This window comes from Gastrolobium bilobum, unplaced genomic scaffold (assembly GCF_033153095.1).
Source record: "Gastrolobium bilobum isolate Gb01-03AN ecotype WA unplaced genomic scaffold, APGP_CSIRO_Gbil_v1 utg3870, whole genome shotgun sequence".
Taxonomy (NCBI): Eukaryota; Viridiplantae; Streptophyta; class Magnoliopsida; order Fabales; family Fabaceae; genus Gastrolobium; species Gastrolobium bilobum.
The window spans coordinates 184,302-327,503 of record NW_026895180.1 but is presented as its reverse complement, the minus strand read 5'-3'; the positions used below and the strand labels follow the sequence as shown (position 1 = coordinate 327,503).

Here is a 143,202-nt window from a genome sequence, read left to right as displayed (position 1 = left end):
CAAAGCGAGTATATATAGTTCACTTAAAATTAAACACACAGTATTAACGAAAATAGCGACGCTTATCATTTTAATCTCAAACTTTATATTCTGAACCTACTCATTTTTCTAAGATTTATCATATTTTTATTTTATTTTTGGAGCACCTTTCCGGTACGCGCTTTTCCATAGCCAGTACCAGTTCAGACACTAATTCTCATTATTTTGACTTGAAACTCATTTTACAAGTCCTATATATCATTCTAGTAATTATCATGCACTTATAATAATTTTCTGGGATACTTTTTCGGTACGCATTTATACCGACTAGCAGAACTGGTATCTGCACTTTTCTTCCGAAAAGCGACTTTCAGCATTCTTAATCACCTACTATAATTATTAGAGCCTCATAATAATTATTAGGGTCAATTATGGAATCATTTCCTAGTTTCACATAATTAATTAATTAACTTCCTTAATTAACGGTGCGGGTTCTTACATTACCCAAAGGTGTGGAATATTTTTCTAAGGATATTTCTAATTTTACTTTTGTATTTTTGGTACTTTTGCTTACGCCCATTTTTACCCCATAATTTTCACTGAGTGCACTTTTTACCTCAAAAGTGACCCTAATTAATTTAATTAGGCACTACACTTAATTTTACTCAATAATACATGCTTAATTACTTAATTACATGTAATTACTAATTAATTAGGCTGGGGCTAATATCAAGCGTTTTTATTCATCCGTATTAAGCTATTTTTTTTTTTTATAAATATATATTATGCTTAGTACCAGTTCTTAAATTTTCAAATAACCAAAAAAAGCTAAGGAATATAATATTCAAGCTAAATAGTTATATATAATAGTTTATATTTAACGCACCCTTTGTTAAATTTTACACTGTTATTCAATAATATATTATTACATCATTAAAAGGGTTAATATTCTTGGGAAAAGTGTGTATTATTTTAAAGGATGTAAAGTTTTGTCATTTTAAGTGAGAGAAAGAGATAAATAAAGGAAGAGAGAGTGGATAAAAAAATATAAAGATGTAGGTCTCATCTCTTTGTGAGAGTGAAATGACATAAGTTATGTCATTTAAAAAGACAAACATTTTTCCCAATTTTTTTATGTAATAACCGTTTCCATTATTACCAAACTACTTATATAGGGACCAAATCCAACTCCTTCACTGTCTCGTGCGGCACAAGCCGATAAGGCTTAACCAGTATTTTATCTGACTAAAGAATCCAATGTGTCTTTGCTTTTTCAGCTCTTTCTTATTTCAGCCCAAGAAGTAGAACGAACGAAGCCCATTACTTATTGGGCTTGAAACACAATCATACATAGAAACTAGATTCTTCAAGACTTACATAAGCAGAGTTCCACAGACAATTTGTATTTTAGATGTTACTTATTTGCTTTCGAGAAAAATTGATAAACTCAATCAACAAATGGTTAGATTTTCATATAAGTTGATTTGTGATCTGGATCTATATTAAACCGATCAAGGTCCAACCCATTTTACAGCCCAAGAGGACTAATAAAAAAGATTTAAAGAGCAAAGAAACTTATCCCACAGGTAGAGGTGTAAATAGGCTAGACTTCGACTTAAATAGGCCAAGTCTGTGTTAAAAAAATTTGGGTTGGCCTGGCCTGATAGCCTGTGTAGGCCCCACAAGTCTGACCTGACCTATATTTAAAAATAAATATCTTGGCCGAAGCCTGTTTAAGGCTATTAAACATTCAACAATTAAAAGAATAACTAAAATAATATTACTTTATTATTCAAATTTATTAAAATAATAATTTTATTTATTTTATTTAAAATAAGTGATATGATATAGGCAAGTCTGTAGGCTTATAGTGTAACGCCTGGCAACTTGCAAGGATCAACGACTGTCCCCACACACTAACACGAGACTTTTCAGCGTGCTTTGTCCTCACTCACACACTTCCCGGGAAAACTTCCCAGGAGGTCACCCATCCCAGAATTGCCCCAAGTCAAGCACGCTTAACTATGGAGTTCTTCCGTTCTGGGCTACCGAAAAGTAGATACATCTTGTTAGTATAGGTAGTAACAATTAATTCTTATAAGCCATTCACAACTGTACCGTCACATAGCAGCACAGTCTCTGGAATCCCTCTCTTTCGTGTGTTGATTCGATTCATTCATGTACCTCCGTCGCTGGAAGCCTGCCAGGAGCCGCTCCTTGTCCATGCCCTTTCACACCGACGATCACTCCCCGCCCTCGTCAGCGCCCGAGATGTTACATATAGGCTCGAGATGTACAAAAAAGCCTTGGCCTATTTTCTAAATAGGTTTTTTTAAAGCTTAGGTTTGTTCTATTTTACTATTTGTAACAGGCTAAGCCTGACCTAATATAGGCTAGGCCATAGGCCCCTGTAGGCCGACCTAATCTATTTATACCCCTACCCACAGGCATACAAACCACGAAAGCCTCCTTAGCTAGACCTAAGAAGCATAGGTCACGAACATAATTTTTTAATGTGCTCCAGGACCACTGCATGACAACCATTCTTCCCTAGTACTGTTTCTGAAAAGAAACAATTCTTTTCTATTTCTGTTCCTTGGAACAGTTTAAGAGAAAAAAAATGTGTTTGATAGCATATTCTATTTTTATTCCGAGAATGAGAATTGTGTTTCATAACACAACAAATAATATAATAAAAAATAATTCCTATTAAATATAAATTTTTTTTGGATCATCACTTTCCTTTCCATTTGGTGTGGTGGTGGTGGTGGTGGCGGAGGGGGTGGCATAGTGGTGGTGGCGACGCGGTACGACGGGGGTGGTGGCAGTGACGTGGTGATGATAGTGGTGGTGGTTGTGACGGCAGTGGCTGCGGCGATGATGATGATAATGGTGGCGACGGTAGTGGTGGGGATGGTGGTGGTATAGGTGACGGCAGTGGCTGCGACAATGGTGGTGGGGATGGTGGTTGGTGGCATTGGCGACAGCGACAATGGTAGCGGTGGCATGGTGATGGTGGTTGTGATGGCATCACGGAGATGGTGGTGGTGGTGGCAGTGGCAGTGGCTGCGGCGGTGGAGTGGTAGGTGACAGTAGTGGTGGTGGTGGTGGTGGTGGTAGTGGCGGAGTTGGTGTAATGGTGGTGATGGTGGTGGTGGTGTAATGGTGACGATGGTGTGGTGACAGTAGTGGTTATGACGATGGTGGTGGTGGTGGCTGCAACAATAATAATGGTGGTTGGTGACAGTGGTGGTGATGGTAGCGGTGGTATTGTGGTGGTGGTAGTGGTGGTGGAGGTAACAGCAATGGCTGCGACAATGGTGATGGGGATGGTGGTTGGTGACATTGGTGGCAGTGACAATGGTAATGGTGGTAGTGGCGAAGGTGGTGGTAGTGGCTGTGACGATGGTGGTGGTGGTTGGTGGCGGCGGCAGTGTCGATGGTGGCGGCGACGACAGTGGTTGCGACGATGGTGGTGGTGGTTGATGGCGGTAGTGGTGATGGTGGTTGTGACGGTGACGGTTATAGTGGTGGTAGTTGCAGCGGTGGTAGTTGTGGTGGTGGTGATGGTGGCATGGTGGTAGTGATGGGTGGAGGTGGTGGTGATGGTGGTGGTGGCATTGTGGTTGTGGGAGTGGTCACGACAACACTAGTGGTACGGCGGTGACGACGACGATGGTGGTGGTGGTGGTCGTGTTGGGATAATGGTGGTGGTGGTGATGATGGTAGAGATGGAAAGTGATTAAGAGAAATAAGTGTTTCTCATTTTGTGCCTGAGAACTAAAAAGCAGAAATTTTATGATTCTTTTTTTTGTTTCCCAGCACAAAAATTAATCCGGTTCATCCCGGGAACAAAAAAATAAACCGATTTTATCAAACGAGTTTTCTATCCATTTATGGTCCCGGGAACAGAAATTTAAAAAAATTGATTCCGGGAAGGATGTCATGCGTACCCTTTTGCTCAAAAATTGTCATCTGTATTAATTTTTTTTCTTCTCTCTCCTATCTCCTCAATTTTCTCTCTCTTTCTCTCACTTCAGTCCTACCAAATTTTTTTTTTGGTCCGGGACCACTGTAACTTTGCTTGCCACGAACAGGCATCCTGCAAATAACATAGGCTACAGAAACCACTTGGAATAAGCAGATTATGCCATCAAGCCATTCGGCATAAGCCGGTCAGCACAAGCCATTTGAGTGTTGAAGTGTCTAGCTATCACATTTGTCCCAATCCAGCATAGGAGCGCATCTTCAGTATAACTATAGGGAAAAACTACTTATGTTACATGTGATAACTTTCTCTCCTACACACCTTTCGATAACTGTGCCACCTTTTTCTTTTATTTTTAATTTTCAGATGGTGGAACCCACAAATTTGTCTCTATGACATGAGATAACTTATCTTCTTTAACGTGAGATTAATAAAACCCATAACTATAACACGAATATTGGGTGCGACTTTATACTTTACACTATGTACTACCGATAGTACACTGTATAAAGTATAAAAATTACTCTCTCTTTTTTTCTCTCCATGACAATTGCAGCTGACATGATGACGCGTTCCTATTCATCGGATGTACCTATTTTCTATGTATATTAAATTTTTTCCAAGCATAAATATCAAGTACCTGACTATCTAGCGGTATCCTACATCAAAAGTCTTCTTGTTGCATATTTACCCCAAACTCCAACTAGATGTTCAACCATATGTAATGAGTCCCAACATATGGTTGAAAGTTGCCATACCATGTAGCCATACTGATGCTTCCCGGCAAGTATACCGATCGCACAAGTAATATAATAGTAAGTAAAGTTCGTCTCCACAGGGATTGTGATCGTATATCAATTAATATTCCTTTCAAGAATGGAAAAGTTCAAAAGGGTTTGTTTGTGACAAATAATGTCGATTTGAGAAAAATTAAAAGTAAAGATTTGTTTTTGTATTTTTATATTGAAGAATAAAAATAAGAATAAGAATGAATTGATTTGTAAAAATGAGAAAAGCATTGTAGCTAGGATACACTCACCATATGATCCCCACTTCTTACCTTGGATTGATTTAAAAATACTTATTTATATAAATACTCAGATAATTATCATCTAGAATTAAGTAGTTAAATTCCAATCCCTTGACAATTTAACTCTTTAATCTCAATTGGAATCCTAATCCCTTAGTAACTCCTCATGAGAATTAATCAATGAACACGATAATTCAAGCAACTGCAATTAAATATACATCTATTCCTAGCATGCATACTAATTGTTATCTTACCCCCTTTCAAGATAAAAATCCCAATATTCCTATCTAGGGTTCTAACCCTCAAAGTATCTTCAACTACTAGATTGATCAATTCCAATAAAGAAGATATAATTACGCACAAGGTAAAGATAAAGACAATTTATATAAATGAGCAATTATAAATCAATCTGTCATAACAAGGGTTCACATAAGGTTTGTGACCCTAACTACAATAAAAAGTAAACTTAGCCAACCATTGACATGGCTGAAAATTCAATATTCAATGTTACTTGGAATGGAAGAACGGAAGAATAAAGATGAAGATGAATTTCTCTCTGGAGCTCTCCTTCTGAAGCACGACAGTCGCCTTAGGTCCAGAATACCTAATTCTGTGCTGAGTGTCCTTTTTATAGTCCCCCTTTTTATCTTCCAAAACTGTCCTTTTAAAACACGGTGTTGTGATTTCGCAATCTGACGCTCTTAGCGTCAATTTCACGCTAAGAGCGTGGCTGCCTCTAAATGCTGACGCCACTAGCGTGGGTTCCACGCTATCAGCGTGGGAGCAAGAATGGTTTCACGTCATCAGCGTGAGTTCCACGCTATGAGCGTGGAGGTCTCTGATTCTTCACGCCATCAGCGTGACATCTACGCTATGAGCATGAATCTACATTTTGGCAGATCTCCATTTGGCTCCAGTTTTGTCTGCTTTTCCTACAAAATTAGAAGGAAATCAGTTGCACAATCTTTGATTGAGATTTATCAAATTAATAGTAATTCTAGCCCTTTTTCTCCAAGATTAATCAAGATTTCTTTCTCATTTTGGCTAAAAATCATATATATGCTAGAGGCATATCAAATCATTCCCAGATTTAAACGTTGTTGTCCCCAGCAATGTACAAGACTCAATCCAGGACATATTCAATTAATCCAACATAACAATCCATAGACACTCTCAAACACAATATGCCATGCATGCCTGACCCAACATCATAAACTCCCAACAATGTCATCAGCTTCTTTAAAGATACAAGTCTACATTAATTACCCCTTACACAGATAAATAATGTCCACTCAACACTCAGTGTTTAAGGGTATCATGAGCACTCAATCAATCACAGCTATAACACTACCATAGGCTTGATCATATTCTCAAAAATTCTTAAAAATGAAGAATCAAACACATGCATCAATTGATCAAAAGGACTTCACAGGTTGTAACTTGACCGGGTTAAAGGGTAGGAATATATGGACGATAGCTCAAACAACAATGAGAATGAAAAACTGATATTATTTCACTTTAACACATTCAACTCAATGGTTTTGCTCCACTAACATTCTCACAGAATTTCGGGAATTAATTCCTTCCAAACACCTTTTATGCACATTCACCCTTTTTTTTTTCTTTTTCTTGCTTTTTTTCCTCTTTTTTTTTAAGATAACAGATGAAATTTACATCCCCTAATTACATGACCTTTGTGGAGCTTACCTCAATTTCTTTGTTTTATTTTCAACACATCAGTAATTCAATCCCAATCAAGGTAAGTCACATGGATATAGGCTAAGCCATCAATCAGGCACATGTCATTTATCAACAAAATTAAGTTCAGGCTTAAGGGGCTAGCAATGGAAAAATTTCATACAGGTGGATTATTTTGGCCAATAGCTAACAAGAACAAAATGCCTTTATCACTTCAACCAATGCATGCATAACAGAGAAACAGATCAAGTTCTAGAGTGTTACAACAGTGAGGTCTCTCAAAAGAAAATTAAGTGTTTAAGCTCAAACCTCACAGCTATAGTATCAATATAGACTCAAGAAAATTGACCTCAGACATTATCAGAATTTCACAAAATCAGTTCAGACAAACGAGCAATCATGTAATCCAATTATACCTATGCAATGTTATGCCAGAAAGTCATACAACATGCTTCCAAAATTTCAGTCAAGCACATTAACTAGATAAGCACATTTAAACTTGAGAATTGCTTGAAAAACAGATCATTTTTTTTCACAAAATACTACAAAAATAACTAAGAAAATTAAAAGAGTTAGAATATCTCCCCTGATAGAAAAATTGCAGTTCTAAGATGCAAGCCTACCATTCCCAGATTTAGAGAATTGTTGTCCTCAGCAATAATTAAACCACAAGAAGGAAGAAAAACCTGCACAATGGAACAAACAGTGGCATATAGGATAAACTATAATGCGCACATTAAAACATCAGAGAGAGATATACTAACACAAAGTAACTAAAAATACGAAACAGAAAAATAAACTAATATACAAGATCTCCGTCAGCAAGGAGATATAATCAACCCTCCATGTCATCCCCCTCAGCAGCGTGGGATGACTCAGCAAATGGAAGGTCCGGTGGTACTGGATGCCTTGGTGTATGAGACCACCATTCCCATATTTGATCCAAACCATGAAGCCATGTTAAGAACTCTTTGAAGTATTGATTTTTCCGAGAGATAGAGTCTCAGTGTCTCTTGTCAAACTTCAGCTCCTGGTGTCTCTTCCAACTCGTATCAAAGAGTTTCACCACTTCCTTTCTCATTGCATTCTTCTTTGTAGGATTACGCCTCCTTTGAAGCGTCCTCACCTCTTTGACATCATCTTTTAGAGTTTGAGGAAGATCCTTCAATTCCACTTTTGAGGTTCCATCTTCTTTATAATCATCTGCTTTTTCAGGAACTTCAAACACTACATTCTTTTTTTCCTTAGCAGGAACAATCTTATGCGCATCAAGTTCTTCATCAAGCTCTTGACTAGAAGATTTTTCTTCCTTCCCCACTTGCTCGAGTCTAAAACAATCACCTTTGCCAGAAGATTGTTTCATAGAGTCAAAGACATTGATGGTAATGGACTCATCATTCATCCTTAACTCTAGCTTCCCATTCTCAACATCAATCACGGCACGAGATGTAGCTAAGAAAGGTCTACCCAGCAAAAGAGGCATCTCAGCTCCCCCTTCCATGTCCAGCACCACAAAATCAGCAGGGAAGATGAACTTGTCCACCTTCACAAGAACATCTTCTATTATTCCACTAGGCTTCCTTACAGACTTATCAGCAAGTTGAAGAGATGCCAAAGTAGGCTTCAACTCGGTGATCCCCAAGGAATTACAAACAGAAAGGGGCATCAAATTAATGCTAGCCCCTAGATCACATAATGCCCTGCCAATTTTAGTGTTCCCAATTTCAATAGGAATATTGAAGCTCCCTGGATCATGACGCTTAGGAGGAAACTTCTTCGTAATGATAGCGCTACACTCCTCAGTGAGTGTCACCGTTTGGCATTCCTGCAGCTTGTGTTTTCTTGACAACAGGTCCTTCATAAACTTGGCATAATTGGGCATATTAGCCAAGGCTTCAGCAAATGGAAGATTGATATGAAGCTTTTTGAATATATCAAGGAATCTGGCATATTGTTACTTCTGGGCATCCTGCTTGAATTTGTCAGGATAGGGTGCCATGGCTCTTACATAATCAGGATTCAATTAAAATTTCTTTTTTTCAGCAATAATCGGTTGCTCTTCTTTTTCACCTTTCTACAGAGGCTTCACAACTTTAGCGGGTTTTTCAATTTCTTTTCCAGGTTTACCTGCAGTATCTAGCTTATCTTCAATCTCAGGAGATGGAAGTACTTTACCACTTCTAATTGTGATGGCCATGCAATCTTCCTTTGGATTGGTGACTGTGTTACTAGGGAAAGTACCTGGAGTTCTATCAGCAATTTGCTTGGCCAGCTGGCCAATTTGATTCTCCAGATTTCTGATAGAAGCACTCATGTTTTTGGTATTAGCCCTAGTCTCTTCCATGAAGGCATTGGAGTGTTGAGCCATCTGTTCCACTAGCTTCTCCAAATCAGAGGGTTCCTTAGCTGGAATTGGTAGAGGCTGCAGATAATTGTTAGAACTATAATCAAGACCACCTCCTTGACCTCTCCTCTGAAAATTGCTATTTCCAGAAGGAAAATTCTGATTTCTTGGAGTATTTTGTGGCTGAGGTCTTTGATAATACCAAAATCCATTCACCTGTACTTGTTGAGGTGAATCAGAAGGCATCAAAGGACATTCATTAGACTCAAGATTGTCCTAGCAATTTTCACACACAACGACAGCAGCTTTAGTCTGAACACTAGCAAGCTGCATCTTGTCAAGCCTTGATGTTAAGTTTGCTACCTGCTGAGATAACAAACTGTTTTAAGCCAGCACAACATTATTACCTTCCAGTTGAAGGATACCTCTCTTAGGCTTTGCTGACAACCCTTGGTTTTCGTTGGCAGCCATCCTCTCAATCAGCTCAAGAGTCTCGTTTGCTCTCAGAGTTTTAATAGTGCCTCCTGCTGCACCATTCAACACCATCTGAACCTCAGGTTTGCAACCATTGAAGAAAATTCTAACCTGATTACCAGCAGTCAGGTTATACTGAGGACACCTTCTCATCAAATCCTTGAACCAGTTCCATGCTTCACACATTGATTCACCCTCAGATTGAGTGAAATTGGTGATATCATTCACCATCTGGTTGTACTTCTCCATTGAGAAGAACTGAGAAAAGAACTTCTGTGATAAATCATCCCAGGTTGCAATGCTTGCTGTAGGCTGCCTCTCCAACCAACTAAGAGCCTTTCCCTTAAGAGCAAAAAGGAACAGCCTCAACCGGATCGCATCGTTCGACACCTGAGGGTGTTTGGTTGAGTCACAGATCCTTAAGAATTTGTCAATAAACCTATGAGGATCTTCACTATTCTCTCATCCAAACTGAGCTCTCTCTACCAATTGAATATGGGAAGACTTGAGCTCCCAATTGTTGACAACATTCGGCTGAACAATGCCCGCATTGGGCCTGTTAAACGATGGAGTCAGAATGGTATCCATGAGCGGATTGTCCGCTTCATCGTTTGCTGCCATCTTGTGTGCTTCTTCAGACAGAATTCCTGACTCGTTGAATGCAAGCTTCTTCCGAGCAAGTTTTCTGTTTCTCTTTTCTGTTTTTGTAATCTCCAAATCAAGTGGAAATTCTGGCTCTTTACCTCGCATACAACTCAGAAAAGAGATTAGTAGCACTGTTCAAATATCAAAAACAAAAATAAATTCCAATCTTAAAAATCAAAATTAATTGACATAGGAAACGCCAATCCCCGGCAACGGCGCCAAAAACTTGATGCTTCCCGGCAAGTATACCGATCGCACAAGTAATATAATAGTAAATAAAGTTCGTCTCCACAGGGATTGTGATCGTATATCAATTAATATTCCTTTCAAAAATGGAAAAGTTCAAAAGGGTTTGTTTGTGACAAATAATGTCGATTTGAGAAAAATTAAAAGTAAAGATTTGTTTTTGTATTTTTATATTGAAGAATAAAAATAAGAATAAGAATGAATTGATTTGTAAAAATGAGAAAAGCATTGTAGCTAGGATACACTCACCATATGATCCCCGCTTCTTACCTTGGATTGATTTAAAAATACTTATTTATATAAATACTCAGATAATTATCATCTAGAATTAATTAGTTAAATTCCAATCCCTTGGCAATTTAACTCTTTAATCTCAATTGGAATCCTAATCCCTTAGTAACCCCTCATGAGAATTAAGCAATGAACACGACAATTCAAGCAACTGCAATTAAATATACATCTATTCCTAGCATGCATACTAATTGTTATCTTACCCCCTTTCAAGATGAAAACCCCAATATTCCTATCTAGGATTCTAACCCTCAAACTATCTTCAACTACTAGATTGATCAATTCCAATAAAGAAGATATAATTACGCACAAGGTAAAGATAAAGACAATTTATACAAATGAGCAATTATAAATCAATCTGTCGTAACAAGGGTTCACATAAGGTTTGTGACCCTAACTACAATAAAAAGTAAACTTAGCCAACCATTGACATGGCTGAAAATTCAATATTCAGTGTTACTTGGAATGGAAGAACGGAAGAATAAAGATGAAGATGAATTTCTCTCTGGAGCTCTCCTTCTGAAGCACGACAGTCGCCTTAGGTCCAGAATACCTAATTCTGTGCTGAGTGTCCTTTTTATAGTCCCCCTTTTTATCTTCCAAAACTGTCCTTTTAAAAACACGGTGCTGTGATTTCGCAATCTGGCGCTCTTAGCGTCAATTTCACGCTAAGAGCGTGGCTGCCTCTGAATGCTGACGCCACTAGCGTGGGTTCCACGCTATCAGTGTGGGAGCAAGAATGGTTTCACGCCATCAGCGTGAGTTCCACGCTATGAGCGTGGAGGTCTCTGATTCTTCACGCCATCAGCGTGACATCCACGCTATGAGCGTGAATCTTCATTTTGACAAATCTCTATTTGGCTCCAGTTTTGTCTGCTTTTCCTACAAAATTAGAAGGAAATCAGTTGCACAATCTTTGATTGAGATTTATCAAATTAATAGTAATTTTAGCCCTTTTTCTTTAAGATTAATCAAGATTTCTTTCTCATTTTGGCTAAAAATCATATATATGCTAGAGGCATATCACATACCATATTACCATGTAATTGGAAACTAACTTTGGTGGTGGTTTTGGTGATGATCACTGTGATGGGGAGCTTTTTTGTAATCCGCAATTTGAACGGTGGAGTTGATCGTGACAGAACACAACATATTTCAGAGATTCAAGCACAGCAGAATAAAAAAGTTAAAAGTAACTTCACATGGGTAAATATGGACCACACTGTTCATTCACTTCATTGATCTTCACAGATCCCCAATCCCAAGTTTGTTGGCCAAAGATACAAGGTTGCTTTCTGTTCTTTCTGGGATTTTACAGGCAGGTGCTATGTTTGACTTTTCTCCGATCAGTATTACTTCCAAAACAAGTTTATACATTCTTTTAAGAGAAAAGAGGTGACACATCTTATATTCTTTCATTCTCACAAAGAGAGGTGTGACCCACACATTTAAAAAATTTCTCACTCATTCTTTTTATCACGATTGGTAAATCGTTGATCAGTAATTCAAGTTACTTAGAGTTACGTAAATGCATTCTTTTTATTTTTTATTTTTTTAGGGACAAATGCCACTCATTTTATAGGGGCACGAGAAATAATGAGAAAGACACCATCAAAACATTGACATGGGACTCTATAACATTATAATAATTACCAATAATAAAGCAGCTTAATGGGTGAGTAGTCTGCACGTCCATGGCTTTAAGCCAGTTGGGACACGCATGATCTCAAACGTTAATTGCTATTCTTTTAAGCATTTGGCGTAAGAAAAGATGTTACTCAACAAACAACAATGAAATAGTAGGTAAAATTTGCAAGTTGCTTGGCAAGTATTAATTTGTTCATTCTCACAAACAAAAAGAATAGGAAAAGTTAACTAATGTCATGTGTTTACTTCAAAATCACTTATGTTGTTGTGATTTTTTTTTTATCACATATGCTCCCGTGATTTACAAACTGGTATGTTTTTTATCACATATATCCCTGTGATTTTTTATTTTTTTACAAAGCACAGGGGCATATGTGATAAAAAAACCACATGAGCATAGATGATTTTGAAGCAAACCACAAGGACATTGGTGAACTTTTTTGAAAAAAATAATATTAATTTGTCATGACAAAGAGAGTTTATTTTGTTGCATTTTGCGATATTCCTTTTTATTTTTCTTCTAAAATAATTAAAAAGAAAGCATACAATTAAAGAGATTCGTCCAATATGTAGAGGAAATTATTGCTTACTAAATTAAATTATGATAATAGTACTAATACTTACAAAATTCAAAGGACAAAGAGAAGGTTTAAGAAGTTCAACATCGATTTCAAATAATGAAAATTTAAAAGCAACAAAAAGAAAAGAAAAGGAAAATCGTGGCACGATTAAAGAAGTTCCGTACGGACTTTGCCTTATTTTCGGCGATGATTCAGTATTTTTTTTTTTTTTCGTCACTTTTGATGAGGATGATCCAGCTTCATTTGTTGACCCGTTATTATTATTTATTTTTTATAATAGTTGAATTAAAGTATCTAATAAAATATAACAGTTTGCAAATACCCATAAGAATTCTTAATGGACTTTATTAAATTTAAAAATGACTTTAGGATCTAATTGGATGACTTTCCGTTTCAATAAATATCAAAACCAATTTGCATAAAGTTTAGGAGACGCATTAGAATTAAAAAAACAATCAGATATGCCCTCACCAAAAAAAAAATAAAAAAAAATCAGATATAAGGTTTTATTTTATATTTGATGTATTTTAAAATAAAATAAAATAAAATAAGCCATGAAATTAAAAAGTTGTACATCTTATTTTCATTAAAATAAATAAAATTAAGGAAAATAGAACAAATCATTTTTTTATTCATTTCCATTTTTCCTATTCTGTTATCTTTAAAAATTTTCCACTATTCCTATTTAAAAAAATTGTATTATTCATAATTTTAAATGAACAGATATGACAATATATACAAGTTGCTTAAGAAAGATAATGTACTGTATTAAATACTGATTGATTCTGTTCAGATCCTAATCTGTGATCTCACTCTCAATAATGTCAGTTGTATTTTACTACACAAGAATTGATAAAACGACGCGTTTAAATAGATGAAAGTTACCACCAATGAAGCAATTAAAATATTTTACTCGATTGTCATGTCACGTATGCAAATGAAACACCATTAACTTAAATTAATAATTGAGCAACAAACAAACGAAGGAACAGTTTTTTTTTTAATTGAAAAATTCAGAAATTTAATTGTTAAAAAATAAAAAAATAAAAAAATAATTAATATAAAGAAACTAAAAGTGCAATTAAGTGTTATCAAAAAAAAAAAAAAAAAAAAAAAGTGCAATTAAGTCTTTAAAAAATAAAAAAAAAACAAAATAAATACAAATAACATATTTTCTGTAACTGAATAAATTTTGTAAAGACCAAAAAGCACTATGGGAATTGAATAAAACTTGATGTAGCAATAAATAATATATTAAAAAGAGTGTACCTAGGAAATTAATGTGTCACGACAAATGGAACACTACTCTTACTGACGAAGCCAATAGTTTTTTTACAGAATGATCAAGACGACAAGAAGAATAGGGTAGGGGAATAGTGACTTGTCACTACGCAGGCCATGTAGCTAATCGTTGGGCCGCTTCCTATTGGTTCCCTTATTCTATTTCCTTATCTTCTTTTACTTTCTTCTTTTTTTGGTTTAACTCTTTTTTTTTTTTTTAAAAAAAAAAAACCTACCTCCGTGTTTGGTAGGGGTGTTCATCAACCGATTCAAATCGATTCAAACCGTGGTGATCGAACCAAAAAATCGATAATCGAATAAACCAAAAATCGAAAAAAAACCCGCAAATTTTGATTGGATTGAATCGATTTTCGAATTGATTGATAAAAACCGATCCGATCCAAACCGATCCAATATATTAATTCCCCTCTACCTACTTGGGCCTTTTCCCTAATCATAACCCAAAAAATTTTAAACCCAAGATCCATTAACCCATCAACTAAATCCAAGAAAAACCTAGTCACATCTCATCAACAAAATTTCATGTGTAGAACTTCGTATTGCCAACAAAAAAAACTATATTATTTTTTACCGATGTTATTTACAAAAGATGTTATTTGCACAATAATCATGAAACAAATTTTAAAATTTACAAAGTCAATACTTGAAAGAAAAGGGTATTTGAAATATTATTGAATTGTGTAAATAATCTGTACAAAGAGATCTCTATTTATAGAGAATAAAAACCCTAATACTTGACCTAATGGGCTTGGCCCAATACAACAAATACTAATAATAATAAAATAACAAATATTTACAACACTCCCCTTCAAGCTGAGGAATAGATATTTATCATTCACAGCTTGCTAGTAAGTTCTTGAAATCTGTCTGAAGGAAGTCCCTTTGTCAATAGATCAACTAATTGACGCCCAATGGGAATGTATGGAGTGGTAATCAACCCGCTATCAAGTTTCTCTTTGATGAAATGGCGGTTGACCTCAATATGTTTAGTCCGATCATGTTGAACCGGATTATGAGCTATACAAATAGCGAATTTATTGTCACATAGTAGCTTCATAGGTCCCTCACATTTTATTTTGAGATCATCAAGTATAATTTTCAGCCACAGTAACTCACAAATGCCTTGAGCCATAGCTCGAAATTCAGCTTCTGCACTTGATCTGGCGACCACATTTTGTTTCTTACTTCTCCATGTCACCAAGTTACCGCAAAGAAACATGCAGTAACCAGTGGTAGAACGACGGTCAGTCACGGATCCAGCATAATCAGCATCAGTGTAAACTTCTAAAGAGAGATTGCCATCACGTCGGAATAACAATCCTTTACCAGGAGTAGCTTTAAGATACTGCAGAATTCTCTCTACTGCCTGCATGTGTTTCTCCTTTGGATCGTGCATAAACTGACTGACAACACTAACAGCATAAGCCAGGTCTGGTCTAGTATGAGCCAGATATATCAATTTTCCAACTAGCCATTGATATTGTCCTTTATCAACTGCAGGACTCTCTTCTTCATAGCCTATCTTGTGATTCTGCTCAATAGGAGTATTAGAGGGTTTACACCCGAGCTTTCCTGCTTCTTTGAGAAGATCAAGAACATATTTCCTCTGGTTAATAAAAATTCCTTTCCTTGAATGAGCTACTTCTATCCCTAGGAAATATCTTAGTTTCCCAAGGTCTTTGACTTCAAACTCAGAGGCAAGCCGTGTTTGTAGAATCTGTTTCTCCACAAAATCATCACCTGTGATAATAATATCATCAACATATACAAGGAGCACAGTAAGCTTCCCATTATGGGAGTGCTTGAAGAAAAGAGTGTGATCTCCTTGACTCTGTCTGTATCCTAAGGTCATCATAACCTTAGTAAACCTTCCAAACCAGGCACGAGGTGACTGCTTCAATCCATACAAGGCCTTTTTTAATCTACAAACTTTATTTTCTCCCTTCACAGAATCAAAACCAGGCAGGATTTCCATGTAGACTTCTTCTTCTAACTCACCATTGAGGAAAACATTTTTCACATCAAATTGATTTATATCCCAATTGTAATGGGCAACAAGGGATAACAAAACTCTCACCGTATTCATCTTTGCAAGGGAACAAATGTTTCTTCATAATCAATGCCATAGGTTTGAGAGTAACCTTTGGCAACTAATCGAGCTTTGTATATCTCAAGAGTTCCATCAGAATTATATTTCAGGACATAAACCCATCTGCACCCTACTGCTTTCTTTCCAGTAGGTCTATCAATAACCTCCCATGTTTTATTTTTCTCCAATGCATTCATCTCCTCTTGCATGGCTTGAGCCCAATTCCTATCTTTCAAGGCTTCATGTACTGATTTTGGGATTGCAATAAAGTCTAGTGCTGAAACAAAGCTTTTGTGCTGCACAGAAAGATTAGCAGAGGAAACAAAATGGGAGATAGGGTATTGAGTACAAGAGGGACAAGATTTCTTGGGACAAGCTCTTTTTCCTTTTCTAAGAGCAATGGGTAAATCATCAGAATCAGTAGTAATGGGTAAGTCATCAGAAGTATTAACACCATGATCAGAAATACGAGATTCAGGACTTACCAGTGGTTCAGACGATTGAGGTTGCTGCTGAGACAATGTGGGTTGTTTCCTTCTTTCAATTGTCATAATCTTACGTATCTCTGGTGTACTTGATGTATCAATCACAGGAGAATCAGTCACAAGAGGATTACTCACAGGAGGATCAGACACAGGAGGAACAAGACCAAGAGGAGGATACACTGACACAGGTAAATGAGTAGACACTGAAGATTCAAACTCAAAGAAGGGAGGTGATGAGATTTCTGGTGAAGGGTTACTCACAGGAGGATCAGACACAGGAGGAACAGACACAGGAGGAACAGGACCAAGAGGAGGATACACTGACACAGGTAAAGGAGTAGACACTGAAGATTCAAACTCAAAGAAGGGAGGTGATGAGATTTCTGGTGAAGGATTCTCCCCCTGAAGATGAGGACCTTGGAAAAAGGACTCAGATTCCTGAAATGTAACATCCATAGAAACAAAAAATTTCTTATCAGGAACATAACCAAGAAAAACACATTTAATAGCCCTAGGGTCCAACTTACTGCGATGATGTTTATGAACATGAACAAAAGCAACACACCCAAACACTCGTGGAGGAAGACTCATAGTTGGAATAGAAGGGAAAAAAGAAGTCATAGAGTGAATAGGACTTACATGGTCAAGTACCCGAGTGGGTAAACGGTTGATCAAGAATGCTGCAGTAAGAATAGCATCTCCCCAATAGTATTTGGGTACATGTGTCTGAAACATTAATGCACGAGCCACTTCAAGAAGGTGACGATTTTTTCTTTCAGCAACCTCATTCTGTTGGGGGGTGTCAACACAAGTAAGTTCATGAATCATACCGTTATTTCTTATAAATTGGGAAAGACTGTGATTGACATATTCAGTACCATTATCTGTTCTTAGTCTCTTGAGTTTTTTTACCAAACTGGGTCTCAACCATTTTATAAAATTGAAAGAACAGTTGTGGTACCTCAGACTTTTCACGCATTAAGTACACCCAAGTTACACGAGTGCAATCATCAATAAAAGAAACAAACCATCTATTTCCATAAGCATGAGGGACTTTAGAGGGACCTCAAACATCATAATGAATAAGATCAAAAGGTTCAACACTCTTAGTAATGCTAGAAGGAAAAAACACACGATGATGCTTAGCAAATTCACAAACATCACAATGAAAAGACTCAACAGACTTAGACAAAAACAATGACGGAAATAAAGATTTGAGTAAACTAAATGGAGGATGACATAAGCGCTTATGATGAAGCCAAATCAAAGAATCAGCAGTTGATTGACCATGAGACATCAAGATGTGATATGTTACTTTATTTGCAGGAGATTGTGACACCAGATAGTACAACCCACCTTGCTCTTTAGCACTACCAATCGTCTTCCCCGTGGCGAGATCCTGAAAAACACAATGGGTAGGATAGAAGGTTACAGTACAATTCAAATCTTTTGAAATCTTATGAATAGAAAGAAGATTCGTGGAGAGTTTAGGAACATGAAGAACATCCTTAAGATGTAAGGACTGCTGTAAGTTTATGTCACCAGAACCCGCAACTGATGTATGAGAGCCATCAGCTACGGCTATTGTATGAGTTCCAATGGTAGGATGATAAGAAGTAAATGAGTCAACACAACAAGCCATATGATCAGTAGCACCAGAATCAACAACCCAAGAATGTTTAAAATCATTACATGAAGAAAGGAAAGAATAAGTTTTGGAGCTCATACCAGTCATAGTCAAAGCACTAGTATCAGATGGCTTACTCATAGAATCAAGAATGGTTCGGAGCCGTTCCAACTCATCTGGACGAAATACAGGTTGGGTCTTATTAGGTGCAGGAGTTATTTCAGAGGAAGTAAAATGCGCTTGACCACGCAACCTTGCCATCTTTTCTAAGACATTTTTCTTTCCATGGAGGCGAAAGCATAGATCTTTGATATGACCTGTTCTTTTACAATAAGAACACCATCGATCATCTCTTCTAGAAGATGCACCATCAGAAAACTTGGTAAAGGAACTCCTTTGAGAAGAGGCCATACTGCACAAAACTTGTCAAAGAATAGCACCAAGTATCCAAAAAATACGGAAAAAAATACCAAACGACGTCTGATCTGAGAAAAAATCACAGATCCAGAAAGAGGATGAAGAGACGATCAGAACGCTGTTGACCGGAGCTGGAAAGAAGCAGTCATACGCCTCCACGCGCCGATGGAGGTGTCTGCGAGTTGGCTTCACTCGCCGGGAGTGTGGCAGCGCATGGGAGCGCGTGCAGCGGCTGCCGGAGCTGGGATTTTCACCGTGAGGTCGTCCGGAGGTGGCGGTCCCTTCTGTGGCTGAGCGGAGTCCAAACGGTCACCAGAAAGTACTGTTCCAGTGATGAACAGTAGTGGGTTTGAGTCGTTCTTAAGAGATCTGGCCTTTAATTGATTGTAAAAGGTCCACAGACTGATAGATCAGAGAAAAAAGGTCCTCTCGGTCCAAAAAAGGTCCCCGGAAAAAATTTTTGGTGGCGGCTGATTGGCGGCGAAAGGAGGAAAGGAGAAGCGGTAATTGCGGAAGCAGAGTCCTCAGAATCGAGAGCTCTGATACCAACTTGAAAGAAAAGGGTATTTGAAATATTATTGAATTGTGTAAATAATCTGTACAAAGAGGTCTCTATTTATAGAGAATGAAAACCCTAATACTTGACCTAATGGGCTTGGCCCAATACAACAAATACTAATAATAATAAAATAACAAATATTTACAACATCAAAATATACAAAAGATGTTATTTGCACAATAATCATGAAACAAATTTTAAAATTTTCAAAGAATTGAAAACCGATCAAATCCAAACATAAAAAAATTGGATCGGATCGGATAGGATTTGAAAAAAATTCAAACCGAATGGATGATTACATGATAAAACCGAAGAGATTGAATTGGATGATTTTTGCTTCCAAAACGATCCAATCCAGACCGCGAACACCCTTCGTTTCGTTTTCTTTCTGTTTTCTCCACGGCCACATGTCAGTTATTCTATCTCTTTCTTTCTTTCTAGCTATCTCTGACTTTGACAGGCGATTATTATGCCAAATTATATTTAATCAGAATTAATTTCATCAATTATTATGATTAATTGATTATGATATGATTTATGAAACTAGGGTCAGAAGAAGTAATTGCAGAGATTATGATATGATTTATGAAACTAGGGTCAGAAGAAGTAAATGCAGAGAGAGAGAGAGCAGTGTTGGATTGGAGTATGAAACTAGGGTCAGAAGAAGTATCTCTCCTTTGGAATTAAATGCTTAGAATGATAAATGATGATAATTGATGCAATAAAATTTATGGTGATGTGGGAATTTTAACTTAGGCAATTTTTGTGTTGAGTTTTCAAGACTTTATGAAATTGGTATGTGATGTAATTGAACAATTGAATTATGGAGCATTAGTATAGGTTAATAATAGGATTATATGATGAGTATAAATGTAAAATTGGATTGAAAACCTTGGAGTACCATTCTTTGAAGAATTCGAACCATAGGTGTTTAGAATGGAAAATGAGGTGAACCATATTGTATAATTAATGGTTGATGTTTTGAGGCATAGAATTATGAATTGGTGATTTAGTTTGATTGACAAAGAGAGTCAAGGTAGTTGAAATTAATGATGGGGGCCATTTGGCAAAAGTGGCTAAAATTGGTTATAAGTTTTGTGAAATTGATGAATTGTTTGCATTGATTGATGGTCAATGTTGTTGATCAATATAGGTTGCCTCTCACGGACGCAATAATGGAAGATTGAACTTGGAGCGTACGTTTTGGAGCATTGTGCTTGGGGTCGAGGTAAACCTTTGGAACTTGGATTTTAATCCTTTGTGTGCTCCACCATACCTAGTGGAAGGTTGTGGTTGGAATTTGTGTTTTTGACATTATGTGAATATGTATGTTCATGCATTATTTCTAGATTGTGTGACATGCTTGGAGCATGTTGTGTGTGAAATTATATGATCTCTGGCTAGTAGATATGTGTTGGTTTGGACTTCCGCTGGAGATATCCTTTGAGGATTCCGGTCGGGTTTTGCCGTTGGGCCGACTCTGGGAGCGGTACCAGGATGATCCAAACGTGGGACTTTTGCTGGATAAGGCTCATGAGGAGTTCCAGTTGGGTTTTGCCATGGGGTCGTCTCATCCATGGGAGAGGCACCAGGAAGATTCCGGGGAGTTATATGATGGGGTCCTTGAACGAAATCCTTATAGGGATGTTCTTGGATTTGTGCCCAGTTGTTTGTGATTTTGTATGTTATGCATGTTACATAATGTCATTTGTTGCACATTGAGTGAGCCATGGGGTGGAGTGATCCTCTAGTACCCTTGGTTTACTGAGATATATTTGTATATCTCACCCCGCGTTTGGGGAGATCATTGCAGGTTATAGTGAGCATGGAGGACCATCGGGCAAGAGGCCCGCGTAGTGGAGGAGTTGGATCATGATGTGCATATGGATAGCATGGCATTTTGGAGGAGTTTATTTGATGCACATAGTATGTCATTTAGCATTTTGAACTTAGATTATGAACATAATGCATGTTGAGATTTCCATGCTTTTGTGGTGTTCATGATTAGACTCTAATTCTTTTGTATTTGATTCATATTTCATGCCTTTGGTTTATATTGGTATTTTGGTGAGCGTGAGACTTGTCCATGGCCACACACTATGTTTAAAGGCATTTAGTGACTTGTGATGTAAAATGAGTCATATGATGTGTAATTGGCAAAACAAATGGGAAATATTGTAATTGATGTATTACATAATGAATATGCATGATGGAAGGGCCTAGAGCCTACATTAGTAATGGTACATGGGTTATATTAAGTATTAAAGTGACAGGAATGAAATCATGGATCCCTTGTGAAGTGAAAGAGCTGTCAAAACTGATTTTTCACAGTAGGGAATCGATTCCCTGCTGTTAAGAATCGATTCCCTGAAACAGAGCACGTGAATTTCAGCCACTGTGAAGGCTGGGAATCGATTCCTTGAGATTGGGAATCGATTCCTTAAAACAGGGGAGCAAAAATTAAGCTTCTCTGTGTTACTGTAGCTGCTGGGAATCGATTCCTTGAGGTTGGGAATTGATTCCCACTGTGCAAAATTTTGAAAAAGTGTCATTTTACAACTTAAAGTGATGGTACTGCTTAGAGGGGTTATGATAAATAAGTTTTATGCTTCCGCGTGTCTTGCATTTACAATTACGGAGTTGTTTTTAATTGATTACGGAAATGTTTAACGTTTTAAAGTAATGATGTAATAAAAGAAAAAAAAAGTTTACCCGTAATTTAATTAACTCAATTACTGTGATTGTAACTGTGCTTAATACCATATGCAATGATAACAATACCGGTACGTAACGGGCTGTTACATATACAAACCCCCTAAGCCTCCTTTGTTAGACCTAAAAAGTATAGGCCACGAACACGCATCCTGCAAATGATATAGGCTATAGAAGCCACTTGGCATAAGCAGAATATGCCATCAAGCCATTCGACATCCTGCAAATGATCCGGGACCACAATACTATTACATGGTCCTTTACTAAAAAAAGAAGTTTTTTTCCATTTATGCCCTCTTTTTTTTTTCTAAATTCCATCTTAATCCATTTTTTTCCTACTTTTAGAATGGGAGCATGAGCTCTCGGAGCGCGTTAAACGGGCTCCCTCAGCACAACCCATTTGAATGTCGAAGTGCCCACCTGTCACATTTGTCCCAATCAAGCATAAGAGTGCATCTTCAATATAACTGTAGCAAGAAAATGTATACTTTACACTATGTACTACCGATAGTAGATAGTGTAAAGTATAAAATTTACTCTTTTTTTCTCTCTCCAGGACAATTGCAGCTGACATGACGCGTTCCTATTCGTCGGATGTACCTACTTTCGTACTATATTAGATTTTTTCCGAGCATAGATATCTAACTACATGACTATCTAGTGGTATCCTACATCAAAAGTCTTCCTACTGCAAATTTACCCCAAACTACAACTAGATGTTCAACCATATGTAATGAGGCCCAAAATATGGTTGAAAGTTGCCATACCATATTACCATGTAATTGGAAACTAACTTTGGTGGTGGTTTGGTGCTGATCACCGTGATGTAAATTAAATGAAAAATTATGTGAACAATTTTTTGTGGCAGACAACTCATTCAATGTCTCACTGCATACTGCATTGGAATTTCCAAATTAATAATAACTCAACCCTTCTAAATTTTGAATTTATGTTTAAATTTGAATTTTGGATTTGAATTTTTAACTTTGTAATGATGGGAAAACTTTTAGAAAAATTTTGTGGCAGACAACTCATTTAATGTCCCACTACTTTTCTTTTGTTGTATATTATGAGTAAAAAGACCTCTACTTTTCGTTTGTTGATAATTGTTAGCCCTATTAATGCTGCATAAAAAAAATAAAAACATTAAAAAAATTATAAAATAACAAAATTATTTATATTGTAAATAAATTCGAAATTTAGAAATAAATTAAATGAAAAATTATTTGAACTTTATATATGATAAAAGAGTTCAGCATTTAATATTTATGTAGTGAAAAAAGATATATATAATAAATTTTAATTTAATATAAAATTATATATTAAACAATAAAATATTTAAAATTATAAAAATACATTTATAGTCGATAAAAATCATTTAAAATTTCAAATTTAAATGAAAAAAATAAGAAATTGCATAATTTATACTTTACAAAAAATAAATTAAAATTTTAACATAAAATTTTTAAATATACATGTATAACAAATTAAAATAATATACATGTTGTTTACCAAAAAAATTAAAAAAAAAATAATATACATGTATTTTTTAAAAAATTATTTAACATCAAATTTTTAAATATACATGTATAACCAATTAAAAAAATATATAAAAATCGTAAATTAAAATAGAAAAAAATTATATAAAAAATATGTATAATTAATATAAAAAGTTTAAATTTTAAATTTAAATAAAAAATGACGTTTGTCATTCTGTAAAAAAAATTATTAAAATTTAAGAACTATAAAATGAAAATTTTAATTTATTACATAAGAAAAAAATTAAACTTTCATTTTTTTATTGCAAGAGTGTAATTAAGACAAATACTTGCAAAAAATAATTATTTATATAAAATGCTGACAGTTAGAGGTGAAAAACTGGGCTCGGCCCGGAGGGCCGACCCGCCAATATATTTTTATAATTCAATTGAAATTTTATCTTTCTTCTTTTATAATTAAATTACTAAATCTGATTTAAATTTTTGTAAATACAAATTTGTGAAATTCCAAAGACTAACGACAGTAATCCTTGCAAAAAAAATTTATTTATATAAAATGCTGACAGTTAGAGGTGGAAAACTGGGCTCGGCCAGGAGGGCCGGCCCGCTAATATATTTTTATAATTCAACTGAAATTTTATCCTTCTTCTTTTATATTTAGATTACTAAATCTGATTTCAAATTTTGTAAATATAAATTTATGAAATTCCAAAGACTAACGACACAAATCCTTGCAAAAAAATAATTATTTATTATTTTATAAATCTGATTGTAGTAAATGAAACTTCATCTCTGAGATAAAATATAAAAACCTAGACGCAACTATAAAAATCTTTTTTTGTGGATAAATATAAAAACCTTTTACATGCTGATAGTTAGAGGTGACAAACTGGACTCGGCCCGGAGGGCCGATCCACAAACACATTTTTATAATCAAATTAAGAGTAAAGACCCAAGTTGGTCCCTGATAAAAAATGCGGTGGCCAAATTAATCCCTCACAAAAATAAACTCGTTAGATAGTCCCCAACAATGTGAAACAGGACCCACGTTAGTCCTTCTGTCAATCCAAAACTCACGGTGTGAATGACAGTGATGATGTGTCACGTTAAGTGACATGCTGAAAGCCACGTAGGTTGAGGAACGACGTCGTTTTGATATACCCATCCACGTTGGACATACCAGTTCTCTTTCATCCAAGGAACGTCGTCGTTTGTTTGTTAGGGTTCAATCCTAAACCAGAAAGCATGGCATTGAATCGAAGATTGAACGCATGAATTTGGGGAAAATTGATTGACGGTTTAGTGAAGGTGGGTGTTTACTGTACGATTTAGGGTTGTTCTTAGTTTTTATGCCATGAATATGTCTTCTGGAAGGGGGAGCTCAAGTAGTTCATTTGGGTCCAGAAGTGGAAGAAGGAGAGCTGCTCCATTGTGTAAATGTGGGAGGCACAGTGTTGTTTACACCTCCAAGACACTTAGAAACCCTAATAGATCATTTTTTGGGTTCCCTAACTTCAAGGTGAGGTTGATTTTTTCATGCGTTATTTTTGGTATGTCAATCTTATTAACTGTATAGTTGAATTTGGTTTAGGAAAAGAAGTCACACTTTAACTTTTTTACATGGGTGGATGATGCTACATCTGATACCATAGAGCTGGAAGATTGGACAATTAACAAGCTGGAGTTGAATGTAGCTGAAATGGAGTTCAAGTTGAACTTTTTGGACATGAAGCTCAATGATGAACTGCAGCTGGAGGTGAATGACCACAAAAAGAAGATTAATGAGCACTGTATAAAGATTGAAGACATATCAATCAAGATGCAGGAAAACTTTGAAAGGGTTGAGAAGGAAATGATGCATGTGTATAGGTGTGCATGGGTGTTTGCTGGATCCATTATCGTTGTCTTTGTAATATGTCTATATCTTTGTAGTAGGGTGGAGTGAAATGTTCATTTTTAATCTGTAATATGTATGCTTATCTGTAATGGAAAGACCAGTGTTGGGATGTAATGAGATGTTGTTCATGCAATGTATATAATTTGGTTAATGTCCTTGAACTTAATTGTTCTAAAAGCACAAAATGTAGTATTAAGTTATCTGGAAATGTCAATTAAAAATTCAAAAGACTGTATGAACACTAACAACAAGGATGGGGGAATGAGCAGTGGGTTTGGTAACAGCTTTCTGTGGCATTAGTCTCACTATCATGTTTAACAGGGACTAAAAAGGACCCCGATGAATTTGTTAGGGACCAATGTGGCCAAGTGTGGAAAATAACAGGGACTAAAAAGGTCCTCGCTAAATATTGTTGAGGACTTGTAAGGTATATAAGAGGGACCAATGTGCTAAGTTCAGGTATGTTTACACATAACCCCAAAATGACACAGCATACAAAATAAAAGCAGTACAAGCAATCTGCCAAAGAGATTGCAATGACAGAAACAAAAAATAGTATTGTTTCACAGTATTGACAGAAACAAGAATTGTAAGAAGAGATTGACATAAACAAACAAGCATTATGTAGGAACACTTTGTAATGAATACAGTCATGACAGTGAAGACAAATAGTAACCAAACTGACATAACCTTCCATTCATTTCACAACAATGACAGCAATGAAAAATAGTAATGACATAAGAGATATAGTAATTCAAACAACATATTCCATTCATACCATCATGTTTAACAGAGACTAAAAAGGACCCGGTTAAATGAAGTATAATTTTGTTATACTATATTATTCTTTGTTTTTCAATAAATAAAACCGATCCATCATATAACGAACAATTTTTTTTGAGGAACACACTAGGCCATCTGGGTGATGCTTGCCAGCTTTGCTTTGAGGTCTTTTCTTAATATTTTTCCGGATGGAGACTTGGGAATGGCATGAACAAAGTACACTCTGTGTAGTCTTTTGTAATACACTTCCTGTTCACAACAAATACCACAAGCCATTAATTCTCTCAATTACTTGAACTTATTTCCATGAAATTTATTGGCTTAGATATGGTGTACTTAACGTGTGCCATATTAACATGGGAATTTCCTCTCTCTTTTTCTATTTTTTTTTTTTAATATGCAGCATCATATTATAATTTTTTATTATAGCTTGATATCTGACATAATGCAGTTGAGCAGTCTGAAAATGCAAAACGAATATATCATAAAACTTGAAATTGTAAATCGCATTGATTGTATGTGGCTTTTTTTCTGTTTTCTAACATATATGATTGTCATTGTAAAAAAATTGATTATTATTTAATCATATTTTACTATATTATTAAATTTTTTTCAACTTTTTAAGTAATTATTTCCAGAACAATTTTTTTAATGATAATGATAATACAAAAAACTTTGACAGTGAATCAAATTTAAAATCAGATATATACTTAAAGTACTTGTAAAAATAAATAAATAAAATAAAAGTACTCGTGCTTAATTTCACTACTCTTAAATTAATGTATTTCAAATGTATTTAAGGAAAAATATTTGTTTTTTAAAGAATATAACTTTATATTATTTTGGATGAAACGAAGCCGTTTTGGTGCATTATTGTTAATTTTGACATTTTCATGGAGGAGAGAGAATATCAAAAACTACCAATTATGCACCAAAATAATGTCATTTTATCTAAAACAACACAAAGTTATATTCTTCATGGAGGAGAGAATGTTAAAAATTACCAATTATACACCAAAACAACGTCGTTTCATCTAAAATGACACAAATTTATAATATTTAAAAGGATAAATATTTTCCCATTCATTTATATACCGCTTAATTCCTCAATAGAAGTCAATCCATATTTGCATGTATTTGTTCTCAATAAGAGTGGAGTTAAATCTTTTAATATTTTGATTTTAACAAAATTATATGGAAACTTAAAAATGAATACCTTTAGCGAAATTAAATATGATGGTAGTGCATGTATATATATACCTGTTTAGCTATAAACTCCTTTATAGCTTCTTCAGTAAGATCAAAGCTAACCACGAAAGCAACTGGAACTTCACCAGCAGCATCATCCATTTGTCTGTTAACATTTGGTTCCATATTTGATAACACTATTTATTAGTCAATAATTATAAGTATATGATAAAATTAAAACATATATATGGTGCTATCTATATAGTTTTTTCGATGATACTTACGGGATAACAGCTGCATCCACAATAGAAGGGTGGCTCACAAGAAGGCCTTCAAGTTCTGCCGGCGGCACTTGATGATAGAATAATATAAAACAATGGTATGTTATTATTGGAAAATATTTTTCTCATGTCACGTGATAAAGTTTATCTTAGGTTACACATTCATCGAAATCCGAGTCAGCATTTTTTTCTTTTTTCTTTTTTTTAGTTGTGAACCCATCTGATTATATCTCTACATAAGACAATGTTATCTCATGTAACATGAAAAAAACATTGCTTAAGAATTCATATATACCTGGAAGCCTTTAAATTTGATGAGTTCCTTGAGCCTGTCAACAATGAAAATCTCATCATCATCATCATCATCTACGTAACCAATATCTCCCGTATGAAGCCAACCCTCTCCATCAATAGTTGCTGCAGTTAGGGCTATGAAGCACCGACACTTCAAAAATCCTGACGTATCGTGTCCGACACTTTCCGACACTCACCGACACTCCGACACTTCCCGACACTCCAATAGTCGTTGCTAAGACTCAAAAAAATTTCAAAGGTTACGCTGCATTGCATTTTGAGTTCTAATTATTAGATTCATTAGATTACGATTACGATGTTATTGAGTTTAATATAAATATTTGGGATATCTTATGTTACTTTGCAAAATTGATGAATATTATAAGTTTAGTATCATTTTTTTGTTAAAATATTGAATATATTTAATATACACTACATAAATTAAAAATATTATTTATTTTTGTTAAAATATTGAATATTAAATATAATATACACTGCATAAATTAAAAATATTATTTAATATCAAAACTTGTCCTAACGTGTCAAAATCTGACATTTTTTAAAATTAACCTGTCGGAGTGTCGTGTCGTATCATATCACGTGTCCCGTGTCAGTATCGACCCTACATAGATTTCTGATATGGAGATGAATTTTATAATATTGGCTACAATTACTGTATAATGTAATCTAGTCATGAACTTGAAAACTAATGTGTTACACCTATTATCTATGTCATCTGACAATTGCCTTTCTTTCTCTTGCATATGATTTTACAGTCTTATCATTTTAATTCGTATGGTTGTCCTGGTATTGTTCCTGGTATGGAGGGTCAAGCACAAGAACACTGATGCAATCTGGCTATGGGGCATGTCTGTGGTTTGTGAGATATGGTTTGCTTTTTCTTGGCTTCTGGATCAATTGCCCAAGCTATGCCCAATAAACCGTTCCACAGATCTTAATGTTCTGAAGGAAAAATTTGAGACACCAACTCCTAACAATCCTACTGGAAAGTCTGATCTTCCAGGGGTTGATGTCTTTGTCTCCACTGCTGATCCTGAGAAAGAACCCCCTCTTGTCACTGCAAACATGATATAGAGCCTAGGAATCCTGATTCATGTTTCAACTTAAAGAGATATCCTTTTAAAAACAAAGTGAAACCTGATTTTGTCAAGGATCGTAGAAGGTTGAAGCGTGAGTATGATGAGTTCAAGGTGAGGATCAATAGTCTTCCTGACTCTATCTGTCGTCGTTCAGATGTCTTTCATGCAAGAGAGGAAATCAAGGCCATGAAACTTGAGAGACAAAACAGGGAAGATGATGAACATGTAAAAGAACCTGTAAAGATTCAAAAAGCAACTTGGATGGCTGATGGAACTCATTGGCCAGGGACTTGGTTAAACCCTTCACATGGGCACTCTAAGGGTGTCCATGCCCGTATAATTCAGGTACTAATTGTTTATTGTAGATAACTTTGAATTGTAGAGTAGGTCCTAGTGGAGTTAATATCCAATTGTCAAATTTATATTCTTGAAGAGATGAGAATGAATAATTCATACTTGTTGAATGAATGACGCAGGTGATGTTGAAACCTCCAAATGATAAACCTCTTCTTGGAAGTGCTTATGATGATACAAAGCTCATTGACATGACTGATGTTGATATCCGTCTTCCCCTTCTTGTTTATGTTTCTAGAGAGAAACGTCCAGGCTATGATCACAACAAAAAAGCAGGTGCCATGAATGCCTTGGTTCGAGCCTCTGCTATCATGTCCAATGGTCCTTTTATACTCAACCTTGACTGTGATCACTATATCTACAACTCCAAGGCAATGAGGGAAGGTATGTGCTTTATGATGGATCGTGGTGGTGACCGCATTTGCTTTGTCCAGTTCCCACAGAGGTTTGAGGGTATTGATCCCTCAGATATATATGCTAATCATAACACTGTCTTCTTTGATGTCAACATGAGAGCCCTTGATGGACTTCAAGGGCCAGTTTATGTAGGAACTGGTTGTCTTTTCAGAAGGGTAGCCCTTTATGGTTTTGACCCTCCCCGCTCTAAAGAACACCACAATGGTTGCTGTAGTTGCTTCTTTGGGCGTGGCATGAAGAATACTATCAGCCATGAAGAGAACCGGGCATTGAGGATGGGTGACTCTGATGATGATGAAGAAGAAATGGACCTATCAATGTTCCCTAAAAAGTTTGGAAACTCAACTTTCCTCATTGACTCAATCCCAGTGGCAGAGTTCCAAGGAAGGCCACTTGCTGATCACACTTCTGTGAAAAATGGACGTCCACCTAGTGCTCTCACCATACCTAGAGAGATTCTTAATGCATCAACTGTGGCTGAGGCCATCAGTGTGATCTCATGTTGGTATGAGGATAAGACTGAGTGGGGAGGACGTGTTGGATGGATCTATGGTTCAGTTACTGAGGATGTGGTCACTGGTTATAGGATGCACAATAGGGGATGGAGATCAGTGTATTGTGTGACCAAGCGGGATGCATTCCGTGGAACTGCACCAATCAATCTCACTGATAGGCTTCATCAGGTGCTTAGATGGGCTACTGGCTCAGTTGAAATATTCTTCTCAAGAAACAATGTAATTCTAGCTAGCACAAGGATGAAATTTCTTCAAAGAGTGGCATACCTTAATGTTGGAATATATCCATTCACTTCAATATTCCTTATTGTGTACTGTTTCATTCCTGCACTTTCACTCTTCTCTGGCCAGTTCATTGTTCAAACTCTCAATGTCACATTCCTTGCTTATCTCTTGACCATCACTGTGACATTGTGCATGCTTGCTGTTCTTGAAATTAAGTGGTCTGGTATTGAGCTTGAAGAATGGTGGAGAAATGAACAGTTTTGGTTGATTGGAGGGACAAGTGCCCATCTAGCTGCTGTGCTTCAAGGATTGCTCAAAGAGATAGCAGGGATTGAAATATCATTCACCTTGACTTCAAAATATGGTGGTGATGATGTTGATGATGAGTTTACTGATCTCTCTATTGTGAAATGGACATCACTTATGATACCACCAATCACAATTATGATGGTTAACTTGATAGCAATAACAGTTGGGGTTAGCAGGACTATATACAGTGTAATACCACAGTGGAGCCGTTTACTAGGTGGTGTTTTCTTCAATTTTTGGGTCTTGACACATCTATATCCTTTTGCAAAAGGTTTGATGGGAAGAAGAGGGACTACCATTGTTTTTATATGGTCAGGCCTCATAGCAATCACAATGTCACTCCTTTGGGTGGCAATCAATCCCCCTGCTGATACCAACATCGAATATATTAATTCCTGTCTACTTACTTGGATTTTTCCTCAATCATCGTCCAAAAATTTCTAAGCCCAAAACTCATTAACCCATCAACTAAACTTAAGAAAAAACTTAGTCACATCTCATCAACAAAATTTTATTTGTGTAGAGCTTCATATCTCATTGCCCAAAAAAAAATTATAGTATCGTTTACTAATACTTTTGTATTTAAAAAATAAAATAAAAAAGTCAATATATACAAAAGATGTTATTTGCACAATAATCATGAAACAAAATTTAAGATTTTTTTCACCAAATTTTTTTTTTAGGATTTTTAAAAAACCGAAACCGATCCAATCGACAGAAAAAAAATTGGATCGGTTCAGATCGTATTTTAAAAAAAATTCAAATTCAAATCGATTGGATAATTACATGATTAAACCGAAGGGATTGGATCGGATGATTTTTGCTTCTAAAATCGATCCAATCCAAACCGCGAATATCCTTAGGTAGTCCATCTTATTTTCATTAAAAAAGATAAAATTAAGGAAAATAGAACAATTTTTTTTTATTCATTTCTATTTTTCCTATTCGCGTACCAAATGTTATCTTTAAAATTTTTCCACTATTCTTATTTTAAATTTTTTTTTATTCATAATTTTAAATGAACAGATATGACAATATATACATGTTGCTTAAGAAAGGTAACGTAATGTATTAAATATTGATTGATTCTGTTCTGAACCTAATTTGTGATCTCACTCTCAGTAATGTGAGTTGTATTTTATTATACAAGAATTGATAAAACGACGCGTTTAAATAGATGAAAGTTACCACCAATAAAGCAATTAAAAAAAAAATATATATATATATATATATATATATATTTTTTTTTTTTTTTTGGTAAGCAAAATATTTTACTCGATTGTCATGGCACGTATGCGAATGAAACACCATTAACTTAAGTTAATAATTGCGCAACAAACAAACGAAGGAAATAGGAACATAGTTTTTTTTTTTAATTGAAAATTCAGAAATTTAATTGTTAAAAAATAAATAAAAACAAATTAATTAATATAAAGAAACTAAAAGTGTTATTAAGTCTTTAAAAAAAAAACAAAATAAATACAAATAACATATTTTCTGTAACTGAATAAATTTCGTAAAGACCAAAAAGCTTGAATAAAACTTGATGTAGCAATAAATAATGGGGTTGTTTTTTTCTAAAGTTACTTTAGATAACTTTATCTAATGTTCATCGAAACGACGTCGTTTTGAGATGGAAATCATGATGTTTTTGTAATTTTAATTTATTTCAGGGTTATAATAGTCTTTATCATTCTAATTTTTCAATTTTTCAACCTCAAAACGACGTCGTTTCGATGAATATTAGACAAAATTATCTAAAGTAATATCAGAAACTTTTTCCCCATAAATAATATATTAAGAAGAGTGTTTTCGTTTTTTTTTACAGTTACTGCAGATAAATTATCTACCGTAAGTCCAATACGATGTTATTTTAGGCGGAAAGCATAGCATTTTTATAATTTTAATTTATTTCAGGATTATAATAATCTTTATATTTATAACTTTTTAAGATTTTAATACTCAAATGATGTCATTTTTAAAATAAATACAGATAAGTTTATCTGCATTAAATATTTTTCCCCTAGAAAATTAATGACTATCACGACAAATGCAACACTCCTTCGTCAATAATTTTGTTACATAATGGTCAAGACGACAAGAAGAATAGGGTAGGGGAATAGTGACTTGTCACTACGCAGGCCATATAGCTGACCTAATCATTGGGACGCTTTTCCCTTATTCTTTTTCCTTTTTTTTTTTTTTTTTTAGTTTAACTCTTTTTGAAAAGAAAAAAAAAAAAAAAAACTATCTACATGCTTGGCTTCATTTCGTTTTCTTTCTGTTTTCTCCACCGCCACGTGTCAGTTATTCTATCTCTTTCTTTCTAGCTGTCTCTGACTTAGACCGGCGATTATTATGCCAAATTATATTTAATCAGAATTAATTTCATCAATTATTAGATTAATTGATTATGATATGATTTAATCAGAATTAATAGCAGACAGAGAGAGAGAGAGAGAGCAGTGTTGGATTGTAGTATAAATATCGATGGACATTCTTCTCGTGATTCGCGAACATTCTCTTCTTAAATCAGCTCCGACGGCTACACAAACGAGTCTCTTCTCTTCTCTTCTCTTCTCCGCTGAATTCTTAGGGTTTTTCTGAGTGGTGAATGTGGCTTCGCTGCGACATTAATCATCGTTGCATGTTATAGCACAATGTCCGGTCCACTTGATCGTTTTGCAAGACCCTGTCAGTTTCTTTTCTCTTTCTTTTTATGTGTTTTGTTCGTTTTTGTGCATTTTATTGTTTCGTTCATCTCAGCCTAAGATGAATGGTTTTGTTTGTTCAAGAATTTTTATACCTTTTATGCTGCAAAATTGTTTCTTCATCTTGTTTTAACTAGTTTTTTAGAAGTTGGATCAAATTGTTAGGGAAACCAGGCAGGTTCAAGGACCTTGAAACATTTCTCTATTTTTTGTTTTGGTGGTTTATTTTTTGTAAAAATGTTTTGATTTTGCCAGGTTTTGAGGGGTTCTCCGGTAGTGATGAGAAAAAAGAAAGGAGATCTGATTTTGAGAACTCTGAGGATGAAAGGATGTCAAGAATCGGATCTCTCAAGAAGAAAGCACTCAATGCTTCTTCCAAATTCAAGCATTCTCTAAAGAAAAATCGAGGCAGGAGAAAAAGTGATGGGCGTTTTAGCTCAGTTTCCATTGAGGATTTTCGGGAGCTTGAGGAGCTGCAAGCTGTTGATGCTTTTAGGCAATCGTTGATTATGGATGAATTGCTTCCAGAAAAACTTGATTATTTCCATGTGATGTTAAGGTGATCTATTTGGTGTTAATTTACTTTGATGATCTTGGCTCAACAGATGGTCTGATACCTGTATTTTCATAATTTGTACGTTTTACAGATTTCTCAAAGCAAGAAAGTTTGATATTGAAAAAGCAAAGCATATGTGGGCCCATATGCTACAATGGAGGAAGGAATATGATGTTGACACTATTATGGAGGTAAAGGCCGATAGAATTTGGAAAAGATTTAAATTTATGTGACAAGATTAACGTATTTACTGATTGATTTCCTTACCATTGTATCCTTTGCGCTTCAGGATTTTGAGTTCAAAGAGTTAGATGAAGTCGTGAGGTACTATCCTCATGGTCATCATGGTGTCGATAAGGAGGGAAGACCTGTGTACATTGAAAGACTTGGAAAAGTGGATCCAAACAAACTTATGCAAGTTACAACTATGGATAGATATGTAAAGTACCATGTACAGGAGTTTGAGAAAGCTTTCGCAATTAAGTTTCCTGCTTGCACAATTGCTGCCAAAAGGCACATAGATTCAAGCACCACAATCTTAGATGTTCAAGGCGTGGTATGTTGCTATTAATTATTCCTCGTTGCATTGCCAGTGAATTTCTACAACGTACAATAAAATTAATGTTGTAGTGTCAACTTTTAGGGCCTTAAGAACTTTACCAAGTCTGCCCGGGAACTTGTCATGCGGTTACAAAAGGTTGATGGTGACAATTACCCTGAGGTGTGCAATCTCAGTTCCTCTGTGATTTTGTTATGTTCCTTATTTTGATTTCATCAGTTATCGATAATTTTATAGATGAACATGTACTACGGTCTGAGTGATTAATGATTTATTTGTTCATTTATCAATGATACAGACTCTTTGTCAAATGTTTATCATAAATGCTGGCCCTGGGTTTAGGTTACTGTGGAACACTGTCAAATCTTTCCTTGATCCAAAAACAACTTCAAAGATTCATGTACGTAAATATGCTATATTTTAGCTGTCTAAGGTTCTTTTCATGATGGTTTAAGGCTGCTGACAGTGCTTGATGCTTCTTTGGAAACATTACTTAGGTTCTTGGAAATAAGTATCAAAGCAAATTGCTTGAAGTAATCGATGCCAGGTACTTAATGGACCTATTTTTTACATTTTTTTTCTGTATCTTTGAATTTTTGTAATTTTGTTTTTTTTTTCAACTGACCAATGTATTTTAATATATTAGCATCGCAACTACTTTGTAATTTGTATCATCCTTCAAAATGCCTAATATTTTTGTGAACTTAATGAAGTGAGTTGCCAGAATTTCTGGGAGGTAACTGCACCTGTGCAGATCAGGGAGGGTGTCTCAGATCCGATAAAGGGCCCTGGAAAAATCCTGAAATATTGAAGGTTGTATGCTCGCCTGACTTGCCCTTTGATAGGTTCAACAAGTGTTCTACTATATTTATCTTGTTATATGCTTACTGTTGATTGCATGTGGACATTTTGCAGATGATTCTCAGCGGTAAAACCCGGGGGACAAGGCAGGTAGTAAAAGTTCTAAACAGTGAAGGGAAGGTTATTGCCTACGTCAAACCACGATATCCAATGGTAATTTGTTTTATAAATTATTATTGCTTGAACTGAAAGGAGGCCGATTTTGTTCCTTTATACCTCTTCAGTGTCCTTTTCATTATATAACTTTATTGATTATGTCACTTCTTTCTTGCAGGTAAAAGGCAGTGATACGTCCACAGCTGAATCGGGGTCTGAAGCTGAAGATATAGCTTCTCCAAAAGCGGTGAAAAGTTACTCACACCTTATGTTGACCCCTGTTCATGAGGAAGTAAGTGTTGATCTTGTGATCTGTTAACTCTAATTGTTTTCATTGAACAGCAGTTCTTTTGTGCACCTCTCCTCCCCTTTCTAAATTTAATGGCAGCAAAATCTTCTTTCGTCATTCTTACACCTATTATTCAGTGAGTTTAGTGTGTATTTATTTAAATGTACAGTAAGTATTCACAATGTCTGAAGATATCATGAGGATTATCAAAATGTAATGCTTGTCAAGGAGCCTGTCGCTAACTCAAGTTATTATCATTGTGTTCTTTGTCAGTCTAAGGTAGTTGGAAAGTCAATCTATGCTGGTAGGGGTAACTTATCTGGTTATGACGAATATGTTCCAATGGTGGACAAAGCTGTTGATGCTACCTGGAAGAATCAAGCACCACTCCAGAGGTCTCATTCTTCAAAAGGTTAACAACTGTAGCTTAACATTTATAGTCGATATAAATTTTATATGAATCTTCTCATGGTGATTATTGACCAAAAGTCAATAAGACTCTTCAAAAAGTAATCCTGTACATCAAAATTGTGAGTGCTTTGTGTTCTAAATCTCCATAAAAACCCATTTCATTTTCAGCATAGTCACACTAATTGTCCCCTAACCTTTGTAAGAAATTTGATGGCTGGGAATGTATTGATGTCACGAGCTTCAGTCTATAATGTGTCATAAATAAAAGATAATGTTCAATTAAATCATGAATTATGAACTAATCAATGTTGGATTGAAATGAACTGATATTTTGGTAGGCTTTATTGAAGAGATGAACTTGTTTTCTTTTAGTGCTCATCCTCTTGTTGTCAGTATGCTGTGCACCATTCACCTATTGCCTTAAATTGCACAATCCACTCCTTTGCTTTTAAAACCTAATATTTTCAGTTTTTCAAATTTGAAAATTTTCTCCAATTTTAAAAACAAGTTAGAGTATTTCAACCTGTGAAAATGGTGTAACTACATCTGTTGCACTGAATAATTTCTTGTTTCGAGACGCAGAATATCAGGTCCTGCACTTAAAGAATTTTAGAGTCTTTTTGGCACAACTTTTTTTTAAGGTAAAAGCTACTTTTATGCTAAAATTAAAAAAAACTTAAAAAATAAAGCTGAAAGCTGTTTGATAATTGCATAAAGTTATTTTTAAGGTTTTGAAGAGAGAGAGATGAAATAATTTGTTATTAGGGTAAATGATAAAATTTATAAATACAGGTTTAGAATAAGGGTAAAATTGAAAAATAAATATGAGAATTCCAAAAAACTGACATACGTCTTAAAAAAAGCTCCTCTTGTGAGCTTTTAGCTTTTTATCTTTTTCTTCTTTAATAAATTTTTTTTTTTTTTTATGATAAGAGCTTTTGTAATATTATGTTTTGGCTAAATTTTTGTTTATACAGATAAGAAAAGCTAAAAATAAGAGTTTCCAAACAGGCACTAAGCTCTTGGAAGAGTTGATCCTTGGGCACTTGACATGGTATTTGTTCTTTGTCAGTGCTTTATGAGCAAAAGGCTTTTGTTTGAGGGGTTTGTTTGGGATGTAAGTAAATCCAGAAGTCCCGAGCTTGCACCTAAAAGCTTAAGCATTTGGGAGAGCTGGTGGTTTGCTGGGTTTCTTAATTTGAATTATGTGATGTAATTTGTTATGGGAATATTAAATTTAATTTTCCATTACAGGAACACCCCTTCCTGACCCTCCAAAAACTTCTGAAGGGATTCGAGCTCGGATTTGGGTATTCCTTACTGTCTTCTGTTTGACCCTATTTACTCTCTTCCGATCAGTCACATGCCGTGTGACCAAGAAACTTCCTGCAGTATCATCTGATGATTATCAGAGTACTTTAGAGCCAACTGTTAATGCAACAAACAAGGAAGATGATCTTCCTCCTTCACTGACTCAAGCTAATACAGAGGCAATTCTCCTTTCCTCCATGACGAAAAGGTTAGGTGAGCTTGAAGAGAAGGTTGACACGCTCCAATCTAAGCCATCTGAGATGCCTTATGAGAAAGCGGAATTGCTAAATGCTGCTGTCTGCCGGGTGGATGCTTTGGAAGCAGAGTTAATTGCAACTAAAAAGGTAGGATGCTATAATTTTGTTTTCCTTTACTTTTTAAGAAACTGCAGTCGTGATGATGCACTTTATATGTGCATATCTATTACACTGAGGTATATTTATTTCTTCTTTTTCTTATTTGTTTATCATCTTTATTTAAAACTAAAAATATGCCTTGTTTTCATTAGCTGACGGCTATGTGAATGTACAAACACGCACATGCGATGTTTTTCTTCATTTCTGATTATCTTACATTTAGTGTTAAAAAAATCTTTCAATCTGCATGGAACTGAGGCACAATATTTGTTAAATGTTTTTCTACTAATGCTAATTATGTTACAGAAGTTTTAATTGTTTTAGATTATCATTTCTTTATAGTTTCACTTCATGGTGAATTATCCAAATTGCGCATTGCAGTTGTGCTTTTGTGCTTTTGTTCTCTTTATGCATGCATATCTTTTACCCCATATTTATTTTTGGGTGTATTTCCTAAATGTCATTTTATGGCTGTGGAGATCTGATGAATGCATAGTTTTTCATTTTTTCATGGTGAATTATCCAAATTGCGCATTGCAGTTGTGCTTTTGTGCTTTTGTTCTCTTTATGCATGCATATCTTTTCCCCCATATTTATTTTTGTGCTTTTGTTCTGGATTGTGCAATAGGCTCTCTATGAAGCTTTGATGAGGCAAGAAGAGTTGCTTGCTTACATTGACAGACAAGAAGAAGCTAAGTTACGGGTAAGTTATCACATGTATCTTTTGAACACAAAACCTGACATTTTTCAGATTTCTGATATTTCTATTTCTTTCATTTTGCTGCTTGTTACTCAGAAGAAGAAGTTTTGCTGGTGAGTTTTGTTGCTGTTAGAAAGAGAGACGCTAGATGTGGGTGTTTTTAAAATCATGATGTTTCTAAGGAGTGTTGACCTTGTCATGATGTAAACTCTGAACACTGATTTAGTTTACATAGTAAACTCCATGAAGAATTGTTTCAAACTTGTGTAATAGCTAGAATGGGTTTTTTGCTGGCTTAAACACAAGCTTTGCTGTTTTTTCTAGCTCTATTGTTTTTATTTCTGGCTACCTTTGTTTAATGTTGAATTTGGTGTGATTATCTTGGTTGGTTGGAAAAGCGTTTGTTCTTTTGATCTCTCATAACATGCATTGAATATTAATCTATTTGGGGGTTGGCTTAAAAGATGTTTTTGGCTGGTAATTATTCCAAAAAAAAAAACTATTAATTCTGCAATAAAATCAAGGGGAAACAAAGGTCAATAGAAATAATCTTCAACTAGAATTTTCTTGGCAAATGTGTTTCGGAAACTAGGCCAGTCATTTCAAGGTAAGCCTTAGTAAATCTTTAAGACTCCCAAGCAATGCGAATGTAATTTCTCCAAATTAAAACTCAATGATTGTAAGGGGCTTGTGCATATATGGTCCAAACGACTGAATGAGTAGATTCAATAACCCAAAATAAAGAAAAGTTGTAGACGGTTGAGATGAAGTTTCATTTTTGTCAGAGGGACTAATTTAGGATAAGAGGATTAAGCTGATGGCATTAGGTTAAATTATTAAGGAAAAGTCTTTTTTTTTCCTTTCTTAGAAAATTGACAAAAATCGACAACCTTGTCTTTCCACAAGATGTAATTACTACAAAAGAGAGGGAAAATATAGCATGTGTATGCACGAGATACTTTCAAAAAATCTTTTTGCATGTTACGCATTATGAAGAATAATTTTGTGAGGGGGAAAAGGATTTTACGAAACTCTTGTTACTTCCGATTGCTTAAAGACAGTTTGTTAAGCAAACTATCTGTTTTTGGTTGTTAAACCAAACCGGCCTAGTTTTATTCAACATATACACAATTGTCAAGGAATGGAACACTTTATTATACATATGATTTCAGTCGAATAATGGACAAATTACACAGGGCTGAATGCATAGCATTCAATGGGGCTGATGATAGATAAACGCCACCAAGTTTGCACCTCTTACTAATGTTAAAAATTCAAGTTCAGACAGCAATACGTCCCTATCACCTTACCAGCGGAACTGCAATCACAAACCCAAATAACTTGTGTAAGGGAAAGCACTCTGCAGAAGTATCTATAGAAATGCATGGCAAGTAATGAATCAGTGTTAAAAGTTCAATGACCTACCAGCTTCTTCTTCTTTTTCTTTTTGTCCATATAGGCTTGGAGCTCCTCTTGTCGAGCAAGGGCTTCATCAAGTGCCTAAAGCCGAAAAGGAAGCCAAAAAAAAAAAAAAAATACAAATATGTCAGTAGTTAGCACACGTATCTATCTACTATAAGATGCTTTTATCATATGTTAATGTTGTTTCGAAATGATGATGACATAACATAAGAAAACCAGTAATACCTTTTTGGCGGTACCCAATTCTTGTTCCAGCATACTAACTCTGTTTAGAGCATTATTGAGCAATTCCTCCTTTTCGGGTGGCATGGAAGGTCTCACACTGAGGACATTCACCTTCTCTTCTAGTTCAGCCATGCGCTTCATCAGGGCCATGTGATCATCAATGGAAATGGCAGGTGCTTTCATCATATTCCCATCATAATATACTGAGCTACCATACAGGGCAACTTCAGTGATTTTCCTTGGCATGTTCCTTGTCAAGCGTACCAATGTTATTATTCCCATAACAAAGGCCATCATTCCACCAACAAATTGATTTCTAGACCCATCAGAAGACTTGCTACAATCTGCAGCTTAAGGAAAATATACTTAATATTTTAAGGTCTCAGCCACATTATCATGTATATATTGGTTGTTAACGTGTAAATAATGCTGATTAATGGATTATATTGGTGAAACTGGAGTGAGCAGTATTTTATATAATTTTGACCAGTAAGTACAATCATACAACAATACCAAATAATTTACCTTTAGAAAGTGCAAATTGATCATTTTGTACTGCTTTCTTCCATGTATTATTCACTGGCTTGTCAATCACTGGGACAAAGGCGTCATACTGATATACATTACATTGTTTTGTGAACTGCAAACCCAAATAACAGGTTAATTCTGCAGCCAGAAACGAGTGAAATTCATATGAAATTAATAATTTGTTTTAAATTTTATCAAGTAATGAAGCTTAGTCTGGTTTTGCTGGGTATCAACAAAAATGTGTTTGTTCCCCACCTTATAAATGATTACTAAACATAGCCTTGAGTTTATAGACTCAGTCAACAACCATTACTAGATAAATCAACTGTTCATGCAAGAAGTAATACACAAAGGATGGGAGAAACAATTGATGGAAGCCTGATAAACTTACTTCTGGAACATTACAGGGTTCGGGATACTCCACTTTTGGCAGCAAAGTTTGCACATCGCATTCCTTAATATTATAGGAAAATAAAGAATGTCAAGTTATCAAATTTTCTGGCAAATAAAAATACCGGGAAGAAAGTTTCTGAACAAAACTTTGCAGTTGAAATTGTAAAGAAGTAGGTAACTAACTACCTGTTGATATGCTGCTTCATCTTCAATGATTGTTTTTTCTTCAATTCCGGATAAGGTTTTCCTGCTGCATTTTGCCTCGCCATTTTGAACCATCTAATTCATTCAAAGAAAACACTTTATAGTTTCCTTTCTAATTATATAACTAAAAAGAAATTGATCTTTCTGCATTGAATAACTACCTTCAAGATATCTGGGTCATTCCATGGTCCCTTATCAGAAAGCATACAGCCACCTTTGTCTGCACAAGTACAAGTACCGCCCAAGAACTCTGGAAGTTCACTGGTAAATAATACATACAAACAAGGTGTTATTGTATAGTATTAAGTAGTACTATTATTCACTTATTCAATGACATACTGACATATTGCAAGAACATAATCAATTTGGTTATAAAGGGTTAACATTACTCAATCTAAACTATGTCTCAACATGCCCTAAATTTCAATTGAGATGAAATTTAGATAAAATACTTCAGGAGAAGAAAAATAACCTGGCTTCAATGATTTCAAGCAACTTGCTCTGGTATTTGTTACCTAGGACCTGGTAAATAAATATAATTAATCCGTTCAGTGCTCCTACTTAATTGAAATCAACATTGCTTCAAAGCAATAAGTATATAAAAAAATGCATACGTGGATTTTTGAGGTGGTCTTGGGGTCAAGGAACGACTTAACAGTGTTCCACAACAGTCTAAATCCAGAACCAGCATTGATGATGAACATACGGTTCAGGCTCTATATGAAAAGAAAAAGTTCAATTAGGGTAAATTCAGAAGATGGAATTTGAACTAGGGAGACAACTAATGTAACTAAACTAGTACCTCAGGATAGTTGTCACCATCAATCTTCTGAAGCCTCTGGAGGAGATCCCTTGCAGCTTTGTTCATGCTTTTGAAACCCTGAGCAACCATGCTAGTCAGAAGTTGTATGAAACATCTTTTACATATATAACAACTGATATGATATTCACAAGTATAATTGGAAATGTTATGGTAACTATAATTTAATTAATGTGTTATAATAGTTCTTTTCTCTTGCTGGTTTTATTTGGGTTTGAAGAACTAAATGGTTGTAGTGTTGTATAATCTCACACATACCACTCCTTGCACATCCAAGATAGTTGTGCTTTGATCAATGTGCTTCTTTGCAGCAATTGAACATGCAGGCAATTTAACATTGAATGTCCTCTCAAACTCTCTTACGTGGTACTTAAGGTAACGATCCATAGTTGTTACTTGCATCAGCTTGTTAGAGTCAACCTGACCCAACTTTTCTATGTAAACAGGTCGTCCTTCCTTATCAACTCCATGATGCCCTTGCGGGTAGTATTTTAGAACTTCATCTATCTCCTTGAATTCAAAATCCTTAAACAAAAACATAAGAAATTTTCGGTTAGCCACATAAACAAAATGTTTTATAAAAAAACATAATTATGAACAGAGTTTTTTTCTTTATAGACAAGAATTACCTCCATGATGGTGTCCGCACCAAACTCCCTCCTCCACTGAAGCGTATCAGCCCACATTTGTTTTGTTTTCTCAATGTCATACTTCCTTGCTCTTAAGAATCTGGGTCATCATATAGTAAATCGATAGCTTAGTCAAAACTTTGCAATTAAGGCACTAAATGATTCTACTCATGCTACAAGTCTACAACAATATATTAGTAAATAAATAATTGAATAAGCTAGTAAAAAACCAATTCAACTCAAAAACTTAAAGTCACAATCCCCTTCGCACAAGAGTCTATTAGGCTTGAAGGATGGATAATACACATACCCTGCCTATCTATGATAAGAAACTTTGTAAATATTTAATTATTGTTAATAAAATGAGGAGCGGATGACAAAAAAACTCTGATATCATGTAAAAAATTAATTCAACCTAAAAGTTTAAACTATTACATAAAAACTACACTAATAATTTTATATTATATTTCTTTAACAAAACTATGTCCAAGGGCTACCTTAGCATCATATGATGATCATCATGTTTTGAGGGTAATAGCTCTTCCAAGATAAGTGTTTGACGAAAAGCATCAACAGCCTGTAACTCCTCTGCATCAAGTTCATCCTCAATAGCAACAGACATAACCCTGCTGTGCTTACGCCCCTTCTTTGTCAAGGAATGCCTGAACTTTGAAGATGCACTGATTGCTACCTTCTTTAAAGACCCAATCCTTTTCTTCTTTTCATCCTCCGAATATTCAATATCAAGACCTGTTTTTGCAGAAAGAAGAAATTTACTCACAGAAGTTTTAACAAGAAGACAAGATAGAAACACAACCTAGACATATCTTGTTTAACAAATATGAAGTACATTTTTGTCAAATGCATGGTACAACATTAATTTGGATTCATATACAAGTGCTTTCTCTTTGTTATTAACCTCATAATTACCCTAATGAATCATCTTTGGTGCAACACACTGGTACAACTTTATTGGCTGTAAGAATTTTATATCCTCATATTTTTACATATCCATAGTAATTGCTAACCACAAAACATTTATGCATCGGTCATATATTTAGATTAGAGATATTTTAAAGGAAACCATATTTCTACCATTGATCTTCGCCTGGCTAAACGGCATGAATAAGATCTAATAAGATATTTAAGAACATTCTAAATGCTTGTGATCTGTTATGATAATCTGTTTTCAGTTTCCTTTAATTTTCAATTTTCTTACCGTCATGTATTAAAAAGTATGCAAAACTGTTATGGCATGCCATTTCATATTCCAACACAAACATGAACATACAGAATATAGATAAAGATTTCAAAGTACGTGCATGAAATTATATAAGTAAATGAGCAAAAGGGATGATGAAATTGCGATGAAGTATAGACTTAATCACCTTTAACAGGTCGATCGGTACAAGGTGTGGACATAGTGTCACACATGATTAATTATTGAATCTCGTAAGCTTACTCCAATGAGCACAAATATCCGTAAGGCAGAAGAGAATCAACAACTCACATATAACAAAAGCCCACAATTGAACCCTCACTTGCGCCTAAACCTTTTATCAATGATCATGAACAAAAAGTTAGAAGCTGAAAAAACCCAATTATTTTAGCGATAAAACAAGGGTTTTTTTTTTCTTTCTAAAGTTACTTTAGATAACTTCATTTAATGTTCATTAAAACGACGTCGTTTTGGGACGGAAATCATGGTGTTTTTGTAATTTTAATTTATTTCAGAGTTATAATCATTCTAATTTTTTAATTTTTTCAACCCAAAACGACGTCGTATTAATGAATATTAGACAAAATTGTCTAAAGTAACATAGAAACTTTTTTCCCATAAAACAAAGGGATCTATTAAAATCTCATGTTGTATGAGATAATTATCTCATGCAACAGAGACAAAATAGTGGGGTCCACCACTTTTTCAAAAAAAGAAAAAGAAATAGTAGATCCCACTATTTTGTATATGTTGCATGAGATAATTATCGTAAGATAATTATTTCCCTAAAACAAATCAATTGTTAATATTGTAGCATTTACAATAGTAACCATCGTCAATGCTACAATCATAACACATTAATGTCACAATAGTAACATCGATCAACCTTCTTCATATTCAGCATGCATGGAAACAAAAAAGCCAGAAAATAAAGATAGATATTGTTATACTGATATATACTTTAAAAGATAAAAAGTAGTTCAAGCAGCTAGAAATCGAGGAAATGGAATCTATGGTGGCTCAAAAGGTTCATGAATAAACATCACAGATGAGATAATTCAGGAGAAGTAGAAGAAAGAAAAATAAAATGAAGATAGATATTTTGGAGAAGATACCTTGCAACAGGAATGTAGGCATAAGAAAAGCAAAAGAAACGCAAATTTATGATCCGAATATAACTCAAAAAGTGAGGTTATGATATAAAGGCCAACACGGGAAGCCAGGTTGGTGCAACTCATTTTTAGAGTTTGCCGTTTTTTGTTTGTTTACTTTCATTGACGGGGTCTTCATAAAATGGTTCTTTTTCTGCTTCTGTTTCTACTAGAAGGAAACAGATTCAGATAGTGTTGGCGAAATGCAAGCCACTCCATTCTTTCACATTCCCTCTCTCCACTACCCAACTTAATTAACCAATTCATCCCTAGTTTCTATCTTGTTTACTTCTATGTTATTTTAGGTTGTCTTTAACGGATATATATAGTTGGTCTAATAGATTTTATTTATAGTATTGATAATTTTTAACTAAATTTTTTTGTATTAGTTATTCAAATTAGGTTTAATTTAAGGGGGTTATTAAAAAAAATTTGTAGGAGAAAAGCAAACTTTCCTGCCGACACATATTTTTGTGGGACTCACAATTTCTTAAAAAAAATAGTTTAGTTAAAGGGTTTTCATTTTATTCTTTAACATAACACAACAAACTTTCCTACTCTCATAATATTTTGTGGGGCCCACACTTTTTAAAACAAAAAAATAAATAAAAAATTAAGGCACGCAAAACGAATCTCTATAACATTACACAATCACTTTTCCTACAACATAACTCTTATAAAACCCTTAGTTAAAAATATTCAAGACAGGCTCGAGAATCAAAGAGTGTGAAGGAGATGGTTTCCTTGTTATGTAATATGAGTTACATTACCCTTATTTTAAATCGAAGTCTAGTTAAACATAAATAATATATATATATATATATACATATTAATATATATATATATATATATATATGAGTTTGATGTTTGTCATTTTAAATTATATAAGTTATGTCATTTTAGGAGATAGATAGACACAAGGAATGAAAATTATAATGACCCTAACTGGTAAATCTTAGTTAGAGATTTAATTTAAGGATTTAAATGCCATAATTAGATTCAGTGAGCGATTTCGAGTATTTTGACTGTAATCATGACTATGTTATGAACAGTGCGTTCTGCCGGAGAATTTACAGTTTTGTGAATTAACCGGTAGAGCTTAAAATGAGCAAAATAATTTTAGGAACATAATTTGAAAATTCTGATGACAAATATGAGTTCAGAACGAAAAATTGTATAGTCTGGCACTTTCCGTGAAAATCTCGTGAATAGTGTTTCTACTGGGTATTTTGTACTGTTGTTTAAGCAACCGGTAGAGTCCAGAAATAAATAATTGATGAAATAAGAATAAGAAAGTCCAATATATGCCAAGCAAGTCAATATAGGCCCAAGAAAATGATAAGTTTATAAGTTTTAAGTTTCGTAAGTAAAGGAAGTACAATTAGTGATGCACAGTGCATTTCGTCAAAAACGGTGCAAAAACCATACTGTGAATTATGAATATTGTTCCTTAGGAAATAAAAAATTAATGTAAATGATTTTAGGAAATAAAAAATATGTTTGTAGCTTTGAGTTAGTTCCGGGTCAATTTAAGTTAAAATACGCGATAAAAAAACATCCGATGAAAATGGCCACATGTGCCTATATAGCCTTGTCACTTAAATGAAACACTATTCATTTCAGATTTTCTTCTTCTCTCTCTTGCATGGCCGAGCTGCACATGGAGGGGAAGGGGCTAGGGTTTCAAATTTTCCTTCTTTGATTTCTTCATCATCCATCCACCAAATCCAATGACCCACCACATGAAATTGATTGGAAACCACTCAATGAATCCATTCCACCTATCCATTTGAGCTATAGTTGAGTGTGTGAAGAGTTATTCCTCCTCTCATTTTCGAGTTACTATTCATTGGAGGAGAAAAAGTGAGTTTTTGGATGAAGCTTGGCTTGGAGATTGCTCTCTAGGCTTTGTACAAGTGTTTAGAGGTAAGAAACCTCTATTTCCATGATATTATTTTGATGATTTAAGTTATGAAATTGATGAGCATATTTTGTTGGGAAATAATTGATGTTAGAATGTGAAATTTATGATGGATTATTGTTGTTTAGGAAGTTATAGTGTTGAGTAAGCATCCACATGTGATATAAAAATTTAAAAGTCCTATTGCATATTCCTCCTAGGTTTCGGCCATCATGGAGTGAGTAGGAGTTATTGTGGAAAAAATTATATTATGTATTGTGAAGGTATAGTGTGTTGGAAATGAGTGAAAATGGATGAGTTAGTAAGAATGCCTAAGTAAAAAGGACTTGGTGTCTAAACTCAAAATAGGAATTTAGTGGAAGCATTCCTAGGTGTTTGCAAGTTGTAATGAAGTAACGAAAATGCATTGTAAAAGAGAAGGATCTTTGGAAATTCCCCTTGTAGGATTCGACCTATAGGGTATTTAGGGACATATTTTGTACATTTTATTGTAAATAAAATGTGTTGTAACAAATTGTATAAAGGTGATGAGTTTTGAAGAAAAATAGCATGATTTATGTTGAAAATTCCTAAGGGAATGGTTGATTAAATTAAAGAACACCAACGGTTATAAAGAGGTCTAGACTTGTGTATTGGCATAGGATTGGCAAAAATGCAAAGAAAGGAAAATAAGCGATAAAATGTATGCTTATGAAATAATTATGGTATTGCATCATTTTATTGATGCATTGTAAATTATTCTCTAGGTGTGCCTAGGGATTGAGAAGGATCGGAAATCTCTTGAAGCGATAAAAGTAACTTGTTCCACAAGTAAGCGTATTGGTAAAGCTTCAAGAGGTAAGCTCTATGTTTAAGGAGTCTTTTCCTGCTTGAGTGCTCCACCATGGTTAGTGAACTATGGTTGGACTGTATGACTGTGATTTAGATGCTTTGTATAGATGCATTCATATAGAGTTATTTGATAACATGATATGTTTTGCTCTGATGTGACTTCTGTAATTTGATTTCTGTAACAATCTCTGGCCATTGATTGTATAGTACCCGGACGTCCGCTTTGGGGTCCTCCCTCGGGACTGATGGTGTACTCCTCTGATATGTCTGGTTCCGCTTTGGGGTCCTCCCTCGGGAACACGTGCGTTGATTTCCGCTTGGGGTCCTCCCTTGGGAATGACGGCGCACATCTCTGATATGATATGGATATATGCTCTGTTCTGTTATGATATCTGTTATATGTTGTATTTGTATACTCTGTATCTGACTTTCATGCAGGAGTGAGCCAGGGGTATGGAGAATTCTCTATAAACCTGGAGCTTATTGAGATTTGTAATCTCACCCCTCTTTGGGGACACATTTTCAGGTGCCCAGATTTCCGGTGAGTCCTCACTAGGCAGGGACACGACACGTGGCTGAGGCAGTTGACAGACCGGATTTTGAGTGGCTGTAGGCTGCTACCTTTTTGGAGTGTTTGATGTATTTTAGTATTTTCGCATTTGATGGATCATGATATTGATCCTTTATTTTGTATATGGCCTGTATATGTTTTGTACATGTCTGTCAGTTTGATGCATGTACATTTGGGTATTCAGGAACGTTATATGATGATGTAGTATTCAGATAGGTTTATGTTTTGATGGCATGCTGTTAGATTTAGCGGCACGGAGCCATGTTATGCATGCGCCCATGTATGGGTATTCGATTATATTTGGATATCTGGTATTTCCGAATTGATATGTTGTATAAACTGTTTATCAGGAAATGCTTCTGAGTGGGATTGGAAAATCCCCAGTTGTCCGCTTTATAGAGGAAACTCTGCCCGATTTTCGTTTACGCCGAGAAAGAATTAAGTTAGAAAAAGAAAAAGTTAGCTCATATTTTCGTAAGTTAAGTCTTCCGCTGTTTTCTGTTTTATCATATGTATGTTAATTGAACCGGCTCGAGACGGGGATGTTACAAAAATCGTGAGGGAGAAAGTGAATGATTTATTTTAATTTTAATTTTAAATAAAAAATAATATTTTGTGTCTATCTTTCTCTTAAAATGACATAATTTTATGTCATTTAATATGACAAACACTTTTTCATATATATATATATATAGGAAAAGATCCGTTTACTAATTTTTTTTTACAAATTTTTGCAAATTATACTATGTACTCCCGGGAGAACATAGGGTAACTTAGTATTCTCCCGGGAGAAAATAATGTAGTTTGTAAATAAAAAATCCTTCTTTATATATATATATAGGGTTTTATAATTCTCATTTAACATGAGAATTTGAATCTTCCTACACACCCTTTGATTTTCGTGCTAACGTAGGTCCTACACATAATTTTTTTCTAACGTATGGGTTCCACATGTTTTTTATCTCTACAACATGAGAATTCAATTCTCATGTTGAATGATAATTATAAAACCCATATATATATATATGGGTTTGATTTTCTCATGTTAAATGAGAATTCAATTCTCATGTTGTAAAGATAAAAAGCATGTGGGAACCCAGGTGTTAGAAAAAATTATATGTAGGACCCATGTCAGCACGGAAATCAAAGGGTGTGTAGGAAAATTTGAATTCTCATGTTAAATGAGAATTATAAAACCCATATATATTTATATATATATATATATATATATCTATCTTAGACTTCTACCCTTATTTTATTGGTCTTTACTTTCAATGTAAACAGTTACATACTTTGATATGCTTGCGTACTTGTTCAATAATCTTCCTTGTGAGGAAAATGCCTTTATTTTAACGCAATTGACATTTAAGAAGAAGATTAAAATAAAGTAAAAATTAATTACCAAAAAAAAGAGAGAGTAAAAATTGGGTTGGGGAGAGAGGGGGTATCCAAATATTGGAAAATAATTTTATGGTCTCTCACACTCAATTCTCATTTTACCCCTAATTTTTAGTTCATTTTTCATTTTACCCCTCCTATAATACTAAGGGACCACATGGTCCAGATCATGGAAATAAATCTCCCAAATATTTGGTATTTCTCTATGCTTTGAATTATATATTCGATTTAATATCTAAATTTATTCAATAACTAATAATGAATTGTTGGCCAAAAAGTACTTCAAATTAAATCAGATGTAATGTCCCAAAGTTTTGTTTAATGAATTGAATTCAATTTAGGAGAATGAGCTTGATTCAGAAGATTATATTTATCCATCCTACTTGTAAAGCATGTATTGACTAATTAGTTATTGCCATTTGAGTTAGCCGGTTGAAGGGATATTGGCTCATAATTATAAATGGTACTCCACTATATGATCAGATTCATGAATCTTGCTACCGTATTCACAAGAAACTTTATTCCACACCGCTCATAACATGGAGAGGGAAACAAATATAGCGTTTATGGCGAATAGCTTTTGCTTGCATGTCATCATCTCCCACTCCCTTATATGCTCCTGAAATATGTGACATCTTCTGCTGAGGAACTTATAATAAGCTACCCATTTCGACATGTAAAGTATTATTCCAACCCAAAAATTCACATTAATAATTTTGTATTATATTTATCTAACAATCTTATGGTCTCTTTGATAATTTTCCTTTTATCTAACAACTAATTTTCTTTTAGCGTTACAAACATTAATATTAAAAAATATTACCTGCCCCTTTCAAAGCTTTATTGTCCATTTCTGGCTTCCTGAATATGTTGAACTTCTAAGAGGAATTGAGAGTTTTCATATAGTCGTTCACTCGTTTGGAGTTCTTTTTATGCATTAAGTAGAATATTGAATTGCCCCTTGCTAATTGGTTTGTTGTATCAATTAAGAAATTCTAACAAATTCATTTTCACTTTTCATCTCATAATAGTACCGTTTAATTCTTATATCATCAGATCACCAATCCTTTTCCCGATTATTGACGGTGCATCCATCCATATTTGCCTCTTCTATCTTTTTTCCTCTTTGACAATAATATACCAACATCCTTATTGCATCATCTTTACTTTTCTAGTTTTCTCTCTTCTCCCACTCTCTTAAATTTTGTTTTAGACAAAAATATCCGATACATCTTAAAAAACATATTAATTAGATTTATTAGTATTTTCATCATTTACACTTTTCCTCCTTTTGGTAAAAAGAAAAAAGTATAGAGGAAATACTTTTGCTATGTTTTAATTAAAAGAGATAGTATTATCTTCTTTGATCCCAAAATAACATTATTTTAAGTGCGGGAGAAAGGAGAAAGAAGCTCTAATTTATTTTAGGATTTTATTAATTTTTCCAATCCTAAAACGGGTGATCTTAGAGATAACTTATTTATAGTAACCAGAGAAAGATTAACCCTAATATGATTCTATTATTAACTCCATCATTATTATTAAATTTTAGTTTAAGAATTTTATTGGAATAATTAATACATTTAATATGTATATAATTTATTCATTAAATAAATTTTAAAATTACACTATATAAAATAATAAAATATTTATCAATTAAAAATTAATACATAATTCATAACATATTATGTAACCAAAAAACTGAAATGTAATAAAAAATAACATTTTCAATTGATACCTAATTTATATATATTAAATATCATTTGCATGATTTTAATACAAATCAAATATTTAATTAAAAATTAATAATAATGAGTGGAGTTAATAATAGAGTTATATTCTATTCACAAAAAAAGGTTATATTCTCTCTCTTCATTAAAACGAAACTCAAATATTATTTTTCTTTATAAAAATCAAACTCTTATATTTTATTTTTTTCATTGAATGAGTAAAAATGTAAATGATTAAAATGCCAATAAGTTTAATAAATAGGTTCTGAGTGCCCTAAGGGTAGTTGTTGAGAAATTAAAAACAAAATATCACTGGTCAAAAAATTCATAGTCATAGTTATTAATTAAAAATCGACAGTTGAGATTGTAATAAAATATACGTTCATATATAATATATTATATAATTATTAATATTTCGTCTATTATTTTTTCAATTATAAGTTCGTATATTTTACTCTATAAGTATATCTCTCATTCTAGAGAACCAAATTTACAGGGGTGTATTGTATAGAGCGTGAGAGGATCTAATAGTAATCATTTAGTTTTGTTAGAATGGTGAAGCTATGAATTTTTCTGGAAAAAAGAAAGAAAAGGACAACGCCTTTGCACTTTTCTGCTCACTCACTGCATGAGATTGAGAACAACTTACAGTGGAATAATATGTTTTCTCCCAAGTGTTACTGTAGAACAACAATGACATATCTCTAAAGTACGTCTAAACTGTTCTGGTTATGGAATAAAGAAGATTGAAGTTACTTCTTGTCTAGAATGAAAAATGAACATGTAGAGTTGGAAATAGAATATTGAATACTTGATGAAATGACGGAAACATGTACCCTACTTTCAATTTTGACGTGAAAACTACTTAATGGCTGGAATTTTCAAAAATGTACTGCAAAAGAATATCTTGCAAATATGTGCTTAACTACTAACTAGTAGTTGGTTTAGTGTCAGACGGAGTATTATTGATCTGTTCATGAATGATTGAGATTGTTTTAATGGAGTTATAAAATAATTTTATATGAGATGGTTTATTCGCGCATAAGAATTGATTCAGGTGATTTGATCGAGATGATTCCAGTATAAATAGGAAATGTTTTTCTAGAAATCCTCTTTTCCGCGTTTATCCTTCCTATATTAAATTTTTTAGATTTTTTTTTGTTAAAAATTTAAGTTTTTAGATTTAACTTCACCCTTTAATGTATTGAGTTTCTCAAAATAAGTATCTAAATCACAATAATAATGAGAACAAATGTCGTTTTTATTTTTATTTTTATTTTTGGAAACTGCATGTCCTTTTTATTTTATTCCCCTGTATTTCATTCACTTTCGCTAATCCATACATAACTTAAGATGTGTTATTAGAGACTGAAACAGATAAGAGTCGACCCGCAGTAGATCAAATATAATTTGTATTAGCAAATTATTGGCCTAAACCGATCTTATGTGAGTATAGGCTATTCGAATTGACAAGTTATTTTTAATTTATTTATATAATAAGAGTAATTAACTCGTATGCAAAGAGATAAATTGATTTGGATTGAAAATTTTAAAATTAATTATATGTACTATATTATAATTCAGAGTTTGAAATGTTTTGTCATAGAGGTGACAAAACGGGCTAACTCGCTCTGACCCGCCAAAAGCGGAGCGGGCTGGGTTGACGGGTTGACGGGTTGACCCATTTAAAAACCAAAAAATAATTAAAAATAGTAATAAATTATATTTTATTAATTTTATAATATTATTTATTTTTATTTCACACTCCCATGGGACGTTTGGTTGAGGAGAAATTTTTTGAATACTAAGAAAATGTAATTACTAAGGAAATGGTTGGAAAGTGAGTTTGATAGAAAAATGTAAAAAAATTGTTTGGTTGACTGAAATATTACCAGGGAAATTTATTTAAATTTGCAAAATCTATGTTCGGAAAAAACTTTGCACCTGTTTTTTCACTTCTCAAGTTATCTCAAAATACCACATCTCAAGTGGTATTCTGTAACAGTGAATTTCATCCAAAAATCAACATAAAAGTCATTTCTCCATCTATCCTATTTGCCTAGTATTTTTTTCAAAAACCTGAACCAAACGTAGTATTTTCCAATATCCACTTACACTTTCCCATCAATCCCAAAATAAATCTTCTACCAAACACTACCTTATTTTTTTTTTCAATCCCGAGCCTAAATATAAGTTAATATTTAGTCAGATATTTTTTACAAACTTATTTTTCTCTTTATATGTGGATAACCTTTGTCATAAATAATATGTTTCTTCTTTATTTTCTAGGGGAGTACTAAAAAAAAAAATATATCATAAAAGTTAGTGACAAATAAAATACTGCCTAATAATAATAATACAAAAAAACTAACCCGCGGGCCAATCCACCCGACCCGCCACCAACCCATTTTGACCTACAACTAAATGGGGCGGGTTGATGGGTTGAAAGGTGTAACCCAACCCGTCCCATTTTGGCTGGTTGACTCGTCAAGTTCAACCTATATTGACGCCTCTATTTTGCCATGTATAATTCATACAATTATTTGGATTCTTTTGAAAAGAATAAACTTTCCATCTTAAGCAAGTTTTTTAAAAAATTTAAATTATATGCGACATGGGCCAAATGGAACTTAATCTATAGTGCAACCTAATTAACTTAAATATTAAATTAATTTAAAATTTAATTTAAAATTTAAATTTCTAATTTAAAATTTGAATCTATCTATACTATATTATAGTTCAAATTCATTATGTGGAAAGTTTTGCTACGTGTAATTCATATATTCATTTGGATTCTTTTGAAAAGTGTAAAATTTTCATCTTAATCTAAGTTTTTTTTAAAATTAAATTATATGTGTCATTGGCTAAGTTAGACTTGATCAATGGTAAAACTAATTAATTTAAATGTTAAATTAAAAAATTAATTTGAATTTTAATTTTGAATATATATGTATACTATATTATAATTCGCAGTCATTATGTGAAAAATTTTGCCACATTAATTCATACAATGATTTAGATTCATTTAAAAAGTGTAAACTTTCTATCAAGTTTTTTAAAAAATTTAAATTATATGCGTCACGAGCCAAGTAGGATTTGATCTATGGTGCAACATAATTAATTTAAATTCTAATTTTAAATTTTAAATTTTAAATTTAAATCTAAACTATATTATAATTCAGAGTCATTCTATATAAAGTTTTTTCACGTATAATTCATACAATAATTTGGATTTTTTAAAATATGAAAATCTTCCATCTTCAGCACGTTACAATGATTTGGATTGAAATCGACTTTTTTTTTCTTCGTTGCATTCAACGAGTAATAAACTAGTTACTCGATTGAAATGTATGAGTACTTTTTCAAAAAACAATAAAATATTTTTAAAATTACAATAATTAATTATGATATTCTTAGATTTTTTATTTAACTTAAATCATTATAGACTAACACGTGTCAAAATAGATTAAATCAAGATATTTTTATTTTATTTCAAATTTATTAATTGCACTCACATTTCATTGAAGAATTAAGTCAGTGCGTTAAATTTAGCGGATTGTAAATGACTAAATGAGAACTACAAAGATTACAAAAGTTTCTAAATAAATGAAAGTTTAATGTATTATTTTAATTAAAATTTTAATTTTTTTATTTGGTAAACTTAAATTATTTTAATTTCTAATATATTAAATATTTTTATTTTCTAATGTTTTAACTAATTTTTTAAAGAATACTTCATAATTAGTATTTTTATTTTAACCAAGTTTTGAAATATGAAATAGAAAAATATATTCGATATTTTCTTTTATATTTTGTTGTGAATCTATAATTTAAAATATCACATTTAATTTAAAAAAATTTAGACATAAATATTAGAATATGCTTCACAAATTTATATTCCAAACACTAAAAAATTATCACTAATAAATATATAATATATTTAATAATTTTATTTTTATTCAAAAAAATAACATAAAATATATATATATATATATATATATATATAATGTAATTATTGACTAGATAAAATTATTTTGAACATCTTTTCTTTTATGTATTATTTATAATTTTAAGATTCAATTAATATAATTAGGCTAATAAGAACAAGAATAAAAATATGAATAAATTTAATTTATTTAAGTGTTAACAAACTGAAACTTTTACTACTAGTCACAAATCTTTAAAAAATATCATATAGAATTATCATACAAAAATATCAGAAATTAACCAAGAGCCAAGAGGAGTGTATATAAATACAAAAAAGGCTTTCATAAAATGCATTACTAGTTTTGTTGGTGAAGGGGAAAATAGGAAAAGGATGACATAGAAAGAGACATAGGGGTATATATGGAAATTGGTATAGACACCTACTGTACGGTAGCGTATACTGTAAAACAACCCGCACATACGCTACTTGGCGGCACTTCGCGTCAACTGTGGTTTTGATTTTCTTTTCTCTTTCTCCTTTTCTTTTTCATTCGCTTTCCATTGTTTTCTCTGTCAAAAAAGGATCGAAACCTCAGCATTCGGAAGCGGTTTTTCACATTCTCAAGTCCGTCATTTACACTGCACTCTGACAGACTTGAGTTTCAGTTTCAGCTACTTTTTTTCTTTCAATTAACCCCCCCTTATGTTTTGTTCGAAGAGCATAAGATAGTTCGTGGAACTTTTGCAGAAGATTTTTTAGGTCAGAGCCCCTTCCAAAATATCGCCCTTCGTTCTTAGATCCGCGAGTCCCTTGTTCAAAATATGAGAGTGTTATCGTTTTGTTTTGTTTTGTTTTGTTTTTGTGTGTTTGTTTGATTGTCTTTTTTTTTTTTTGGGATGAATCTGTTGCATGTGTTGTTTATGGAGTTTTAGACAATGTTCATGAATATTAGATGGTCCATGTATTTGACGGTACTATGGAGGTTGTTAATGAGTAAGCTATTATATTTAAAAAAATAAATTTGTTTGCTTCATAATTTCTCTATTTTTCTCGATCATTTTGGTGGTTTATTCGTATGATTTTGTTTATATATCTTTTTCCAGTTTTTTGTGATACAGTAAGGAAGATGGTTGTGAAGTATTATGTTTATGATTAATTTAGTTTAAGTGGGTAAATGGTTTTTGAGAAACTTTTGTTATACTAGTTTAAGTGACCTGGGTTTTACAGTCTTCGAATTATTGTAGACAATTTTAGAGAAGTTTATTTTAAGTTGATGGGGAAAGAGGGAGAGGATGCTTTTATTTTGTTGTGAAGCCAAAAGATAGAGTCAATGATTTATCCGCACATTAGCTATGCCAAATTTTCATTCCTTCCTTCCTGAGCTCGTTTTGCTCATAGCTTATTATGGACTGCATCCATTTCATCTCATTATGTTTTAATTTATTACTTTGTTGGGTTCAGATTCCACTGCATTTCCAAAGGAATTCGTTGTGCAAGTTCTATTATGGCCAGTGATACTCTTGTAATCTCCAATGGCAATGGGAACGGCAATGTCAAGCCACAACCGAATCCGCAAAGGACTTACCAAGCAGTAGTTATTGCAACCCAAGATATGGGCATTTCTAAGGATGGAAAATTGCCATGGACATTACCTACTGATCTCAAGTTTTTTGAGGAGATCACGACCAAAACATCTGATCCTGCAAAGAAGAATGCCGTTGTAATGGGTAGAAAAACATGGGAGAGTATCCCTCCTGAGAGCAGGCCACTTTGTGGTCGGCTTAATGTTGTTCTGACTCGCTCAGGTAGCTTTGATATTGCAACAGCAGAGAATGTTGTTATATGTGGAAGTGTGTCTTCTGCTATGGAACTGTTGGCTGCTTCTCCTTACTGCCTGTCAATTGAGAAAGTATTTCTTACAGGAGGTGGCGAGATATTTAGGTATGTATACTTTTTTTTTCTCTACTTCTACCCTTTCATAATCATATTAAGTTCTTTATTCGTTGTTGATGATAATTTTCATGTACAGAGAGGCTCTTAATGCACCTGGATGTGAAGCTATCCATATTACAGAAATTGAGGCAAGCATTGAGTGTGACACTTTTATGCCTCGAATTGATTCTTCTGTGTTTCATCCATGGTACTCATCATTCCCTTTGGTGGAAAACAACATCCGCTATTCTTTCATCACTTATGTGCGTGTAAGGAATTCTGCAGCAGAGTCACCGAGTCAGAGTACTGATCCAGTTTTTGATAATAGTTCAGACTCTATAAAATTTGAGGTCCAGAAATTTTCTTTTCTTCCTAAAATGATTTTTGAGAGACATGAGGAGTACAAGTATCTTAGGTTGGTTCAAGAAATCATTTCCGAAGGTACAACTAAGGATGATAGGACAGGGACTGGTACCTTGTCAAAATTTGGTTGCCAGGTAACATTTTGATTGGTTTGTGGAGGAGTTGCTATTATTTATATGTTGACTTCATGCTCCATAATTCCACAGATGAGGTTTAATCTGCGCAGAAGCTTTCCACTTCTAACAACGAAGGCATGTATATATTTTGGTTTAAGATATGTATAAGTTTCTGTGCATAGTAATTTGTTATGTGTGTGCTCCTTTTCTTATTCCTGTTATTTTGATGTAATTATTGTTTATGATTGTTACTTCGGATGTCATTGGGGGAAAAGAAATATCTATTGTACAGTTTGATATAAAAGTTGACATGATTTCTTCATTTGGTTCCTAGAAAGTATTTTGGCGAGGGGTTGTTGAAGAACTTCTTTGGTTTATCAGTGGCTCAACGAATGCCAAGGTAATGATATATTTTGCCCATCTTTTCCACACACATGCACATATGACCTTTCTAGTTCAGTCACTGTTCTCAAACTAGCTTACATGAGCCAAATATTGGTGAACTTGAGGTTGCTGTGCTTGATATTATTTGAGCTTGGGTTTAAATATTGGTAGAGTTGTGGAAAGCTTTAGAGTTTCCAGGTCAACTCAGTATTCCCAGTTTTATTTGGTTTTCAAATTTTTAATCAACTTAAAAATTGTTATTGATCAAAATTGTATAATATGATTGGATTCTTACTAATCTATGCACAAGTAAATAAATTATTAACATCTCTTATTCTTAATGTCTTACTAGTTAAGATGGAATGTCAAGGTATAAAGAAAATAAAATGTGTCACATGTTTCACAAGATCAAGAAGAGTTTACTGAAGCTTTTCTTGATTCTTTAGTGAAATAGTTAAAAGCCAGGCTTAGGAAGCTCTGATCTCACGAGCTGCTGGTTCATATATGTCACTGTATTTATAGGCTGGTTAATTACACAAGTCAAGTCAAATTTTGATATTAGATCCTGAATCCTGATGGTTCTTATGGAAGTTCATGGAGTTGACTTTATTTTGTACACAGAATTTTTTTTGATTTATTTGTAATGGTATTGAATATCAATATAAAATGGTTTGGTGATGGCATGGTTAGCACCTGTTTGTTGCATTGTTTTTGTTTGGTACTGTAAAAATAAATGCTTCTGGAGCAAAATTCAATTAAACTATTGCATTGTATGAGGTGTTTCTTCTGGGTTCACAAAGAATGTCTTATTGGTTTATTTGATATGACTATATTGAATTTTATTCTGAAAACTTGTTATATTCACAGGTGCTGCAGGAGAAAGGCATTCATATCTGGGATGGCAATGCATCCAGAGAATACCTTGATGGGCAAGCATGACTATCAACTAATTAATGCATGAATTGCAAAATTTTCTTCTGCATGCAGTTATTAACGAGTTTTACAATTCATATTACAGCATTGGTTTGGCGGAAAGGGAGGAGGGTGACTTGGGACCTGTTTATGGGTTTCAGTGGAGGCACTTTGGTGCTAGGTAGGTGGGTTGTACCTTTATCTTTGTAAGTCATTAGACTGTATTTTGTGGGATTGCTTAGCACTTTATTCCCCATCTTACATTTTATAGGTATACTAACATGCATGATGACTATTCCGGCCAAGGATTTGATCAGCTTTCAGATGTTATTAACAAGATAAAGCATAATCCTGATGACCGACGGATCATTCTCTCAGCGTGGAATCCATCTGATCTTAAATTGATGGCACTTCCACCATGCCACATGTTTGCACAGGTCTGCAGCTATATTTGGGTTTTTCTTTAAAAGAAGAGTCTCTTAAAGTTTTGCATACTTCCTTTTTTTTTACTGCAGTTCTATGTAGCAAATGGGGAGTTATCGTGTCAAATGTATCAGCGATCTGCCGACATGGGCCTGGGTGTGCCATTTAATATTGCATCTTATGCGCTCCTGACATGCATGATTGCTCATATTTGTGGTATGCAAATTATGCCAGCTTTTTTTTTTATCTTTTGGTGGAGAATTATGCCAACTTTTTGCTACAACTTAAAAATGTACTCAGAAGTACAGGGCATCTTAAATCTTTACTTTGGTGGGTTTGATAGAGATTTATGTCATTATTTGATTGTAAATGGCTTTAAGCTAATTAATTGGTTTTGATTCTCAAAGACTTAACATTATGCTCTGGTTAATTTTTGTATGCAAGGGGCCAAATGGTCCTTTTTGGATGCCAATAATCAGAGTTGTTTAAGTGCTGAACTCAGCCCAAGCATGTATTATTTGTTAAATAAACTGATATTGACGGTAGTAAATTGCTTGTTTAGACCAGTATTTTTTTTTTCTACAACTGGCATGTGATGTGATGATTTTGATTCGATGTAGCTTTTTCCAGTATTACTCATATATCTATATGTATACGTGGGAGGACTTATCACCTTTTTTTCTTACCACTTCTTACTACCAATCTTGTTATCATTGGATCAAAATCAAATCAATGGCTATTCCTATATATATATATATATATATATATGAGGTAGGATCATTTGACACCGGTGTCAAATTTCAATTTTGACACCTCATTTGAGAGTCGTTAGATCAAAAAAGATCAAAAGTGTCACATGCTTGCAAATCAGAGTCGTTGATCTTTCTTGATCTAACGGCTCTTAAATGAGGTGTCAAAATTGAAATTTGACACCGGTGTCAAAGGATCCTACCTCATATATATATATATATATATATATATATATATATATATAGGAACAAGATTCTTTGACACTGGTGTCAAAGTAAAATGTTTGACACTAAATCTTAACCGTTGATTTCCATGAATCTAACGGTTATGATTTATTGGGTCATACTTATTAATTAATTATTAATTTTCAATAAATTATAACTATCAAATGGGCGGAGATCCACAGTTAATATTTGGTGTCAAACTTTTTACTTGCCGTTGTAAAAGGATCTTGCCCATATATATATATTCCCTTTCAGGTGGCATTCTATTTAATGCCCTTTTCAAAAAAAAAAAAAATTAATAACTTTTTTGGGTAGTGTTGTTTTTGAAAGTTTATCGGGATGTTTTGAAGGTTGGACGTGGGTGGATTCAGAAGGTCATAGGTTAATCTTACCATAGAGAAACACAGCTTTTATATAAAAGGGAAATTGCATCACACATCAAACTAAGCAACCCGTTTAATATGTCCTTTTCTTGTCAGACCTTGTTCCGGGTGATTTTATCCATGTTATTGGGGATGCACATGTTTACCGCAATCATGTCAGGCCTTTGCGGGAACAGCTCCAGAACCCGCCAAAACCTTTTCCGGTATGTGTAAATGTTTAAAGAAATCATTGCTTTAATATATATATATATATATATATATATATATATATATATATATATATATGTCTACAAATTTACCTTCAAGCACTCCTATAAATTGTCTTTTCCTTCTTGACTACCTAAACTTCAATTCAGATTTTGAAGATAAATCCAAAGAAGAAGAATATAGATTCTTTTGTGGCTGCTGATTTCAAGCTGTTAGGCTATGATCCTCACCAGAAGATAGAAATGAAGATGGCTGTTTAGGAATCTCTGAGATTCTCTGTCCCTTTTTCATGCTGTCATGCTTTTTTAAATGAGGTAAGTAATATATATATATATATTTTCCCATGGTTATTTATATAAAGGAGATTTATATAATGTGGTTGGGAATTATCACCTGGGCAGTATGGCAAACCGAAAAAACAGCTATTTAAGATCTGGCTTTTCAAGAAACTGAGTAGTAACCTAAAATAAAAATTTTGAAAAACCAATTTGACTAGGAGTTAGCCGGTTTTCTGAGTTTTAAAAGCACTCACTTGAAATACATTATTAATGTTTCTGCTTTTTAGAGAATTTTATATGAGAATGCATTGGGAATGTAAAGTATATTCTTTTGAATATCTCTAGGCACTTGTTTTTCTATGCCATATTCTGTTCTTCATACTGAAGCATGGTATTCTCACTGTTTCAGGCATAACTATAGGAGGTTTATGTTAAAGATTGTGACAAATAAAAGAACTACTAGTTGTTGGACATACATACTACGAGTTTTGCATATGTTGCTATTGGGAATTCTTTAGTTCCTTATGTATCGTGGCTCTAAGGGGATACCGGTTAACTGCATTTTCATTTATTTCCAATGTAGCCGCTCCGGTGTACTTTTGAGGGATCAGCAACTTGATGTTAAGATTATAGGTATCATGTGTTGGCTATTTAGTTGCGATTCTCCACCCCCACCCGGCCCCAACCAAAAAAGCGGATAGAGCTGTTGGATGTTTATTTGTTACATCACTTGATACTCTCAGTGGTTTCTTATTTTTGGATCGCCTCTATATGTTGTACTTGCCAACTTGCCGTAATGATTTGGAGAGATCAATCCAGAAATGGGGATGAAGTATCTAAAAAGTAAAATGTAATACATGTTATGTTATTATTGGAGAACAGTACCACAACCGTTTTTAAATTACCCTTGATTTGTAACATTTGAGGCTCCACTGCTCTTGATATTTGGTGAATTAAGTGGTCAATGGTCGAAGAAAAAAAAAGTCTCTAAAAGATTACACCATGTCGTAAGGAAGCCTAATAAAAATTGTCAAACAACACTTGCCCCAAATTCGTATGGGGAGCACTAGGACGTTGCTTTTAAAGTTCAACGTGGACAATAGTTATTTGATACATTGCTAAATTTATAAATTGATGATATTAGCGGAATGAAATTTAAAGTTCGGTTTTATGATTAATATGTTAAAAAATGAAAAATAATAGACTTTCTCAATGGATTTTTCAAATGCTTATGAAGTGATAACACATTTTTACTATTATGCTAAATTTCTTAAATTGAACTCACCATTACTTGACATTTTAATTTGACTAAGCTATATTTTAAAGATGTATTCAGTCAACTTATTCACATATATGCATTTGACACACTTAAGTTGCATGTTCGCATGTTATATATCAGTTTCACAAATTCATTTAATAAATTGAATGTGGTAGTGGTAGTGACATCATAAAATAATTATAGCCCCCATCATATTTTGAAAACCAATTCGTTTCCTTAATTTATCTCTCTTTTTTTTTTAATTGCTTGCGGGCTTAAACTGAATCATAGATGATGTTATTATCTGATAGTTTATAGGAAATTAGATTCATCTATCGTGTCAGTCACACTTATAATTATTGTTTGATACAAATCACGTTTATAACTCTTTTTGTACTTGAGTTTTCCTTATCACCCTTCACTTCAGCTTCGAAAACATTGCAAGATTCAAATCATTCAGTGGTGAAATCTGCCTAGATAACTTTAGATTCATGATTTCGTCCCTTCTCTATAAGGAGCTCCATCAGGCTTCTTAGTGCAATTTCAGACTCCTCATTCTTTAAAAGCTGTTCACCCACCTCTGCAGGAGTGACATTCGTGGTCTCTAGCAACTTCTCGACTTCAACAAAAAGTGGGTGCTCTGTGATCCCAAGGTAATTGGAAGCCAACATTTTGAACCCACATGGTGTGCAGTAAGACATGTTGATATGCACATCCATACGCCCAGGGCGCAATAATGCAGGGTCCAATTTGTCTTTGTGATTGGTTGTGAACACTATAATCCGCTCATCCCCACAGCTAGACCACAGCCCGTCTATGAAATTTAGGAATCCCGATAAAGTCACCTGCGAGGCACATAACATGAATTCTAAGAACACATTAAGGACCATAAAACTATATTGTGACAGAAAAACACCAAGATTATCACAGCCACTGAACAAACTAGCAAGTTCATAATACTTTTCCTAAGACCCTGTGAATCTTAGGAATGAGGTTGGGTTTGTGGAATAGCCCTCCATTTCGGCCTAACCCCTAAGGCAATAATATCACATGTAGACACATAATCCTTCATCTTAGGGATGTTACTTTAGATCCCTTTGAAACTGAAAGTTGAATGGAAAACTAGCAACTTCTCTTGGATTAAGAAACATATTAGCTGTTGGATTGATTAGTAGCAGTTCACACAGAAAGGAAACACAATGGTTAATATTTAGCCTACTCCGTAATCCTGTGTGTATAACAGCAATCTGGGATATGCCTACTCAGAATTGTTTCAGTGAAATGTGTTTTTAGGCTTAGCCTTTCTATAGGAATTGCTGCTCCAGCACGAAAATTTGTAAAAGGTCCATCATCCCCGGAAAACAAATTTTGGGAATGATGTACTTTTGAAAGATATTACTAAATTAATGTAGTTAGTCCTATACAAAATGCATACAGACCGGTTCTGCACGTTCTTAATGTGGCGCATCATAAATGTTTAGGACCAGTCCCGCATGCATTTCATGCAAGACTTTTTGGAATGCAAAAAAATTGTGTCATATACCTTGGAGTAATAAGTTAAGCATGTTGATCATACGAGACCAGTCCCGCATGTCAATTAATCTAACATGCGAGACTTTCCAACATACGAGACAACCGTAAGATTCACATGGTTAATGTGTGGGACTAATCTCGTATGATCAAACATGCAAGACTCAAAAAGTGAATTACTATTATAATTATTTTTTAAAATTGCACCAGTATGATGATTGGGCCCATCATCTCTGTTCATTACCGTTCAATCTCATGTTAGTGAATTATTGAACATTACAAGTCATGTCATAAACAATTGATTAATTTTTTTTTGACATAGCAATATTACCTGGGGTTTTTCATTGCCAAATGGGTGGTAAGGCCGAGTGGACCTTGAAATAGAAACCTTGGGTTTTGGTGTTTTTGCAAGCCTATCTTGCAGTTGAAGGGAACAATCAATATCCTCGACCACAATAATTGAACGATTCCCAGTTGCAATCAACAACTTCCTGAGCTCAGAATTACTCCTAATATCAGTGAGCTCCAAGTCATACACATCAAAATTGAGATAATTTGCCATTGCAGCAATCAAGCTTGATTTTCCACTCCCCGGAGGCCCAGATAGCAAGTAACCTCTTTTCCACGCCTTCCCAACACTCCTATAAAAACCCTTCCTTCCCTCAAACAAATCCAAATCCTCCAAGATCCTCTGCTTCACATCAAAATCCATCGCCAACGTGTCAAACGTAGCTGGATGATCAAGATTCACACACTGCCACATCTCCCCCCCGCGCCTCCCACGCATTCGAATTCGATCATTCTTCGCTGTGAAAAGCTTCAGCGTCTTTCTCTCCTCTTTCACCTCCTTCGCTTTCTCCATAACATAGGGCAAGTACTCCCCGAAAACCATGTCCTTGTGCTTCCTGTGAAAGCGCAATTCGAAGTAGCGAAGCTCGGATTTCAATGTGGAGTGGTGATTTTCTGATCCTGGGGCTTGAATGTACTTTGATGGGATTTCTTTGGAGACCAATCTCCATTTGAAATCGACACCGTTGAAGATGTCGACGATTTCTTCGTTGCGCTCCATGGTCACCGAGATCATGTTCTCCTTGGTGGCCATGGTGGCCCTGACCCTGTTTGTGTTGGGAGCGATGTGGGGTCTGATGTAAAGTTCCGCGGCGTTGAAGAGGTGGTTGAAGGTGAGGGCTTCGAACTCGTCGATGACGAGGGTGACTTGGGAGGAGAATGCGGCGAGGATTTTGGAGAGTTTCGAGTTGAGGTAGTAGTTAAGCTCGCGGGGAAGGTAGTCTCTGGCAATGGAGCGGAGGAGCATGGCGGTGGCGGCGACGGAGGCAGCGGTGGAGACGACTGTTTGAAGAGTCATGGTTTGGTGATTGTTGGGTTCGTATCAGAATTGCAATGTGGGAAGAGAAAGAAAAAGGGCGGTTATTGGTCAGAGTCATCTCGTGCTTAATTTCTCGTCGCCGTTTTGCATTTTCTTCGTTGACGATGACTTCGACTGCAACTTCTTTCTCACGTTCAGCTTTTCCCATTGTGGACGTTATGCATACATCATGACACTTAAAAAAATAAAAAAAATTCAAAAAAATTCACAGTTTATGTTACGTTATATTTTTAGTTCTAATTATTAAATTGGTTGAATTACAGTTATTATTTTATTGAGTTTAATATAATTATTTATGACATCTTATATTTTTCTGTAAAAAAATTGAGAGATATTATAAATTTAGCTTTATTTTTTTTTATTAAATTATTAAATATTAAATATAATATATACTATATAAATTAAGGGAAAAATATTTCTTCCGTCACCGGAGATAAAGTTATCTCCAGTGAGCTCAAAATGACGTCATTTTGGGTTATAAGATTAGAAAATTATAATGATAAAGACTAATATAACCTTACAATATATCATAATTATAAAAACACCTTGATTTCTGTCCCAAAACGACGTCGTTTTGGACTCACCAAATATAACTTATTTCCATTGACTGGAGAAATCCTTTACCCATAAACTAAAAATATTATTTAATATAAAAATATATCCTAACTCCTAACGTGTCAAAATCTAATATTTTTAGAATTAACGTATCAGAGTATCGTATCCAATATTCTGTGTTGATGTGTGCAAGATAACTTGTTATTACCATGTATAACATATGATGAATTTTAAACTGGGGAAGACTTTAACATCTTAAACAAGGTTAAATTATCTTCTTTAACTTTGGACTTGTGATAAATGGCCATTTAGTTCATAATTCGATAAAATATAACTTAATATCATCTCAAACATAAGTTGGGCTTCTTACAATAATGTGCCATTAGGCCCATAACTTTTATACTATGTATTTTTGTCAAAATAACCAAAATTCCTTTCATTCCTTTTGGAGAGAAAAGGATCCAGTTTCTGTAGAAGGTAGAAGATTTTCTTTTTCAATCACCCCTTGTGCTATTTGGGATGAACAAATTAAGGAAAACTGTAAATTGCTAAATCCTTTAAGTATGGAAAAGATCCCATAATTCTAGAAGAAAAAGGAAGCATTAAAGTAATAAATAATAAATTGATTGGCAAGGATAGATAGTCACGTTCAGTCTGGGTGATTTTGAAGTATATCAAAAAATTTAGGTAACATGCATGAATCCTGTGTACAAAGAAAATATGAGGTCTTAACATTCTATCATGCTCAAAATCGGGTCATTTGATTCTGTCTGCGTTTAATTTTCTAAAATATCTCACGGTTGCAGCCTACAGAGAAACCTATACGTGGAACGTAGTACTTGGCCTTAGGCGACAAACTTAGATATATCCCGCAATATTAAACCAAATGGAATGTAGGTTCAGAGTTCAGACTTTAGATTCCAGCAACTTTAAAGATGTATAGGTTCCAAGGACAACTCTAAAAAGATTCGAGCATAAACCAGTGGAAAGATATGCATATCTACATGTTTAGAACAATATCTATATAAAACTTGTTAAAGAAGGACTCCTAATAATTTAAGACTTTATGTACAATTAAGCGAAACCCTTATTGGCAACATCATGTTTGATTTAATTAGTGCTAACGACCTAGAAATATAACAACCTTCTTAAAGGAGGGCAGTAAAGCCGCTGCAGTATCAAAGGCCTAGAATATTCATTCTTTTGAAATGAAACTGCTTCAGTAGGTAGTAGCTACTAATTCTGCGCTCCGTGAATCAACATAGTTCTAACACTTTAGGGGTGTGTAAAATAACCAAAAAACTGAACTGAATCATGAACCGAACCGAACCGAATCGCCCCTTAAAATAACCAGTTTTTAAAAATCAGTTCATGAACCGAATCGGTTTTTAAAGAACCAGTCCATGAACCGAACCGGTTTTTAGAACTAGTTTAAGAACCGAACCGAACCGTTTCCGAACCGAACCAAATTGATTTTTATAACTTTATTTTTTAAATTTTTAAATTTTTTCTTTTCAAAAGAGGGTTGACCCGAACCGTTTCCGAACCGAACAGTTTCCGAACCGGTTCTGAACCCAACCGTTTCCCACCGAACCAGTTTTGAACGAACCGAACCACTTCCGAACTGAACCATTTAAATCAATTCGATTCGGTTTTTCAAAAAAAACCGATTCGGTTCGACCCATGCACATCTCTAGTTATCCCCATTGGTGTTAATTTTGGTTATTATTATTATTATTATTTTCTACAAGATGATTAATATGCGAAACCACTAAGAATTTAGTGCCTATGGACCAGTGTTTAAAAACCCGGCCCGGCTATCGACCCGGCCGAGGTCAGGGGTCATGGAGTCACGGGTTCAACCGGGGGGTCACGGGGTCACTATGCTGACCCGGTTTTATATACTAAAAATATATAAATATATATATCATATATAAAAATATTAAAAAACAAACCACTAATTATCAAAGATTCAAAATATACTTAACATAATTCTCTAATTACAACCACAAGTCAATATTACACAACCTAATTAAAGTATCAAGATACCAAAGTACAAAACTCATATTCTAATGGGATCAATACGCTGACCCGTTTCTGCCTCTTTGGAGAAGGTCCCTGACAAAGGAAAATTTAAAGGAAGTAAGAATGAGTTTTTGTTTTCCATCGACGACCGTAAGGATTTCATTTGAATAGATAAAATTCTTACCTTTTCTAGAAGATTCACGTTTACGAGGTGAAGATTGAAGACATATAGGTCACTGGGAGAGAAGGGAACAATTAGATTTAGGTTTACAAGCATTTTTATTTTTATTTTTTTAAAAAAAATAAACATGCAGTGACCCCCTTTGACCCCTCTGACCCAGGAGTCACTGAAATTCGGCCGGGTTTTGAGGGTCGGAGGAGTCGATGTGCATATAGGGTCCAACTTGTGACCCTAACTCTCAGAGGGTAGGGATCAGGATTGACTCGGGTCAACCCGGGAGGTGGGGTGAGATTTTAAAACACTGCTATCGACTCGAGTTTTTCCCCCTATATTTGTAGAAGCTCACTACAAACTTGAAATGGCAAAGTTGGGTCAGCAGCCGTAGATTCTCGTCCATATATAAAATAGAGTAAGAATAATCTTGTATTTTATATCATAAATCTTTTTTTGTTTTTGCTGTGACATAAATCTATGTCATAAATCTCTTACTCACTATGAATTAACATGGTCTTGAGGTGACATTTTATTCACAGAAAATGAAAACAAAGCCTGAATGACAAGGATGCTACTAACTACTACATTTTATTATTATTTATATGATTAAAAGCAAGACATAATGCAAAAGCAGAAAATATATTCCTAGTCCTAGTGCCAGATGACAGAGATTGGCATATTGAACTTATGCTGATTAAAAATCCTTTCCCCAATATGCCAAAATATTCGGAACTCAAAGTCTTTATCCCAATTTTATTCCTTGAACCTTATCTGTTCAATAAAAAACATATAAAAATATAATTCTTAATTAACAATAATTTTATTCAGTTAGTATGATTTTTGTTCAATTAATTTTTTGTATCAGGACAACAAAATTGTGGAAATAAGATTTTAGCTTCATGACAAGGATGGAATGCTTCTCCACTTTTCCAGAAGAGACTGTAAGTTCATAGTGGGAATGCTTTTTTGCTATGTAGCTTTTTTGTTCCCCGTGTTTTTTTTTTGGCAACTTTGGCATCAATAGTTTAAAATAAATAAATAAAATTTTTTTCTCAAAAACTTGAATTGTCTCATTATTAGTCCAAACCAGAGAATAGCATATGCTCTGCCTCTGGGAAGTTCCCTTAGCTGCATGCCACTGTAATGTGTAAAATTATAAAGAATCAGAATACCCTTCATGATATGACACTGAATTGACAAACGCAAACTTAGTTATTTGATACAGTACCCAACTTGCACTCTTATAATATCAACACGATTCAGAACCTACTGATACAATTTTTTGTGGCACTTTATTTACATGTTTTTCTTAGTTATATTTATAAACTTTTTATTACAAACTCTTATAAACTACGCTATATATTACGAGTATTACATACCGTAGTATATAGTGTAGTTTGTAAGAATTTGTAAACAAAATTTGTAAATATAATCAACTCTCTTTTTTTTATATACATTTTTTTTTTAAACAAAAGAGTAATCTTCTTCTCTTCGGATCCTCTGTTGCCTTGCAATGAAAGCCTCAACAGTGAGACGAAATTCCTCGTTGCTCATGTTATCCTCAGGGTATGAAATCTTTGACACTTCTTCCTGAGGAACAGATTCAATGCTTTTCCTTCTTTTCTCTGTCTCACACCTGCGCAGCACACCACGTGGTTTCTCACTCTCCACGCGCCTTAAAATCTCTGTCTCACACCTTCTGTAATCCTTCACCTTGGTTTTGCCTGCAACAGTTTTCTGATTTGAGCATATTCTATGATTTTCTGGGTATTTCACCACCATGTCTCCATTGATTCTTCTATTCTCAATTCCATCGTCTGTTCCTGTTTTCTGCTTTTCTGGATACTCTTGAATCCCCTGATTCTTTGTGCTGTTATGGAGGAACTCCTCATAAAGATTAGGTTCTGGAGCTTTTGTTCTAGAACCCTGAGCTGAGAACTGAGCGAAGAGTGTGATGATTATGACGTTTCCAATGAGAAAAATAAAGCGAGGGCTATTCATGAAGATTGATAAGTCCCTGAAGTACTCGCTTGAGTTCCTCACTGCAACTGGTAGCTGCAGAGAAACCCTTGAAATCAAAACCAAAACAACACACACCTCAACGAGACGCAACAAGCTTGCAATCCTTCGAAGCTTGCGGTATTTAAGCATGGCGTTAGCTTTCTCTGCTTGAAGGTTGTTGAAACTGAATGAGTCCATTTCTCAAAGGGTATAACCAAGTTTTTTTTTTTTTTTGGTTGTTAGAGAAGAAAAAAAAAAGTTATGTTTCTCACTCGAAGGGGAATGGAAGCTTTTCGAGAGTAGAAACAGAGACAGTGTATCTGAAAGCAGAGAATAGAGAAACTGCAGGTATAACCAACACTGCAGCGGTTTCTACACTTCCAAGCATCGAAACAGAGTTAAAGAAAGTGAGAGAGAAACAGAGTGAGTGAAGAGAGAGAACAGAGTGTGGCTTTGGTAGCAACTCGTGTTACTCTTCTTGGCCTTTCCACAATGGCTGCTTCTGCTCTCATTTATAGACTGGAATCTGATTCTTTTTTTAAAAAATAAAAATAAATAAATAAAATAAAATTTTCTCAATATTCCGTTCATCTACTTTTTTTGTTTCCTGGTTTGGTGTTTACCAAATTTCTCCTCCTTTTGCTATGTGACAGACCACGGTTTTGACACGTAGTATCAACCATCAAGAAAGAATAACATTTTCTAAAAATTTGTTTCATATTAAATAGCATTGTTCCATCCTTGAATCCCCACTTAAAACGGCTATTGGCAAGTGTTTTTTTTATTTTTTTTTTATTTTATAATATCTCGTTTAATCTTTTTCGGTCACTTTGTTCACGGATTACGGTTCGAAGGCTAGCCCCTCATTGAAACAGCGGGTGCATTGAGCTTTGCTATCGAAAGAAGGATGAGACTAATTCCCTTTTGAAGAGAGAGACACGTCTTCTAGCCCCCAAAATTTTTCTAAGAATTTGTTTGAGACAGGATTTGAACCCTGACCCAAGTAAATCCTTGAAAGCTTAGTTGTCAACGGAGCTACCCTTAAAGATTTTGGCAAGTGTTTTTTAGTACCACACAGCAAATTTTTTGATAATTTTCTTTTATTAAATACAAAACACAAAAATAAAATAATATTTTAATGTTTAATTATATAATAAAGCATATATGGTAAAAAAAGTCAGTACATCTGACTATTAAAAAAATTATAACCCACTTATATAAACATAAGTTTTATACCATCATAGGCTTTATGACCCTGGCAAAACTCTCCTAAATCCATTACTGATTATTGAATCTAAATTCTAATTATAATTTTTTTAATCTATATGTGAATACTTAATTTTTAGTTATTGACTATACATATTTTATGAGTTTTTTTTTTCTTTAAACTTGAAACTTTTATTTCTTAAAAAAATAGTATAATATAATAAATTTATATTGATATAGTAGTATAGTACATTTTTAAGTAAAAGATATTCCTATGCTTGTCCCCTCAATCGTTAAAGTCATGCATGCGGTTAGTGGATGTGGATGCTTATCTCAAATCCAAACAACGTCTATGAAAAAGGATCCATATCAGTGTAAGTGTGTAACATCATTGTCACGGCATTCTTTGCCGGTAATAGTGTGTGAGCGCGAGTGTGTGTTTTTTTTTTTTTTAATATTATAAAACATATAAGAAAAGTGTGTAAATTATAAAAAAAGTGTGTAACTTTAATATTATGAAATAATTCAATTATTGAAATTATAAAACATATAAGAAAATTGTGTAAATTTAAATTCTGCAACATACTGTATGATATTTTTTTATGCTTTTAAGATCTTTTATATAAATTAGATGAGAAGAGTTATATTTACAAATTTTTTGTTTACAAATTACAATATGTACTTCTAAAAATACACTAGGTTACACTATGTACTTCCGGGAGTACATAGTGTAGTGTAATTTGTAAAAATTTGTAAAAAAAATTTGTAAACGAATATTTTCTCAAACTAAATGCTATAATCCTGCAAAACCAAATAAATTTTTAAAAGGCTATACGCTTTTTAATGCCTATTTATGCACTACATCTTTATGCTTATACATAGGGGTGAAACTGGGTCGGGCCGGCCTATAGGGGCCTACGGCTCGGCCTATGTTAGGCCAGACCTGACCTAGTATATTTCGTAAAACAGGCCAGACTTGGGCTTTGAAAAAGCCTGTTTAATAAAAAAAAGTCGTAGGCTCACTTTCACAAGGCTTGGCCTATAAGCCTACAGGCCGGCCTTCATTGTACTATTTATTTCAAATAAAATAAAATAGAATAAGTATGCTTTAAAGAAAAAAAAAGATATAAATTTAATCAATTGCGATTATTTATAACTTAATTATATTTGATTATATTTTAATAGAAATTTGACTTTATTTCTTGTGTAGGAAAAATCAACATTTCAGCATATTAGATTATGTATATGAATATATTAAAAGATTTTTGGGAGATATTATACTTACTATAAGCATTATGATGTGTTTGTTGGATTCATGTAGTTATTTTAATTTGTGGCAAGATATTCTTACACCGGTGTAAGAGTTAGAAGTCTTACACCCAATCTTGACAAGTAATCCACTTGTACCCAATGGCTCACATTACTAAAAAATTAGAGCCCTTATATATAAGTGGGATCAACGGACAAGATTGGAGTGTAACTTACACTAGTGTAAAATGATCCTGACCCTTTTAATTTACATAGTATGGATTTGTTTGTTGTATATGATGAAATATATGTTATTTAGTTTGAGCATTTTGCTTTTGAAAGTGACTTAAATGTAGATTGTATGAGTTTCGTTGTGATTCATGATTATATCTGGACGTTGAAATTATAATTTTTGGTTTAGCAACATGATTTGAGTATTGTGTAAAGTTGATTCATGGTTCTACTTGGAAATTAAAAATTAACAGGCTAACGGGCTGGGTCAGGCCATTTGTTTTTTTATAAACGGGCCAAGACAGGCTAACAGTTAGACTCGTACTAGGCTTGGGTCAGGCCAAATTGAAATTTTTTTATGTAGGCTTGGGCTTTTCGGAGCAAAGTTTGGCCCAGCCCAGTCCACTTTCACCCCTACTTATACATATAACAAAAATTGTGGTATATTAGAATTTAATCTATATATATATATATATATATATATATATATATATATATATATAGGGTTTTATAAGAGTTATGTTGTAGGAAAAATGATTGTGTAATGTTATAGAGATTCATTTTGCGTGCCTTAATTTTTTATTTATTTTTTTTTTTAAAAAGTGTGGTCCCCACAAAATGTTGTGAGTGTAGGAAAGTTTGTTATGTTATGTTAAAGGATAAAACAAAAACCCATACATATATATATATATATATATATATATATATATATATATATATATATATATATATATGATATCTTATAGCAATTAAACCTTTTATTTTGTCTGTTATGCATAATTAAGATGCTAATGACTAGTGACTGAACATAATGAGGAACTATATAAGCAGCTTAAGGTAAAGACAGTTATTATAGAAGAATATAATTAGTCACACAGACTTACGCATATATTAACTTACATTTGCATTATTTTTATCATTCCAGTTATAACTAATCTTAATTAAACTTCTACACATCTATATTGTGATTCTCTTAATATACATGTTATGGGCCAATGTGTGCCCTAAACATTATTAAACATAGAAACCAGTTACCCCTGTCAAATTTGCAACTTATTTCTTACTTGTTAAGAAATGTCAACCTTCCTTATTAAATGAGCACTCTTGCTTTAATTTGCCTTTTTTATTTTTATTTTTATTTTATATTCCCTCAACACTAAAAAGCCTTCAGTTCAACTTTCCAACGGTTCCTGGTCCCCCTTCTGCCCCCAATAGTCCAATCAATAATGGAAGAGGATGCAACTTTTGCCTTCGGACGGAACATGGCGTGCAGGAAAAATATTGTTCAAATAAAATACTTCACTATATATGAATTATATGTTCACGTTATTTTTGCACTATTCTTATTATATTGTTGTTTTGAACAGGCCATACAAATATAGTTTATTGGGTCAGCTGGGCTCATATTTCTATATTTTTAAATGACATAAATGATATTTCATCACATTGAATTCACTTTTCTAACACACATCTCATGCATTAGAAAAGAATGCTTGACTTATATGATATCTAGTGGGACCTATAAATAAGGATAGAAATGATTATGGCTAACTCTCATTTATCAGTGAAGAATTTTTTCCACCCAAAATTATCTTTTACTATTATTATTATTATTATTATTATTATTAAGGTGCGTCATTTTACATGTTCACTCTCCTTAAAAAGAAAAAAAAATATGTGAAAGAAAATAGCTATAAAAATAAAATTAATATAAATATATTATTTTTTTTCATATTTGATATTATATCCGAGTATTCAGTACAATCGTAATACTAAAAATATTTTTCCCTTAATTGAGATCATATCACTCGGAGTGACTTGGGTTAGATGTATATATCTACCTTGTTAAATCACTAATACATCTCACGCATTATTTGCCTCGAGGGAAACAAATCCTAATCTAGAGACTTGTCATGAAATGAGATTATTCCTATATAATCAAGTAGGCGTGTGCAAGAATCAATGCCATAAAACTTCATGTAGAAATTGACATGACATTGTTGTTCCAATCAATTGTTCTTTGCTTCTTGCGATATTTTTTACTTTTCATCTGGATATGGTTCCAAGGTTCTGTATTATTGAACTTCAGGTCCTTCGCACTGATGAGCACTTAAAACAACGAGGAGCACTATCTTGTCTGTTTTGCTGCTTGTAGCTACCAAACTGATCCCCCAATTGAAGCCAGAGATGAAATGAACCTGACAATAACGAATGGTATTGGTTCAGAGCTTTTGGACTTTTTTTTTTTTTTTTTTTGTAATAAAGAGCTTTTGGACTTTGGCTATGACTTGTGTTGTGTATAACTAATTATTGTGAGTTCAACAAAATGGACACCGTGACATCATTACGACCATTATTATTATTATTATTTTAAATTTAGTAGTTGATTGAGATTTTTTATTTTCAACTTCTATTTTCTTTATAAGAAGAAGCTTAATCAAATATAATATCTAAAAACTCTTATCATAAAAGAGTTTTTGTTTTTGAAAAAAAAAATTAAAAACTAAAAGCTCCTAAGAGGAGTTTTTTTTTATATATGTTAGCTTTTTGAATTCTTATATTTATTTTTCAATTATACTCTTATTCTAAATTTTTATTTATAAATTTTATTATTTACCTTAACAAATTATTTCATTTCCCTCCCTTCAAAATTTTAAAAACAACTTTGTTTTTAATTTTTTTTAAAACTTTTTTTTAACTGTAACTTAAAAATTGCTTTTAGTTTAAAAAATGATGTGTCAAACAGGTTTTTAGTCTTTAGTTGGCTAGAGTCAACTTTGTTATTAGCTATATAAAAAGGATATTAATGTTTCTTTTGCAACATGGGATAAAATTATCTTTTGTAATTTTGAAACTACATCACTTTGGGATTTGGAAAATATAATTGAGGGTGTTTAAGTAAAATTTGTTATAAGAGGAAAATAATTTTTTCCAAATTCCTTGTATTTTATTCTTAAATTCCAAAATGACATCGTAAATAACTTTATCTCGTGCGGCAATAAAAATACTTTTCCCTATAAAAAACCTTGAAAATCTAAAAAAAAACCTCAAGAAAAAGTGAGTTTTTCCACAATTATATCATATGCGAAGATGTATTACCCTATGATGCACCGACCCTGACACGGGACACGAGATGCAACACGACATGACACGCCGACACGTTAATTCTAAAAAATGTCATATTTCGACACGTTGGAACATGTTTTAATATTAAATAATTTTTTTTAATATATATAATATAATTTATATTTAATACATATAAGAGTTCATAATAAGTCATATAATCAATCAAATATTTAAATTTCATAACATAAATATAAATAAAAATAATTTTTTGTATTTTGTTAATTTTTCATGTCAAATTTCAGAACAACAAAAGATTAATTTATAATTTTTTTTATATTTAGTTAATAAAATAAAATAAAATAAAAAAAAACGTGTCGGAGCGTTGACCACGCGTAAGAGAAAATTGACTGCGTGTCGAAAAAACGTGTTGAAACGTGTCGGAGAGTTGACCGCGTGTCCTCAAATGTTGAACCACATAATTTTTTTTCAAATCACGTGTCGGTGCTTGTTAGGTATTACCTATTCGTCGTTGTCAAATCAACTACAGTAGAAAAATATTTTTTAACAAATATTTTTAAGAGTGAGGATCGAAGTAAGTTATATTCATAATTTTGATTGTTGATTCTATTTATATCTAACGATTCTAATTTATTAAATATGTAAGCCATTAATTGTATGCAAATCAATTGATCAAAATTTGGTTTAATATTTTTTTATTTTTACATTAATAAAAGAATAACTTGCCCTTATTTTTAATATGACCATGGGCTTTATATATATTAATTAAATAATGTTATTTACCTAAAACCCGCTGTTTGGAGGAAGATGTGGATTCCCCCGGTCTCGTTGGGCTTTATAGTTATTATTGTATATGGACTTTTCAGTTGGGCCTAGACTGGAGCTTGACTAGATAGGAAAGCCAGGCAAAACGACGTAGTAGCTTAAAGCCGATGTCACATGTCTCTAGTAAAAGACTCTAGGGTTTCCAATCGCCTCTGTTGATATACTTGCGCCTCTGCCTGAAACCCTTATCTTTCTCTCATCACAAGTGAAGTCATGGTGCGAATTTCTGCATGCATCTCCTAATTTTTTCTTTTCTTTTTTACCTCCTCAATCCTAATCTCTCTAAATGAATTTGTGGGTAATTGCTTGCAGGCTCCAAAGAAGGAAAAGGCTCCTCCACCTTCCTCCAAGCCCGCCAAATCTGGCGGTGGCAAGCAGAAGAAGAAGGTTCGTTTTTCTCGTTAAAGTTTAATTTGTTTTTCTAAAACTAATGATCATTTGGCCTTAGGGTAATCCTTGGTTTGTGCTGTTCTTTTATATTTTTTTTTGGTGATTAATTGAAATATGAGAGATGGTTGTGTGATGTTATAGTCAATTTTTTGTTTTAACAGAAGTGGAGCAAGGGAAAGCAGAAGGAGAAGGTGAATAACATGGTGCTGTTTGATCAGGGAACCTATGACAAGCTCCTCACTGAAGCACCCAAATATAAACTCATCACTCCTTCCATTCTCTCTGATCGTTTGAGGGTACCTCTTCTGTTACTGCCTTTTTCGTTAGTTGTGTTGTAGACTATTCATATTGATGAGAAATCTTATGTTTTGTTGTGTTGATTCGTGTTCTCTCTTATGATGTGAGCCAATGTGGGCTCACTGCATTATTTGAACGGTCATAGATTTTGTGTGTTTTATCTAAAGTCATATTATAAGATTTAAGCCTAGTATTACTCAAACTGCATTTCCTGTTTATGTCTGAGTCTTCCTGTTCTTTTGCATCATTTTCCAAGACTAATCTTGGAAAGCTTCTTTGGACTTAAACTTTTGACAGCCTATATTGTGTATATGGGTTTGTGCACATAATTTTTCTGTTATGTTGTTTAAGTGGCTAGTGTTTTGGATAGTTTTCTTGGATCTGCGATGGCCTCTTCATGGATTTGGATGTTTTTAAGTGCAAGTGGGAACCGACTAACTGCCTATGAGAAAATCAAGAGTAGATTCTCTCTCATCCTTGACTTGTCATTCAAATTCTTGTATTTTATTAAAATCTGAACTGTTGATTTTTCCATCAATGGTTGTCAACTCCACACTTCACCTCCTAAATGCACCCTGCATTTCGAGGATCTGATTTGGATTTTAGATTTGCTAACTATGTTTTTCCCTGTTAATTGTCCACTAATGTTGTTGGTTTATGAGTATAGGATTCACTAAACAGTAAATACACTTAACATGGTAAAACTTTAGGATAAAAAGTACTGTGTGTGTATCTGGTTAGGATTTTAGATCTGGCTTCATTTTAGATATGGACATCTACTTATGGTTGTGAATTAAGATTTCTTATTTTCACTTTGCTTTGTGTCTGTGCTACTGCTCTTACATTCAGGCTTCTACAATACTATAGATGTTTTATGTGCATTTTAAGTAGCTTAAAAATGCGTACTGATTTTGCAACAGATACATTCGTGTTCTATGTCTGTGCTTATGAAAGGTGTCATTCTAAGGTCAACATTTGTAATTGTGTCTAAGCTTGGCAGTCTGTCTTAACATTCCTGTTATGCACTCTTTTACTCTGCAATTAAAGCCTCCCTTTTGCGATGCACACTCATGCTTGCACATTTATGCACTTGAACAATACGATTGTCAATGCAGGAGCACTATTCAAGTTATGCTCTATCCCAAAAATAAACAAATAAATTAAATATCATTATTTTGCATGTGCTTTACAGATTAATGGATCACTTGCAAGGAAGGCTATAAGAGATTTGATGGCTAAAGGTTCAATCAGGATGGTGTCTTCCCATTCAAGCCAGCAGATTTACACCAGGGCAACAAACACCTAGGTGTAGTACTCTGATCATAGCTAGCTTATGGAGATTTGTTAGGATTAGTGAAGTATTGTCCTTTTTTTATTTTGAGATGCACCTCATGCCAGCTTGCGTCAGTTTTTTTGTATACTTGGTATTTTATTTGGCTTCCTTCCATGTTTTATCGTTTTTGGTATTCTGGCACTCTTCTTATTCTCTGACTTTTTTTTCTCTTAGTTGAATTGCTAATGTGGTGGCGATTCTTTTTTGAATGCCAGACTTTTTGGCAACCAAGTTCTGATGGTTACACGCCTAGTGTTTTGTTAATTATGATTTGGCGAGGCTGGGTATGAGCCGTTATTACACGAATTCAGATAATTTGTTTATTTGAATATTTTTTTGGCGAACAGTGGTAAAAACACAATAGTTTGGAAACTTGATTAATCTTCCCGTGTGAACTAAATGTCCTTGTCAATTGTCATTAACTCCTAGTAGTGTCATTAATGATGTTGAATGACGAAAGAAACGAAAGGTATTGAGGGGGGGCAAGAATTGTCATGAGTTTGGATTGCCAATTTGTTGCATTATGATACTTAATGGAATTTTTTGTGGATTTCTCATTTTGGTCTGTAGTCTGGGATACTTATGAATTGTGAAATAAAGTTAAATAATACTTAATATATCCCAGCCAATGAAACGGCCTACGCATTAACAAGCATTCGATTGTCTTAATGACATTATTCTCGGCTAAAGTATCTTGATTCTTGAGATGCGAAAATTTTAAATAACTACATATGGCTTTTTGATCATTGTGCCTGTAATTAAATAAAAAAAAATATAATTTTGCACTTGTATCAAAATATTTCACCTATCTGCTTTTGTTTGAACATTGACTGTACGCAATAATACTTTAGTATATATCCATATGCTCGAGTATAACAGTAAATATTGAAGTATATGGGTTTGTATTTGAGTAAATATTTAATATTTGGTTTTTTTTTTTAACATATAGAACCCAAATATGTGGGTATTTGTTGTTCCACGCAATATACTCGAGTATATAATAAAAAAAAAGCATCTGATTTGGATATCCGAGTCAAAAGTTATGGTTTTTTGAAGTTTTATTCTAAAATTTTCAATATTTTGTAAGGGAAATGCATTTGTCATGTCATGACAAATGAATAGTTGTTATGTTAAGAAAATGATAAATTATATAATATTAAAAAAGTGAGAGGACACATTATTTAATGAATTTATCTTATCTTTTTTCTTAACATAACAACTATTCATTTTTTTTTTTGGTAAGCTGGGTAAAACACACCACAGCACAAAATAAATAACTGAAATACGACGAGTTCTACAAATAGAAGCTAAATCTGCATCAAACAGCAGAGCAATTCCAAGGGGAGGGGAGTTAAAAACACAAAAATCATCAGAATTAACATTCATAAAAGGAAAATTTGCCAGCCAATCCGCACAACAGTTTCCTTCTCTGAAAGTATGAACCAGATGAACTCTCCAATCCTTTTGAATCCATGTCCGTAATCGAGAAATCAGATGATTCTCGCGGACTGCATCACCATCACTAGTGAGCAGAGCAATAGCTGATTTAGAGTCACTTTCTACAATAACATTTCTCCATCCACCTTCCCAAGCTAGTTGCAAACCCTTTAAAATACCCTAGAATTCTGCAGTAAGAGTATCACAACTACCAATTCTATAAGCAAATCCTTTTAACCATTGACCAGTATCATTTCTAATAACACCACCACAAGCTGCTAATCTTTGATTACCCTTAACCGCTCCATCCGTATTAATCTTTACCCAATTGCTTCCAGGAGCCTTCCAACAAATCAAAGTATCCGAATGGGACAGGTTATTTTGAGCTAAATTAACCTTATGAAAAGCATCTTGTATATCTCTCACCTTGGCTATCACTGACTGAATCTTGTATTGATAATCATGAACCTGATTTGGATTGTCATGACTCCTTTCATTCCTCCACTTCCATGCAAGCCAGCAAGCCGTAGCAAACCATGTACACCAAGGGATATTATCCATGAAAAAACTAATCTGTGACATGTTTAGTTCTATCCAATCCCATAAATTGGCAGAAAAGAAAGAAACCTGCATATCTATTGGTACCAAATCAGATTGTTGTTGCATTTAACAACTATTCATTTGTCATGTAACATGACAAATGTATTTTCCATTTTGTAATGCCAATAAGTTTTGTGATACCCATCAAGTTGAGTATATGGCTATAGAAACTTGTTTGATCCAAAAAATTGTGGAAAAAAATGTAACTATAAAATTTTGGAAAACCATATTTTTTGACTCAGGAGTTTGAATTAGATTTTTTTTATTCCACATAACTTTTTGAGAGCTACGCATTGAAAAATTCCCGAGTAAAAAGTTATTGACTTTTGAAGTTTTATTTTAAAATTTTGTAATGCAAATAGATTTTTGTGGTGTCCACAAAACTTGTTTGATTAAAAAAAATATCACTTTTCAAAATTTTATGGTTAAATATTTTTTAACGAGGTTTTTTGGATCAAATAAGTTTCTATAGTTATATACTTATAATATTAGACTTGACTCGGGTAATCTGAGAAGGAGCTTTGTGGATATCACAAAATCTATTGACATTACAAAATTTTAAAAATTTTAGAGTAAAACTTTGGAAGTCCATAACTTTTAACTCGGATGTCCAAATCCGATTTTTTTTATTTCACATAATTTTTTGAAAACGATGCGTTGAAGAAAATTTGGTCGCAATATATACGAGTACAGTAGACACATATACTCGAGTAAATGTTAAAAAAAACCCAAACGTTGAATATTTACTAAAGTACAGACCTATATATTCGAGTATTCGCTGTTATACTCGAGTATATGGGTGCTTGAGTATATTGCAACAGTCAAACAGGAGCATATAAGTGAAATATTTTGATACAAGGGCAAAGTGATATTTTTTATGTAGTTAAGGGCATAATGATAAAAAAAACCAGCGACATACACCATATTTTAAAAACAGCTAAGGGTGATTCTTTTATTTTGTTTTGGTTGTTGGTGCATAAGTTTTTATTGGTAATTGCAAAAATATTATTTTTGTATTTACTTTCTTGATTTCAATTTTTTTCTGAAAGAAATAATAAAAAAGTCACGTGTCAATTTTGCAAGTATGATAATCCGAAAAAAAAGAAAAAGAAAAAGAAAGAAGAAAACAGATCATAAAGGCATAAACATTTTCAGTTAGGGATGTGCATGAGTTGAATGAACTTAATTTTTTGAAAAATCGAATCGAATTGGTTTAAACGGTTCGGTTCGAAAACAGTTCGGTTTATTTCAAAATCGGTTCGGTTCGAAAATAGTTCTGTTTGGTTGAAAACGGAACAGTTTGATTCAAAACCAGTTCGGGTCGACCTTCTGAAAAGAAAAAAAATTACAAAAAAGATTAAGAAAGAAAATAATAAAAAACGGTTTGGTTCGATTTTTGAACTGGTTTTAAAATCTAGTTTGATTCATGAACTGGTTCGGTTCATGAACTGATTTTCAAAAACTGATTATTTTAAATGCAGTTTGGTTCATGGTTCAGTTCAGTTTTTCTTGATTATTTTGCACATCCTTACATTCAGTAGCTTATTCTGTTTGCACACTATTGTCAAAATGTCTAGCTTTGGAATGCTATTATTTGCATATTTCCTCGTCATCAATAAGCTGGAAACTCAATTGAACATCTGTATGTATGTTGTACCGCCAAAGAGGTTTCTGATACAATCAACAGAAAGCATACAAAGTCACCGACGTCGATGTTGTATTATGGATTTTGGTGTGCTGTCTTCCTATAATGTAGAAATCATACGGGAAGTGCTTATTGATTTTATTGTCTTCATACAAGATAAGCATTGCATCGTTCATTGCATTCAGCTAGTGAAATTTGAAGTGAAGTACTTTGAAGTTCATAATGTAGACACCTAGTTCAAGTATTGAACCCACATGGTGTTTTGGATCAATATCGAAACTGATCAGGTTGGTTGTTGAACAATGATCAAAATATATTATTGCCCTTAATTTAAGTCATGATGGGCTCAAATTTCACTTGCTGAATTCAATGAACGATGTGATGCTTGTCTTCTTGTTATGAGGACAATAAAATCAGTAAGCACTTTCCGTATGCTATCTTTCTACATTATATATGTACATGGTCCCTAATTTATGTTTGGAGTTTTTTTTTCTCCTTGTGAGCAGAGAGGGACATAAAAACTGAAAAAAAAAAATGTTATTTTGATTTAAATCAATACATAAAACTAAGGAAGAAAGCAATAGTTACTGATTATAGCAAAAGCAGAAGAGAAGGAACTTGCATTTTTTTCATCTTATCTGTGTATTTTATGTTTAGTAGTTTCATTTTGTGCTAGAATGATGTATAATCATTGGCGGGACCTCAAATTAATAAGCCAGAGGCGTATGTATGCCTAGTGCGGTGGAGCTCTAGTTAAACTAGCCTGTGCTTGCTTCTATCTACATGTCTTTAATGAAATAATTCTTCACAAAAGACAAGATATAATCATGTCAGTAGCGACAGTTTAAAGTCAATGTCCCTCGTGCAATGTATAATATTGGCCAAACATGATTACAGAATTATTAGAAGAGTAAGAACTAATAATAAAAAAAAGGGTGTATGAGTTGTAGAGATATGATGGAGAAACATTACATAACAGATCTTTGATAATGGCTACATCAAATAGCAAATAATTGTATTTGTTAAGATGAGGTTCCTACCGTTCCTATCCAATATATAATGTCATCAATAGCAAGGAAGGATAACAAATTGGCAACTCAATTGCACATATTCAACCTCAACACCCTTTTCCTTTCTTGTTTAGAAAAAATGGAAGTATCTCCATTGAACCACAAAACTCATAACCATGCTCGTTCTAATAGTTTGCCTTCTAAGCCACACCCTGTCATTCTACAATGCAATGAACACTTAGCCAGATTAGGGGGGGCTTCTGATGCCACCTCCTCTTCTTCATTGCTCAGCCACAAACTAAGTGCCCTTCAGGATTTGCATAACACTGTTGAAAAATTGATTCAATTACCTCAAACACAAGAGGCACTTGTCCAGGAACACCAAGAGCAATGGGTAGATGAGCTCTTGGATGGGTCTCTAAAGCTCCTAGATACATGCACAGCAACAAAAGATGCACTACTGCACACAAAAGAGTGCACCCGTGAACTACAATCAATTATAAGAAGAAGAAGGGGAGAGGAAGTGGAGCTCACGTTAGAGGTTAAAAAATTCTTGTCCTCAAGGAAAGTGGTGAGAAAGGCCATTTTCAAGGCATTGGAAAATTTGAAGGGTCATGCAAATAATTGCAACCTCTTTATTACCAACAAAGACTATCAAACTGTGGCCTCGGTTAACTTGTTAAAAGAGGTTGAAGTCATCACTTTATCCATATTTGAGTCATTGTTGAATTTCATTTGTGGGTCAACACAATCAAAACGAAGCACCTGGTCTTTGGTTTCAAAGCTAATGCACAGCAAAAGGGTATCCTACTCACTAGGAGTTGATGAGAATGAGTTTGCAAAAGTGGACGCTGCTTTGCAGTTCTTTGCTTTGAACATGGCAAGCAAGTCAAATGACATCGATGACTTGCGAAATAAGTTGGCAAGATTGGGATCATGCATTCAAGACCTTGAAGAAGGACTTGAGTCACTGTTTAGGCGTTTAATTAAAATCAGAGTTTCCCTGCTCAACATCCTCAATCACTAGTTGAACGATCTAGGGGCATCAGAATTTTGCAATATATAGCCTCTTGTATACAGTTGTTGATAATGCACCTGTTATTTTGATGATAAAAGTTCATGAAGATATGAATATATAATAAATACAATTCTGATTTCGAAGTTTTAATCATTTTGCAAGCTTGATTCATACTCTGATAAAGATTGGGCTAAAAAAAGGGTGCTCCAAATATATCTATTTTCTTAGTTGCATTAGATAAACAGATGTGATTGCGACTTACATTTTCAATTTTTCCTGCTCTTTTATAATTTTATTTTTCTCATTATACTTATGGGGTATATTTGTATTATTTTTCTTTTAGATGGGGTGAATTACTTCATCACCTTACCTCATGGCATTGCATGTTCCTTATTAATACAAATCCCTTTTCAAGACACACTGTAATTTCATTAATGTCCTTTTCACCCGCTGATCAAACTTCTATAAGCAACTAAGCAATACTAAGTATACCATTGGTTATTAGGGCTTTATAAAAGCACACACAGCACTGAGAGAATATAATCAAACTATGAATATAGTTTGTTATGCGATCTGATAATTTGTATTCATCGTCTTAGTTGATAGGCTGTTGCATTCCTTGAATTTTTTTTTTCAACTTTTGGGTTCTTGTATACTTATTTAAACACTTCAGCATTTGATCACTTATCCTTCTCAAACTTCTTACATTCACCACGTTTTTCTTGGTATACGTGCGTGTTCTTAAAGATTCCATAGTTTAATTGATAAAGAAAATTGAGAACCATGCATGAACATGGCCATCCTGTATGGCCTGCCACTGACATCAGAAGATAGAAGATGGAAAAGGATTCCTCTTACTATTGACCCATATGTGCAGGCAGGCAAATTCCAACAATAATTGGTATTATAAATAGACATAGCTCCTCATCCTACAGACAGAAGATTTAATTATGATGCACAGTCCCATGGCATCCCTTCTTGGAGTACAGAGTTTGTGTTTCATATCTTCATACTGTCAAAGACCCCTCTATGGCATATGCATTCATGCGATTCCCAAGTCAACTTTTCAGGGATGAGTTGTGTAGTTTGGTGAGTGGGAAACATGGAGAAAACAATGCTGTGGCAGCTTCAAGAATCAAATCATGACATACTTTGCATGCCAACTTTATGACATTTCCAAATAAGAAAAATATTCTTATTGTCTCCCGAATTTAGAACTTATAAATATCACCTCCTATTACTTAGTTTACATAAAAGAGAAGATGGCAGCCATAGAAACAAACACAAAGAGTTCACTGCATCTTCGCAGCAACAGCTTGCCCACTGCACCTCACCCCCTTGTACCACAATTTGAGGATCATTTGAATAGATTGAAGGATTCTCAAGCCACCTCTTCTTTGTCATCATCTTCAATAAGCCAAAAACTCAATGGATTGCAAGATTTGCATGGCTGCATTGATAAGCTGCTCCAGTTGCCAGTGAATAAAAAATCCTTAGCACAAGAATGCAGTGACACACGGATCGATGAATTACTAGAAGGGTCTCTGAAGCACTTGGATATCTGTAGTACAGCTAAAGATTGCCTATTGCAATCAAAGGAAAGCATGCAAGAACTTGAGTCAGTTATTCGCAGGAGGAAAGTTGCTGAAACTGCATTCACAATTGAAAGTGGAAAATACTTAGCATCTAGGAAGAAGATGAAAAAGGCAATTCGAATGGCCTTAGGAAATTTGAAAGGAATGAAGAACGAGCTCATTGTTCCTTCCTCAAAAAAAGAAAAAGAGACTTTGTCCATGTTTAGCATCTTAAAAGAAGTAGAAGTAGTCACTGTGAGCTCATTTGAATATTTGTTGTTGTTTATCACTGGCCCAAAGGGACAACCAAAGCAAAGCAGGTGGTCAGTAATCTCCAAGTTGATGCAGCCTAATAAAGTGGAATGTGACTCTGAAGGGTCAGACACAAATGGATTTGAGAAGTTGGATGGAGATTTGCAGTCTCTCATCAATCACAAGCCTTCATCAATTGACAATTTTCAAAGCCATATGCAAAATTTGGAGATTTTCCTTCAGCATCTAGAAGTTGAAGTTGAACGCCTATCAAGGCAACTAATTAGAACCAGAGTTTCCCTTCTCAACCTCTTCAACCACTAGTCAGAGGAAAACCATATGATATGATAACTGTGAACACCCAAATCCAATTTTTCTCACGAGTGTCTTACAGTTATACAAAAATGTAATTAAATCTTGTTCTGTTACTGATAATATATTATCTGAGGATCAAATTATAGTCACTTTATCATCTTTCTCCTTAATCTTTACTATGTTCCCACAACATCTCATCTCTCAATTTGCATATTCTTTTTCACAATCCCGGTATAAAATTGTGGAATGAAAGAGGGTAAATTAAAAACAAGACTAAATACTCAAGTTCATTCTCTAAAAGATATGCAAGATATCAAGTTGATACTACAAATATTTTGAAACATTAATTTGTTTCTTTTCTGTTTAAAGTGAACACCAATTTAGTCCTTTAATGTATATTTGGACATCAATTTGGTCTCTAAATTTATGCTTATTTTACACTACGAATACCAAATTGAAGTCCAAAATTTGGAAGACCAACTTGATATCCCATATGTCTATGGAGGACCAATTTAAGTATTTAATTTAAGGGTTTTATATATGTCATGTTGTAGGAAACTTGTAGTGTCATGTTAATCTAATACATTTGATGTGGGTCCCACTTAAAAAGAAAGAAGAAAAAATAAAACAAGGTGGGGCCATCACTTTTTGTGAGAGTAACATGACATTGTAAGTTTCCTACAACATGATATATATAAAACCCTTAATTTAAAAGCTATTTGTATTTGAACTAGACACAACTCCATCTGTTGACAATGATCCTTCAACAAAACCCAAAAATTTCTCGGAGAGCATGTAAAACTGAAACTGTACCTCATTTTCCTCTTTAACTAATGCTGATATGAGGGGTGTTTTGGTAGATTGGTTAGTAGAGGATGTTGAGGAATGCAAGCTTGTTTCAGGTGCTCTTTATTTTTCTGCATCTTATGTTGATTTATTTATTTTATCCTTGAATGCTCTATGGAGACAAGAGGCTCCAACTACTGGACGTTTCTTTGATGCTGATTGCTTCATAAGTCCACCCATTTCTTCAAACAGCTACCGTGCAATTGCAAAGGCAAGTCAACAACTGACCACAAATCAGAGAGAAGCAACTTAGCAAAAATATATGCTACGTGTTTTCTGGTCTTCAAGAGTGTATATGACTTGGCCAAAAGAGAAAGGCCCTAAGGAATAAATAATCATCTCCACTTAGTAAACGGAATAAAGTTTAATGTGAATGTTGCATACTTACCTCATAGTATTGCATATTTCCCTTCCAAGCAATTTACTATTCATCAGATACTGTATGGTGTTAGCACCCTTTCATTTCATGTTTCATTTCTGAAGTTGAAGATTCATCTTGCCCTTAATTGAACAGACAAGTTTTAGACTAAATGCTTTTAAGAATAGAAACAGATCCTCCACCTCCAGACAAAAGCTTCCATTACAATGCATGCTCCACAAAGTTTGAATTTTTTATATCACTAACCTGCAAAGATGCTATTTTTCAAAGACCCACATGATTCCCAAGTTAAAAATTTTAAAGGTGAGTTGGGAAGCCTGGTGAGTAGGAAGCACTGAATAAACAATACCATGGAATATTTGAAATTCAAATCAAGATGATATAATTGCTTACACATTTTATGACATATAATAATAATAATAAAAAAAAGCTGCTTGTCTCCTTCAATTCATTTGCTATATATGTAACAAATGCCAACCACTAAGACTTAAGAATAAATTGTGTATATCATTTTCTACTCCTATAACCCTCTATTGTCCTGTTTGACAAGAGCAAATGGAAACAAACACAAAGAACTCTCAGCACATTCGGTGCAACAGTTTACCCTCTGCACCTCACCCACTTCTATCACAATTCCAGGAGCATTTGCAGAGATTGAAGGATTCTGAAGCCACCACCACTACCTCTTTGTCATCATCTTCTATATGTCACAAACTAATTGGCTTGCAGGGTCTGCATGACTATGCTGATAGGTTGCTTCTGTTGCCAACTACCCAACAATCCTTGGCATTAAAATGCAGTGACAAGTGGGTTGATGACCTATTAGAAGGGTCTGTGAGGCTTCTGGATATTTGTAGTACAGTCCATGATTGCCTCTTGCAATCAAAGGAAAACATGTACGATATTCAGTCAGTTATCCGAAGAAAGGGTGCTGAAACTGAATTCACAGTTAAGGGTGAAAAATACTTGGCATCTAGGAAGAAGATGAAGAAGGAAATTCAAAAGGCCTTTGGCAATTTGAAAGGAATAAAAAATGAGTTATTGGTTTCTTCCTCAAACAAAGACACTGAGACTTTGTCTATCATTGGCATCTTAAAAGAAGCAGAAGCAGTCACTGTGAGGTCTTTAGAATCTTTGTTGTTGTTTGTCTCTGACCCCAAGGGACAATCAAAGCAGAACAGATGGTCAATAATCTCTAAGTTGATGCAGCCTGCAAGAGTGACTTGTGACTCTCAAGAATCAGACACAAATGAATTTGTAAAGGTTGATGCAGCTTTGCAATCTCTCATCAGTCACAAGCCTTTATCAGTTGAGAATTTTCAGAGTCATATGGAAAATATGGAGATCTGCATTAAGGATCTAGAAGCAGGTGTTGAGCACCTTTCAAGGCAACTCATTAGAACCAGAGTTTCCCTTCTTAACATCTTCAGCAACTAGTCAGAGAAAAAGAATCAAAATGTAGAATGTGGACGCCCAAATTCAAATTTTGTCTCACGGTTGTACATAAATGTGATTAAAACTGTTTTGTTACTAAATATAATATTGTTTGAGGATCAAATTTAGCTACCTTATTTCTGTTTCTTTTTTCCCTTTACTAAGTTCCCTTCACAACTCATCTTTCACTTAGCTAGCCTCTGTCAGAGTTGTCTCTGCTTGATCGAATCAATAGAGATAGAAGAAAGTGAAAATGTAAAAAATAAAGATCTTATTTGTCACTTACTCAACCAAGCAGAACTTAAAAGAAATATAAGGTATGTGTATAAAAGAAGAAAAAAGAAATATAAGGTAAAAAAAAAAAACCTTTTTTCATTGGAATGCTTGAACAACCTGATATGCCAAGTGCCAACTAAAGTTGATTACAAAGAAAAGCCCGGTAGAATTGTTGGAAATTTTAATATCAGTAGTGATTAAAGATAGCCTTTAAGGTTTTGAGTTGAGATGTGATGTGTGCTTATTATTGTGATTTGTCATTTGACCCATTGCTAATGTTTGGATCATGGCGAGAGGCCTCTGTCAAATTACTATTCCTTGGTACATTCGGATATTTGTGATATGATAAACTCAATTTCTAATGAAGGCAAAAAAGTATTTAATTATCTTTATTGAAGATTTATTTTTTTAAAAATACTTGGGTTTAATTTTTATAGGAAAAATCAGAAGTTTTTTCTACATTTAAAAATTTTAAAATTTGTGTGGAGAATGAGATAGGAAGGAAGATGCAGACCTTCGCATGGATCATGGTGTCAAAAGAGTTTGAAGTTTTCTGCGAACGACATGATATTCAAAAAGAGCCAATGGTTGGGCTGGTCTTAGTATTTGGAGAAACTTCCACAAAAGGCTATTATAACTCCAATACTTGAAGAGGAAAGTTGCTCTTAGGAAGAACATGATGTTAGGACTCATACATGAGGGGAAGATGTTAGAAATATTCAAGTAAGAGTAGTGATAAAGTCCCACATTGGTTAGACATAGAGCAAATGAGTACCATATAAATGTAAAAAACTCATAGATTTACATCCTTAAATTTTAGGTTGAGATGTGGTGTTAGTCTATTTGCTGTGGTTTCTCATTTGATCACTTGGTGAAGGTATCTATGGGTGTAAATGAGCTGGATTAGATTATGTTTTGCCTTAAATAAGCTAGTATAAGATATTTTAAGTCTGTCCTGTTCTATTAGCCCAATATAGGTAGGCTAACCTATAGCGTTATAAATAAAAAAAACCTTTAACCCTGCTTTCTAAATAAAAAATTTTCAACACTTGGACCTATTTTATTTTACGAGATATAATAGGTCAAGTTTGATCTGTAGGCCTCTGATAAGCCGCCTGAGTTATTTATACCCCTAGAAGTATCACTTTGAAAGAGTTTTGGGCTCCTCGTTTACCATTCCCAACAAGAATAACATTTTCTTATTTTGTTTGATGAAATTATCTATTCCATAACCAATGTATTTCTAAATAAGTAAATATTCGACCACCCTGTTTCTATTCATATCTCTTAATAAAGTTTTGTTTCTCATTTTTGCCAAAATAAAAATAAAAATGGAGGATAGATAATTAGAAACCTCTTCATAACAATTATTATGCATGGACTGTTTTGGCACACCAAATCGATAACGAAGCACCCGGCCCAGTAGAGGTAGGAACAACGCTCACATGGGATTCAAAATCAATTTGAATGAATATCTCCAAAAAAAATAAAAATAAAATCAATTTGAATCCATAGCCCCGCTGTCAAGATTACAAGTGCAGTTACGTATATGATGTTTAAACAATTGTCAAAATTAAGGGCCTGCACATGTTCTCTTATTTTATGTGCTAAAATTCAATGCCCAACGTGATTGTTACCTTCCTGTAATGAGGGTCAAACCAATTAGTAGTCAGTACCTTATATAATATGTTTCATTATTATTTTGTTCCTCAAAGACTTCAGAGCAGTTGCTAATATGTACAACTAATTCAATCTGTATTATAGTTCATTTATAACCCATAAGTGATTCATATGATTCCACTTATGCTGACGCAGCTGATGATTCACATTTAAGGTTATTCTATTTGCACAATGTAATTTTATACGTGCATTTATTGCAATGAAGAAAGACCTGGCAACACCACTCGTGAGTTGAAACTTGTTGAGCACACCAATATGATTACTGCAAGCGTGTGTTAAAAGAAAAAAATATATTAAGTCTTGAGTTGGAGTGTTCCTGTGCAAGAGACATTGAATGAACATTACTCAGTTATATTTGATAGATCTGAATCTAAATCAGTTAGCCCTCGTGGTTTTTGTCAATATTTGATTCCTTCTGTCTCCTGAACGACCAATATATATTGAACTAATCTCAGTGGAAGGAAGGTATATCCAAAGACTCAGTTGTGCATATTCAACCTTTAAGACCTTTTTTCTTCTCTGGAAAAATGGCAGCCACTCCTTTTAGCCCAACATCCCATCACCAATCTCGCTCAAACAGCTTGCCAACTAGACCACACCCTCTTATTCTACTATGCAATCAACACTTGGGCAGTTTAGAGGCTTCAGATGAAACTTCCTCTTCATCATTATTGTTCAGCCACAAACTAACTGGTCTGCAGACTTTGCATGATTGTGTTGAAAAGTTGGTTCTACTACCCCTTACTCAAGAAGTCCTGGTCCAAGAACGTCAAGAGAAATGGGTAGATGAGCTTTTGGATGGATCTCTAAGGCTCTTAGATGTTTGTACTGTAGCAAAGGATGCTCTACTGCATACAAAGGAATGTGCACGTGAACTTCAATCAATCATAAGAAGAAAAAGGGGTGGTGAAGTGGAGGTGACAGCAGAGGTTAGGAAATTCCTGGCCTCTAGGAAGGTAGTAAAAAAGGCAATCCTCAAAGCCTTGGAGAATTTGAAGGTGACTGTGAAGAAAGGAAAATTCTCTCCAAGAAACAAGGACCACCAGATGGTGACCTTGGTTAGCCTGTTAAAAGATGTGGAAGTAATCACTCTTTCTATTTTGGAGTCACTGCTGAAATTCATCTCTGGACCAGCACAATCAAAACCAAGTAATTGGTCTTTGGTTTCCAAGCTAATGCTCAACAAAAAAGTTTCTTGCACACAAGAAGCATATCAGAATGAATTTTCCAAAGTAGATGCTGCATTGCAGTCGTTTGTATTTCGCATGACAACAAAGTCAGACAACATCAATCATTTTCAGAACCAATTAGAAAACTTGGAGTCGGTCATTCAGGACTTTGTGGAAGGACTTGAAACTCTTTTTAAACGATTTATCAAAATTAGAGTTTCCCTTCTCAACATCCTCAATCACTAGTTGTACAAATCCCCCTGAATGTTTTGTAATTATGTCAGAGAAATTAGCTTCTGATATTTAGTTTTAGATGAAAAGTATTCCCTACCTTTGTCTGTTAATATATTTTTTATTTCCTCTTTAACTCTTTCCTTGCACGTATGACTTGGCATAATTTTGGCTCTCTGATGTATATTCCATTTCAAATTGAAAACCTTTTCTGTTATGGCTGAAAAACCAAGTTCCCAAGCTTATATGTGGCACACATACCAAGATATATGCTAATTCCTACCTGATGGTTATCCGTGGCGTTTTCTTTTTCTGCATCTTTTTGTACTGCTGGTCCCAAGGTTAAATGACCTTAGGGGCTGTTTGGTATGAGGATTTTGCTTGAAATCCTGGGAAAGTGAGATGGGGGAAAATAATTTTCAATGTTTGGTATGAGGGAAACTGATAATATTCCCAAGAAACTTTTTTTCCCATCTTTTGATTTTACACTACATATTCCCAAAAGAAAATACCATATCACCCAAGATATTTTTATTTTTCCCACTGCATAGGAAAGGAGTTTCAGTTCTGTCAGACAAAAAGCCCTGAGACCTATGGGAACGACACAAAACTCTGTTTCTGACCTCATTTTGTCTTATGCTTATTCCACTCCACGGTGTGGCATAGGTCACGATGCAAACAGCTTGGCTCTGGGCAAACAAACACTATAACAACCCACATCGTCAAGGCAAACAATAACAAGTCAAGAGTACAAGAATCAAGTAAATATGAGAATGTGTTACAACAAGTAATTTAACCGCTACAACAATTCCGCAAAAACCCACACTATTAAGTGATTTAATGGGTATTTATGATAAGTAAATCATAGAATTAATATAATATGAACAAAGATTATTTTGGTAATAAGAATGGTAAAATTGATATAAGCTTATGATTTAGAGCATTTTGATACCTTTCGATAAAAAGTGTGAATAGTAAAATTCTGTCGGGTAAAATGTTGCAGTGAAAATTACCGAAAAAACTCTGAAAGGAGGCAATTATGTAAATGATGTCATAATTATTAACTTATGTTTGTGGGGTTAAGTTATAAGTGGTTTAAGTTAGAAGTGTTATGTAGAGTAAAGTCAAAGTCAAAGTCAACTCAAATGCTCACCCACTTAAGTGACATGGTATAATAACCCTTACTAGTAATTGTGGATATAATATCGAAGAATAATTAGAAGTAAAAGAAATAAAGTCACATTTGGTGAAAAAGGAGTTAAAATGACAGTTAAGGAGTAAAAATGCGGGTAAATAAAGTTACCCGAAAGTAAAAAGTAAAATTATAAATTTTAGCATAAAAATATTCTGGACTAGTGTGCAAAGTTTAGTAATGAATGGAGGTGTGTAAATAGATAAACCTTTACCCAGTTAAAATAAGTTAACTTTATAAAAGCCATAACTCCCTTTAAAGTTCTCTCTCATGCGTTGCTTTTCTTCATTCTTCTCGTCATTCCCGTGGTTGTCTCACATGGAAGGTTTGGCTTAGGTTTCATTTTGTTTTCTTTCTTCCTTCCATTCTCACTCATTTGATCATCAAAAAGCTTTATGCTACACATGAAACTCATAGGAAAAGGTCCAATGAATCCATTCCCACCATTAGTTTGAACTATCATTGTTTGTGTGAGGAGATATTCTCTTCCCCCTTTGCGTGGCACTATTCATCAAGAAGGCAAAATGGAGCTTTTGATGGAGATTCTCTTGGTGAATGTCTTCTAGGTTTTGGATAGGTGATTAGAGGTAACAAAACTCTAATCCTATGATTTTATTTTGTGATCTATGTTTTGAATTTGTGAGCATGTGTGGGTGAGAAAGAAAGTAGTATAAAACTTGAAAATTATGATGGCTTGTTTTGTACAGGAAGTCTTAGTGTAGAAGAGAAACATCAACATGTGTTAAATGAAGAAAAATTCCCTTGGTTTGCACTCCCCTAAGTTCGGCCATGATAGGTTGAATAGGGACCATTGGGCAAAAAATTTATATGATGTATTAAGAGAGCCTAAGGTGCTTGAGAGAGAATAGAATTGGTGAAATTAGTGAGAAGGCCAAAAGGGAAAAATCCTATGTATTTTGGATCCTACACTTCGGCCTTGAGGTGTTGGGAAGGACTTGATGTCCAAACATTAAGTTGAAATAATAGGGAAACATACATTTGTATGTGTAAGTTACATTAATTAAAAAGAAAAGAACCCTTGCCTATTTCCTTATAGTGTTCGACCTATAGGGTATTTAGGGATATATTTTGCACATTTTATTTTAAATAAAATGTGTTGTAATAAATTGTATAAAGGTGATGAGTTTTGAAGAAAAATAGCATGATTTATGTTGAAAATTCCTAAGGGAATGGTTGATTAAATTAAAGAACACCAACGGTTATAAAGAGGTCTAGACTTGTGTATTGGCATAGGATTGGCAAAAATGCAAAGAAAGGAAAATAAGCGATAAAATGTATGCTTATGAAATAATTATGGTATTGCATCATTTTATTGATGCATTGTAAATTATTCTCTAGGTGTGCCTAGGGATTGAGAAGGATCGGAAATCTCTTGAAGCGATAAAAGTAACTTGTTCCACAAGTAAGCGTATTGGTAAAGCTTCAAGAGGTGAGCTCTATGTTTAAGGAGTCTTTTCCTGCTTGAGTGCTCCACCATGGTTAGTGAACTATGGTTGGACTGTATGACTGTGATTTAGATGCTTTGTATAGATGCATTCATATAGAGTTATTTGATAACATGATATGTTTTGCTCTGATATGACTTCTGTAATTTGATTTCTGTAACAATCTCTGGCCATTGATTGTATAGTACCCGGACGTCCGCTTTGGGGTCCTCCCTCGGGACTGATGGTGTACTCCTCTGATATGTCTGGTTCCGCTTTGGGGTCCTCCCTCGGGAACACGTGCGTTGATTTCCGCTTGGGGTCCTCCCTTGGGAATGACGGCGCACATCTCTGATATGATATGGATATATGCTCTGTTCTGTTATGATATCTGTTATATGTTGTATTTGTATACTCTGTATCTGACTTTCATGCAGGAGTGAGCCAGGGGTATGGAGAATTCTCTATAAACCTGGAGCTTATTGAGATTTGTAATCTCACCCCTCTTTGGGGACATATTTTCAGGTGCTCAGATTCCCGGTGAGTCCTCACTAGGCAGGGACACGACACGTGGCTGAGGCAGTTGACAGATTGGATTTTGAGTGGCTGTAGGCTACTACCTTTTTGGAGTGTTTGATGTATTTTAGTATTTTCGCATTTGATGGATCATGATATTGATCCTTTATTGTGTATATGGCCTGTATATGTTTTGTACATGTCTGTCGCTTTGATGCATGTACATTTGGGTATTCAGGCACGTTATATGATGAGGTAGTATTCAGATAGGTTTATGTTTTGATGGCATGCTGTTAGATTTAGTGGCACGGAGCCATGTTATGCATGCGCCCATGTATGGGTATTTGATTATATTTGGATATCTGGTATTTCTGAATTGATATGTTGTATAAACTGTTTATCAGGAAATGCTTCTGAGTGGGATTGGAAAATCCCCAGTTGTCCGATTTATAGAGGAAACTCTGTCCGATTTTCGTTTACGCCGAGTAAGAATTAAGTTAGAAAAAGAAAAAGTTAGCTCATATTTTCGTAGGTTAAGTCTTCCGCTGTTTCTGTTTATATCATGTGTATGTTAATTGAACCGGCTCGAGACGGGGATGTTACACATGGCAATGAGTGAGAAGACATAACACCAAATTTCATCTTCTCCTTCCTTCCTCCAATAGAACCCCTGACCACCTCCTCCTCCTTAGGGTTTGTATCTGTTTCATTTCTTCTCCATTTCCATTTATTTCCATTCATAACCTCCAACATGAAAGTTGTCCATTAGCCTCTTAGGATCAAAACTCCTAACTTTTGATTGTTAGGAAGCATTGTGGTGGAAGATATCCTCTCTATAGTGGCTTGAATTACTATTCATCAAGAGGGGAATCTTCATGATTTTGGGTGATTTAGTCCATGGAACTTGAAGCATTGGTGGAGTAGAAACCACTCAAGGTAAGAGAGCTTAATTCCTATGGTTTTAATGTTTGGTTCCATGATTTTTTGTTCATGAACATATTGGGGGGAAAGTCATGGATTTTGAAATTTGAATCGGGTAGAGTGATGGTGTGAAAGATTATGGTCATAGGAGTATGAATGCAAGTTTGGATGTGTTGGAAATTTGAAAATGGTTTGGAAACCCTATATATAATTTTCGGCCAACACAAGGAATGTGGGGATTTGTTATGTTAAATTCACATGATGGATATAATAGACTTGTTATGTGTTGTTGAATGAATTTAGAATGGTGCAACATGTATGTTTGATGGAAAAATCTTCATGACCCTCTTTGGTGTGCCTTCGGCCATCATAGAAAAATAAAGGGAATTGATGTTCTAAAATTATGTCAATGGTATCCTAGGCCTATTATGTGTTGTGGAATTGATTTAGATGGGATAAATCATGTCAATGTTGCATGAAAGTTTGAAAATCCTTCTTGACTTGCCTAGGTGTGCCTTTGGCCTATATGGTGAAAAGGGACTTGCAATTGTGTTAGTCTTCATTGATTGATGGAAGGACAAATACCCTATTGGTCCTTGAAGTTCAAGTTAAGAATCCTTGACAATTGAGAATGCATATATATATATATATATATATATATATATATATATATATATATATATATATATATATATATATATATATATATGCATTCTCCGCCTTATGGCCAATTTTTTATAAAAATGGTGATTTGAGTACTACTATGTGTTATGTAAGTTGAGGGTTTAATGTGTTGGTTGGTCATGAGATGCTTAGATGGTGCCTTATACCTACAATGTTAATTCTAGGCCCTTTATGTGAAAAATCATGACTTGAGTTGATTGATGGTGCTAATGAGTAATGCTAGGTGTTAAATGCTATATGAATTGTGGATTCCATGAATTATTGATCATGGAATGCCAAAGAAAAGTACTAAGTGCCTAAAGGTTAAGTTGGGGATTAATATTTGATAAGAGTTTAATGACCCTAATTGTGAGTATGGTTGAGGAGTAATGAATAATAAACACTCTTCAATGTAATTAGAATATAATAAAGTATGAAATGGACCTTGGCCCTCCTATAGGCGTGATGTAACACCCCGTTCTAGAACCGGTTTGTTAACATCGCATTATGATATTAAGCGTAGTTACAATCACATTGGCTCAATTAAAAATTCGGATAAAATTTTTCATTTTAAAACATGCGGAATTTATAATGCCCAATTGCGTGATCATAACCATATTACTTTGCGGAATCAGATAAACCAAGCTTAATATCATGTTCTTATTCCATTTTTAAAACATTAATTTACTTCTTATTTATTTCCCAACTTCTACTATATTGTAGATCTCTTTGTTAGCTACGCGTGGTTTCAAACCGCTCCTCATTTGGAGCTCTGTAGCTCAAGTTATGACAATTTTACTAACTTAGGTGTATGCTGAAAAACTACGCGGGCAGGACGCTTAAGCGCGCTCCAGGGCGCTTAAGCGCCCACAGACAGAGGGAATTCACATTTTTGGCCACCAAGGGCGCTTAAGCGCGCTACCTGGGCGCTAAAGCCCCAGGCGGCAGAAAGCTTTTGGTCTTCACAGGTGCATCAGGGCGCTTAAGCCCCCTCATGGGCGCTTAAGCCCCCTGAGCAGGCTTAAGCCTCCATTTGCAGGCTTAAGCCCCCTCTTCTGGGCAATTTCCTATACTCATATTTTTCATGCATCTTTCTTGGGGAATCAATCCTACACATTTTACAACCTATTTAACAAGCTTGTGATATCCCTATATCATTGCTTAACTCTCATCCTCTCATCACTGATTTAACGGAAATTGGGCAGCATAATCTTTGTTTTCTCAACGTTTCCCAACTTAGCACAAGGTACCTAATTGACTTTCCAGCTCAACATATCCAATACATAAAAATACATTCATGCATTTAACTTACAATAATCATCATACACAAATATCTTCATTACTTACAATATTACATCATGTCTTAATTACAAATCTCATATACATGCCAAAGGACTTAGCTACAAAATGAACATGATCAAAGCAAGTAACCATGTATCAGATACCCATTACTACTACAATGATCATGCACTAAGTCCTCCAAAATACATCATATGACATCAAAATATACATATAGCAATGCTAAATGGCATGCAACTCAACATGTCCAGCTATCAGGTACAGTCTACTCACGCTTCTTGCCTCGATCAACCTCACCTCTATCAGTACCTGAAATGATGCCCCACAACACGGGGTGAGATATACGAATATATCACAGTAAACCAGAGGTCCTTGGAGATCACTCCACCCTAAGGTTCACTTTGATGTACACATAATCATAATAGCTTAACACATTCTTATCCACAAGCATCACATGGACTTCCAAGAGAAATCCACTATGAGCTGTTTCTCTTAGGCTCTTACCACATGGAGATCCACATAGGGCTGTTTCCAAGGGAAGTCCTTTCCTCAATCTATTCCAAGAGAGATCCTCAAAGGGCTGTTTCTCTTAGGCTCTTACCACATGGAGATCCACCTAGGGCTGTTTCCAAGGGAAGTCCTTTCCTCAATCTAGGAACCTCCAAGAGGGATCCACATAGGGCTGTTCCTCTTAGGCTCTAACCACATGGAGATCCACATAGGGCTGTTTCCAAGGGAAGTCCTTTCCTCAATCTAGGAACCTCCAAGAGGGATCCACATCTAACCACATGGAGATCCACATCTGTTTCCAAGGGAAGTTCCTACCAATCATCCTCATCATAATACTATCACTCATAACCTCAATCACAATCCTCAACCATTACCTCATTCATTATTGCTACTTCTATAATCATTCCTCAATTACTCTTAAACAATCAAACATCAACCAATAATCATCAATCAATCATAACATGTATCAATGCATGAATCAATGCATGAGCATACAATTACTATCATAATTACATATCACATCTCATAAACCATTTCTCCTCAACGGAGTATGGTGGAACACTCAATGGGATCAACCACAAGGTCCAAAGGTTTACCTTGCTCTTGAGCTTTCCTCAATTGCACACAACCCCAAGGGTTGGTCACTCCACTTGGTCCTCTTGCCTCAATCCTATCAACACAAGGAATACAATCAAACAATGCTAACAATGCAAGGAAATCCATAGTTCCAAGCCTAGATTTCTCAAAACATCAAAGCATACTAAAATAACACTATAAACTCATTTCTACTGATTAAATGTCATTCCTAGCATTTTTCACAACATACTCTAAGCCTCATTCTTCCTTGAACATAGCCAATCTACTTAACATTTCATAAAAACCCTAAAACACTATTCATTAAACCCTAACCATGAAATTTTCCAAGAAAACAAGGTTCAAGGGTTAGAATCTTACCACCAATGGTCACACAACCAAGGATTGATGGCACCTCAAGCTTCAATGAAGGTTGAAGCTCTCAAACACCTCAATTTCTCCAAAGGGCCAAATTTTTGAGGGGCAATATCTCACCACACAAAGCTCCCCACTAAGAACTAAGCTAGGATTAATGATGAGGGCGAGATTCTAAGTGATTTAGGCTTTTGAATCGCTCCAATCGGTTGATAATAGCTCTCTCTCTCTTCCTCCCTTCCTTCTCCCTCCTTTCTCCTTCTTCTCCTTTCCCCTTCTTTTCTTTCTGTCGACGGTTTCTTGGGGGGGGGGGGGGGGTTTGGGTTTCTTTCTTGTTTTATCACTTAACATAAGTTAAGTGGTAACATGTGGGTATTAGTTCATCTATCTATTCAACTCCATTAATTACCAAACTTTACCCAAAAGTCTGGAATATTATTCTAGGAATATTTATATTTATATTTTTATATTTTGGGCATTTTCGCCAGTACCCATTTATACCCCTTAATTTCCACTGAGTACATTTTTTAACTCCAAAGTGACTCAAATTCATTTAATTAAGCCCTATACTTAATTTTACTCACTAAAACATGCTTAATTATTTAATTAAAATTAATCAATTAAATGCTTAAGTTTGGGGTATTATACGTGACACGGCCTTGTGTGGGAAGATGAGACAAGAGATGAGTTTAAATTGTTTACCTGCTATAGCAAGTAACTTGTGGGCTAAGTTAGAGTAGTATAGTTCATTGGTTATTGATTTGATAACATAAAAACCCTATGGCCCTATGCATAGGCTTGGCCTCTTTGGTAACAAATAAGGTATGTTTGTATTTTTGGCTCATTTGAATAATGCCTAGGATAAATGGACTCTGTAGAGTTAAATTGAGTAGCCTAAGTGATGTTTGAATTGTTGAACCCTAATTGGGCCTTCTAAATCACTTAATAGACAATAACTTGTGGAACAAGTAATCATCCGTATTAGTCCTATATGTTTAGTTTTAAAGGAAATTAGTAATGACTTGTGTTTGGCATTAAATTGGCAATTGGATTATGTGATGATTGTTGTCATGGATTCCTCCTCTAGGTTTGTGCCTAGGGATTCGAAGTTTGTGGACCAAGCTTTGGAGGGAGGTGTTTAGCTATCTTGGGAATCAAGTAAGCAATTGGTAAAGCTTCAAGAGGTAAGCTTCCGGTTTAAGGAACTCTCCTCACTTTGTATGCTCCACCATGGTCAAGTGGGACTATGGTTGGTATAACTGTATGATTGTACGTCTAATACCTGGTGTAGGTGCATTCATATAGATATATATGATAAGATGATGTCATATGACATGTATGATGATGTGGTATGATATGTATGATGCTGTGATATGTATGCGGTTCCTGGCCATTGATCGTGTGTGCGATGACTAATCCACTGGAGGATCTATGTAACGCTCGGTCGCTTCAAGAATCAATGACTATCCCCACAACACTAACACGAGACTTTTCAGTGTGCTTTTTCCTCACTCGCACACCTCCTGGAAAAGCTTCCCAGGAGGTCACCCATCTCAGAATTACTGCAAGTCAAGCACGCTTAACTATGGAGTTCTTCTGATCTGGGCTACCGAAAAGTAGATGCATCTTGTTAGTATATGTAGTACTAATTAATTCTTATAAGCTATCCCAAACTGTACAGTCTTTGAAATCCCTCTCTTTCGGGTGTCGATTCGATTCATTCATATAACCCCCCGTTGGAAGCCTGGTAGGAGTCGCTCTTTGTCCATGCTCTTTCGCACCAGCAATCACTCCCCGCCCTCGTCAGCGCCCGGGATGTTACAATCTAAGCTCTTGGAGGTCACTGCGTACATGTTTGTGATTATCCCACTAGAGGACCTAAGCTCTTGGGAGCCACTTTCATATGTTGACTAATCCACTGGAGGACTTAAGCTCTTGGAGGTCACATATGTCTGATATGCTCTGCTATGATGTGATATGTTCAGTATATGATGTATATCTATGCTTTGTATCTGACCATTCTTGCAGGAAGTGGGCTCATGGATGAGGATTGCTCTATAAACCTTGAGCTTACTGAGATTTGTTATCTTACCCCCTTCAGCTGACATGATTTCAGGTGTGCAGATCGTGGAGAGCCCTCTAGGGCCAAGGTTGCGATGCTGAGTGGCAGAGCTGATTTAGTTGATTTGATAGTCCACTTTTTGGGACTATGTTATATTTATTCGAGGGTCATAATGTATGATCACTTTGCTACATATAGCCTGTATCTATTTTGAAAGATTATTCCGACATGATGATGTATATTCAATAAGCAAGCATGACTATATGTATTTATTCTGTGAGAAAAATGTGTCTGTAATATGTATATATTAGTATATGTAATGGCACGGAACCAATTAAGCATGTGCCCATGGATAGGTTTTAGGTCCTTGTTGGACTATCTGTATTTGTAAAGTTATGTTGGACTGCCTCTATATCAGGATATGATTAAAGAGGGGGATTAAATACCAGGATTGTCCAGTTTACGGTCGTTATGCTATCCGATTTGTCTCCATCAGGGATGATACCAGTCATCATACTCCAATGGTCATTGACCATTACTAATGGTTTCTATATAAATAAGCTAGTGAAAAGAATTTTGTATCTTAATGGGATGATACAGTCTTAATAATTATAGAAATTTTTTTTTTTTTGGTTGAAATTATAGAAAAATTTATATGCTGTGAATTTAATAAAGTGAAGTAGAAAAGGAAAAAGTTAGCTCACTAAGTTACGTAACATAACTACGAAGTTTAATTGAGTCTTATGCTTCCGCATTTTAATTTTTGCTGCGCTTTAATACCATATGTATGTTAACTAACCGGCTCGAGACGGGGATGTTACAAACACCCTCTTTTTCTGCCCTTGTGTTTCCCTTTTCAGCAATTTCCATGGCACCTTATGCCTTCTCCTATGCATTTGAAGGTTCTGGTCTCTCTGAAAACCTTGGTTGCAGATCTCACACACATATACCTATTAAATTCTAGCAAGGTCTTGGGTGAGAGAGACATAACCTCAGCACCTGGATTTGCATATATACAAAGGAGATTATAAATAAAAGCTTGAAACTTAAGAAAAATCCGACCCCATGTAAAAAATAAAAAAAAGGGAATTTTTTTTATTTCTTTTTCTGTAGCTATCTATCTTACCAGGTGTGCCTGCTGGTCTTCTTTTTCTTTTGTTAGCTGCTCCATTTTCTGATAATGCAAAAGGGGCATCAGAAGAAGATGGTGGTGCATCACAAGAGAGAGAGAAAAAGAAAAAGTTACTGCTTTATGTTAAATCGAGGGTAATTTTATAATTTCAATCTATATTTCCAACAATATTTTACAATAAATCAAACATAACATCAAAAAAATTAACTCAATATTCTCCGAAAAATTTTGTCCTACCAAATAATTTTTTAATAACATTCGCGGAATTTTTTTTTTCCACCATATTCCCATAAATTATAATTCTCGGATAAAAAAAAAATTTCATCTACCAAACATCTCCGGTCATTGATTTTGATGATAGAAACCCCTTAAATAAAGTGCTATTGGCTTCAAGTATATACAGGTATCTTTTAAATTTCTCAAGCACTCTCGTGATATCAAGGTCTCTTCTTTGACCAGAGTGTCTAAAGAAGTCATTATTTCCTTTGCCCATACAAGACAGCTAGTATTACTAGTGGGCTAATAATAGCATGAACGCAGAACGCTTGCTTCCACTTCTATTTCGCAATTAGGATAAATATCAAATGATAAACTGAAGACATAGGCCTAATCATTGTCACATTGATGCCTAATACTAATAATATTTTATGGGTGAGATGCCAAAGAAACTTGAAACTTCATATACCTTCAATTTTCGGCCTTGTCCAACTCCAAATACGCATTAAAAAACTCCCTTTCAAACCAACACTTTATTAAGAAGACTGCTGCTTAAACCTATAGGTAATTTCAAATGTAAACTCGCCATGTTAATGCAAATATTGAGTGGCAAAAGGTAGTTGAAACTTGAAACTAGACAACGTCGATCACACCTATGGTTTTGCTATAACATCCCCTGACCGTAAGATTGGTTTAGATTAATATAACCCCATAGGTCTCACCCAATGTATACCAACCCACCATAATCACCTTGTCGTATGCTACCAATTAGTCTTCCTTTCTTTGAAGGGAATGGGACAAACCTAAGGAAGAAGGTTTGACCTTTCCGATTACAAAGAGAGTGATAAAAATGGCAAGACAGCAATGCATACCTGTTTTCCGAGCTGTCCTATCTAATATTTGGATCACAGTATCAAAAGAAAAGGCTACAAGATTAAAATAAAAGGGCATGCGGGTTTCTGTATCACTAATAATAAAAAAATTGTCACATTGTTTTCATTTTGAAAACAGGAAACAGACGAAAACTATGAGTCATTTTTTGCAAGTATTATTTAAAACAGAAAATTGAAACAAAAAACACTTTTTTTTGGTAAACAAAACAAAAAACACATTTTTAAAACCAAACAAGCACAAGGATTTTGAATATATATATATATATATATATATATATATATATATATAATAATGTTATATTTACAAACTTTTTGTTTACAGAGTACACTAAGTATAACCGGTCATATTTCAATCAAGAGTGTATGACCGATCATACTTAGTGTAATTTGTAAAAAAAATTTGTAAACGGATCATTTCCCATATATATATATATATATACAAAAAATCCAAAATTCAGTCACTAGACTGTCCAGTGAGTGAATTTTGACTATATTCTCCCGCGAGAATATAGTGCAAAAACATTACAATGGTGTTCTGCAGGTGTTCTCCCAGGAGAACATAGGCAAAATTTTTTGTGCACTATATTCTCGCGGGAGAATATAGTGCACTGGACCTAATTTACATCAAGTCACTTGATACTCACTAAACCCATATATATAATTTGAACTTCTTCAAACCAATTTGCATCAATTAGTTCTTCACGTGTTAATGAGACAGGTGATTAACAACATACAAAATGGTAGGAGAAGAGGATTAATTAATTGGTATTGAGCTGGGGACACTGCATAAACATCGTCACCAACAAGTGACCAATATATTAGTGGATGGCCCTTAATCTGTCCTGTTGTAGGAAGACAATTTCATAGGTTGAAAGTTCATTATGTCAGACAATTTCATAGCTGGCCCTTAGTCTGTCCTCTCATCCTCTAGATATAAGCTCCCATTACAATGGATGCATTAAACAGTATGTATTATTATATTGTAAAGATGCCTTTTTGCAAGAATCAAGTTAATGGTGCATGGGATTCCCAAGTAAAAAATTGAGGGATGAGTTGGAAGCTTGGTGGATGGGAAGCATTGCCAGATAATGGTGAGGAAGCTGATATCCAAATCAAGATAATATAATTGCATACTCCATAGGTGACATTTGAGGTAAAAAATTTCTTCTTGTCTCCCATAATTCATTGTTTCGTTTGCTATATATGAAGCAAAAGCCAAACATAAAACTCAGGCTTTGAAACAAACTATATATTATCATCTTCTAACCCTCTCTTTCCTGAGAAGAGAAAATGGCAGTCATTGAAACAAACACAAAGAGCTCTCTGCATACTCGCAGCAATAGCTTTCCCTCTGCATCTCACCCACTTGTATCACAATTTGAGGAGCATTTACAAAGATTGAAGGGTTCTGAGGCCACCTCTTTATTGTCATCATCTTCAGTAACCTACAAACTTAATGGCATGCAGGCTTTGCATGACTCTGCTGATAGGTTGCTTCAACTGCCAATAGAACAAGAAGCCTTAGCACGAGAGTGCAAAGACAAATGGATCGATGACCTACTAGAAGGGTCTCTTAGGCTCTTGGATATCTGTAGTACAGCTAAAGATTGCCTTCTGCAATCAAAGGAAAACATGTACGAACTACAGTCAGTCGTCCGAAGAAGGAAAGGCAATGAAAATGAGTTCACAATTGAGGGTGTAAAATATTTGGCTTCGAGGAAGAAGATGAAGAAGCTAATTGGAAAGGCCCTGGAAAATTTGAAAGCAATAAAAAATGAGCACAGAGCTTCTTCCTCAAACAAAGACAAAGCCACTTTGTCGATGCATAGCTTCTTAAAAGAAGCAGAAGCAGTAACCCTGAGATCATTAGAAAGTTTATTACTATTTATCTCTGACCCAAAAGGACACTCAAATCACAGCAGATGGTCAGCAATACCCAAGTTGATGACGCCTAAAAGAGCAGTCTGTGACTCTCGAGAATCAAATACAAATGAATTTGAAAAAGTAGATACAGCTTTGCAGTCTCTCACCAGCCACAAGCCTTCATCTATTGAAAATTTTCTAACTCACATGGAAAATTTGGAGATGTGCATTCAGGATCTAGAAATAGGAGTTGAGAACCTCTCAAGAAAATTAATTAGAAACAGAGTTTCCCTTCTTAACATCTTCAGCCACCAATCGTAGTATCTATTGAGATTTTTGTGGACTCATTTTTTTTTTCCCTATGAGTGTCACACAACTGTACATGAATGTGATTATTTTTTTTACTGAATATATTATCTATAGGATCAAGCTGTTGTTACATCAACATCTATCTCTTTTACCAAGTTCCTGTGTACCCTCAAAATCTCATATTTCAATTTCTCTTTTTCTTCCAAATATTCACCATTATAATAATGAAAAGAAAGAGAAGATAAATGAGTAAACAAACCTTTTTCATTTTCAGAGTCACAAAAAAAATAAAAGCAACTGCTTAATAACTTTTTCATGTAGTCCACCTATATATGGTATGGTCTATTATATTTTTTGCATTTGTAAACATGTTATAGGTACCAATGCCATCTGGCTAATCTTATCTCTTAATAAAGTTTCATTTCTCCTTCTTTGAAAAATAAAATGAAGGATAAAAGAGGAAGAGGAGTAAAATAATATAATTTGAAACCTTTGCAAATCAAGTACTGAGCCCATGTGATAATCAAGGTCAATTGGGATGCCTATCCAACCTGTCAAACATAAATTGCCTTTAGGTTGATGATTAAACCAAAACTCAATGCCTGCACAGGTTCTCCAGTTTTATATGCTAAGGATAACGAAAAAGCATCGTGTTGTATTCATGTAAGGAGGACAAGCGAAAAAGTATATTATCATAGAATAAAGCTCATTATAAAATCTGGAGCAAACACGCATTTATATTAATATTAATTAATTAATAGATATGAAGATGGGAACACTGCAAAATAAAGCCATCATCATGTAATCATTGTATTAATACCTAAACAAGAAGATTCCTCTTGCCCCTAATTGATCTGCTGAAGGCAGACAAGTTCGAAGACTGCATGCTATTTAAGAATAGAATAGCTTCTACTCCACCAAACAAGAGATACCATTACCATTATCATGCATGACCAGCAGGGATTGGAATTTTATATTAGCAACCTGCACAGATGCCCTTTTATAGAATCCACGTGGTTGCCAAGTTAAAAATTGAGGGATGAGTTGGAAGCTGGGTGCATGGGAAGCATTGCCAGACAATAGCAAGGAAGCAGAGATCCAAATCAAGATGATTTAATTGCATACTCATTAGGTGACATTTGAGGGAAAAGATATTTTACTTGTCTCCCTTAACTCGTGTGCTATATGCCTATATATGAAGCAAAAGCCAACCACTATAACTCAAGCTCTGAACAATATATCTTATTACCCTCTAACCCTCTTGTTTTCTTAGAAGAGAACATGGCAACCATTGAAACAAACACAAAGAGCTCTCTGCATACTCGCTGCAACAGTTTGCCTTCTGCAGCTCACCCATTTGTATCACAATTTGAGGAGCATTTGCAAAGACTGAAGGGTTCTGAAGCCACCTCTTCATTTTCATCATCTTCAGTAAGCCAAAAAATTAGTGGCATACAGGATTTGCATGACTGCATTGATAAACTGCTGCAATTGCCAATCAAACAACAAACCTTAGCACTGGAGTGCAATGAAAAATGGTTTGATAACCTACTAGAAGGGTCTCTGAGGCTCTTGGACATCTGCAGTATAACTAGAGATTGCCTACTGCAATCAAAGGAAAGCATGCACAAGCTTCAGTCAGTCATTCGACGAAGGAGAGGAGATGTAACTGGATTCACAGTTGATGGTGAAATATACTTGGCTTCAAGGAAGAAGATGAAGAAGGAAATTCAAAATGCCTTGAAGAATTTGAAAGGAATAAAACATGAGCTCATAGCTTCTTCCTCAAACAAAGACAACAACACTTCACCAATGCTTAGCTTCTTAAAAGAAGCAGAAGCAATCACCCTGAACTCACTAGAACATTTGTTCCTGTTTATATCTGACCCAAAAGGACACTCAAAACAGAGCAGATGGTCAGTAATATCCAAGTTGATGCAGACTAAAAGAGCTACTTGTGACTCTCAAGATTCAAACACTAATGAATTTGAAAAGGTGGATGCAGCTTTGCAGTCTCTCATCAGTCGCCAGTCTTCATCTATTGAAAATTTTCAGACCCATATGGAAAATTTGGAGATGTGCATTCAGGATCTAGAAACAGGAATTGAGCAGCTCTCAAGAAAACTAATTAGAAACAGAGTTTTCCTTCTCAACATCTTCAACCATTAATCCTAGAATATCTACACAATTTTTGTGCACTCAATTTTCCCCCATGATTGTCACAAAATTGTATATGAATGTAACCAATTTTACTTTCTTTTTTTTTACTGAATATATATTATCCAAGGACCAAACTATAGTTACTTCAAAATCTGTCTCTTTTGCGTTCCTGTGTACCCTCAAATCTCATCTTTCTATTTCAATTTTTCTTCAAATATTAACCACTAAAATAAGTGAAAGGAAAGAGGAGGTAAATTATAAACAAACATATTCACTTCCATCACTTCCAGACTTACAAAGAAGAAAAGCACCTGCTTAATAACTTTTTTTCTTTTTTACTTAAATCGACAATTCTAAAATTAAATGTGTTATAATACGTTTTAGATTTGGCATTTCTAAACATGTTATATGTATAACTGCAGTGTTATGAATCCTGTATATAATCATGTTTTACTTTTCCAGTTTTCCTTTCTGCACAAGAAAGAAAAAAAGATGAAGGAGAAGGAGGAGTAAAATATAATAATTTGTAACCTCTTCAAATCAAGTACTGAGCCCACATTAATTGAAAGTCAATTTGAATACATATCCTAGCTGTCGCTCTAAAAACTGCCATTAGGTTGATGATTAAATCAAAACTTAGGGCCTGTACTTATTCTCAAGACAACATATGAAGCCATCATGCACTTATATATTAATATTGATTAACTAATAGATGTTAAGTCGGAGACACTGCAAAATACAGCGTTCTACATGTGACCATTGTATAAATACCTGAACAGAAGATTCCTCTTACCCTGAAGACAGACAAGTTCACTGACTTAATGCTATTAAAGAAGAGAATAGCTTCTCCTCCTACAGACAAGAGATCCCGTTACAATGCAAACTTTGCAGAGTTTCAATTTTTAAATCATCAACCTGCAAAAATTGCCATTTTTCAATAATATGTCCGTGTGATTCGTATGCTAAATAATTGAAGGATGAGTTGGAAACTTGATGCATTCAAAGCATTGCAAGATAATAGCGACGAAGCTTAGATCCATATCAAGATGATATAATTGCACACTCATTTGGTAACATTTCAGAGTGAAAAAAAATAAAATAATAATAATAACGCTTGGTTTTCTATATATGAAGCAAAAGCCAACTACTAAAACTGAGGCTCTGAAGAAACTCCATATGATCACCTTCTAATTTCTAACCCTCTTTGTTTTCTGAGGAGAGAAAGTAGCAGCCATTGAAACAAACAAAAAGAGCACAGCATAGGCAAGCAACTTGAATTGGGCCAAACTCTGAGCCCATTCCGAAAGTAAGCCCATCAGCCCAGATACAACCACTCACGAATCACCATCAGTCCAGCTGGCTGGTCCGATCACAATTGAGCTAGCCTTTGTTGCTTTGTGTTTTGGGCTGGGTGGCTCGAAACAGTTGGCCCAAAAGACATACATTAAAAATGCATAAAAGCTGAACTTGTTTTAGTGATGGTAATAATTAAAAAAAATAAAATAGAATAACATATATCAATTAATATTTAATATATAAAAAAATCTAATTAAACAAATAAGTTAAAGGATTTTTTGGATTAATCATGAAAACATAGTAAAAATTAATAATTTCTTTGGACAAAATGATTTTTTTTTATTTTCTAAATTTGTTCTTAATATCTAAATAGTAATAAAAAATAACATCGTTACAAAAATTTATCGAAAAATGAAAATTATATTTATAGAAAAAATTTAATCTGAAATTTCTTTTGAAAAAGTCAAATACACTAAAAATTGTTAGCTCAATTACTTCCATAGAAGGATAAAGTAAAACAAAATTATTGAATGAGTAAAAGAATTGTTTATGTTTGATAGTGCAGTTAGGTGGTGTCTAACTTGCATGTATTTAGACAAATTTACCTCTTTGATTCGGTAAAGGATACCTTCGATTTACAAGATATTTTTTGCGGTCTATCCCAAAATGATTGAAATAATTAGGATTCTTACCTACGAGAGAACTTTCAGTGCTTCAGGAACATGCTCTTTCCACTAAAAATATGACACATGATTTAATTTTTTTTTTCTCTCTTCTCTATACACATATCACATTTTCTCTCTCCAATTTTGATTGGCTTGCCCCACTAAATAAGCATAAGCACCTTATAATTTTTTAGGCTGTATTTGACGCATATATATATATATATATATATATATAATCATAAGATAATTTTTTGTATTGTTAGATATTTAATAACTAATGCACATGACAAGAAATAATGTGATATCTCCGTTGATTTGTGATTGTAAACATTTTTTGTGTTATAAACAACATTTTGTAACTTGGTTTAATGGATAAAAAAAGTTTAAAGATTTGTGATGTCACTTGAGTTGTTTTTTTTTTTTTTTTATCTGATACTTATATTATTTTAACAATCAAACAAACTATAATTTTTTTCTATGAAATGTTGTCTCTTATTCTTTTAATAAATCAATTCTTACCTATTTACATGATGGAGTAGAAGCATGTTAGACTAAGACAAGCTTTGTTAAACAAGTTTAGCCTGTTTCCCAAAAATGAAATGTAGCCTAGACTATTTAACTTATGTAGGTTATTTTTTAAGGGTTTGGTATATTACCTTTTTTTAAAAACATAACCTGACCTAAAAATTTATTTAAAGACTTATATTATAATAAAGCCTTTAAATATACTAAAAAACTATCTTTAATTAAGTCAACGTACGTATGGTGAGGTCTTTAAATAAATTAGCGGGCTGAGACATTTGAATAAACAGGTCAACTAGTTAGGAAAGCATTTTTGGTACTTTGAAATTTATTTATTTATTTTTAAAAAAATAAATAGACTAATAAAAAAGAGTCTTTGCCTACCTAATTGTTTATTAAACGCTTAACATGAGCTATGTGATAAGCACTTAACATGAGCTATGTGGTAGGCCCCTGAGTGGCAGGCAACGCTGTTCTACCAAGAGAGGTCAGAAAGTTATAAGGTGAGTCCATGTAATGTCAAATATTGTAAATTTTCCTTGTACATCAATTGCAACAACGAATGCATCAATGCCACGCCTTGTTTGGATATAATAATATAAAAAATAACGTGATTATCATGCAATATTGAGTTGGAGAGCATCCCTTGTGGGAGACATTGCTCTATCATTTCTCTGATATGCAAAGATTCAAATTAAATTAAATAGAACTCACTGATATTTGTTTATCATATTCCATTTTCTTTGCATATCAATTGTAATGAGACAACTGATTGCATTAATGTTACTCATGGACAGGATATACATATATTATAATGCAAGTGAGGGAGAAAACAAGATTATGAGTTGCAAAGCTTCCCTGTGGGAGACACTGCCCTAACATTTCTGATTTTCTGTGATTATTTCTAGATCCAGATTTACATTAATTAGAACTCAATGAGATTTGTTAACATCAGATTCCTTGTGTCCCCTATACCCATATTATTGGCACATTCATAGACTCAAAACTTGTGCAACTAAAAGAAATAAAGTTTATCTATTATTTTTGCAATTGGTAATGTAGCACTAAATTAAACATTTAGCTTGATGATGCTGAGGGCAGTGGGAACAAGAGATTCAGCACTTGTTCCCCATGTCCAGCTAGACCCAAGCCTGTGTTTTAGCCACCTAATTAACTACTCTTCACATGCACACGAGGGTTGACACAATGAAATATAATTTAATTTTAGAAATTAATTGCAAAAATAATTGAGCATAAGATTATATATATCGAGCATGTGGCAATGGAAAGAAGGCAGATCCATAGACCCAATTCTACATTTGATCTCAAGTCTGAAGAAAAATGGCAGCCTCTCCTTTGAACACAAAATCCCATTTCCATGCTCGCTCAAACAGCTTGCCCTCTGGACCACACCCACTTATTCTCCAATGCAATGAACACTTGGACAGGTTAAGAGCTTCCAATGAAACCTCTTCTTCATCCTCATTTCTAAGCCATAAACTAGAAGGCTTGCAGGATCTGCATGAATGTGTTGAAAAATTAGTCCAGCTTCCCCTCACCCAAGAAGCCCTTCTCCATGAACCTAAAGAATCTTGGGTAGAAGAGCTTTTGGATGGATCTTTAAGGCTCCTAGATGTGTGTACATCAGCCAAAGATTCTCTACTGCATACAAAGGAGTGCATGCGTGAACTTCAATCAATTATGAGAAGAAGAAAGGGAGGAGAAATGGGGTTCACAGCAGAGGTTAACAAGTTTTTGACTTCTAGGAAGGTGGTGAGAAAGGCCATCTTCAAAACCTTGGGGAATTTGAAGGCTATTTCCAAAAGGGGAAACTTCTCTTCTAACATCAAAGACCAACAAACCATGGCCTTGGTTAGCTTGTTAAAAGATGTTGAAGTAGTTACTCTATCCATATTTGAGTCATTGTTGAAATTTATCTCTGGATCAACACAAGCAAAACCATGCAACTGGTCTTTGGTTTCCAAGTTAATCCACACCAAAAGAACAGGTTGCGCACAAGCGGCAGATGAATGTGAATTTTCCCAAATGGATGCAGCATTGCAATCTTCTGTACTTCACATGACAAGCAAATCAGATAACATCAATAATCTGCAAAACCACTTGGAGAAACTTGAGTCATGTATTCAAGACCATGAAGAAGGGCTTGAGTTTCTGTTTAGACGTTTGATTAAAATAAGAGTTGCTTTTCTTAACATCCTCAATCACTAGTTGAGTATATCCGGGGCATCAAATTTTTGTAGTGTTATGTAGTTATAATTTTATACGGAAATCATAATGTACATATCTAGAGATAATAAATTGAAACTTTTTACTCAAATTCTTAGTTGCAATATCACCATTGAGCTTTTATCATTTCTTGACTTAAATTACACCATGAAATTTGAGCACATCATGGTGGTGACTTCGAATGAATAGTTTAATTAGTATCATTTCCTAAACTATAACTATTACATGAGCGGAAATTAAAGTTTAAAATAGAGAGTAAGATTTGTAAGTCTTACTCTGGAGTCAAAATATCTCTATTATATATATATATATATATATGGAAGAAATCTTTTGACTCCGGTGTAAGACTTAGACGAATTAATTAATTATTAATTTCAAATAAACTATAATCATTAATAGACGAAAATCAACAGCTGAGATGAGAAGTAAGACTTATATATATATATATATATATATATATATATATATATATATGAGTTTTATTAATCTCCTTCCACATAAGATAGTTATCTTATGTGGTAGAGAGAAAATGAGTGGGTCCCACTATTGTAAGAAAAAAGAAAAAGAATAAAAAAGTAGGGTGCGGAAATCGAAGTGAGAGAAGATGAGATAAGTTACCTTATGTAAAAGGAGAGTAATATTTCCCTATATATATATAATAATCTAGAAGTGGTCGCATAGTTTTGTATTTACTTTTAGTTAGTTTTAATTAGTTAAATGATTATTTGACTAGATAAGTTCGTTATGAATGAAAGTTGATAACTTAAAAAAGGGATTTAAAGTTATCCACGTGGACCACGCCTAAGATAGTGGGAAGCTATGTAGCACGGATACTGACACGGGACACGTGACACGATACGATATGACACTCTGACACGTTAATTCTAAAAAAAGTCAGGTTTTGACACGTTAGAACACGTTTTGATATTAAATAATATTTTTAATTTATGTAGTGTATATTACATTTAATATTCAATAATTTAACAAAAAAATAAAATTAAACTTATAATATTCATCAATTTTGCAAAGAAACATAATATATCCCAAATATTTATATTAAACTCAATAAAATGGTAATCGTAATCCAATGAATCTAATAGTTGGAACTAAAAACTCAATACAACGAAACCTTTGAACCTTTTTTTGAATTTCTATAATGCGTGTTGAAGTGTCGGGAAGTGTCGAACACGACACATCAGTATTTTTGAAGTGTCAGTGCTTCATAGTGGGAAGTCATTCTTGTATGAAAAGAGATTTATAATATAAGACATAAGACGCACTTAGAGCTCGTTTGGATGAGCTTTTTTTTTTCAAAAGCTGCTTTTTTTAAGAAAAAAAAAAGCACTTTTCAAAAAAGTCTGTTTGGATGTCTGCTTATAAAAAAAGCTAAAACCTTTTTTTTTTTAAGCTAAAAATTTTAACTTCTCAAAAAAACAGAAGTCAAAAGCGAAATATTTTTTTCAAAAATCTAATATTTTTAAAAAAATCTAAATAGGTGCAACTTTTATAGAAAGTACTTTTAAAATAAAAAAAAAATCATAAAAAATACTTTTTTAATAAGTCAATACCAACGGGAACTAGGAAAGTTAAAAAATAATGCAGATTGATTAGCGTTCTAGATTGGGCAGTTGGGTCTATCTGTTCATGCCTTCCCATTGGGCTGCCTGGTGACCTAGCCCATTAATTCACCAAAGGACAAATTGTACTTTTATATCTGATTCTCTCTCACTCCCACGCACTTGCACATGAGAAGTCACGCAGCGTCACACGCCAATGGGAACCATAGGGCTGAAGGTTATGGCATCAAATTTCACAGAATCTGTCAATTCACTATAAATAACCCCCACTTATCCCATGAGGGATCATCTTCTTCACCAAGACTCACATTGTTATTCTACTCAAATCATCCCTCATCATTAGTCTCGTCCTTTCTCCGGTTGCGAAGCTTAGTGCACACAATGAGGGCCGTACCCCGAGGGCATGGTGCCCGGAGAAGGTTGAATGGGGATACCTCCTGACAATGTACAAAAAAAAAAAATCATCCCTCATAACTGGGAGTTCAAGTGTCCAACCCCTTCATCTCCCCCTCGATTTTCAGCTTGCCCGTGCTTGCATGACCTCAACTATGACTTCCACTGAACTATAGCTTGTATTATTGTCTCATCTAGTTAGTGTTATATTGATATATTTCACCCTTCCAGGAAAACTTTGATGTAGTAAGCCATGATGAAAGTAAAACCACTTTCGATGACTTTTGTGCACAAATTAATGCCCATGCGGATATGCACTCATAATTTCCGCATGTCATATTGTTGGAATTGCGGAAAATGAAAATCAATTACGAAATGTATAGCAGCACCCTATGCCTATAAATAGGGACTTTGCATTTCAGTTTTAATCATCCAACACAGAGACATAATTCAGTGTCTTCTGAGTGTTTTCTTAGAGTGAGGTACATTCTCCTATCTTAGGAGAGTTTATTATTCTCTCCTTGCATTTAGAGAGAAATTGTACTTTCTTCTATTTAATGAAAATCTTCTTTACTCTTACTTATAATTTTTTTTTTATCAGTTGAGGATTTTCCACGTTATTTTATTGTATCAAATCCTATTTTTCTCAGCCCTATTTTAGCCGTATATCACCTTTCCTATCTTCTTATATAAGTTCAATTGCTACAAATGAAAAGAGTTATATGTGTATGTTTGAAGCAAAAGAAGAGCCATGTAAATGTTTGAAGTCTCTTCAATTTTAAATAGTTTTTTAAAATCTATAAGATTTTTTAGCTCAAAAAAATCTTTTAAAATCTTAATCCAATACACCTCCTAAAGGTAAGTATTTCGATTTAATTCTTATATTTTGATCACGGTTATGATATTTAAAATTGAGAGAGGTTATATTTATAATCTTTTTTCACTTACAATCTCTTACAGCCAAATCTTAACCGTTTGATTTCCATCAATCTAACAGTTATAATTTATTTGTTATATAATTTAATAATTAATTATTAATTTCAATAAATTATAACAATGGCGGAAATTAACAATTAAAATTTGATTGTAAACCAAAAGATATTGTAAATATAATATTTCTCTTTAAATTATATCACACCTCCTATTTTCTTGGTTCAAATATTGTAGATGGTAGGCAGAGCTCAGACCTCACGTTCGTCAACCATTAGGCAGTCTTATATTAATTTGGACATGAAATTAAATGCAACGAAGACAGACAGATTGGTGATCATACGGATTCGAAAATTGGGTCTGGCTCTTTTCACTCACACATTTTTAGCTTTATTTTAATGCTTGGGAACAAGTAATGCGGTTCTTGTCTTTTCAAGAGAGACATTCACAGCAATGCTGCAGCCATTGTTTTAGTCATCAGAGTAGTCCACACATGCAGATGAATTGCATTATTGAATGAAGGATTTTAATAGTAAATGATTTGCATTGAAAATGTCATAATCATGGAAGTCAGAAAGAGCAAAATTAAACAAAAGTATTAGTTGGAGAGTTTCCTTGTGGGAGACACTGCTCTAACATTTTTGTGATAATGTTTAGATCCAAATCTCAATTAGTTAGCACTCATTGATGTTTGTTTAAGATGAGATTCCTTGTGTCTCCAACACCCATAATATATATTGAGCCATATGGCTTTGTAAAGAAAGTAGATCTAAGGACTCAATTCTACACTCAAAATACAAGGCTTCTATTCTCCTAAGCAAAAATGGCACCCTCTACTTTGAAAACTAAATCCAACTTCCATGCTAGATCAAACAGCTTGCCCTCTAGACCACACCCTCTCATTCTACAATGCAATGAGCATTTGGACAGGTTAAGGGCTTCCCATGAAACATCCTCTTCCTCTTCATTGCTTAGCCATAAGCTAGGAGGGTTGCAGGATCTTCATGATTGTGTTGAAAATTTGATCCAGCTACCCCTCATCCAAGAAGCCCTCCTCCATAATAGTCAAGAAAACTGGGTAGATGAGCTTTTGGATGGATCCTTAAGGCTCTTAGATGTGTGCACAGCCACCAAAGATTCTCTACTACATACAAAGGAGTGTATGCGTGAACTTCAATCAATTATGAGAAGAAGAAGGGGTGGTGAAGTGGAGCTCAAGGCAGAGGTTAAAAAGTTTTTGACTTCAAGGAAGGTGGTAAGAAAAGCCATCTCAAAAGCCTTGACAAATTTGAAGGGTGCTACTACAAAGAATTGCAACATCTCATCCACAAACAAAGACAATCAAACATTAGCTTTGATTAGCTTATTAGAAAACGTGGAAGTGATTACTCTATCAACATTTCAGGCACTACAGCAATTTATCTCAGGGACAACACAATCAAAGTCAAGTAGCTGGCTTTTGATTTCCAAGCTAATGCAGACCAAAAAAGTAGCAGCTTGCTCACAATTTTCAGATGAAAGTGAATTTTCCCAACTTGATGAAGCATTGCAATCCTACATATTTTCTCAGACAAGCAAATTTGAAAACATGAATAAGTTGCAAAACCACTTGGAGAAACTGGAACCGCTCGTTCAAGACCTTGAAGAAGGGCTTGAGTTTCTGTTTAGGCGTTTGATTAAGATTAGAGTTGCCCTTCTTAACATCCTCAATCACTAGTGATTATTATCTGGGGGCATCAACTTTGTGTAATGGTATATATACATATACTTTTTCATGGAAATTAAAAATGTAAATATCTAGTTAGGTTGAATTGTAACTTTTTACTCAAATTTTAGTTGCAATATCATCCCTGAGCATTGATCATTTCCTGACTTCAATTATTTCGTGACAATACTTAGACCACATGTACATTAGAAATTGGCATTAATTATATTTCAAGTGTCTTATGCGTCAGCTAGTTATTTCTTTCAATAGAAAAAAATAAATAATTTTTTTTCCCTTGGCTAAATTAATCAATTTAAATGGTGGTATCAAACTATCAATTGTCATCATGTGCATCCATCAAGCAGATCTGTATTTGGTATGAGAATATATGATGAATTACCAGGAAAACACGTTGAAGCTCAAGTGGAATAAATCAAAAAACAAAACTTAGCATTTTCATTATTAGAGGCTGATAAAATATTTGTTGGGCTCCTATATCGTACATGCTTTTAGCAATGAAAGAGATCTGTTGTTCCTCTCGTAGAAGCAGCCCAACTCATATTAGCCATTTATTTTTTTCATTCTCTGTCTCACTAACTATTTCCATCATATCCACAGCCTATTATTGATGAAATTATCTATACAATCATGTCGACATATCGAGATAAAAAATGGTTTAAAGTTTAAGTAACATCATTTACAGAAGTCGGAAGACTTTAAAAAAACGTATAAGAAAAATAGGTAAAAAAGAGAGAGAGGAGAACGTGTGCGACTGATCTTAGGTTACTCTCTTTATATTTCTATCAATCAATTACTAGCATAGCATGCATGCCACGTGCATTTTGTCACTTTGTAAGTTGTTTTTATGTTGCACATCCACTCTCATAACAACTTTATTGTTTTATCTCCTTGGTTTCTCATAGCTCCTATTTCGTAATGGGAGTTTGAACCTTTATTTTTCATTAAGGTATCTTAACAAGCATTGCTTTGAGATTAATTTTTTGGTTCCTGGACCTGACAAATGTCCATATTCTAGAAGGACCAATAAAGGACAACACAAAAGGAATGAAATCTCCTATTGATGACGATCCTATCCAGACAGCTAAGCAGTTGGACTTGTGCCCCCAATATTCCTAAGAGGCCCAGAAGTACCCTTCTTCAGGTAACCCATCTATAAATACGGGGTTAAACCAATAAGGTACATACTCTGAAACCCTCTCTCTTAGCTTGTCACTGTGCACACACCCCACGCCTTGACTATGTCGATTATTATTGTGCACAGTGATCGACCTACCATCAAGGGTATCTCATTCATAGATACTTGAGAGAGAGCACCTAGATCTTACATAAAATATATCAGCCACCGGTTGGACATTTCTGTCTTTCAGACAGAACAGTTCCAATTAAAAAATTCTCCTGATAATTATCTTTTAACTTTAGAAAATATAATTATATAATAAGCGGTGATAAATAAAATCTTCACATTTTCATGTTTGATAGTATTCAAGTATTTATAATTTTATATCATATCATTCAATCTTAGTTTTTTTTATCTGTCAACCCTGTAATAAACCTCCAAAATATTATGGAGGCTCTCACCTTTGGTCATGACTGACAAGGTTGATAACTCAGATTTTTGGGCTTTGTATTCCGACCATACCACTCAAATAGAAAGCAAAACCGATAAAATGTGATAGCACTATTGTGTGTCTACTACTATCGCACAAGTAGAAAGCAAGACCGCTTACCAAAAAAATAAAAAAGCAAGACCAATCAAATGGGATAGCAATATTACTGATAATATTTGCGGGACACATGTACGGTGGAGGTAGAGTAGCCTAAAAAAACGGAGCAATGAGAGGGAACCCATGATTAGGCATCATGCACCCTAAGAATCAAAGAAACCATTAGTGTCATGTGCTTGTTTGTTTCTTGCAAAATGTTATTGCTCAGTCTCTCACTTTTTTTCTAATTGACCCAATTGCATAAACACAAGTTGTAGTGCCCCATCCATCTCTTCAAGTCATACTCCTAATCCTTATCCGCAAAAAAATGTACTATTCAATGTGGGTCTCCATGCTAGGATCCAAAAGCTTCATGTTGATCCTCATATTTTCTAATATTTAAAATGTTGATCCCCAAGGTGGGTTTTGCACCTTTTAATATATTTATTTTTTGTTAAATTTATGTTATTGGAGAGGAGATTGACTTGTAAAATGTATGTCAGGTGAGTTGAAAGAAGCCCGTGGTATGCTAGTAAGTAGGTTCGATATCATGTCACAATTTAACATTGAGATTCATGGGTCTCTCACTTGTATATACTTCAGTTAGCCCATTATTAATTAATCTGGGATTCATCATGTAAGAACTCGTACTGCTAATTAAGGAAGTTAATTAGATAATTATGAGATAATTTCATAATTGACCCTAATAATTATTATGAGGCTTTAATAATTATAGTAAGTGAGTAATAATGTTGAAAGTCGCTTTTCGGACGAAAAATGCAGATACCGGTTCTGCTACTCGGTATAAATGCGTACTGATGAAGTATCCCGGAAAATTATAATAAGTGCATGAATATTTCTAGAATAATATATAGGACTTGTAAAACAAGTTTCAAGTTAAAATAATGAGAACTAGTGCCAGGACTGATACTGGCTATGGAAAAGCGCGTACCGGAAAGGTGCTGCGAAAAATAAAATAAAAATATGAAAAATCTTAGAAAAATGAGTAGGTTCATAATTTCAAGTTTGAGATTAAAATGTTAAGCGTAGCTATTAATGTTAATACTATGTGTTTAAAACTTAAGTGGCCTATATAAGGCCTTGTCACAAATTTCTAGGTCAGAAATCTCTAACATTACGTGGCTCCTTGCTGAACCTTGAGCCTCCCTTGCTGCCACCCTCTTCCTTGCTTGAGAAATTACCATTTTGATCACCTTTCTCCATAGTTTCTTCACTAAATCTCTTGGTATGAGTGTGCTTTGGACTTGTGAGTGTGAAATGAGTACTTTTTCTGAGTGTGGTGGCTGTGGAAAGTCAGTTTAGGGGCTGTGAGTGAGGGGTTGTGGGTTGAGTTTGTGAACTACCTTGGTGAGGCTTTGTTCATGACTTTTGTGTTGCCAAGTAGTAACCTTTTGGCTTAAAGAACCAACATTGGTGTGTTAAATTCGTATCTTGGTGAAGTCAGTACCTTGGAGCTGTGTTGGAGGCTCCAAATTAGTGCCATTTTCGAAGTTTTGACCATTAGAAGGTATACCATGATCACCCTTGTGTATGTTGATGTTTTAAGCTTGTTTAAGCAATTAAAAATCGTAACTTGAACCATTTGATAAAATGAATGTGTTTCTGGGTTCATAACATGTTAATCAACATCTGTTTAAGGAGTTCTTGGACTCCAGATCAAGTTTGGATCATTGGAGGTCGATTTTACCTTTAAAACTCAGTTTTCTGCATTCTGTCGAAGAAGTATTCGAATACTTCCTGGAAAAAGGTAGTAATCGAATACTTCGCGAGACAGCAGTGACATAGTTTAGTAAAATTGCGATATCTTGAGCTACAGAGCTCTAAATTTAGTGAGGTTTGAACCTATGTGAAGCTGACACATAGGGCTACAACCTTGTAAATTTTCAGATCCATTGGATAAGTGGATTTCTCTCAGTTTATGTTTGAAGTCGCGACCCTACTGGGCGGAAAATATTCGGATACCCTGTGGTATTCGAATACTTTAGTGAAAGTATTCGGATACTTTCTGGAGAGCTGGAGTATTCGAATACTCATCGAGGAGTATTCGAATACCTCCTGCAGAAACAATATGAAATGACTTAAAATGAGATGGAAAGCCTTAATCACTTAATGTAACCTTGATTAATGGTTATTGATGATTATTTATTGTATAAACAGATTGTGATTGTGCTGTTTGTGGGCTTGAGCTAGTGTGAGCTCTTGGTTTGGACGTATTTCTTAAGAGGTAAGCTTTCGTGTCCTCGGTTTAGCCATGTTGTGGTTCCACCATGTCCCATGAGGGTATGGTTATATGCATGCTGTGTTACATGCTTTTGACATTTTAGAAATGATATTAAGCTGTTATATGCCAGTGTCTTTTGGATATGCATGTGGTGTTCCACCTATACGGTAAGCCTGAGTATGTAGTACATACAATATGGTGAGGCTGTGGGTGAGGTGCAAGCGGTGTTCCTTGTACTATATGTAGGTAATAGACGTATTCCTACATTTCTCTGGCCAGTAGAATAGTTATACACACATGGCATGAATATCTGTTGCACTGTATAGTTTTGAAACTTATATTGAATTATTGCTTTTAGAACTTATATTGCACATGTAAGTGAGCTTGGGGTGGAAGATCCTTGAGGACCCCTTGTCTTACTGAGATTTCTTTTTAGAGATTCACCCCACGTTTGGGGCACCATTTCAGGTTCAGGTAATGCCGGGGTTGAGACCTCAAGCGGCAGGAGGCCGGAGCTTAGTTGATTTATATGCTGTTATGCTGATTATATTGGATGCTGGATTATGTTTGCTGCTATTTTGTTGATTAGCTATGATTATGTTGTTGCTGTTGAGACTTTGTTGGCTTTGTTGCCTCATTTGGTGAGCATGGAGATTGTCCATGCCGCATTGATTTGACTATGTCTTGTTTTAGATTCGAGTTGTAATAATGTATCAGGATTATGTCCGGGCTACGTGTTGTAGTTCCGTGATTTTAGATACTCACTGTTATTTATATTATGAAGTATTTCAGTTAGTGGTCTTTTGTAATTACATACAGGCGATGTTTTTATGGAAACGATTAAGTAATCAACTTGGCTAAGTATAATGACGTCATTATTGAAAGGAAAAAGATATTTTGCAATTTTTTTTAAATTAAGCGTGGCTTAATACGATAACATGTTAACAAACCGGATGCATACGGGGTGTTACACATCACACTTAAATATTCCAACAATCTCTCTCTCAAGTGTGAAACCCAACAGTGGTATACTCCCACTCAATTGAGTACTCAGACCAAAATACTTAACTCGTCTCCTGCCAAACACCTGGCTAGCTTGAGCTCAACCTGGCTTTGATACCATGCACCACTAATGGGCTAAACTAGACCAAGGCTAGCAAATGGGTTCGACACCATGTCACAATCCAAATACTTAAGACATTGGGTTCATGGATTCTCCTACTTATATACACTTCACTTAACTCATTACCAACCAATGTGACATATTTATATCATATTCAAACATTATCTAGTTCCCTTCATAGGATAAGATTGTTGGAAATCGATAATAGCGCAACACACACAAACCGAAAACGAAAAGAGAAAGGATGAGAGAAAATCACACAGAGGTCTACCGTAGTTCACCTAATATAGACTATGTATAGCTTTTTTGTACTATGTTCACATCTTTGCCATTCGATACAAGTCACTCGGGTTACAAGCGAATATAAATAGGATTTAGAAAATCTTAACAGCAGCTATGATCATGGGCCGAAGCCCAAACTACTAAAAAAGAAAGAGAAAATTACAAGTATGAGCAGAACCCCAGTTGGCTTTTTGCTAGCCCCATTAATGAGAGTCCTCATATGATGCGAAGTATAAGCTATACCCAACAAAGATAATATAATCATATCAGACTACTTATCTAGTGCACATCAACATATAATAAGATATAAGTTTATCATATCTTTATCATTCTTTACACTTATCTAACCTTCTTATTTATAAAAAATGATTATTATATCACATATGTTTGTCATAAGATATTTATAAAAATTTAGGCTAAGAAAGGATTTTATAATTTTTGGGAAAATTTTGTGTTTTCCATATGAAAATATGCAAAAGTTTCAATGTAAATTAAATTTTAATATATCTAACCGTAATGACATTTTAAATTATACGTTTAAAATTATTTACAATAATTTATATGAAATATCAAAAACAAATTTTTAATATCAAATACAAATGAATGATAAAAAAAAACATAAAACTATAATAAGTATGGATAAGAAACACACAAAGCAGATTTCGGAATATTTTGTAATCTTTTTTCAATTATGTTCTGCGGGGGTGTTAACGAGCCGAGTCGAGCTTTGGTCTTAACGGGTCGAGCCATTGTTCAAATGTGTCAGACTGGTCTTAGCTTGTTACCTGTTACGAATATGATATCAGTCTGTGGCCTTGCTCATTTACAAAAAACAAAAGTCTGGTTTAGCCTGTTAGCCTGTTTAAAAAAAATAAGACAACAAAATTTATCCAAACAAAATATACAATCAACAGCACTAGTAATTTCATAAATATTCATAAATTTAATGTATATCCAAATAGCATAATATAAAATAAAATCATTCAAAAAGTATGTTTAATTAATAAAATAGAATGAAATGAATTGAGAAGAGAGAGAAGGCTATCACAAGTAGTATAAAAAATAAAAAATAAAATAAAAAAATAATATAGTAGGCAAGCTTGAAAGGCTCTAAGGCCGAGCTTTTAAATTAGAGCCTAAGACCTTTTTATTAAACAAGCTTTTATACAAGTTCAAGCTTCGGTCCAACAATCAATTTTAGATATGTAAGCTCAGGTCTTCATGAGCCGAGTCGAAGGCCCTGTCTCGTTTAGCACCCCTACTCTCGGTTATGCATCTTGATATTATAAAACATTCCACCATTATCACAGGGGACCCAGTACGTGCACCACCGTGTCTCATTCAACGGAACAATGAACGGAGTCATTGGCTAGTCGCTCCATCAATTCGTGCAGGTATGTTCTACCTTAATTCTGAACGGTAGCTAAAATGAATAGATTGCACTTGCCACATGATTGTCGCATGGGAACATTGGTAAGTGTCAGCCTGGGCTGCATGAGATCCACAACCACAAAAGATAAATTAATGGTGGGCCACAACAGCCCAATTATAAGGACTAAAGGTTTGGTGGGTCCTATGTGTATATGTTTTGAGCAATTGAGAACCGTACACACTGTGGCCCACCTTTGAACAATCTACTTGTCTGAACATACATTAACGGGTCCCGCTGAATCCACCAACAAAACCCTCTTTTTAAAAAAAAACAAAAACAAAAACTTATTTACATGAATATGAGATTTCATATGAAATGTAGTATTTAATGGTGACTTACATTAGTGTCAATCGCTGATTTTTCGAATTCCATTAGTGATTAATGCAATCAATGTCATTGACATGATCGTCCTTTTGAATTAAAAAGGAAAAAACATGGGAAATGGTAACCACATAAATCCTAATTACACACACTCAAGTATTTCTAGTTATTTAGCATAGCTCATGTTGTTTCCTCCCTCCTTTCTAAATTATTCTCAACCGTTAAGAAAGCTAACAAGTACAAAACAAGGATATTATTATTATTTTTTGAATTCGTTTTTTCTATTGTCAATGTAGATAAATTTATCTACACTGAGCCGAAAATGGCATCGTTTTGAGGAGGAAATCAAAGTATTTTTGTAATTATAATAGTATCTTTTATTATAATTTTTAATTTTTCAACCCAAAACGATATCTACATTCACTTTAGAAACATTAAAGCCTTATTTTTTTTTTGACATTTTAAATAAGTTGAAATATTTCACAAGACCAAAAAAAGGAATATTTTTTTTCTTGAATGATTTGCTTTAGGAGCCCATGGTAATTTGTGTTAGAGAGGTGTAAAATCATTAATGTAACCTTATCCAACATTTTAATTTTTTAAGTTGAATTGATTCTTTATATAATATCAGAGCGTATCACAGGTTCAATCTTTACTGTCTCTCTTTTAATTAATAAATAATTAGCACATGTTTATTCTTAGCACACGTAGTAGAATTGTGTATTATCCACTCTTCAAACCTAATTGGCTCTAGTGAGGAGAATATATTAGAGAAATATAAAATCATTAGTTTAATTACTTCAGTTACATCATCGAGATATTAGTTTATTAAGTTGCCAACTTGAGCAATCTCGAGAATAATACCAAAGTATGACTGCAACCATACTCAGTTAGTCAGTTGGGCCATTTTAATGGTTTTTTACCAGTTTATATGATTGGATAGGAAAGTGGCAATTGCAAGCGTGAAAACCATCGTAGATCAATCAAGTTGAACAATAATTATTTCTATAGAGATTAGCTAAGTCATTATCAACAAATGTTGTGTAACATGTCAAGTAGCTTGCACAGTTGCACATATTCAAGCTCCATTATCAAATGACAGCCGTAGAAATTTGCATCAATTTGTTGATTAATTTTATATGTTCCTTTTCAATACTTAAGTGATATCTTTGACTTCATGTAAGACTAGCGGCTGAAATTGAAAGGTGTTTTGTTCACTAATGACATTCCCATGTATAAGAGGAAGCTAGAAACTATGGCCATGGGAAATAGAGTATGATAGCATACCAACATCATTTAATTATATTTTATATGTTACGCTATAGTTTTTGGAATTTCATATATATCAAAGCTGTGAGATTTTTTCCATATTTCTCGTGAGGCCTCTGGCTCACAAGCCAATAAAGGCAATCACAAACTTCAACACCACTAGATCACATATCTAGTAAACTTCACTGTATTCACATTTGCATCGTACCCTCAAATCACTAGTTAGTTCATTCTGGTTCTTCCTAGATCATACTGCAATTTGCTTAGCTTAGAATTCCTGTTCTTTAAGGAACTTGGGTAGCATATTGTTTTTTATTTTCTTCAGCTTCCTCGGTGTTGCTTTTCATATTCCTACTTCATTCTGGGGTTGATTAGAGTAAGATTTTCTTCCGTTCATTATTTTTACATTAGTGTCACTTTGATTTTCTGAGTCTCCTGCTTTGTAATATCTTTATGTAAAGTGTACTTCACTTGGTTGCTAAAAGTTGGAACTTCAAAAAGTATAAACTTTTGAGATTTGAGTTTTTAGCTCTTTGAAAGGACTTGAAGCCACCACAATGATGTCTGCTTGTGTGACCTTGAGAGCCAATACCCATTTAGCAAACTCAAGAAAAGAAAGTACTTTTTGTCAAGATCATGGTTTTTTAGGTGAGAGAATCAAAGGGGGTCTGAGTTACAGTCCCTGGATCATTAATCAGTTGGCAAAGAGTTTGAGAACTCAGGAGAAGGTTAAGAAGGCCAAACCTGGTGTTGTATCTGCTGTTCTTACATCAAAATCAAATAATACCAAGGAATACTTGGTAAGCTGAATTCTGTTCTGGGATCCATTGTCTACTTCCCAACGCTCCATTTGTTATGGTCTTGATTAATATGATCATAAGACTAGGTCCTGTTGTTTCTCTAGCTACATTTTTATGTCATAATTTCGTAAATGATTGTATTCTCATTGGGGGTTTCAATTTCAGACTTTTCAAGTGCCATCCTTTCTCAGAAGAAAAGCTGACCCAAAAAATGTTGTTTCCATCATATTGGGAGGAGGTCCTGGGACTGAACTCTTTCCTCTTACCAAACGAGCTGCCACACCTGCTGTGAGTAAATCATTGTCTAGTTTTTGGAGAAAGCCTCAAATATTTGGAGTTTATATCATTGATTATATGATATATGCATTTTCAGGTCCCTGTTGGTGGATGCTACAGGCTTATAGACATCCCAATGAGCAACTGCATAAACAGTGGCATAAACAAAATATTTGTACTCACCCAATTCAACTCTGCATCCCTGAACCGTCATATCTCACGCACCTATTTTGGAAATGGCGTCAACTTTGGGGATGGATATGTGGAGGTATGTATCATGGATTTGAATGGTAAATGTTAGAGGCTATGCATCATAATTAATCTGGTTGGTTTTCTATGTAAGATATAATAACGGGACTTAAAATTGCCTGCACATAAAATAATAAAATATTCATAAATTGTAATATATTTTTATAAGTGAAACTTTATTCTGATTGGCTACTGTGATTGATAGAGAAGTATAAGCCACTAGAAAGATTCTATTACGAGAGAAATTTTGGTGTACCAGGATCATCCAACTTGGTGTTCCTTTTTAAAAAAGAAAAAAAAAATTTGCCCATGCTTTTTTTTATATGACCAACTACAATGGTTTTGTTCATTATAACTTATTAAAACAACTCATACCCTAATCAGGTTCTGGCGGCTACTCAAACACCAGGAGAAGCTGGAAAAAGATGGTTCCAAGGAACCGCAGATGCTGTGAGGCAATTTTCATGGGTATTTGAGGTTGGAACATAAATAATCTTTTGTATATACCAGATTTCAGTATGTACTGCATGTCCCTCTTTTTCTTTTTCTTTTTTAATCCTCAAGTTGAACTTGGATAGTAATATTTTGACTGTTGTAGGATGCCAAGCACACAAACATTGAGAATGTATTGATCTTGGCTGGAGATCATCTATACCGAATGGATTACATGGACTTTGTGCAGGTATACAGGTTAATTGTTTTGTACATTGGATTGTTTCTTCATTTTATTTTCACTGTTTTTTCTGATTATCTTATAACAAATACACAGAGTCATATTGACAGAAATGCAGATATTACAATATCATGTGCTGCTGTAGGTGACAGGTGTGTTCAGTCTTCTTTTAGATGAGTTTCTTTTATGTTGCATGTTTGTTTGTTTGTTTGATATCTCTGTGCTGCTGGTTCAAATATGAACTTTCTAGGTATTTTACATTATTTCACTCTAAATCCTTGCCTGTGTATTTGATTGAGAAGGAAATAGTCACAAAAGAAAAGGGTCATATAGACACACTAACTTCCTCGAAACACAAATCATTTCAAATTTAATTTTATCTAAGTTTCATTTCAAATTGCTTGCTTCTCAGCCGTGCATCAGATTATGGATTGGTCAAGGTAGATGGCAGAGGCCGTATCATCCAATTTTCAGAAAAACCGAAGGGTGCTGATCTGAAAGCAATGGTAAGTCTCAAGTCCATTTGATGCTCAACTAAAATACGTTCTTGATCACTATAAGAAAGCAAAAATAAAATTACCATCCTCAATTTCATCAGTGTTTTCACATCTTTCTGAGAGTGAGCATGTTAGTACTACAGAATCTCCTGTGAAGTTCATATTTTAATCCAGAACAACTAGTCATATATCATATGAATACATGACAAAGTTAAGAACATGCATACATATATTTAAAACGTACAGATTATATAAGCTTGATTGGCAAGCTTCTGTACAATTGAATCCCAAAGTAGCCTCTTATTCTACCTTTACATATTTATGAAAATTCTCTACAAACTTGCAGCCCCCAATTTTTTAAATTTTACATTGTGACATAATAATGTGATTGTAATACATTTATCTTGCCTCAATCTGGTACTGTTTGCTTCTCTGCTGCAGCAAGCAGATACCTCTCTTTTCGGGTTGCCGCCCCAAGATGTGTTAAAGTCACCATATATTGCATCTATGGGGGTCTATGTATTCAAGACAGATGTTTTACTCAAGCTTCTGAAATGGAGATATCCTACATCCAATGACTTCGGATCTGAAATCATTCCTGCAGCTGTGGGGGAACATAATGTCCAAGTAAGAGAAATTCTACTAAATATATCTCCTTTCAAAGGTTTTGATCTATTCTAGGAGGAGGTAACAATACAAGTAAAATTTTCTGCTTCCTTTTTCCAGTCCTATTTTTTTGGAGACTATTGGGAAGACATTGGAACAATAAAATCATTTTACGATGCTAACTTGGCTCTTACTGAAGAGGTGGGTTCAAGATATTTACTTTCAGCAAATTTCTAATTTAATGGTCCTCCTTTTTGTTGGTATAGGAACTATAGAACCATGCATTAGTTTCAAACCACAATATAAAAGATGCATTATTTATTTAGTTTGTTTTATTATGCTTTATGAGCTCAAATAGCTGCTAGAATGTAGCAAATTGTCACTATCCTGAAACTAATATATATATATATATATATCTTTTATGCTACTGACTTGCAGAATCCAATGTTCAAATTTTATGATCCCAAGACACCCATTTTCACATCTCCGAGATTCCTACCACCAACAAAGATCGATAAATGCCGGGTATGACTATGATCATCTATCTTAAAAGTTTGCTCTTAACTTCACGAAATGTCTTGCTCATCATGTTTGAGTTGCTAAAATGTAGATTGTGGATGCAATAATCTCCCATGGATGTTTCCTTAGTGGATGTACTGTCCAAAATTCCATTGTGGGTGAACGTTCACGCTTGGATTATGGCGTTGAGCTCCTGGTAAAGTACCATAATTTCTAGACCAAGGAAACTAAACTACTCCATTTGAGATTTCTGCTATCTAATATAAATCTTTTACAGGACACTGTAATGATGGGAGCAGCCTCTTACCAAACTGAATCCGAAATTGCTTCTCTGCTGGCAGAAGGAAAGGTTCCCATTGGGATTGGAAGCAACACCAAAATTAGGTAATCTTACTCTTATTTACTACATCCTTAGATGGACACTAGACTACCAAATTCAACATGTTGGACTTATTTTTAACAGTAACTATAAATATTGTGTCTTTATCTTGATAAAGAATTAGCTTAACATGTACGAATTATTGTATATAGAATAGTTATCTAATATTTTTTACTTCTTGTCTTTGTTGAAGGAAATGTATAATTGACAAGAATGCAAAGATAGGGAAAGATGTCATCATCATGAACAAAGATGTGAGAATGATTCTTTTTACATTTGAGCCAATTTTATTAGTTAGTAGTTTTCTAGTCTAACATGATTACCATTCAAATGCTTTATATGTAGGGCATTCAAGAAGCAGATAGACCAGAAGATGGATTTTACATTCGATCAGGAATCACCATCATAATGGAGAAGGCAACAATAGAAGATGGCACTGTCATATGAACGGCGTGTAGTGCTTATTTCATAGCATTCAGAGGAACCCCATCTTTGGGAACCGAAGGGTAGCAGTTGCAACGCTATGTCCAATTGAGAAACCAGCACCCTTTTTTTGTTAGATATGCAAAATAGAAGTCTCCCCCAGTACATGTAAAAATAAAATGAATAAATAAACGTGAAGTTGAGTGTGAATTGAAAAGTTGTTTCCTCCCTTAGTGTTACTATTATACTGGTGATAATGAACGTGAAGTTGGAGAGGTGCAAAAGCGGAAGAGTTGGCTAAATGTGAAGTTGAGTAAATTGAATAAATTAGTATCTCTGCAAATTGCTGGCATTATGAACGTCTCAGAAAATGGGTTGTCACTTAAAGCCTCAATCACGATTATCAAAAGTGGGTGTAGATTGATTCTTCATTAATTCTGGCTCTGCCCTCCAACAAATTCGTCATCACATATACATCAGCTCAATACACAGCATGAAATATTGACTTGGCACTTTTAGTTCTTAGAAATTTTGTTTTGTTTGAAATCGATACCCACATGAAGACGCTTATGATTCTTCTATGATTCATTGACTGCGTTGTCCCTTCTATCCTAAGTTTTAGAATAGAAATGCGAGGACACTGTAAGGGATGCAATTCATATGTTGTAAGAAAAGGAAAGGATGCAAATGCCATTCGAGGAATATGAAAATCTCATGAAGAATTCCATGGAAAATGGTGTTGGGTCCGTGACCCATGATGAACCCGGCCCAAATTGATGATGCCCTAATCTTTTGTTTATAGGAGATGCTTAAATACTGAGCCGTTATATAGAGAGAAAAAAAAAAAGAGAAATGCGCAGGATTAAAGCGCAAGTCAGAGACGAAGATTCTCTTAAGAAGAAACTCAACACTATCGCTGAAGAAGAATATCCTGTAGAGTAGAATTTCATATCCCCTTTATAGAGAGAAACACTTGTATGAGGCAGAGGCACTAGTAAGTAGATCCATCCTTTAAAAGATCAAGTTCTCTGGTTAATGAGAGAGAGAGAATCTTTTGTAAATTCCATTATCATAGTGGAGGTTTTTCTGGACTTGGTCCCATAGTTTTTACTCTTCACATCGAAGAGGTTTTTCACGTTAAAATTTTTGGTGTTCTCTTCCTCCTTATCTTTGTTTTTAAACTTGATTTGCTATTACTGTTCACCAACGCTTCCACAAGCCAATCTATGCAGGTTAGGCTAATTGTATCGAGGTCGAGCTGAAGACTGTCGGGCTCTGAGACACAACAGTGGTATCAGAGCTCTTGGATCAAGGGCTCTATGACGTAAGAGATGGAGGGTGTCGTAGTGCATAATGGTGACATGTTCAAACTCATCACAGAGAACTACTCATATTGGAACACATGATGGAGAATCATCTTTATTGTAAGGATATGTATGAACCCATACTGAGCATAAACAAGCCAGAAAGGAAGAGCGATAAAGAGTGGGATCTCCTCAATAGGAAGGCGGTCACTATGATCCGCAAATACATTGACAAGAGCTTGTTCGAGCACGTGTCAACCTACACAAAAACTCACGAGCTGTGGACGAAGCTGGAATCCTTAATCCAGAAGAAGACGCCATGCAACAAAGCATACTTGGTGTGCCGACTTGTTAAGCTAGACTACAAGGACGAACAAAGCATGATTGAGCACCTGAATACATACAAGGGGATCATCAATCAACTGACAAAAATTGACATGAAAATAGATGACGAGTTGCAAGACTTTTTGTTACTCAGCTCGTTTCCTGAGAGTTGTGATAATTTGGTGGTGACACTTAGCAACTCGGCCCCAGAAGGAAAGATGACACTGGACTCGATTGCAAACAACCTGCTGAGTGAAGAGGCTAAGAGGAAAGAAAGAGGTATAACCTAACAGAATGAAGCAAATGTTGTTGAAAATCGTGGAAGAAGGACACGTTGAGGTTGTGGCAAGTCCAGAGGTCGGTCAAAGCCGAGGCTAGATATTCTCACATGCTTCTACTATGGAAAACTGGGTCACTAGAAGTCAGAATGTCGGACTTTGAAGAAGGATAAAAGGACGGACTATGTTAAGCAGGATGCGATAGATCATCCGAAGAAGAGCGAAGAGTAGAGCACCACGATTGTAGCAGACAAGGCCGAGGTAGATGTCTTTCTAATTGGTGAAGACAACTACTTGAATGTAGCCTATGACGATTGTTCATGGATTGTGGACTCAAGAGCATCCTTCAATGTCACATCCCACAAGGAGTTCTTCTTATCATATCAAGGCAGCGACTTTGGTATCATGAAGATGGGTAACCAGGTTACCAGCAAGATGATGGGAGTTGGAGTAGTCACGATGATGACTGACATGGGCTGTAAATTGGTTTTGAATGAGGTCAGACATGTTCTTGATATGCGGCTCAATCTCATCTCGATAAGAAAACTCGATGAAGCCAGGCTGGTAAACTACTTTGGTGGAGAAAGACGCAAACTCGCCAAAGGTAGCTTGGTAGTAGCCTGAGGTAAGAAAGAAGGATCTCTGTATATTATGCAAGGGAAGGTCGACAATGGAGAGACCAATGCGGTGCAAGATGAATCAAGTTTGAAGTTCTGGCACAGACGACTCGGACACATGAGTGAGAAAGGTCTGCAAATTGTAACACCCCGTTCTAGAACTGGTTTGTTAACATTGCTTTATAATATTAAGCGCAGTTACAATAACATTGGTTCAATTAAAAACCCGGATAAATTTTTCATTTTCCTTTTTAAAACTTACTTGTTTTTCCTTTTTAACAACGCCGAGTTTGAAATAACCAATTGCGTGACCATAACCTTATTACTTTGCAGAATAATCAAAACTAAACTTAACATCATATAATTATTTTGTTCGAGTTCAATACTAACTCTCTTCACTTTTTATTAAATTGGAATTTCTATACTTAATTTATGGTTCTCATCTCATACTATGTTATAGATCTCTGAGATAGCTTCGCGTGGGTTCAAACCGCACTTAAATCGGAGATCTGTAGCTCAAGTTATGACTATTTTAGTAAACTAGGTTGGTGTTGTCTCGGGATGCTCGCCTGAGCGCTCAAATGGGCGCTCGAGCGCCCACGGTGAAGAATTTTGGTCATCATCAGGTCTCAGAGTGCTTGGGCGGGTGTCTGCGCGCTTGAGCTCCCGAAATCAGAGCTTGAGCGCCCAAATCAGCGCTTGAGCGCCAAAAGGCAGGGACTTTCACTCATTTTCATGCATGTAGCGCGCTTGAGCGCCCAAACCAGCGCTTGAGCGCCCAACACCTGGGGCAGACTTGGTCTCCCCTGTTTTTTTTATGAATTTCTTGGGAAAACTTCCTTCCCCTTTCATTCATCAAGGGCCATAACACCTAATTGACAATAAAAGGCCAATCATGGTCACACACCATATGACACCTTCATTCCATAAACACTTTACCACTTCATCATACTAATCAAAATGATAAACATATCTACACATTCATCAATTCATCAAGGTCTCAATTACATCGTTGTTCTTACAAATTTCATATACATGCCAAAGGACTTAGCTACAAAAAGAACATGATCAAAGCTATAAGCCATTTACAACAAGGCATTCACCACTTCAATGATCATGCACTAAGTCCCCCAAAATACATCATGTGTTCTCAAAATATACATATACATGTGACAATGTAAATGACATATACATCTACTATCCTAGATGAGATGCAATCCAAAATGACAGGCTATCAGCATATGACCATCTAATCCAAATACGGCCACTTGCCACTAGAGGCTCCTGCATCATCTGCACCTAAAAGGGGGTCCCCACAACACGGGGTGAGATATACGAATATATCAAAGTAAACCAGGGGTCCTTGGAGCATCTCTCCACCCCATAGTTCAATATCAATGTAATAGCAATAACAAAAATAATGCAATAAATACATAACCATGCAGTGTGTAACAAACATCTCCAGGAGAAATCCCTCGAGCTCTCAAGTTGTCCTAAGGATACTCAGATGCAAATAGTCCTACTGGCCAGCTAAACTACCAAGTATGATTTACACATCGTCATGCAACATACCAACATAGGGAAACACCATCCTATGTCACACCAAATGCATACACATACGTATAACAAAGCATTAAACTATTTCATTGCATTTTTATACACTATCACAACCACTACCCATACAGGGCTTGGTGGAACAATCAAGGGAATTACACCCAAGGTCCGAAGGCTTACCTCAAAGCTTTCGTTCAACCTTTGTTCTCCACCAACAGGTTCAGCAACCAGTCAACTTTGGTTTCAAACTATAACTTGTAAAGTACACACCTACACCAAGGTGTCACAGCACCAATCATGCAATCAAATGAATATTTGTATATCCATCAATACCACAACAACTCTACACTATCAATTAGCATGAGCTTACCTATTCTCATGAGCTAATCAAGCTCCATAGCTTGCTCCAATGGTTGGTCACTCAAGGTTGGTCCAAATGCCTAAATCCTAAACATAACATGGGCACAATCAATATCCAACCAAGTAATGGTTCAACAATGCAAGAATACTTCACAAGTCCAACCATGAAAATTTTGCAATTCTCAAAGTATATACCAATGACTATCTAAGCTCATTTTCACCGATTAAATGTCATTCCTAGCATTTTTCATAACATACACTAAGTCTCAACCCTCCTAGAACATAGCCAATCTACTAACATTATCATAAAACCCTAAAAACACTATTCATCATCTTCCTCAACCATGCAACCCCATGAAAACCAAGTTCAAGGGGAAGAAACTCACCACAAATGGTTGCACAACCAAGGAATGTTGATCTCCTAAGCTCCCATGGAAGGAATCAACTTCAAACACCTCAAATCCCTAAATTTTCTCCACCTTCCACAAGGAAAATCCCACTTCACAATGCTTCCCACAAAAAACCAAGCTTGGATTAAGGATGAGGGGAAGATTTGGAGTGGTTTAGGCTTTCGAATCAAGGAAAAAGGCCAAGAATGGAAGAATCTAGGTTTTCCTTTCTTTTTTCTCTTCTCTTCCTCTCCTTCTCTTCTCTCTTGCTCGACGGTTTTGGGGAGGGAAATGGGTTTCTTTTTTGTTTGTTTAGTCACTTAACACAAGTTAAATGGAGTCAAGTGGGTATTAGCCCATCTATCTATTCAACTCCATTCCCCACCAAACTTTACCCAAAGGTTTGGAATATTTTTCTAGGAATATTTCCACTTCCATTTTTATATTTTGGGTACTTTTGCCTACACCCATTTATACCCCTTAATTTTTGCTGAGTACACTTTTTACCTCAAAAGTGACCCCAATTCACTTAATTTAGTCCTATACTTAATTTTACTCACTAATACATGCTTAATTATTTAATCACATGTAATTTACTAATTAATTAAGTTAGGGCTATTATACAAATCCTCGCTAAGAAGGAATTGTTGCCAAGCTTGAGAGGTCACCTAACTTTTAGAGACAAGCTCACATTGTTTAGCTGGCAAGCAATGTCGAGTTTCATTCAAGAGAACAGACTAGCCTAGAAGAAGGAGGTATGCTCTTGATCTTGTTCATACTGACGTGTGTTTTATGTTAGAAAAATCTTTAGGTGGTGCGCATTATTTCGTCACATTCATCGATGATCACACCGGAAGAATGAGGGTGACCTTGCTAAATTCGAAAGATCAAGTACTCCAAGCATTCAAGAAGTTCTGTGCAAGGGTTGAAAGAGAGCTCGGCAGAAAGCTGAAGGTCGTCCGAGTTGATAATGACAGAGAATACCGAGGTCCATTTGAGCTAAAGGTACATTATTTTTGTTCTATAAGATACCAATGGATTTCAAATTTGAGACCTTTTATTCTTAATATAGGATTTAGTGTTTCTTATGTTGTAGGAGATCAATTTTATCTTATACACACATAAAAATATGTAAAAACCATGTGGGTTCATATGAAGAGAAGAAACAGAAAGAAAAAACATAGTCTCCACATACTTTTATGTATGTGTAGGAAATAAATTTATCACCGATAACATAAGAAACAATAAACCGAGTATTTATCAATAGTAAACAAAGAAATAGGAAAATCACATAAAAATAACAATACAATCATCGGAAGACCAAAATATAAATTAACATGGTTATATAAGTCTTACAACAAAACTGGCAGTAGCTCGTTTTTAAGATACAAATGTAGAAGGTAACCTTAAAATTCCCAGGAAAAATATGTCTGTCTGGCCTGTTTTTCACCCAGCTATGGTGGATCCGATCCTGCACATGATGGCCATGTATTTGTCCTACAGTGCTTTGCCCAAGTCTTTATCTATCATTAAATAGTGTTTTCTCCGCGAATCTATAAAAGTCATTAAATCTTTACGTTTGGAGACATGTTAAGGATATTTTGTCTTTATTTTTATTTATTTATTTTATTTATACTTTTAGAACTCGATATACTTTTAGACCTTGATAGTCAAACATTTTCCTAAGTGTTGAGAAGAAGAATTTAAGCTGATGTTTGCAGATATAAAACATTTTAAGAATTTAAGAAGAAGAAGAAGAAAAGGTACGTTCCCATACTTAATATCTTTACATGCATGCACTGCTTATATTTTGTTTCCATCAATCCAAATCTGAGGAGAACAATGTAGTAAGATAAGCAACATATTCAACATGATTCTTGCATGCACTGCTTATATTTTGCTTCGATTAATCCAAATCGGAGGAGAACAAGGTAGTAAGATAAGCAACATATTCAACATGATTCTGGCATATGGCCCGAGCATTTCCTATTTCTCCATATGACTACAAAGCAAGCAGTCATATCCCATGTATTCCTCTCAAACTAATCCCGTGAATCTGCCGTCATAAACTTGATAAATTTAAATACCTATGGCCAACAATATCAAAATCTCTTCGTTATGGGTCCCTTTTTCATAAGCTCAGAGGGATTTATATTGTTCAGTGCCTTTCCCATCAGGGCCATAGCAGCAATGCTTGGAAACTGCTTCTTTTGAAACGCTTCCAGCAGCACAGTGTTTGAAGACTTTGGTTCACGAAGCTCCACTAATTCATGTCTCTTATGGGAAGATGCAGCACGATTATGACTCCATCTCTGAATCCAGGGATGTGAAAGTGTAATTTCTACTGTTTTCTTCGCTTCAGTAACAGAGGACTTGCCATTTGTTAATACTGTTGCAGGTAGATCTGGTACCATCTCGCCCTCAGCATGATATACAATTTTGGGTTCCAAACTAGTTGTGCTACCTTTCATAATTTTGCTGAAAATATTATTTACTTTTTCATGCGAAGAACTTTCTCCAAGTTTTGCACTCCTGGTACCATGAGCAGAACCCAATGTGCATAACTTGAGTCGTTTAACCCATCTGCTATCTGGATCTGATCCCAAAGAACTATTGCCAGATTTTGACCTTGCTTGCTCATCTGCAATGGAAAGGTGTTCCACATTGAGGCTGTGGGTTCTTGATGTGCTATTCTCCCAGTCAACCACTGGACTTTCCGGAGTGAGAAGCTCATGAGGCTCTTGGTTTATATCTGGTACTGCTGTATTCACCGATTTTGCTATGGTTTTCTCTCTAGCTGAAGTTTTTCCAACTTGAGACGTGAGCGAGTTTTGACTATCCTTGGAACACTACAAAATTCAAAACTCAATAACTCCTGCCTGACTAGCATCTCAAAGTTTTAAAATAGTATATCAGATTTAACCCGGTGTAATATGATTGCTACAAGAAAACTTTTAAGATGTCACATAGTTATTAAATTTCTGAACTAATTGCAAAAGCACACAGATGTTATATGTTGCGTGGGAAGGTGTGTGTGTGTGTGTCAAGTTTACTTATGAAGAAACAGTGCCATTCAAATTAGCTGCATCATGTATGATGTCGTGCAATATTCATCATAATCAACATGAATGTATAAATGAATTCTTATTTTCCCAAAAGCCAGACTATGCTGTGTGAAGTGTAAAAAACCAGGTTAAGACAAAATCATTTAAATGCTTACGCAAGAAAGTGATGATTGAAAATTAAATGGAATGGTATCAAGAAGATCAAGCATTAGAAACATTAGCATTTTATTTTTATTTTTATGTATACGAAACATTACCTTATTTGTTTGCAATGAAACATTACCTGCAATAGACGGGAAGAGGCATCAGCAGTTCAGTCAAAAAACAACATTAAAGCCATCAAACTTGCAGACCACGTCATCCTCCAAAAACTAAAACTAAGATTAAATTTAACTGAAAATATAAAAAAATTGAACATTATGTAAGCAATTAATCAATCTCAAAATATATTAAAAAATGTGCATACATACCAAAAAGATGATTCTCATGTAAAGCATTGATGTCCATAGTATCTGTTTCAGCAGATGATTCATTCTTCAGGCTTGTTGGACTTTTGAAATCTTGGACATTTTCCTTTCCTTCACTCTTAATGGAGCTGCCTAAAGCTTCCAGCTTCAGACCATCCAGAGCACAGTCACTCATGGGTAGAGAGAAATCAAGGATCTCAGCATTTCCTTTGTATTTGTTAGGTGCTATTGACCCTTCAAAGAACTGACCTCGGTCAGATAAATTAACATCAGACTTTCTAGACATCAGAAATTGTTGAGTTGTCTCGGAAATTTTGGGATGGCCTCTTGAAGATTCTTCTACTGAATCTATACAGGTGTATATCTTCTTAGTCTCCACATCATGAACAGAACATGGCACTGGCTTTACCAAAGAGCTTCCACCGTAAAAATTTTGTGGTTTAATTGACTCCAAGGATGCAGTATGGTTTGTAATGTTTGGATTAGCAGTATAATTTTGAATCTTGTGGTCCTGACCACGAACAAAATACAGTCCATCACTGCCAGCTATGGGATCATGTGGCAAATGAGCAATACCACCTTGCATCCATCTTGAAAAGGAAGATCTTTGAGGGTCTAACAAAAGGCTACTTATTTTCTTCTCACGGATTAAAAGAGAAGAATAACTATGATATTTAGTACTTGCGAAACACTCTTGGGATGCTAAATTGTGGCTTGATTGATATATATCAAGTGGAAGAGGTTTGAATTGGGGCATCAAGGTTTTTCCTTTGTCACGTCCATTTGGCACTATGTCAGAAGCTGATTTTACAAAGTCATTCCATAGTGATGTTGGAACAGCTAAAGTTCCTTCAGACAACAATTTACACTCTCTTACTAAAGTTTCTGATTTAGGAGGAGCATGTGCAGATCTTGATGGTAAGTGATTCCCAGCTCTGTTGAGAGAAACCTTGTCATCTCCTGAGCAGGCTTCGGTTTCAGATTTTACATCTTCCCCATGGTAAACACTATTCTCTTCCCTCTGCAGAGACAATCTTCCATCTAACTTTCGAGAAAGATCAAATACAGGAAATGAATTGGGATCAGAGCTCACTTTCTTTGATATTCCTGTGTCTGCCTCATTACTGAAGTTAACCCTTGCAGCCCTAGCTTCTTCTCCAAATGCTCCAGCATGCATAGACTTTGACTTCTGATCAGCACCAAGTGAACCATGCTGATCAGCACCAGTGTCTTCTTTGACTTCTTTAAGCTCACAATCAATCGTTACACGATTGCAAGCCGGGGTCGCTGACTTATAACTTGTATGCATCCAATGAGCCATCCATGCCGATTGGTAACCATGCATTGCCTGAGCATGCACCCTCTCACCATCATGACATGCTTGTGCAGCAATATCATCAGGCATCATGATGGATTGATTCACTTTCTCCAGCACAACAACACACCACTACTTTGACCTCACAAACATAGTCAAGCCGAACAAGTGTTCAAAACCTGGAATTTATTAGAGCCATTAATTATCCTTCATTAAAAAAAGGAGGAAAAAAAAAATCGCACGGAGATACAGAAAAATGAACAAAACTAGATTTTAAGCACCTAACACCATCACATGAAGAAAGCAGAATCCGATTCCTACCAACATGATACATAAACCACTACTAAATCATCGAATATAAATAAGTAATTGTATCTTTTTTGTGTCAAATTCAGATTCAAATAATTTCAGTGTGATTGAATTCCACAAAGATAAACCTATACTAAACAGTAAATCGAACTTCCATGGAATTCAGCAAACAAAAAACTCAACGAAGAAACTCTCATTCAAAAACCGAAAAGATTCGAAGCTACCTTCAAAATTCAGAGACGCAGAAGAGCGAAGTCGGCGAAACTGGGAACAATAAAGTTGAGAAGCTGATGAAGGAAATGAAAAAAAAGAAGAAAATTGAAGTGAAGAGGAACGAAAAGTTTAATGCTGCATAAAATCAACGGCTAGAAGTTCGTCGTACGTGGGTCCATGGGAATCGATCTCGCCGTTGATTTTTTTGTAATGTAGTTAGTAAGGGAAGAATGTGCTTGGTTTTGTTTTGTTTTGCTTCGGAGTCCATTCCTCACTCTCAGCCACATGAATCGGGCTCGAGCTAATGGGACCCACCCTTATGTGCTTTTCTTTTCTTCTTATTGGCTTTTTCCTTTCCTTTTTTTTTGTTGCCTTTTTAATTTCTTGTATGTTTCGAATTAATAACCGTAATTATTGTGGCCACTTTTAAGACCACATGCCAATGAATAAAATAATCAGCTTAAATAAAATACCTTTTCCACAAGAAGTTAAACTTTGCGTACCATTCACCGCTGCACTGCATTAGATATTTTTCCATGTATATCTTATGTTCTTTATGCTGCTATTGGTATTGGGACAACTAGTAAAAATGTCACATTATTCACAAAAAATTATTTAAATATCATGGATTGAAAAATTAATTTTAAAATGTCACGTTACCTAACTCGCTACAACCTCTGGCGAGTTAGGTGTTGATATGTGATAGTAGGTTCATGGCCATGTGACCCGCTACTTGGTGCAGTGAAATTACATGACGGACAATGTGTCAAGCTTATTATGCTGCATAGCATGTTACGTGTCAGCTTGGCGTATTACGTGTCTGACACGTGTCAAACTCGCTATGCTGCATAGCATGTTACGTGTAAGCTTTTTTGACACGTGGCCGTACATATTGTGCTACATAGTATATTATGTGTAAATAGCCCAACAGTTCAGCGTTTTAGGTCTAATAAATTCACCATTTTCCTTCTCATTTCTTGCATCTTGAGGTCTAATAAATTATAGGATAATTTTAATTATTAAATTTTGTATTTTAAAATAAAATGATTTAAGGAAAATTAATATTGGTTTGAATATTTTAGTTTTAAATAAATTATGTTAAAATAATTTAATTTAGGACTGAAAATTTAATTTAATTTATGTGTGATAAATAATTTAATTTAATGTAGGAGTATTAATTAATTTAATTTAGTTTATATTAAGTTAAATTATTTTTAAATGTTAAGTAATTTAATTAAAAATTAAATTTTAACTGTTAAGTAATTTAATTAAATTTAGGAGGGTTAATAAATTAAATTAAATTAAATTTATGTTTGTTAATTAATTTAGTTTAATTTTATTTATATTAATTTAAATTATTCTAGAACTGATAATTAATTATTTTTAAGAGTGTTAATTAATTTCATTTAATTTAGTTTATATTAAGTTAAAAAAAATTGAACTGTTAAGTAATTTAATTTAATTTAGGAGTGTTAATGAATTAAATAAAATTTATGTTTGTTAATTAATTTAATTTAATTTTGTCTATATTAATTTAAATTATTTTAAA

At 34.5% G+C, this 143,202-nt stretch overlaps 18 protein-coding genes, 1 long non-coding RNA gene and 1 pseudogene across 20 annotated transcripts; 15 read left to right on the top strand and 5 right to left on the bottom strand.

Annotated features, from left to right (window-relative positions):
- Positions 1–24,967: 24,967 nt before the first annotated feature.
- LOC133297625 (uncharacterized protein At4g04775-like) lies at positions 24,968–25,558 on the top strand. Its single transcript, XM_061496793.1, has 2 exons — positions 24,968–25,132; positions 25,205–25,558. The coding sequence occupies exons 1-2, from the start codon at positions 24,968–24,970 to the stop codon at positions 25,556–25,558; spliced, it is 519 nt and encodes a 172-aa protein (XP_061352777.1).
- An 861-nt stretch (positions 25,559–26,419) lies between these two features.
- On the bottom strand, positions 26,420–28,327 carry LOC133297613 (4-coumarate--CoA ligase 2-like). Its single transcript, XM_061496784.1, has 5 exons — positions 28,321–28,327; positions 28,062–28,191; positions 27,766–27,837; positions 27,554–27,647; positions 26,420–26,542 (listed from the first exon to the last, which is right to left on the bottom strand). Exons 1-5 carry the CDS (start codon positions 28,325–28,327, stop codon positions 26,420–26,422), a joined length of 426 nt encoding a protein of 141 aa, XP_061352768.1.
- A 422-nt stretch (positions 28,328–28,749) lies between these two features.
- Positions 28,750–31,420, top strand: LOC133297606 (cellulose synthase-like protein D3; annotated as a pseudogene).
- Positions 31,421–33,500: 2,080 nt separating this feature from the next.
- LOC133297333 (phosphatidylinositol/phosphatidylcholine transfer protein SFH8-like) lies at positions 33,501–39,198 on the top strand. Of its 2 annotated transcripts, none has more exons than XM_061496463.1 (14): positions 33,501–33,670; positions 33,943–34,246; positions 34,335–34,434; positions 34,533–34,799; positions 34,887–34,964; positions 35,101–35,202; positions 35,300–35,349; positions 35,516–35,615; positions 35,718–35,816; positions 35,938–36,051; positions 36,322–36,460; positions 37,714–38,114; positions 38,755–38,829; positions 38,923–39,198. In XM_061496463.1, the coding sequence occupies exons 1-14, from the start codon at positions 33,637–33,639 to the stop codon at positions 38,941–38,943; spliced, it is 1,884 nt and encodes a 627-aa protein (XP_061352447.1). In that variant the 5' UTR covers positions 33,501–33,636; the 3' UTR covers positions 38,944–39,198. The 2 variants fall into 2 exon arrangements, with proteins under 2 accessions (XP_061352447.1, XP_061352442.1); XM_061496458.1 differs by having other exon boundaries at positions 38,755–38,833.
- Positions 39,199–40,021: 823 nt separating this feature from the next.
- On the bottom strand, positions 40,022–44,481 carry LOC133297348 (phosphatidylinositol/phosphatidylcholine transfer protein SFH3-like). Its single transcript, XM_061496473.1, has 13 exons — positions 44,436–44,481; positions 43,545–43,797; positions 43,048–43,147; positions 42,677–42,943; positions 42,401–42,478; positions 42,213–42,314; positions 42,071–42,120; positions 41,760–41,859; positions 41,517–41,673; positions 40,999–41,139; positions 40,474–40,817; positions 40,252–40,326; positions 40,022–40,144 (listed from the first exon to the last, which is right to left on the bottom strand). Exons 1-13 carry the CDS (start codon positions 44,479–44,481, stop codon positions 40,133–40,135), a joined length of 1,725 nt encoding a protein of 574 aa, XP_061352457.1. The 3' UTR covers positions 40,022–40,132.
- An 11,958-nt stretch (positions 44,482–56,439) lies between these two features.
- On the top strand, positions 56,440–62,648 carry LOC133298198 (bifunctional dihydrofolate reductase-thymidylate synthase-like). The gene is made up of 12 exons (XM_061497457.1): positions 56,440–56,555; positions 57,258–57,737; positions 57,826–58,225; positions 58,298–58,342; positions 58,542–58,607; positions 59,459–59,520; positions 59,610–59,684; positions 59,775–59,940; positions 60,019–60,142; positions 61,380–61,486; positions 61,640–61,804; positions 62,178–62,648. Exons 2-11 carry the CDS (start codon positions 57,301–57,303, stop codon positions 61,748–61,750), a joined length of 1,593 nt encoding a protein of 530 aa, XP_061353441.1. The 5' UTR covers positions 56,440–56,555; positions 57,258–57,300; the 3' UTR covers positions 61,751–61,804; positions 62,178–62,648.
- A 658-nt stretch (positions 62,649–63,306) lies between these two features.
- Positions 63,307–65,984, bottom strand: LOC133298500 (protein HYPER-SENSITIVITY-RELATED 4-like). Its single transcript, XM_061497799.1, has 2 exons — positions 64,888–65,984; positions 63,307–63,871 (listed from the first exon to the last, which is right to left on the bottom strand). The coding sequence occupies exons 1-2, from the start codon at positions 65,920–65,922 to the stop codon at positions 63,500–63,502; spliced, it is 1,407 nt and encodes a 468-aa protein (XP_061353783.1). The 5' UTR covers positions 65,923–65,984; the 3' UTR covers positions 63,307–63,499.
- A 3,792-nt stretch (positions 65,985–69,776) lies between these two features.
- Positions 69,777–71,172, bottom strand: LOC133298467 (uncharacterized). Its single transcript, XM_061497758.1, has one exon. It carries the CDS (start codon positions 70,895–70,897, stop codon positions 70,163–70,165), a length of 735 nt encoding a protein of 244 aa, XP_061353742.1. The 5' UTR covers positions 70,898–71,172; the 3' UTR covers positions 69,777–70,162.
- Positions 71,173–77,399: 6,227 nt separating this feature from the next.
- LOC133297895 (small ribosomal subunit protein eS25y) lies at positions 77,400–79,449 on the top strand. The gene is made up of 4 exons (XM_061497127.1): positions 77,400–77,509; positions 77,606–77,680; positions 77,845–77,979; positions 79,173–79,449. The coding sequence occupies exons 1-4, from the start codon at positions 77,507–77,509 to the stop codon at positions 79,284–79,286; spliced, it is 327 nt and encodes a 108-aa protein (XP_061353111.1). The 5' UTR covers positions 77,400–77,506; the 3' UTR covers positions 79,287–79,449.
- Positions 79,450–84,144: 4,695 nt separating this feature from the next.
- Positions 84,145–85,032, top strand: LOC133297301 (uncharacterized). Its single transcript, XM_061496417.1, has one exon. The coding sequence runs from the start codon at positions 84,145–84,147 to the stop codon at positions 85,030–85,032; it is 888 nt and encodes a 295-aa protein (XP_061352401.1).
- A 1,688-nt stretch (positions 85,033–86,720) lies between these two features.
- On the top strand, positions 86,721–87,173 carry LOC133297311 (uncharacterized). Its single transcript, XM_061496426.1, has one exon. It carries the CDS (start codon positions 86,721–86,723, stop codon positions 87,171–87,173), a length of 453 nt encoding a protein of 150 aa, XP_061352410.1.
- Positions 87,174–89,373: 2,200 nt separating this feature from the next.
- LOC133297363 (uncharacterized) lies at positions 89,374–89,826 on the top strand. Its single transcript, XM_061496488.1, has one exon. The coding sequence runs from the start codon at positions 89,374–89,376 to the stop codon at positions 89,824–89,826; it is 453 nt and encodes a 150-aa protein (XP_061352472.1).
- Positions 89,827–92,306: 2,480 nt separating this feature from the next.
- LOC133297591 (uncharacterized) lies at positions 92,307–93,194 on the top strand. Its single transcript, XM_061496757.1, has one exon. The coding sequence runs from the start codon at positions 92,307–92,309 to the stop codon at positions 93,192–93,194; it is 888 nt and encodes a 295-aa protein (XP_061352741.1).
- A 1,471-nt stretch (positions 93,195–94,665) lies between these two features.
- LOC133298611 (uncharacterized) lies at positions 94,666–96,582 on the top strand. The gene is made up of 3 exons (XR_009749826.1): positions 94,666–94,958; positions 95,731–95,821; positions 96,342–96,582. It is a non-coding gene; the product is annotated as an uncharacterized LOC133298611 (long non-coding RNA).
- A 9,684-nt stretch (positions 96,583–106,266) lies between these two features.
- LOC133297582 (uncharacterized) lies at positions 106,267–107,160 on the top strand. Its single transcript, XM_061496751.1, has one exon. The coding sequence runs from the start codon at positions 106,267–106,269 to the stop codon at positions 107,158–107,160; it is 894 nt and encodes a 297-aa protein (XP_061352735.1).
- An 812-nt stretch (positions 107,161–107,972) lies between these two features.
- Positions 107,973–110,219, top strand: LOC133298035 (uncharacterized). The gene has a single exon (XM_061497277.1). It carries the CDS (start codon positions 108,334–108,336, stop codon positions 109,315–109,317), a length of 984 nt encoding a protein of 327 aa, XP_061353261.1. The 5' UTR covers positions 107,973–108,333; the 3' UTR covers positions 109,318–110,219.
- Positions 110,220–113,129: 2,910 nt separating this feature from the next.
- Positions 113,130–114,094, top strand: LOC133298616 (uncharacterized). Its single transcript, XM_061497946.1, has one exon. It carries the CDS (start codon positions 113,133–113,135, stop codon positions 114,018–114,020), a length of 888 nt encoding a protein of 295 aa, XP_061353930.1. The 5' UTR covers positions 113,130–113,132; the 3' UTR covers positions 114,021–114,094.
- A 3,667-nt stretch (positions 114,095–117,761) lies between these two features.
- Positions 117,762–118,655, top strand: LOC133297571 (uncharacterized). The gene has a single exon (XM_061496743.1). The coding sequence runs from the start codon at positions 117,762–117,764 to the stop codon at positions 118,653–118,655; it is 894 nt and encodes a 297-aa protein (XP_061352727.1).
- An 8,398-nt stretch (positions 118,656–127,053) lies between these two features.
- Positions 127,054–131,965, top strand: LOC133298523 (glucose-1-phosphate adenylyltransferase large subunit 1-like). The gene is made up of 14 exons (XM_061497826.1): positions 127,054–127,836; positions 128,002–128,124; positions 128,210–128,380; positions 128,746–128,838; positions 128,960–129,043; positions 129,131–129,186; positions 129,447–129,540; positions 129,973–130,158; positions 130,258–130,338; positions 130,576–130,662; positions 130,748–130,852; positions 130,934–131,040; positions 131,229–131,289; positions 131,381–131,965. Exons 1-14 carry the CDS (start codon positions 127,594–127,596, stop codon positions 131,480–131,482), a joined length of 1,593 nt encoding a protein of 530 aa, XP_061353810.1. The 5' UTR covers positions 127,054–127,593; the 3' UTR covers positions 131,483–131,965.
- Positions 131,966–138,041: 6,076 nt separating this feature from the next.
- Positions 138,042–141,746, bottom strand: LOC133297870 (uncharacterized). The gene is made up of 4 exons (XM_061497097.1): positions 141,665–141,746; positions 139,820–141,310; positions 139,607–139,632; positions 138,042–139,133 (listed from the first exon to the last, which is right to left on the bottom strand). The coding sequence occupies exons 2-4, from the start codon at positions 141,222–141,224 to the stop codon at positions 138,387–138,389; spliced, it is 2,178 nt and encodes a 725-aa protein (XP_061353081.1). The 5' UTR covers positions 141,225–141,310; positions 141,665–141,746; the 3' UTR covers positions 138,042–138,386.
- Positions 141,747–143,202: the final 1,456 nt, after the last annotated feature.

Coding starts and splice junctions, on each gene's coding strand:
- LOC133297625 (XM_061496793.1), top strand. CDS start 24,968: ATGAATATGTCTTCTGGAAGGGGGAGCTCAAGTAGTTCATTTGGGTCC. Junction 25,133..25,204: donor TTGGGTTCCCTAACTTCAAG/GTGAGGTTGATT, acceptor AATTTGGTTTAG/GAAAAGAAGTCACACTTTAA.
- LOC133297613 (XM_061496784.1), bottom strand. Junction 27,648..27,765: donor GTGGATGCAGCTGTTATCCC/GTAAGTATCATC, acceptor AAATGTTAACAG/ACAAATGGATGATGCTGCTG. Junction 26,543..27,553: donor AGGAGTTTATAGCTAAACAG/GTATATATATAC, acceptor TGTTGTGAACAG/GAAGTGTATTACAAAAGACT.
- LOC133297333 (XM_061496458.1), top strand. CDS start 33,637: ATGTCCGGTCCACTTGATCGTTTTGCAAGACCCT. Junction 34,965..35,100: donor ATGGTGACAATTACCCTGAG/GTGTGCAATCTC, acceptor TCAATGATACAG/ACTCTTTGTCAAATGTTTAT. Junction 38,834..38,922: donor AGAAGCTAAGTTACGGGTAA/GTTATCACATGT, acceptor CTTGTTACTCAG/AAGAAGAAGTTTTGCTGGTG.
- LOC133297348 (XM_061496473.1), bottom strand. CDS start 44,481: ATGTGTGACACTATGTCCACACCTTGTACCGATCGACCTGTTAAAG. Junction 42,944..43,047: donor GTGCGGACACCATCATGGAG/GTAATTCTTGTC, acceptor TTTTTGTTTAAG/GATTTTGAATTCAAGGAGAT. Junction 42,121..42,212: donor AGACCACCTCAAAAATCCAC/GTATGCATTTTT, acceptor TTTATTTACCAG/GTCCTAGGTAACAAATACCA.
- LOC133298198 (XM_061497457.1), top strand. CDS start 57,301: ATGGCCAGTGATACTCTTGTAATCTCCAATGGCAATGGGAACGGCAAT. Junction 57,738..57,825: donor GGAGGTGGCGAGATATTTAG/GTATGTATACTT, acceptor TTTCATGTACAG/AGAGGCTCTTAATGCACCTG. Junction 61,487..61,639: donor ACCCGCCAAAACCTTTTCCG/GTATGTGTAAAT, acceptor ACTTCAATTCAG/ATTTTGAAGATAAATCCAAA.
- LOC133298500 (XM_061497799.1), bottom strand. CDS start 65,922: ATGACTCTTCAAACAGTCGTCTCCACCGCTGCCTCCGTCGCCGCCACC. Junction 63,872..64,887: donor TTGGCAATGAAAAACCCCAG/GTAATATTGCTA, acceptor TGTGCCTCGCAG/GTGACTTTATCGGGATTCCT.
- LOC133298467 (XM_061497758.1), bottom strand. CDS start 70,897: ATGGACTCATTCAGTTTCAACAACCTTCAAGCAGAGAAAGCTAACGCC.
- LOC133297895 (XM_061497127.1), top strand. Junction 77,681..77,844: donor GTGGCAAGCAGAAGAAGAAG/GTTCGTTTTTCT, acceptor TTGTTTTAACAG/AAGTGGAGCAAGGGAAAGCA. Junction 77,980..79,172: donor TTCTCTCTGATCGTTTGAGG/GTACCTCTTCTG, acceptor TGTGCTTTACAG/ATTAATGGATCACTTGCAAG.
- LOC133297301 (XM_061496417.1), top strand. CDS start 84,145: ATGGAAGTATCTCCATTGAACCACAAAACTCATAACCATGCTCGTTCT.
- LOC133297311 (XM_061496426.1), top strand. CDS start 86,721: ATGAAAAAGGCAATTCGAATGGCCTTAGGAAATTTGAAAGGAATGAAG.
- LOC133297363 (XM_061496488.1), top strand. CDS start 89,374: ATGAAGAAGGAAATTCAAAAGGCCTTTGGCAATTTGAAAGGAATAAAA.
- LOC133297591 (XM_061496757.1), top strand. CDS start 92,307: ATGGCAGCCACTCCTTTTAGCCCAACATCCCATCACCAATCTCGCTCA.
- LOC133297582 (XM_061496751.1), top strand. CDS start 106,267: ATGGCAGTCATTGAAACAAACACAAAGAGCTCTCTGCATACTCGCAGC.
- LOC133298035 (XM_061497277.1), top strand. CDS start 108,334: ATGCCTATATATGAAGCAAAAGCCAACCACTATAACTCAAGCTCTGAA.
- LOC133298616 (XM_061497946.1), top strand. CDS start 113,133: ATGGCAGCCTCTCCTTTGAACACAAAATCCCATTTCCATGCTCGCTCA.
- LOC133297571 (XM_061496743.1), top strand. CDS start 117,762: ATGGCACCCTCTACTTTGAAAACTAAATCCAACTTCCATGCTAGATCA.
- LOC133298523 (XM_061497826.1), top strand. CDS start 127,594: ATGATGTCTGCTTGTGTGACCTTGAGAGCCAATACCCATTTAGCAAAC. Junction 129,044..129,130: donor ATTACATGGACTTTGTGCAG/GTATACAGGTTA, acceptor ACAAATACACAG/AGTCATATTGACAGAAATGC. Junction 131,290..131,380: donor TCATCATCATGAACAAAGAT/GTGAGAATGATT, acceptor CTTTATATGTAG/GGCATTCAAGAAGCAGATAG.
- LOC133297870 (XM_061497097.1), bottom strand. CDS start 141,224: ATGATGCCTGATGATATTGCTGCACAAGCATGTCATGATGGTGAGAGG. Junction 139,633..139,819: donor ACATGAGAATCATCTTTTTG/GTATGTATGCAC, acceptor CGTCTATTGCAG/GTAATGTTTCATTGCAAACA. Junction 139,134..139,606: donor TTTCATTGCAAACAAATAAG/GTAATGTTTCGT, acceptor TGAATTTTGTAG/TGTTCCAAGGATAGTCAAAA.